The sequence below is a fragment of the Rattus rattus genome, chromosome 16 (genome assembly GCF_011064425.1).
Source record: "Rattus rattus isolate New Zealand chromosome 16, Rrattus_CSIRO_v1, whole genome shotgun sequence".
Lineage (NCBI taxonomy): Eukaryota > Metazoa > Chordata > Mammalia > Rodentia > Muridae > Rattus > Rattus rattus.
The window spans coordinates 10,582,931-10,686,404 of NC_046169.1; the positions used below are offsets into that span (position 1 = coordinate 10,582,931).

Below are 103,474 nucleotides of genomic sequence, written 5' to 3' on the forward strand. Positions count from 1 at the left end.
ATGGGACTTTAAGTATCTTTGACCTCATATCTCTCTCTCTCTCTCTCTCTCTCTCTCTCTCTCTCTCTCTCTCTGTGTGTGTGTGTGTGTGTGTGTGTGTGTGTGTGAGAGAGAGAGAGAGAGAGAGAGAGAGAGAGAGATACACATGAACACCCAGGTAAGACAGACAACTTGTAGAATTTCTCCTCTCCTCGCACCATGTGGATCCTGGGATTTGAACTTAGATCATCAGGCTCCGTGGCGTATCTCCCTCTCCATCCCTCAAACAGTCTCCCTCTGCTTTGTGGGTTTTTCCTTTCTGAACATGTTGGTCATGCCTAACAGCAATGTTAGTTTCCATTGCTGGGCAGAGTCAAGTGAAAGGAGGAGAGATTTATGGCTCCTGGTCTCAGAGGTATCAGCCACTCGGCCCCCTGGTCTTAGGTAGAGCATCACGAGAGGGGAATGAGAGAGATACAAATCTGTCTCCCCATTTTCCAGGATAACTCCGTTCCTCCGGCTGACTGCAGGATCACCTCCCTGATGAGGTTAGCACCCTCACAATCTGAGCCCTCAAACTCTGAACTCTTCCCATCACGGGTCACATGAGCCTTGGGAGAGGGGGGCTTCATATCCAAACCACAAAGCTAGAGTCAACCAAGAGGAATCACACATCCGTCCCTTTTTGCCTGGTTTATATTAATATAATGCTTCCAAGGTTCACCTATGCTGTAGCACGTCTCAGCACATCATCGCTATAATAATAACGATGATGATGATGTTTCTGTGAGTTCAGGCACGTGAAGGACACAGTGTGCGTGTGGAGGGAGGGCAGGGGACATGTTGCCGGAGTCAGTTCTCACCTTCTACGGTGGGAACTTAGCTTCTCATGAAGTACGGCCAGCACGTCCACTCCGTGAGCCATCTCGCCATGTCTTTTGAGAGGCCACACATTCTCCTGAGCCTCTGAATGGTTACAGTTGACGGTCAACCTGACAAGATCTACAGTCGACTAGGAGACAAGCCTCTGGGATGTCTGTGAGGGAGCTTCTAGACTAGGCTGAGGGATATGGGGAGATCCACCCTGAATGCAGGCGATATCGTCTCACAGACTGGGCCTTGGATGCATACAGAAAAGAAGGCGGCCTGAGAAACAGTATTCATTGTTCTCTGCTTCCTGCATGGGGACACGATGTGAAGTGACCGTCACCTCACACTGCTCCACCATGTCACCCTTTGTGTCCCCACCAGCAGGGTGTAAAGATGCTGATTTCTCTGCATCCCCACCCACTTTCTCCTCATATTTGCATATGCATATATTTTAATGCTATATGAATATATTTGAATATATATATGAATATGCATATCAGTATATGTGTGTATATATTCATATATATGATATGTATGCAATGTATATGTATTTGTTTGTATATGGTCTTGCTGTGGAACTCTGGTTGGCCTGGAACTCACTATGTAGACCAGGATGGCTCAAACTCACAGGGCTTACTTGCCTAAGTTTAAAGGTATGCACCGCCATGCTTAGCTAAAAATATTTTTATTCCTTCTTTGACAAGTTTATATTGTGTTAGGGGGTATTTTGATGACATATGTCCCATTACCTTCTTTCAACTCTTTCTGGTCAGATGTCATTTAAGGTATATAGGCAATTACCGGTGGCTATGCCACTGAGGAAAACAGCCCTCCCTCCTTTCCCCTCATAGCTTCTCAGGGAGGGAGGGGTGTGGCCTCATAAGCTCCTCCCCCCATGCTGGAACATGGATGGGCCATCCCAGACAGCACACAGCATTTTTATTTATTTTTTTGAGAAAAGGTCTCACTCCGTGCCCCGGGTTGAGTCTCTTCTTCAGCCTCCCAAGTGCGGGTGTCATAGACGTGCACCATGAGTTCCGGCAGCAGACACTTTGCACAAGCTCCTCTGGCAAGGTCTGGACTTCCACACTTCCTCCGTCTTCCAGGAGAAAACCGAGTCCTCCAGAAGACCACCTCTGAGAGTGAGGAGGCGGGTGGAGCCGATCTGAACCGAACCCCACCCAGCCTTAAGTCACGGATCACTTGCCCACGTGCATGCAATAACAGGGTAGGCCTCTGAGTGTTTGTTACACAGCATTAGCTGACTGTTGCACTATTGGTATCTCTCTGTATCATAATGAGCTCTTCACACCGGTGAGAATAATATTTTTTATATGTGTATGTGTGCGTGGTGTATGGGGGAGGGGAGCATGGGCCCATGCCTGCATGCAGGGAGCAGAGGATATCGGGCGTCCTGCTTTACCACTCCCCATATTATTCCTTTGAGGATAAGCCTGAAGCTAGGTTAGAAGCCAGCTACTCATAGCGGTTGTTCTGTCTCTGGTTCCCACACTGCTGGCTGAGGGTTACAGGCCTGTGTGTCCACACCTGGCCCTTTACATACATGATATGGATTTGAACTCGGTCCTCATTTGTGTACCAAGTGCCCTTGCCCAGCGAGCCACCTCCCCGGCCCCAGAGTAAATTTCTTGAGGCTGCTTTGCTCCTTCTTAATCCCAGGCAGCACGGGATTATTAACAGAATGTGACTGCTGACACCTGTCCATCATCGCTGGTCTTCCTAGGAGCCCGTTCTCTGTTTCTGGAAAGCCTATACTTTAGGGGAACTGATGCAAGGGCTCTCGAAGACCTTGGCCTGACAGTTGCAGAACACTGCCTCCCTCTAGTGGCCAAAGATGGGATGGCAGGTCACTACTCCATCGCCACTCTGTGTGTGTGTGTGTGTGTGTGTGTGTGTGTGTGTGTGTGTGTGTGTGTGTGTGTGTTGGGGGGGTACATGTTCATAGGTGAATGCGTACATGGGTGTGCAGGTGCACATGCACTTGTATGTGAGTGAAGGTCAGAGGTCAACACTAAGGGTCTTCCCCAATCATCATCTTGTTTTTAAATTTTAAATTAAAAAATTAAATTTCTATTTATTTATTTATTATGTTTCCAAAGCACAAACCAACTTTATTTACTTGCGTCTCACTAGTTTAACACGGGAAGGGTAGATCATTCCATAGATTCTGTGCCCAAGAAGCCTTGGCAGGAAGGTAGCAGACCATGCCGCTGTTTCTATGGGCCTGAGTTACCTCTCCCAGGAGAACTCTCACTTTGTTTGCCCTCGGGAGTCACTGTATTTTTTTTTTCTTTCTGCACATGAGCACATCTCTTGCCTAAGAAGAATTTGTCATCTCAGGTATAAATTTCTTCAGTTTGTTTTTTTTTTTTTTTTTTTTTCTTTTTGTTTCTCTCTTTTTTTTTTTTTTTTTTTTTTCGAGCTGGGGACCAACCCAGGGCCTTGCGCTAGGCAAGTGCTCTACCGCTGAGCTAAATCCCCAACCCCAGTTTGTTTTTCAAGACAAAGTTTCTCTGTGTACCCCTGGCTGTCCTGGAACTCACTCTGTAGAGCAGACTGGCCTCAAACTCACAGAGATCTGACTGCCTCTGCCTCTAGAGTGCTGGGATTAAAGGCGTGTGCCACCACTGCCTGTCAAGCTACATGCTCTCTTTGCTTCTGGAGACTTTGCTTATAGCCAGCAAATATGGCCCTTGCACCACAGCCTTCTGGGTAATTTGTCTTTTAGAAGTCATTCTGTTCTCGGCAGGCTTCCACGGGCGCCAAGATGGCAGAAAGAGGAAGGCAAGGCTCTAAATCTTTCCTTATTTTTTGAGTCAGAGTCTCACTATGTGACCCAGCTGGAATACCTGCTTCAGGGTCTGACTATGTGGCCTACAGCTTTCTAGGTAGACAAGGCTGCCCCAGGCTTGGGCCACCACCTGACTTGCTTTGCTTTTTTTTTCTTTTTAAATATTTATTTATTATGTGAGTACACAGTCTCCATCCTCAGACACACCAGCACCAGAAGAAGGCATCAGATCTCATTCCAGATGGTTGTGAGCCACCATGTGGTTGCTGGGATTTGAACTCAGGACCTTTGGAAGAGCAATCAGTGCTCTTAACCACTGAGCCATCTCTCCAGCCCTTGCTTTGCTTTTTATTAAGCAAGTTCCCTTACTAACCGTGTCCCAGGTCCCCAGTGACCTCCTTCCTCCAACTAGATCCCACCTTCCACTTGATGCTACCTCTTGATACCACGGAAGGGCTCTAGCAAGACTGAGTGTGGCAAACCCAGGCCCAGGTGTGGCACATACAGGCCACAGACAGGATTTTACCTTTTACCAGTGCCCCCACTCCCTCCATCTTGCTAAACCGTTAGATCACGTTCCTAAAGCCAGACACCAAGGTCCATGCCCTTATTTGGCCGTTCCCTCCTCCTGAAGCTCACTGCCAAGGCCTAGCTATTAATGCACTGAAGTCCAGCAATCGAAATTCCCAATCGCAATTAACCGACTCGCCCTTACCCAGGGGTTTCCTCTTTTCCTTTCTAATCTGTCATTTGCCTATGGGCCACATCTGTTTCCTTGACATCCAGAGACAGTCCTTTGTCCCTCCAGGACAAAATCCCCACCCCCTTTCTCTTCTTCCCTTCCCCTTCCTTCTTGTCCTCTGTCTCCTGTCTTTGCCTCTTGTTCCCTGCTCTTTGTCCCACCTCGGTAAACCTCCTTTGTGCTGAGAACTTGGTCTTGGTGTGTTCTGGGCCCTTCCTTCCTTTTAGCCATTGTTTCGGACTCCATCGAGGGATTTATCCAATGGTCCAGTGGGTAAAGAGGCCCTCCATTGGAATCCTCGGGACCAGTGTAAAAGCCAGATGCACAGGGCAACCGTCTGTAATCCCAGCATGCCCGTGGGAAGATGGGAAGGGAGGTTGAGAGGGTCCCCCGGCCAGCCAACCTGGAGTGCTCACTGCAAAACGGCAGAAGGATCCTGTCTCAAAGACGATGGACCGTGAGGACCAAGACTTGAAATCGTCCTGAGAACCTCCACAGACACACCGTGGCACAGGCGTGCTCTAGTTCACGTGTATGTGCTCACCCGCAAAACAGACAGACAGACAGTTCACTGACTGAATCAGCACCCTCAGGACCTAGTCAGTTACCCGAAGCTCCAGAGTTCACTGTGGCTTTGCCTTCACTGTGGTTACAGAAGGTTACGGAGGAAGGGTCTTCAGCCCCTGATGCCTCAAACATGGGGAGGGCAGGAGTTGGCTGCCCCCCTTCCCAACCTGGCACCATAAAGCTAGCTCCCCGACCATCAACCCTAGTGAGAAATGTATTATTCCTCTGACAGAGATCAGGCTTCACTCGTTTGACCTTATAAGGTCTCCCCTGCCCCCATCCCCTACTCCTCACCTTCAACCTGGACCCGACAGCTCCTGAGTATGTAGGGGAAGCATCTCCCAATTCTCCTGGCCAATTGTACACTGTCACACAAATCTTGCCTCAGAGATGCTGGCCACCTCCCTAGAGGCATAAATACCCCTTTCTCCCTCCCAATGAATGAACCAGTTCCTGAAGCTGTTCCCAGGTGTGTTCATTACCTCTGCACTCAACACCTCCAGAGAGATCCTACAGTGCTCCCTGCAGTGCTCCCATCCGTGTAGGCTACGCTTCCCTCCCGCCAGCCAGCCTGGCTACCCCCAAGAGGGAGGCAGACATGGGTTGACACCATACATAATCCCTTTTAGTAGGATCCATCCCTAACGGGATTGGTTGTTAAATTTCAGCCAGAAAGTCAGTCAGGGCTGGGACTAGGACTCTGGGTGGGAGGAAAACCAACCCAGCACAGTTCACAGACATGAATGCATGGTAAGTGTCTCTCTTTTCCCCTCAGAACTGCTTGCATGATTTTCCAACATGGTGGCCAGCTTACCTCAGGGCAAATGATCCAAGAGAAGGCAAGGGCCGAAGCAAGAGAGTCTCTCATCGTGTAACTCCAGAGTCATAGTATCACCAAGACAATATTGTGTCGGTTACACAAGCCATTCTGGTTTGACAGCTGAGCTTATGAAGTAATGGGAAACTCGGGGGGGGTGTGGCTTGTTGGCAGCCATCTTGGAGGTTAGAACCACATAAGTAACACTCGGTTTTCATCTTTAAGGATAAACAGAAATTACCTAGGTGATGAAAGCTGGCTCCCTAGGATGAGTTGTGTGCTCCCGTAAATTTTAGATGCTGAAGACCCAATACCCCAAAATGGGCCTTTGAGGAGGTAATTTTTAGGTGTTTGCAACTGTCTTTGCTGCTTTTGCATTACTGGACAGAAACAATTTAAAAGAGGAATACGTTCTCAGCTTATGATTTCAGAGACATCAGTCCTTGGTCACGCACAGAACATTGTGGCTGCAAGCGACATGTGCCTAGAGTTAGTCACCTCACGGGAAGCAGAAAGCAGCAGACAGAGAGTCTTCGGGGATGATAATCCTTCAGAAACCTGTCCCCTTGACCTGCTTCTTCCGCCTGGGCTCCACTCCCTAACATCTGCACAGCCTTCCAAAATGACACTGCCAAATGCCGGCCACGCATTTGAAACACAAGCCGCGGGTGGGCATTTTACATTCAATCCACTACAGGCCACAAAAGGTCAGTCATTTAGTATGCAAACATGTGGGTTGACGTCATTAGGCAGGTGAAGGCAGACAAGTTAGGTCGAGGCCTTGATTGGGTAAAAAAAAAATAAGGTGGGAGTGGGGTGGGGATAAAGCTTTTGTAAGTCGAGAGAGAAGAAGAAAGGAAGAATCAAGATGGAGACAGAGAAGGACGACCCAGATCCGGGTGGTCTTGAATTGCCAAGGTATCTGGGATGGATTTCTGCAGGCAAATTTACCTTATCTAGGTGGGCGGTTTATATCCTTATCAGTTGGTTGTGAGTTTATTGTGTGGATGTATTGTGGATTGAGAATTTAACATAGAAATCTGATGGCCGGGTTACAGTTTGTTGAGTCTTGGTTTTACCGGGGAGTTGGGAGTTTATACTTTAACTACCAGGGGGAGGTTGCTGGGAGTGTGGACAGAGTCCGTGGCAGGGAGCTGTGCTAGGCCGGCTGCTGCTGGACTTCTAGAACCATGATTTTACCGGGTAGCCGGAACCAGAGAGTTCAGTGCTAGCAGAGAGCCTCTGGGAGAGATGCTCATCTTAGATAAAATAGTGCTAGTTCTAATGGCCCGTGGGAGCCGGAACCAGTGACAGCCAGGGTACGACGTGCAGGAAACGTTCTGCCGCATTTTTATTTTTACTGCAACATAAACAAACAGCCGTAGCTGTGCCCCAATAAAACTTTATTTACAAAAATAGTCCAACCGGGTTCCCATGCTGCTGTTTGGGATCCCCTGCCAGAGACAGTTATGGGATGGGGCGAGGCAGAAGGAATATTCAAGGTTGAACCCAGGCTCTCTCCCTAGCTCTGATAACTGCCTTTTCAGGCTTGTTATTGCCTGAAATTGTATGGAAATAGTCTAGTATATTGTTCGGTTACAGACTTCCAGCCTGGGGTGCATGAGGAGGTTGGTGTGAATGGGGGGGTGGTGTCCTATGAAGATTATGGAGGGGACTACTTCATCGTACAGACAAGCCAAGTCTTTTTTTTTTTTTTTTTTTTTTTTTTTTTGGAGCTGGGGACCGAACTTGTGCTTGCTAGGCAAGCGCTCTACCACTGAGCTAAATCCCCAACCCCACAAGCCAAGTCTTGATTGACCTTCAGTCACTTGACTTCTGTGAGCCTCTATATCCTCAGGAAAAAGCTGAATGGTAGGACCTTATAAGTTGGTACACGCACACATCCAGAGCTGGGCTGGGCAAAACCCCAAGCTAAGGCCTGACAGAAGAGGTGGTCCGTAAATGTCTGTCCCCTTCCCCTGGTCTCAAACATGGGCTCATTACTTTACAGCAGCAGTTCTCAACCTATGGGTCACAACCCCTTTGGGGTTGCATATCAGATATCCTGCATACCAGGTATTTATATCCCAATTCATAACAGTAGCAGCATTATGAACTAGCTGCAAAAATAATTCTGTGGGGGTTGGGGATTTAGCTCAGCAGTAGAGCGCTTGCCTAGCAAACGCAAGGCCCTGGGTTCAGTTCCCAGCTCCGAAAAAAAAAGAAAAAAAAAAAACGCAAACCAAAAAATAATTCTGTGGTTGGGGGTGACCACATGAGTGTCTTAGTTAGGGTTCATTGCTGTGAAGAGATGCTATGACCAAGGCAACTCTTATAAAAGAAACATTTTAATTGGGGCTGGCTTATAGTTTCAGAGGTTGAGTCCGTTACCATCATGGCGGGAAGCTTAGCAGCGTCCAGGCAGACGAGGTGCTGGAAGAGGAGCTGAGAGTTCTGCGTCTCCATCCACAGTCAGCAGGAGGCTGACCATATCATACTAGGTACAGCTTAAATACACATGACCTCAAAGCCTGCCCCCACAGTGACACACTTCCTCCGACAAGACCACACTTCCTAATAGTGCCACCCCTATGGGCCAAGCATTCAAACACAGCAGCCTATGGGGGCCATGCCTATTCAAACCACCCAGCGAGGAACTGTATTAAAGGGTTGCAGCATTGAGAAAGTGGAGAACTACTTCTCTACAGCATAGTTCTCTATAAACTGCCCACAAAAAATATATACTTCTTGGGTTAGGGTCTGCATTTTGAGATCATAAACATACCAGAAAGAAGTCAAAGTAAAAATACATTGTTAGGAAGGCATGTGGACCAAAGACCTAGAGAGCTGATTTGGTCCCATTTTGCATGGTTTTAAGGTAGTCTGCCATAGTTTGACTTATTCTGGCTGCTTAGGGCTGACGTGACACTTTTATACTGCATACATGAGGCCCTGGGTTCGAGCCCAGAACTACATAAATCAGACATGGTAGGGCAAGCTTGTAATAGCAACAGGGGTGTACGGCCAGCCTTGGTCACATGGAGTTTGAGGCCAGTCTGGGATTTATGAGACCCTAACTAAAGGATAAGATAAAATTCTACAGACTACATTAAAATTAAAGAACTGGGGTTAAATGCTGATAACACACACTATATACACACAAGCAATTGTCAAGGAATGAATAATATATTCAATAAAATAAAACGAAATCTGGCCTCCCTTTCCCTGGTCAGTTTCATGCATATTCATAAATATCAAGTGGCACAGTTATGTACCGTCCATCTTTGTCCACCCCTCCACCCTTGTCCACTAATTGGAGTGGGGCCAAACATCACCTACTTAACTAGAGTACATAACTCTGAAGTAGCTGGACAGAGCATAGGCCCCGCCCTTCTCCCCTGAGGCCCCGCCCCTTGAGATACCACGTGTCGGCGTTGGGAGACTAGCCCCGCCCCTTCACAGAGGCCACGCCCACCCAAGGACCACACTTCTTAGGGAATCGTCCTTACCGTTGGGTACCAGAAGGTGGCGCTAGCGCACAGATTATCTTTCCCTGTCAGCCAGGCCCGCCCTAATACGTGTGACCCCGCCCACTCGAGGCTCCGTCTCTGCCCATTGGGCGCTGAGGTGTCGGGTTCTGTTCGTCTCGCCCGACTCCCCTCCCTTACAGGCTCCACCCCCAGAGGCCCCGCCCCCCTCGGAGGCCTCGCCCTGTCCGTTGCGCGGCCGGCAGGAGGCGCCTGGAGCCGGGCGCTAGCTCGGCTAACGGCGGGCGTGGGAGCCGCGCGCGGGGGACGCCGCTGACGGGCTGCGCTGAGGTGAGTGCGGGGCGCGAGAAGGAAGGTCAGCGGAGGCCGAGGATGGCCCAGGGGGTGCCGCTGGGCGACTCCAGGGACCCGCGGAGGGTGCGGAGACCGCGGGCTGAGACACGGGTGGCCGGGCACGCGCTGGGGCGGGGCCGCGCTGGTCACGGTCCCCGCGGCGAGTCGGGGAGCGATAGAGGTAGGCTTGCTCGGTTGCCATGGAAACCGGCGAGCGCACGGGGCCTGGAGCGGCCCGGGGGAGCTGCACCTGAGCCGGGTTGCGTGGCCCCGTGGACTTCCAGGGGCGATCCGGGTTCCGTCACTCGTGGCAGAGGAACCTTTCCAGGCCTCAGTTTACCTGGTGGTGCCTTGGAGGTGCAATCTAACCAGGAACATCTCGAAAGAGCTCCAAGGCGGGAGTCCCGCACTCTCCCACTAGGATGGTGGTGACACCCCCGCCTACACCCGTCCCGCATCGTGTCTCCTCCCTATCCGTGTGCCCGCGAGAGGCATTGTTTCTCCAGCTATTTCTGTATCATTTCCAGCCAGTCCCCCGACAAGTGCCGCGCCTGAGACAGATGCTGAGCTGGAACTCCGAGGCCCTCAAAGGGATCTGGCTTCTGTCCCTGGGGAGCCCTGGGATGGGGGCCTGACAGGCTGCAGACCTGCCCGGCCCAGACTCTCCAGACTCTGTCGCCTGTCGAGTGTTTGGTTAATCTGAATTACCAAAAAGAATTTGATTACTGGTGTCTCAGTGCTGTGGGCCACCTTTTGTGCATTCCAGAGAGGAGCTTGTCTTTAATCCTACTGGGAGAAATCAGTCCCTTTTTGCTAAGTGACTAGCGGACCAAATGAAACCTGATTGAATTATGCTCGCCTTTAAAGCTTCCCTCCAGCTGGAGCCATAAAGATAGAATTTGTGGATGAGGGGAGGAGGCTAATGTGCCGCCTGCAAAGTTGACTGCTCAGTTTTTCTTCTGTTGGAATGATAATGTGTTCCACATTGTCCTGTTGGAACAGAGACGTCCCTCCACCCATGTCAGCCGTCATTGACCTCACTGCCTGCCTGGTCTCTGTGACTTAACCTTACTTTTTTTCCTTTCTTTTTTTCTTTTCTTCCTTCCTCTCTTTCTTATTATTATTTTTTTTTAAAGCACAGTTTCTGAGGCAGTTTCTGAGGCAGCCACAGCGAGAGCCCTGCATGTACTCTTGACTCTGTGGGACTTGAGCTGTCCTCAAATGTTTGTGTGTCAGAGGCGAGAATGAGACAGAAAAAGGAAAAGACAGGTCATACTTCCAGAAAAACAGATCTGGTTACCCAGGGCGTGCTCTACTCTGTAGGACTTTCCCTGAATTCCAAGTAGCCTTTTGAGAAACATTTTTGTCCTGTTTGGACAAACAGGCTACACTCTTGATTCTGTGATCAGGAAGGGAAGTGGCCTGTGAGCAGGTGGCCACCCTTGGCGTCACTCTTTAGTGGCTGGCGAGGATAGTCAAAAAAAAAAAAAAAAAAAAAAAACTTTGTGGATAATCTCAAAGAAGTGAGAGTTCAGCATTCACTGGGACTCTGGGCAGTTGAGAAGGGATTCGGGAGAGGAATGAGTCACATCCACCCAGGTTCTGTTATCTCCTGCTCTCCACAGTTTCCCCAACTCTGTCTGAGAATCCCTGTGGACTTCTGAGGTCCTAGTTTGCACCCCGTGACCCCGAGACCTTAGGAGGGGACCTAGTAGTTACATTTTTGTACGTTTCCATTTCTCTCCTCTTTCTTATTTATTTATGTATTTTGAGACAGGGCTATATGTAGCCCAGGCTGGCCTCAAGGTGCACAGTCATGGACAACCGTGAACTTTTTTAAAAAAAATTTATGTTGATTTATTTATTCTTTTACTGTGCATATACATTTTACATTTTTAAAGATTTTTAACATTTAATTTTAATAATTTACTGTCTGTTGATCCATGCGCATGCTCAATTGGTACTCATGTAGCAGTCAGAGGACGACTTTTGGGGAGTCCATTCTCTGTCTAGCATGTGAGATGTGGGAATTGAACATTCGTGCTTGGCAGCAAGCACCTTTGGCATCTTGATGGCCCAGTGACCTTGACCTTCTGCTTGTCCTGTCTCTACCTCCTGAGTGCTGGGATTATATATGAGAACCATGTGGGCTTCCATTTCTCCTCCTCACACTTTCTTTTTTTGAAGCTGAGGGTAACCTTGAGTTCCTCATGCCTCTCACCTCCAGAGGACTGGGACTTCAGGCATGCGCCGCCATGCCCAGTTAGCATTTCTGTTTTGTTAGAGCAGATCCACAGTTAGACCGAACCAGCCTGCTCAAGATGTGCAGCCTACGTGGGAGTTGCCCGCTCACTTCTGCATAGGATCTGGGCCGTTTAAACACTGGAGTGCACTTGGTGACATTTCTCCGGCCTGAGGACAGTTTGGCATTGTGTTTACATTTACTCCTGGACATGGTTTCCAGAAGCCATGGCTTCTATGGCCACAGGCTTCGGTGACTGAGGCACATCGTCGCCCCTCTGAGTTAGACGTCAGACACTGAGGCTCCTCCAGTGGAGATGGCCCCTGTGCTACAGGAAAGTGGCAGGGGGGCCGAAGTGTTGTGGAGGGCCGTGTCATCGGAGAATGTGTTCTGGTCTAGAGGCTTCCAAGGAACGGGTGTGAATGCACGCAGAGGCCAGGGCTTTGCCTTGGGAGAGATTGATTACTCATGAGTTGTTCACCTTGGGTTTCTGAGACAGAATTACTCAATGGCTTGGGACTTCTTGTCTTCATTTCCCCTGGCTTGGATTTTCACGTGGGTTCTGGGCATAGAACCATGCCCATGTTTGCATGCGAAGGCACTGTCTGTGCTGTGCTGTGTGTGTTGGAAGAGGGGGCAAGTGAAGTGTGTGGGAATACGTGTACTGGTACCTACACAAGCAGACGCCAGAACAGTAGAAGCTGAGAGCTTTCAGTATCTACCTGTCTCTTCCTTGGAAGCCTCTGGTCTAGCCCACATTCTCAGATGACACCGTCCCACGGCACTCCATTCCCTCCAGTTGCTTCTGTGAAGCACAGGGGACATCTTTGCTGGAGAAGCCACAGTGTGTGGAGGCAGATGTTATCCCCAACGCTGAGGGTGCGGGCATGCACAGCTACACCCAGCTTTTTATGTGGGTGCTAGGGGGTTTGAATTCAGGTCATCTGCTTATCAATGGAGCCGTCTTGCTGGCTCTTTGAAAATGCTTTTGTTGTGGTTTAAGTGACAATCCCATGCAGGGGAGCATAATCAATCAGTCCTAGGCTTCTCAGGGGTTCTTGAAGACGTTTGTCACATCCTCGGGGGAGGAGACACAATGCTTTGCACCCTCCATAATTTTCTTCACTGAGACACACAGCCTTGTGTTTCCATTTTTCTATCCACCTTCTCTGGATACCATCTATCTATAGGCAAGTTCAAGTCTCCTAAAGCTGGTCCATACAGCATGGTGGGCGGTGGGTGTAAGTAGGAACTAGAGAGCTGGTTTTCAGAGCTCAAGCATGAGTATATAAAGCACACTGGAGGTTCTTGGAGAGCCCTGACTCCTCCCACAGGGCTCAGGCGCCTAGGTCAGCGTCTCTGGAGGACTGGTATGGGGGCCTGCTTTTTCAGCTTTGTGATGATGGAGCTGCTGGTGGGGAGAGGCCTCAGGAAAGGAGCAGGAAGAAATCTGATTCTCAGCGAGGGTTTGGAGGTCTGGACCGTTGCATTGTCTGGCTCCCTGTGGGGTCTTTGTTTTGAGGCAGGATCTTGCTGTGTTTGTGGCCTCGGACTTGTCTGGCTTCCAACTTAAGTTTCTCTTGCCTTAACCCCCTCTGAGTTGCTGGGATCTCAGTATAGGCATGACCACATCTGGCTCCCTGAGGGTTTGTCCTGTCTTGTTTTATTTTGTTTAAGAGTAGGTCTCTTGTACCCCAGATTGGCCTGGAAGTTCTGTGTAGCTAGGTTGACCTTGAACTCCTGGTCTTTGTGCCTTCACCTCCCAGCTGGTGTAACTGCAGATGTGGACCACATGCTCTGCTTTACCTACGCTTTTTTTTTTTTTTTTTTTTTTTTTTTTGTTTTTTAAACTTATTTTGTGTTTCGGTTTTTAGATTTATGTTATGTGTATGAGTGTCTGCCATGTGTCTCCTGTTCTCAGAGGTCAGAGGAAGCATCAGATCTCCAGGAATTGAAGTTACTTATGAGTGTGAAATGCCACGTTGGCACTGGGAACTGAACCCTGGTCCTCTGCAAGAGCAGCACATGCTTTTAAGCATTGAACTATCTCTCCAACCCCAAGAAACAATCACTCTTTCCTTCTGAATATTTATTTATTTGACATGTATTGTATATGTGCACACCCCATGACACATATGCAGAGATTGGAAGACAGTTTGGGGGAATTGGTTCTCATGGTCTCTGGGTCAAACTGAGGCCAGTAGGCCTGGTGGCCAGTGCCTTTACCCACTGGGCCATCCTATTAGCCCCTGAGAGTCTTGCACCCTGAGTGGTTGTGTTTTAGCCTGCCACTTCTCCAACCCATAACAATGTGGTTGAGTGGAGGCTGGGGACCCAAGGGGAGGTTGGTGACTTAGCTAGACTCAATGTGGCAGGTCTCTGTGGTGCTTTCTCTGGGTCCTGAGTCACTAGCAAGTGTGTTTAACCTTTTGACTTTGCAATGTGATGTCATCTGCAAAGCAGACACTTAAGCATTGTGCAAAACAACCAAACCACCAAAAAGCCACATGTTTCAAGTAAGTTTGCAGTTTTGTTTTGGACATGCTTCATAGCCATCCTTGATTGCATATCATCCTAGGATTGCAGGTTGGACACACTTGTCTGGATCCTTCTAGAAAACACTCCTCTCGGGGGTTGGGGATTTAGCTCAGTTATAGAGCACTTGCCTAGCAAGCGCAAGGCCCTGAGTTTGGTCCTCAACTCCGGAAAAAAGAAAAAAGAAAAGAAAACACTCCTCTCTTGGCTCACCAATCTCTCTGCCTTTGTCTGTGGTGCAGGAGTCGGGTGTGGTCATCAGGAGATGAGTGCATGCAGCTTTTCTGTTTCATCCTGTCTGGTGGCAGTGCCGAAAGTCCCTATTTCCTTCTCTGGGCTCTCCAGCCCCTGCAGACTGTTGTGAGGGAGATGATAATTCCACTTCTAAATCCCACAGGACACCAGTCTTTAAGATTACAATTCTGCTGTACACAGACTCTTCCTGCTCCCTGGGAGTTCTTCAGGAACCAGCCTCTCTCTGGAGGGGCTTGGGTGGCCGGGTGGGTGGCTGGATGTGGTGGGTGGAATGCACACATTCCAAGGATGCTTCCACCAGCCTTGGAGGCACCCTTTGTGTTGTTCCTCCTGGCCTAGTGGACGAGCCCAGCTTCAGTCCTAGGGAAGTGTCTTTTCTGATGGGACAAACCTCCTCCACCAGGGATCTCTTCCAGTCAAGATCAGTTTCCTCTGCCAAGTCATGGGGAGCAGCATTTTCTTGGGGTTTGTGTTTCTAGTGTGCATGCCTGTGTGCCTGTGCGTGCGTGCGTGTGTGTGTGTACCTCTGCTGATTCGGAAGCTAGGAAATCTTAGTCTTACTCTTCAGAGATAGGGTCTCTAGCTGAGCGTGGAGCTAGGTCGGCAGTCAGCTCTCGCAATCCTCCTGTCTCTACCCCTCACAGTGCTGGGGTATGCCCAGATTTTTACATGGGTGCTAGAAATTTGAATTTCAGTCTTCATGCTTACACAGCAAATGCCCTTACCCACAGAACCATCTTCTCAGTCCCAGGGTTGTGACGCTACCCCCTCCTCCTCCTATTAATAATAATAATAATAATAATAATACATATATTATATTATTATTATTATTATTATTATTATTATTTCTATTTTTATGGCTGTGGCTGTGACCATTTCCCCAGCTCTGCTTGTGTTTGGGACGAGCTTTGTCTTTTGTATAAAAGGCTGGTATAGACAAAATTGAATTCACAGAAGGTCAGGGCTCTGTTCCCAAGTTGAGTATGGCTTGTTTTTTGTTTGTTGTTGTTTTTCTAGCTTTGACATGGCTAGATAGTGGGCATGTCCCCCAGGACAGAGAACTAGCCCTACAGATACTGTGTCCTTTGTCCTGTCTACCTGCAGTCGCTGCTCCTGTGCCCAGCCCTTCTCAGAAGTGATGCAGCCCAAAGGCAGATACAGATTACTAGGACTTACTCCTGCTTCCTGCCACTGGCTTTCCCTGGAAGTACTTTAGGCTATCAGATCCCCCATTGTCTCTTGCACCTCACAGGCTCTGACTTATCAGTGCCATTGCTGGGATCTGGCTTCAGGTGGTATGGATGCCAGGGTGGCTCAGGACTGTTTTCTCTGCTGGGATGGACTCCTGTCTCTGTTGCTTCTGATGTCCTTGATACTTGGCCCTAACCTGTATTGCTTTGTCCTCCTAGGCTCCAGCCTTCCCCCAGCCACTGGTTGAAAGCCTCAGTGGTTATTTATGAGGACGCACTCACCATGTTTTATGGGACTCAGTTCATCATGTCTCCTCCCACCAAGAATAAACTGAAGCGACAGAGCCAGCTACTATCCACTATGCTGTCCCGGACACTGAGCTACAAGTATCGTGACCTAGACTCCACCTTCTGCAGCCTAGGTGCCAGTGATGACCCCTCGGAGCTCTCCACGCAGCTCTCAGCCCCTGGGGTCCTGAAGGTGTTTGGGGACAGTGTCTGTACAGGCACCCACTATAAGAGCGTCCTGGCCACTGGCGCTTCCAGCGCCCAGGAGCTGGTGAAAGAGGCACTGGAGCGCTATGCCCTGGATCCCGAGTGTGCCAGCCAGTATGTGCTATGTGATGTTGTGGGCCAGGCTGGGGACTCTGGGCAGCGGTGGCAGGCCCAGTGCTTCCGAGTGTTTGGGGACAATGAGAAGCCCCTCTTGATTCAGGAGTTATGGAAGCCCCGAGAAGGCTTGTCCCGGAGGTTTGAGCTAAGGAAGAAGTCAGATGTGGAAGAGCTGGCGGCGAGGGATGTGGATACCACCACAGCAGGTGAGGAAGGGGCGCGGGGATCCAGTGTGGAAGGATGGCCACAGGGTGACAGGCGAGGGAGTAGAACATGAGGGAAGGGGGAACAGTGGGGCTGTGAAGAGTCATTGTTGTCGTCAGAGGTCGGGGTAACCTTACTGGCCATGTGCATTAACTGTGGGACACTTGGTGGCCCATTCCAGTGGCTTCTGCTACCTTGTATAGAGTGTTAGGCCAAATCCAGCCCTTAGTCCCAGAGACCCGTGGGCTCTGTGTCGTTGACTTTCCAGAGAGTCCTCTCAGACGTCCTAGGAATCTTAGGGTGGCTGGGTAGAATGACAAAGAGGACCCTTGTCATAGAGCCTCCTGACATTGCCAGGTCTAAGGGACTGTGGTGCCAAGTGGCTGCAGGAGGAGCTGCAGCAGGTCAGCAGTGCCTCAGGTGGCCTGGAGGTTGGTTGTCATACTTCTTGGGGACTTCAGTAGCAGGGCAGCTTGGCCTCAAGGACAAGGTTGGTGGTTTGGTGCTCATTGCTTTATTATTCAACTGATGGAAAAAAGTTATTTTGCCAGAATTTATTTTTTTTCAAGTACCCAAAGGTTAGTTTTTAGTTAACTCTTTGCAAGAAACGTTTTAGATTTATTTTATGTGTACGATGTGGAGGTTAGAAGTCAAACTGTGAGAGTCAGCTCCCTTCCTTCCACCGTGTGGGCCCCAGGAACCGACGTCAGGCCATCAGGCTTAGCGGCAAGTGCTTTTACCAAGCCATTCCACTGACTGTTTTAAAAATGTGTGTGTGTGTGTGTGTGTGTGAGAGAGAGAGAGAGAGAGAGAGAGAGAGAGAGAGAGAGAGAGAGAGAGAGGGGCAGGCAGACAGACAGACAGAGAGAAGGGTGGGTACACAATGTTATGGTGCACTCAGGTCAGGGGACAACTTTGTGCAGCAAGTTCCCTTTTTCCACAATGGGTTCTGGGAATCCAACTCCAGCTTTTCAGGCTTGTGAAGCAAGGGCCTTTACCTGGTGAGCTATCTCCCCGGCCCCATATGTTGTTTTCAGAGACTTCCTGTAGCCAAGGTGTGGTGGAAAACCTCCCAACAGTAAGGAGGCTGAGGCAAGGTGGAGAGTTTGGCCAGCTTAGACTGCAAAGCAAGATCCGTCCTTACCTCATGGTGTGTGTGTGTGATCTTGCTGTGAGGTCAACAAGATTTTTGAGGAAAGAGGTGGTGTGGGCTGGAGCTACATGTGTATGCAGATAGGGGCGTGTACACATGCATGTGTACACATGTACACTTGCACCCAGGACTTTGATATTGGGATGTGGAGCATTACTTTGTTTTGCATTCGCTTGTGTAATGTGTGTGTGGTGCATGTGTAGATGTGTGTAACTATGTGTGAACAGAGGCCACAGGACTTTAGGTGTCCCTCCTATATCAGTCTCCTCCTTATTCCCTTAAGGCAGAGTCTTACACTGAGCCTGGAGCTAGGCTAGTGGCCAGAAAGCCTCAGTGGTCTGTGTGACACTCTCAATGATAGGGTTATAGGTACAAAGCAGCACCTAGCATTTTATGTGGTGCAGAGGACTTATGTCTTCATGTTTGCATAACAAACATTCTTACTCACTGAACTGAGATCTCAATCCCCTGAGGAACATTTTGGGCATTCTTTTGCACAAAGCAGGCCTGATGAGACAATCAGAGGGGCTGCTGCTGGGACCCTGTGTCCATGGGTCTGTCATTAGATCCTTCTGTTGTGTCATCTGGGTGAGGTAGAGCTTTGGCAAGCCTGTGTAGTGGTGTATGCTGGCTACTGTGGGTGTAGTATGTAGATTTTTCTCTGTCCACCTCATTCAGCACTGTGCTCACATGAGGCCAGGCCAGAGGAAGTTCCCAGCTCACAGCCTCTCTCTCTGTGGCTATGAAAACCTTTTCAATAAAGAGTCCATTCTTCATTGGTTAGGCTGAGTGACCCACTTCTTGGACTGTAGGGGTCATGTTACTGCCCAAGCAGGCCCAGCCCAAGGGATGACTTTCCTGGCTGCCATTCTTCTCCGGGTGTGATGAAGGTGCCTTGTGCCTTCTGGCCAGGGCAAGGGCTCTGAGAATTATACTAGATTAGTTGTCACAGGAATGCCCATTCTGCTGTGGCACCTCCTCCCCACGCTTTCTTTCTGGCAGTCCTGGGGAATTGAACCTAGGACCTCACCCATGCTAGGCAAGCACTCTGCCACTGAGCTATAGCCTCAGTTTTTGCCCATGCTTCTTACCCAGCATTACAGCATGTTATAGAGCCTCTGCGTAGGCCTGGGGGATGTAAAGGCAAGAGCCAGCCTGGCTCAGCGGGGAACCAAAGATGCCCTTGTAACAGGCACCCAGGTAACACAACACAGTGACCAATGACGGACAGACTGGGCCTACAACTTACTATGTAGACCAGGCTGGCCTTAAACTCACAAAGATCAGCCTGCCTCTGCCTCCTAAGTGCTAAGATTAACGGCACTTGTCATACAGCTGGGCGCAGCCCAAGTCTTGTTCGCACAATAGAGGCTGCTGCTGCGCGCTTTCAGGAGCTTCTGTCAGGCTTCCGCATTAGAAGCACCAGGATGGCGATGCCTGAGGCCAACGTGCCTTGGGAGCAGGAACGGAGGCTCCAGCTGGCAGTTCACCTGCTTCTAGTGAATCGTTGGGGCACTTGCCCTGCACCCATGGGAATGCCCTTTGTCGTGTTTGGGCTCTGTTTTCCATAAACATTGCTTTTTTGTGTGGTGATTTCCTGATTTTCTAGCTTATCAAAATATGGGCTGCCTGTTTGGGAGGCAGGCGGAGGTGGAGGTGGAACACACTGGGTTGGAAGGCAGCTCTTGGTAGTTTCCCAGGGGCTGGAATTTAGGGCCTGTGCCACGAGGAGAGGGCTCTGTGTCCTGTCGGTGAGATAAAGATGACAATCGCTTGCATGCACTATGGGAGAGTGACGGCAGGGCCATGTGGTGTTTGTCAGCACCTTGGGAAGAGTGAAGGATAAGGCTTGCTTATAATCATGGGAAGAGCAAGTGTGAGGTCAGCAGGACTGTTTGGGGGCTGGTGCTCTGTGTGTGCGTGTGTGTGTGTGTGTGTGTGTGTGTGTGCGTGCACGCACTCGCGTGTGCGTGAAAGTGTGGGATTGGAGATGGAACTAGGGGCTTGCATATGCTAGGCTGATCTCTATGACTGAGATAAACCCCATCCTCATTGAGAGATTCTAGGCAGATGCTCTACCACTGACTGGGGGATTGTTCTACCACAGAGCAAGGTAGACCTTCTTTTTTCAGACTGTTTTTTACATCTGTATGTGTACACACGTGTAGAGGCCTGAAGAGAGGTTGGATTTCCTGAAGCTGGTGTTACCGATGGCTGTGAGCTGCCTGATGTGGGTGTTGGAAACTGAATTGGGTTCTCTTGAAAAGTAGTAAATTCTCTTAACCATGGAGACATCTCTCCAGCCCTCCAGATCCTTTTTCATTTTATTTTGAGACAGGGTCTCATTATTTTTTCCAAGCTGGCCTTGGTCTCATTATGTAGCCTGTGCCAGCCCCAAACTTGTGATCCCCCTACCCCATCTTCCTGATTAGTTAGGATCCCAGCTCCATGTCACTATGCCCCACTGCCCTTTATTCCTTGCGAGAGTGGCGTTAGCTCTGGTGGGAGGTGTCTTGGGTATACTAGTATGTGGCACAGCTCCTCTGGCCCCAGGCTGACTCCCTGCATTCTAAGAATAATGTCTCCACACACTGCCACACAACCTCTGCTGGGCAGACCTGCCCTCCATTGAGAGCCCACTTTACACTTCAAAGGCCGACTTACTCAGATGATTGGCTTTTGTTACCCAGCATCTTACCTTGGAGGCCAAGCAGGCAGGAGCCTTTAGGCTGTTTGTGACCCAGGATGCTTTGAGGGCTGAAGACCTTGGAAAGTCAGTATCTTGAGGATGGGGAATGGGTGGAACTGCCGTTTGTTCTGGACCTTCCTGTTCAGCCTTAGATGGGCTCCCTTCCTGGAACAGGATGGCCTTTTTGGCTTTGGGTGTCTTCTCCATAAAAAGGCAAGCATTTAGGACCACTGAGATTTGAAGCTACAGACTCCATGAGAGCAGACAATGGACTTGTGACCAAAGAGCAGCCCATCAAAAGTCTGCTGTGGTGCCTGACATTTATTGACATCAATGAAATGTGTTGGGAGATGGCTCGGTCAGTTAAGTGCTTGAATCCCCACAGCTCTGTAAAAAGCTGCATATGGTGGCCTGCACCATAATTTTCAGTGCTGGAATATGGAGACAGGAGTTTCGTAGACTAGCCAGTCTAGGCGAGGCAGCTAGTTCCGGGTTCAGTGAGAGACCCTATCTCAGAACATAAACCGGGGGACAACTGAAGACAGCAGATGGCTCCACATGCTCACACAGATACAGACACACACACACACACACACACACACACACACACACACACACACACACACACATTGGAGGAGAGAGGTCTGCTGTGGGATTCAGCTTTCATGTGTACCCAAGATTCTAGGTTGGGCATTTTCTGATAGAAAATGGGGGGTTTATACATGTTCTGCTCTGCTCAGTGTGGCCAGGAGACACATGCCTCTTGGAGTTGGAGGTGGCCAAGGTTGTAACAGAGTGCTTGGCTCTAAACCTGTATTTTTTCCATGAACTTTGTTACCTAAGGGCAGGCAGCAGCTTGGGAACTTCCAGGAACAGGCCACAAGGAAGCCACTGCTTCTTCCATGTGCTGGCCATGTCTGTGTCCTGTCCTCAAGAGACACTTCCTGTGCCCATTTGCTCTTTGAGTGCTTTTTTTCTGCTCTTAACCAGATTTTCGAGAGAGGGTCTCTTGTACTCCAGCCGTCTTCAAGTTCACTGTGCAGTGGAGGGTGACCCTGAGCTCCTGATCCTCTTGCCCCCTCCTTCTAGTGCTCAGAAGACAGGTGGGCACCACCCACACCTTGAACCTGCCTTCTGAGTAATCCCTGTCTCTGGGTTCCGGTGGAGGTGGGGGAGTGGCTGCCTCTCCTTGGTCTCCTTGGCAGTAGGCTCATTTCTGGAACTAGTTACTTCACACGCTTGCGGAAAACCCGAAACCTGAGCTGTTCTTCAGTAGCCTGAAACAATTTACGTCAATTTATAAAGACAGAGGAGGCAGGCGGGGACCTCTATCCCATCACACTGTCATGAGCCACTGCCAGACAGACATATGTTTTTAAATTTGTTAAAATTACATTTGTCATTTGGGGGGTGAACACTGCGGCACAAATTTGGAGGTCAGAGGACACCTTGTAAGAGTTGGTTCTCTCAGGCTGGAGAGATGGCTCAGCGGTTAAGAGCACTGACTGTTCTTCCAGAGGTCCTGAGTTCAAATCCCAGCAACCACATGGTGGCTCACAACCATCTGTAATGAGATCTGATGCCTTCTTCTGGTGTATCTGAAGACAGCGAGAGTGTACTTATATATAATAAATAAATCTTTTTTTTAAAAAAAGAATTGGTTCTCTCCTCCCACCATGTAGTTCTGGAGATCAAACTCAGGTTGTCAGGCTTGGTAGCAAGAGCCTTAATTTACCCACTGAGCCATTTCCAAAGACAGATTTATTGGGAATGAACATTGCAGTGGGACTGAAAGTGTTATAGTAAGTCATGTGTGCATTCAAGGTGGCAAAGAAAAGAGCTTTTAATGAGAAAACATCCCTTTAAAAGTTGCATGGGGTGATTTGAACTGTAAGTCTAGTGGCAGTCCAGGGTCCAAGCAGTTGCTGACCAGATAGGATGTCCTTCAGAGTTTTCTAGGTGAAGTGGGAACAACCTTTGTAGAAGGCTGCCATTCCAGCAGAGTCTCCTGGAATGGTCTTGTTATCATGGGTGTGTGTGAGCGATGTCTGCTCTTGTAACACCCCAACTTTATTATTAAGGTTTAACATCGTGATTCCATTTTGATTCTGACAACTTTTACCCAAGGAAGAATCTAAGACATCAAGGAAAATGTATGCTGGTGGATAGGAGATGGGCTGCCCTGGAAGTTCCAGGTCCTTCCATGTGTTAGCACATGGGCCTGGGAATGGGAATGGCATTAGGTATGTGGTTGAGTGTGTGTGTGTGTGTGTGTGTGTGTGTGTGTGTGTGTGTGTGTGTACATGTAAAGAAAAATTCTTATCCTAAGATTCCTCACCAAGTTAAAAATTCTCCATTTTCCTTAGCACTTGGCACACATAGGGATTCTCAGATGGGAACATGAGTTTACAACTGTCATGGGTCACTTGTAGCTTACGACACAAGCAAACTCTCTTAGGTTTTCCAGAACTTTGTGACTGCTCAGTGACACTGAGTTAATATTCTGAGGAGGATATATTTTTAAGTTGATTAGTCAGCAGCTGTGCAGCTATCTGCTAACAAAGTAACATATTCATGGGCCTGGTGATCCAGCTCACAGCCTCATACATGCTAGATGAGAGCTCTGTGGCTTAATTACAGCCCCAACTGGTAAGGAACTGCTTTAAAATTTATTTTTTTTTAAATTTCATGTGTACGGGTGTTTTGCCTATGAGTAATCTGTATACCGCATGCATGCTTGGGGCCTTCAGAGGCCAGATGACAGCATCAGATGCTCTGCAACTGGAGTTACATACCCTTGTTAACTGCTGTGTGGGTGCTGGGAATTGAACCTGGGTCCGCTGGAAGAGCAGCTAATGTTCTTTTTTTTTTTTTTAATTTCTTTATTATGTATATAAATACACTGTAGCTATATCTTCAGACACCAGAAGAGGGCATCAGATCTCATTACAGATTACAGATGGTTGTGAGCCACCATGTGGTTGCTAAGAATTGAACTCAGGACCTCCGGAAGAACAGTCAGTGTTCTTAACTGCTGAGCCGTCTCTCCAGCCTGCAGCTAGTGTTCTTAACCACAGAGCCATTTCTTTGGCCCCAGTGACCTGATACTTTAATACTTTTTCCTACTTCACAAAACTTCAGCCTTCTTAGTGTTTATTTATTTTTTGTGTGTATATGTATACTCATATGCATATGTGAGTACATTCGTGTGCATGCATGACTGTGACTCAATCCCTCTCTTTTAGTGAGCAAGGCCTCTCATGGCATCTGACTTTTGTGCATAGGTTGTGAGGTCTGATTTCCCTCTGTGTACTGAGCCATTCCCCAGCTAAAGGAGCCTTTCCAGAGCCATACTGTAAGAACAATGCTGTGAATTCCAAATTACAAGTAGAGATCCCACATTGCTCATTAGCCACTTGAAGCATTTCTGACAATAATAACCTCTTAGTTGTGTAATTGCCCCACCAGAACCATGTTAACATCTTCTAGTTCCCAGGGTACTACTGGTTCAGAGATTTCTCTTTCCGTGATGGACTCTAATGCTATCAGGCATGCATGTTGTGGTAACAGCTAGTTGTCCCTCTAACTGCGGAAGAAATGGGACCATCAAATACTTTGGGTTCCCAGCCTCTGTAGTAGAACACAAAGGAGTTGTGAGGTTGGGAATATGCAATTCACAGCCTGCCACAAATACATACTGTAAAAAGGAACCATTCATTGTCCTAAGGCAGTGAGATCAGGCCACATCTCTCCTGCGTGTCAGGTACTGAATGTGGTGCTGCATACAGGGCAGTTCACAAGCCAACAGATTTCGTTCTTAGGTAGCTGGGAATCTATCGGCAATAATAATGAAGACAAAAGCTCTCAAGGTGCCAGGCAGGGGGGCACACGCCTTTAATCCAAGCACTCGGGAGGCAGAGGCAGGGAGATCTCTTGAGTTTGAGGCCAGCCTGGTCTACCCGAGGGAGTTCTAGGACAGCCAGGGCTACACAGAGAGAACCCTTTCTTGAACCTTGTCCCCACCCCAATCTCTCAGGGAGCTGGAAAGATGACTCAAGGGTTAAGAAAGCTTGCTACACAGTCACGAGGATCCAAGTTTGGATCTCAGAACTCAAATAACAAGCCAGGCATGGTCTTGTGCATACGCCTGTAACCCCAGTGCTGTAGCCTAGCTGAAAATTGTGAGTTTCGGGTTCGGAGGGAGATTATGACTCAAAAGAATGAGGCAGAGTGCCTCCATTCCTACACAGACACACCACTCATGTAACACTAGTGCTCCCACCACACATGCACACATGTATATGCACATGGTGCACACGCACACATGCATGAGCCCCGCCCCCCCCACGAAAAAAAATCTACTGGGAAACAACTATAAACATTTTGGGGGCTAGGGGTGCAGATCAGTGATAACACATTTGCCTAGAATGGACCCAGGCTCAATCCCCTTTACCAAACAACAACCACCCCCCCCAAACAAAAACCCTTACAAAGCACTATGAAAAATGGTTTTGTTATGGGTTTCAGAAGTTCATCTGAGGAGATGAACTTTAAGCTTGCCTTTGTGAAAGATGACAGCATATATATACCAGGCAGTTGGTGGAGCAGGAGGAATGTTCTGGACAAAAGAACAATATCATTCAAAGTCTAGGGATAAGAATAAGCAAGCAGCAAGGCCGGGCAGTCAGTGTTTGGAGGCGGCAGTGCTAGGGAGTTACTTTGGACTTAGACAAAGTACAGGAGGCCATTAAAGCACCTACAAGCCCATTTTGGATCCTGAAGCCAGAATACTTTGAGAAGGTCAGTAATGAGTTGACAGGAGAAGTTTCACCAGAGCAGTGCCACGTGGCTTAGACTCCAGGTAAAGGTGGAGAGAAGTGGATGGAGTAGAACCAACAGTGTTGGCTAAGTAACTGGATGTTGAAGATGAGAAAGGATGAGGCACCAAGAATGAAGCCCAGGATTCAGGATCCATGGAGCTTCGATTTTCTAAATGGAGACTACAAAGAGAAACAGTTTATGGGAGAGTGGGAGGAACCTACCTTTCTTTCTTTCTTTCTTTCTTTCTTTCTTTCTTTCTTTCTTTCTTCCTTCCTTCCTTCCTTCCTTCCTTTTTTATTTGTTTATTCATTCATTCACTCACTCACTCAGTCACTCACTCATCATGTCCAGATGATGTGCATGCCATGGCACATATTTGGAGGTCAGAGGACAACTTTGAGGATTCAGTTTTCAATCCCCTGGGTTTGGAGATCTCACTTTATGTCCTGAGGCTTATGCAGCAAGTGCTTTTACAAACCCTTGAGCCATTTTGCTGACCCAAGTGTTCTCTTTAAATGGCAGAGTTTGAGACATCCAAGGTGACAATGTTGAGTTGTATGGGATGGACCCACTGCTTAGGAGAGAGTGTCTGATTATAAAAAGTTAATCTGTAAGTGGGTGATATTTGTTTATAGATAGGGTCTCATAGCCCAGGCTGGCCTGGAACTCACTATGTAGTCTAGGCTGGTTTCAATCCCATGATTCTCCTGTCCCAGCCTCTCTAATGCTGAGTTACCTGCATAAGCCACTAAGACTGGTTGGTCACATTAAAACTGTGGAAGTTGACAGAGCATGCATATAGTGAGGAGGGCTTATGCAGGTACTGGAGGATCCAACATCCCGAGGCTAAGAAATGGAGGAGAAGCCAGAAAGGCAAACTGAGAAAGGTAGAACATGTCCAGAGATATACAGGTAATAGGAACAAAGTATAGTGAGTTTTTTTTCCCTTTGGCCTTGTTGGCCAAACATGAAGTTTCTGTGGGTCAGAAACAATGACAATTATTGGGTTCATTGAATTGGCAGCATAGAAGTAACCAAAAATTAATTCTGGAAAACACATAAAGAAGATAGAAACAATAAACACTATACATTATCTTTTAAATGTATAGGTTAGTGTCCAAATAAAGGACATTTCTGTGGGTTTAAGAAAAAAGGTCAACCATGGGATCTTTTGAATGTGCATCTATGTGTGTTTGTGAACATATACATGTGGACATGAGTGTGAGTGTGGAAGCTAGGGCATGACCACAGGTGTAATTCCTCAGGGGCTGTCTACCTGGTTGGTCAACATCCCATCAAGCAGGCACTCTAGCTTCCAGTCAGCAATCTGTCTGCATCCCCTTCTCTAACACTGCAAGTGTGCCCCACTGTGCCCACTGTTTATATGGGTTCCAGGGACTGAGCTCATGTACCGTCATGGAGATGCCTATGTGGCAACACTTCACTGGCTGACCTCTTTCTCCAGATGAAGCACAGGATCTCAACTGGTTGTGAGACAGTATTTCCTGGGAGACATTTGTCAGTTTGGACAACTAAGAAGCTTCGCCTTGGAGCTGGAGCAATGGCTCAGTGGTTAAAAGCACATGGCAATCTTCCAAAGGATCAGAGTTCGAGTCCAGCATCCCTGCCATAACAACAGGATGTATGGATACTCACCACGAATACACAGACACATGCAAATAAAAATAAAATCATTAGAAAGCACCTCGAGCTTGACAGGGGACAAGAGAGACAGAGCCCTTTGAGACCTTAGAAAGGTGGGCAGTTAGCACTGAGACCTGCCCTCCTTTCTGAGGAAGTTGGACTCTCCAAAGGGTAGTTTGTTGGGTACCTACCTGGCACACAGATGACAAGGAAAGTTATCTTTCTTGACCTGGGTTTTGGATGGTGAGAACTTTAAAAACTTTCTAGCAAATTAAAAAACACATATTGTCCCATGTGTACTTGGGTCTGGATTATAGTGGATAAAAAAATTTAAAAGTCATACCAGGTGTAGCTCACCTTTAATCCCAGGACTCAGGAGATAGAGGCAGGAAGATCTCTGTGAATTTGAGGCCAGCCTGGTCTACATATTGTGCTCCAGGACAGCCAGAACTACATAGAGACCTTGTCTTAAAGAAGAAAAAAGAAAAAGAAAAGGAAAGAAAGAAAAGAAATCACATTATACACAACTTAGTAGGTACAAGAGCATCTGGCAAAACCAAAGCAAATCCTACTTGGAAGAACATATCCACTCTGTGGACATCCCAGTCCTCTCCACAAAATGAGCTCATAGCAAAATAAGAGGACACAAAAGGGGAAGCACACAGCAATCCACGAAAGACAGCACACTACAGAATTAGATTCTCAGGAGCATTATTGGCTACTATTAATGCATGCCCACCATATTTGAAGAGACAGTAGGATGAAAACAGTATATCACCTCAAAAATAGAGAGAGGTTTAAAAGAACAGAATTTTGCTGGTTAGCTTTAACTGAACTTGTCATAACCTAAAATCAACTAGAAAGTCTTTTTTTTTTTAATGTAGTTTTCCAAGTTTTAATCCTGTGTAAGCATGTGCCCACAGAGGCCAGAGGTAGATCATAGGGAACCAATCTCCTGTCCTGGAAAAGCAACAGTGGTGCCTTCTCCTCCTCCCATTCTTCTGAGCCATCTCTCCAGCCCTGGGAAGATTCTTAATGAGGAATTACCTAGCTCTGATAGCTTGTGGGTGGGTGTGTCTGTAGGGGACGCCTTGAGTGTACATTGATATAGGAAGATCCAGCCCATTGTGGGCATTATCATCCTAGGCAAGGGGTCCTAAACTGTATAAACAGGAGAAAGATGGATGGATGACAGTCAGCAAGTATGGGTGCATTTGTTCTCACTGCTCTTGACTGACTGATGTGGCTAGATGTCTTAAGTTCTTCTCACCTTCCCTGTAACTGATGGTAACATGGAATTGTACCCCTAAGTTGTTGTTTGTCAGCAACAGGAGTGAAACTGGAACAATTATGCTTCTAGTAACAAAAAGGTATGTATACTTCAGCTAGTGCTCTCGCATAGTCGCGCATAGTGGTAGAGTGCGCAAAAGCAAATAAATAGTGCACTTCAGTGGTGCCTCAACTGAACACTATATATAACTGAAGTGAGAATGGAGAAGAGGGAGATCTGGCGTCACCCACGAACAATCACAGACCCGGAGCATGGAAAGAATGGAAAGGTTTATCATGTATCGAAATGAAGAGAACCAAGAGAATGTCGGGAAGAGCATATTCCAAACATAGGCGTGGGAATCTTCTAGAAGCCACGAAATGAAAAGGACTCTTTGCTCTGATGCAGGAATCCCAGCGCGCCCTTGTAAATTGAGTATATTTACCTTGCACACACACAGCAGTGGAACTGTGGGACACTGAGGACAGAGATTCGAGTATGGGCTGGCAGAAGACGATGAAAGGGCCATAGTTTGGCTTGATGGTAACTTCTCAGCAGGAGCCAGGGGAAGTATAAGCCACCGCGAAAAGTGACACCAGGGCCTGATGAGAGCGCCACTGTCACTCTGGGCCTAACAGGCGCATCCCCTGGAACCTGCTTGGGGATAGAGGACCGTGCATTGCCCTCAAGAGAGACTTCTCAGACTCGGGCAGGACAGGCCGGGATGGCGCTCTTCCGGAAGCCCTGTAGCGCGAGAATTTCCTCCAATCTCGTGAGAGCAGCAGCGGCATCGTCCGGTGCGCAGGCGCGTGCGTGCGCTGTCGGTTCTGGAACGCGACCGCTGAGGAGCCCGGCGCCATGTTGGCCCGGAGGGGTACCAGGGGAAGCGCTTGAGGCGGCGGGCTCGGAGCGGAGCGGGGGCCGACAGGGCCGGCCGGCAGGAGCCCGCCCCTCGCGCCTTCGGATCATGAGCCGAGCAGAGGCCACCGAGGTAGCGGTGGCGGGGCAGGTGCCCTGGCGGCGCGGGAGCTAGAGATGATGCCATTTGCGGTGACCACCCAAGGAGCACAACAACCGGCTCCCGCCCCGAAGCAGTACGGCATATCGTCCCCCATCAGCCTGGCCGCCCCCAAGGACACAGACCGCGAACTCACCCAGAAGCTGATCGAGACCCTCCAGCCCTTCGGGGTGTTTGAAGAGGAAGAGGAACTGCAGCGCAGGATTTTAATTTTGCAGAAATTAAATAATCTGGTGAAGGAATGGATCCGAGAAATCAGTGAAAGCAGGAATCTTCCACAAGCTGTAATTGAGAATGTTGGGGGGAAAATTTTTACGTTCGGCTCTTACCGACTAGGAGTACACACGAAAGGTGCAGATATCGATGCGTTGTGCGTTGCACCAAGACACGTGGATCGAAATGACTTTTTCACCTCCTTCTATGACAAATTGAAACTACAGGAGGAAGTAAAAGATTTAAGAGCGGTTGAGGAGGCCTTTGTGCCGGTTATCAAACTGTGTTTTGATGGAATAGAGATTGATATTTTGTTTGCAAGATTAGCACTGCAGACTATTCCGGAAGATTTGGACCTACGAGATGATAGTCTGCTTAAAAATTTAGATATTAGGTGCATAAGAAGCCTTAATGGTTGCCGGGTAACTGATGAAATTTTACACCTAGTACCAAACATTGACAGCTTCAGGTTAACACTGAGAGCCATCAAATTATGGGCCAAATGCCACAACATCTATTCCAATATATTGGGTTTCCTTGGAGGTGTTTCCTGGGCTATGCTAGTAGCAAGAACTTGCCAGCTTTATCCAAATGCAATAGCATCCACTCTTGTACGAAAATTTTTCTTGGTATTTTCTGAGTGGGAATGGCCAAATCCAGTCTTGTTAAAAGAACCAGAAGAACGAAATCTTAACTTGCCTGTATGGGACCCAAGAGTGAATCCTAGTGACAGGTACCATCTTATGCCTATAATTACACCAGCATACCCACAGCAGAACTCCACATACAATGTGTCTGTGTCAACCAGGATGGTCATGATTGAGGAGTTTAAGCAAGGGCTTGCTATCACACATGAAATTCTGCTGAATAAGGCAGAATGGTCCAAACTTTTTGAAGCTCCAAGCTTTTTTCAGAAATACAAGCATTATATTGTACTACTGGCAAGTGCACCAACAGAGAAACAACATTTAGAGTGGGTGGGCTTGGTGGAATCAAAGATCCGAATCCTGGTTGGGAGCCTGGAAAAGAATGAATTCATTACTCTGGCACATGTGAATCCCCAGTCATTTCCAGCACCTAAAGAAAATGTTGACAAAGAAGAATTTCGTACTATGTGGGTGATTGGGTTAGTGTTGAAAAAGCCAGAAAATTCTGAAATTCTCAGTATTGATCTCACTTATGATATTCAGTCTTTCACAGATACAGTGTACAGACAAGCAATAAATAGTAAGATGTTTGAGATGGATATGAAGATTGCTGCAATGCATCTAAGAAGAAAGGAACTTCATCAGCTACTTCCAAATCATGTTCTTCAGAAAAAGGAAACACATTTAACAGAAGGTGTAAGATTGACAGCTGTGAATGATAGCAGCCTTCTCTTGTCTATAGACAGTGAAAACAGCATGACTGCACCTTCACCTACTGGCACTATAAAGACAGGCCCACTGACTGGAAACCCTCAGGGCAGAAACAGTCCTGCTCTGGCTGTTATGGCAGCATCTGTGACCAACATACAGTTTCCTGACGTTTCCTTGCAGCACGTGAATCCCATAGAAAGTTCAGGGATTGCACTGAGTGAAAGCATTGCTCAGATTCCCTCACAACCTACCATCTCACCACCACCTAAACCTACAATGACCAGAGTTGTTTCTTCGACACATCTGGTAAACCATCCATCTAGACCTTCAGGAAATACAGCAACAAACATACCCAATCCTATACTAGGAGTCTAGAAGACATTCTCACCTGATAAGAAAGGAACAAGAAACCCAACAGAAGGGAAGGAACCAGATAGACGAGTCCAGCTCAGACACTACTCAGACAGCAGCTTCTCTGTTGGCCTCTCAGGAAACACCTGGGAACAGATAAGCCCGGTAGCCCTGTTTTTCCTAGAGATCCTATTCCTTTAATTGAGAGTTCAATAAAACAGATTGAATGGATAGAAACCACCTCAAAGGCCCTTAAACAAATTCTTGCAAATTGAACTTGTCGCTTTCGGATGTTAAAGGAAAATGAGGGAACCAGACTAGATATGACTCAAAATAGATTCATACTCGATTGGTAACTGTTTTTGCTGGCCTAATCTTGAACCGAAGTCCAGATTAGCATTCAAAACCAGAAGTACTACTATCACTATCACGACTCAGATCATTAGCATGTTGATAGCAGTTACATTCTTTCAGAGAACTTTGATTAGAAAGAGAAAAAACCCCTCCACCTGTATTCATTTCTATCCATGACTGACAATAGAATTAAATTTATGTTTGATCCACTGTTGGGAAATTTGCAATACAAGCTATCAGAACCCCTTATTTTAGCACTTTATGGGATTTTTAAATTTAATTTTTCCATTAGGAACTAGAACTAATTTTTGACTTTCTACTTTGGTGAATTTTCACTTTTTTTTCTCCCTGAAAAGGTTTCTTTACTAATCTTAAAGTTGCAGGCTATTTTTGTAGTAATATACTTGAGAAAGCACAAAATTCTATGTATCTCAGTTCCCAGGAGGTGGCTACACCCTTTAAAACGGAATGTAGACTCCGAGGACATTGATTTGACATCAAAACCATAATTACTAAGTATTTGGTTTCTGTGGGACAAGATCAAGAAATGGTATATGGGTTTTATCTGTAGAATTGTTTGGGAGAATGTATAATCAGCAACTAGGTATTTTCTTGGAGTTCCACATTCTTTTGTCCTTAATCATTTGTCCTCAAACAAAAAACCTTTGCCTTCATTCTCTTTGCATTAAACATGCATGCATGCATGCATGTTGCTTCTTAAAAGTCCAGAATATTAATATCCAAACCATGATGTGAATCCAAAAGTTCTCTGACCACATGGCACAAAACACCAGACTCTGACTCCATGGTTAATATCTCAGGAAAACTTGGGCCAGTGTTCTGTCTGTGAAAACGTTGTCGATGTTCTTTATCTCCACAGAGGTGGGATTTTCTAGATCACAGAGTATCTGCTTTGGAAGAAAACTAGTTACCAATTGTAAATATGTAGGCAAAAAGGCATTTTTACTCTTAAGAACTTTAAGCCATGTTTTATTTTAATGCGGTACCAGAATTTATCAGATTATATGTGTACGGTCATACAAAAAAATTTCCACAAAGCACTTGACATCTAGTCAGCTTTCTACTCTTTTACCAAATCTTAGGGGTACTTTGAATCAGAGCTGCTTCTCAATGAAGTAGCAGAATCCCCACATGTAGGAACCATGAGGGCAAATGGATGTCACTGAATGATAGCTTTAGTCTTCCTTAGTCCAGATACAGCAAACAGCTCTTCGGAGCAGCCAGGTCTGTCTCTCCCTTTCCCTCTAAAACTCTTCCTTTCTGTTTGTCCCATTTTCTCCCATGTCAAGTCAAAATTGTTTAACCCTTCTTGTCCTCCTAGATTAATTTTCAGCGTTGGACTATAGTCTTTCCTTTTAAACTATGCAGTAGTTGAGACTCTGATACCTAGACTGCCGGCCCTCTGTCTGTCACACCTTTGCTCTGTGCAAGTTCACCTTGCCCTCCATCAGCATAAGAGAGAGCATGGCTTTTGCATTTCAAATAGCTACGGTGTCTGCTGGGGACGGCCAGGCACAATTTAGTCTCCTAATTTTGTTTACACATTGGAAAAATGTTCATTAAATGTTTTGTGTAACTGTGCCTGTTTTTTTTTTTAACCAAGCTGGAAACTTGGGACTTTTGAAGCCTAGTTTTTATTACGTGAATACCAGACTATTTTTTCTTGTGATGTGCGTAGTGTCTCCTGACTGGAGTTTGCTGTTACATGGTATCTGTACTCCTTGTATTTTCAAGCACTATTTTGAAAGCAGATAATGTATTTCTCCATTACAAACACAATAAAAATAAATGCCAAACAACCTGGAACTAAAACACTGGCCAGATGTTTAAGTCTGATGTAAGAATTCAGATGTCTTTTTATTTTTTCAGGGTTCTTGGGATGGAACCCAACACCTTGTATGCAACAAGGCTAGCACTCTACCATAGAGTTGCATATCCGGTCCCATAATGTCTTCACTGTTCTGAAGGAGGTGGCAGGGCTGGTGACTTTTCCAACTTTATGACGTGGAAAGCACAGTGTAGTGCCCGTGGAGGACACACCAAGGGTTCAGATGTCAAAAGGAAAGACTTTAAAGGAAGACAGGAAGGGGTCAGCATGATGGGTGCCAGGGTTGTAAGCACAGCCCTTGGGAAGCTGAGGTGGAGGATGACTTTGAGTGTGGGAGTTGGTGACCAGACTGTTTAGAGGGACCTGCAGGGCTATCCTGAGGGACTGTGGGGTAGAGGTGTACTGCATAAGTGGAGATGGTCAGTGTGGAGGAGAGAAGGGTCTAGGAAGAGGCCGAGCCGGGGAAGTGGAACCCATCCCTGTTGAGCATACTGAGAGTATTGAGCGGGGAGACAGGGAGGGAGGAGCTGCAGTGAGGTGGAGCTTGTCAGTGTGGGGCTGGGGAGCTGCTGCTGAGATTGGAGGAACATGGGGTGCAGGTGAGAACAATTTACATGGGAATGGACAGGAGATTCCAACATTAATGATGGGAGAGACCTTGCTAGGGAAGGGGGGTGCTTTATGACATGCTTGCCCCAGATCACTTAGCTACAACAAAAAACAGTAAAGCAAAAATTTAACAGACTTCAGAGTATGCCATTATCACACGATAGTAAAAAGCAGTTCTTTAACCTTGAGCCTGTGTAATGGTTACTGAACTTTTCCTCAGAACGGCTGGCTAGTGAAGAGTTTCAGCTTTAGGAAGCCGTATGGTCTCTGTCATAACTACTTAACTCTGTCCTGTAGAGGGAAGAGAGATAATACAGCAGCAGATGGCTCAGGCTGGATTTGTCACTATCCCCACCCCCAGCATTGGCCACAATAATCCCATGAACATTATCATAGATCCCTCTACTCAACAACTGGTGGGTGCATCCCGTTCTCAGGGAACTACTGGGCATGCGTAGCAGTCAGAAAATAAGGGTCAATCTTTGGTGGCACAAAAGCCCAAGAGCCTCTTGTCTGATGGTGACCGAGAGTCAAGTGCACTGCTGAGAGGTGATAGCCCAAAGTTACAAACAGCACACACAGAAACCTGACCATCAGTCCGGGTACTAGGGAGTGCCACCATCTCGCAGTAAGAATCCTAAATCTATGATATCAAACAAGCCATGGCTTCGTGCACCCATGAAGATGTGGCTGGTCATGCTGAGGAAGAGAGCAAATCCAAAATAAAGTGGGATGTAATTTATATACGGTTTACATACAAAATAGAGGGGTATAACTCAGAGTTCTAACTGTGTAGCAGGACTGGTGCTTTAGTGGTTGCCTGGAATCTCGGCACTCTGGAGACTGAGGCAGGACATCCTAGGCTCAAAGCTAGCTTGGACTCCTTAGCAAGACCCTGTCTCAAAACAGACCAAAGATCAAATGGCATTGTCTTCATTTGTTTTTGTTTTTGTTTATTTGCTGTGATAAAATAGTTTACAAAAACAATCCAAGGGAGACAGTGTTTATTCTGGCTTCCAGTGCAAAAGGAAGCCATGGAGGCATGGAGGCAGGAGCAGGAGGCAGGCCAACACACTTCATTGGCAGGAAGCAGGGAAGTACAAATGCAAACTGTGTAGAGTTCAAGATTTCAGCCAGGGAATGGTGCTGCCCACGGTGGGCAGGACTTCCCACCTCAGTTAAGATAAGATCATCCCCCATCATGCTGAGAGGCCCATTGCCCAAGTGATTCTGGATTCTAGTTGACAACAGTGACCATCAAAGGGTTTAGTTACATGGCAGTAAGAACTAGCTGTTTGCCTTTTGTGGCAAGAGGTGGGAGAGCAGCAGATTCCAGTGGTCATATTTTTGGGTTGGTAGAAGGTGCAACAGTGTTCTTTCTTAATCTCTAGAAGTTAGGAACACTACCTTGTACACAGAAAGGTTTATAATTAGAAATGCAATACTAAATGTGATAATTTATAGATCTTTGGAGCTCAGCTAGGAGTTGCAGTTGGCCAGGGCACCACTGGAGTTGAGATAGGTCTGTTTCTTTCCATATACTGGGTGCTACATCAGGATGGGTAGGGTAGTTTCCCCTGCTCTCCGGAGCCCTGGCCTGTTTCCACCTACAGCCCCACTGCACTGCTTCATGCCTTTCCTCTTCAGGGTTGTTGAGGGCAGGATCATTTGGGGGGAAAGGTCAAAACATTTTTGTGTAGTAACTTTCATAGTGATGTGACCAGATAGCAAGAAATAACCTAAGGGGCTAGAGAGATGGCTCATGGGTTAAGAATGCTTCCTGCTCTTTCACAGGACCTGAGTTCTATTCCCAGCACATACATCAGCGGATTCATAACCAGATCCAGAAGATCTAATGCCCTCTTCTGAGGTACTAACACAGGTGTTCATAGATAAACATACATAAATAACAACATAAAATCTTTTAAATAATTTTTGCAGACAAGTAACTTGAGGGAGGACTTCCTCTTGCTTAGGGTTCCGGGGGCACAATCTGTCATGGCTGGTACTGACTGGTGGCTCACAGTTTGTGTGGCAAGTGTCATTACCCACTGAGCCATCTCGTTGGCCTACTTTATCCACTTGTAGGGTCCAGAATCCTCCAAGTAGGGAAAAGTGGCACCCATTGTGGACAGGTCTTCCCACCTCAGCTAAGGTAACCAAGAACCAGCCCCTACTACGACCACAGATATGATCAGAGGGGATTCTGGATCGTGTCAAGTTGGTTACCAGCAGCCACACAACTTAAGGAAAAGTTTATTTGAGCTCACAAGTTAAAGGGATGGTGCATCATGGGAGGGAAAGTGTGACAGTGAGAGAAGACCTAACTGTGGCAGAGAGACATGAATGCTTTCTCCTGTTTTTGTTTTTGATTTTGTTTTTTGCCAGCCCTAGAACAATGTTGTCACTAAGTCCTTAGGTCCTTAGTTAAATCTCCCGGAATCTCTCTCACAGATTCAGAGGTGTATCTCCCAGGTGACTCCAAATCCAGTTGGCAATGAATCTCAACCACCACTGTCTACACTCTAGTGTCTGTAACTTTAATTTTTTTCAAAGCCAACTTTTTTTTAAAACATTTTTTAAAGTTTTTTCTTATTCTTTTTTAATTTTTTAAAATTTATTTAATGTACAAGTTGCTCTGCTGCATATGCATCCACCTGCCTGAAGAGGGCATCGGATCTCATTACAGATGGTTGTGAGCCACCATGTGGTTGCTGGGAATTGAACTCAGGACCTCTGGAAGAGTAGTCAGTGCCCTTAACCACTGAGCCATCTCTCCGGCCCCAAAGCCTACTTTTAATGATGGTTCTTAAATGCTTTGACCTCTCTTCTAGCCCACCACCCACCAGAGGTAGTGGAAAAGGACGGATACAGTGGAAGTAGACTTGTTTAGAAATTGGTTTTTGGAGTAAATCCCATCTGTATTGTCAGGAAATCAGCGGTTTAATTCACAGGTTAGCTGTGGTAGCTTGATCCACTTGTGAATACTTACAAATGTACCAGCAGTCTAGTTAGGTAGAGTTGGGGTAGCAACATGAATCAGTAATGGTGGCACTACCTGGCAGAGACAGCCAGACCATAGCCAGGTCAGCACAAGTCAGCAGGGGGGACCAGGACCAATAGGGATGCCAGGAGAGGTCCTTTGCTGTGCGTCTCTCAGAGAAGCAAAGATCAACAAAGGTGCGAGAATAAGAAGCATTGCAGAGCCAGCTCTACCAGCAAGCCCCCCTCACAGTCCATTGAATCCTATTCATACTCCCTGCAAACATCATGTAAGTGAGCCTTGTCTCAGCAAAACTCCGTGGGAGTCTGTCTCAGCTGACATCACTCTGCCGTCTGGGCCAAGTCTGCACACGCGGCAAGAAGCCACTGCACACCACCAAAAGACTTCTCTCTATGGAGTCACAACAAATGATGCTCAACACGCAGTGTAAGTTGGACCAATACATGCGTGTTGTTAGCGAAGAATTCTTTATTGTGTGTCCTTCCACGTGGTTGCTTTAACAAAACATCCTTCCACCTGTGTCTGCTTCATAACAACGGTCCTTCATGAGTCTGTTTTAGCAAAACACCATCCAGCACAACTAACTTTCCAAAGAACCCTTAAGTTTCCACTTCAGTCTCCCATGGAGCATCCCTCATCCTTCATCAGCTACAACTTACACAGGGCCAGCCCATCTACAGTAGACACGGGAAAATGATGTCGGAAGTTATTGTGTTAGGAGGAGGAAGGAATGAACACTGAGAGGCCATGCCAGCCTGCCATGACACAGCACGCAAAGTTTGCAATCCAAGAGCACTTGTAAATGCAGTTTCCCAAAGAGCCCAGCGTCTTCAGGTCTGTAGGGCCATATCAATGCCCCTTATTTGTTGAGTATTCAACTCTCTTTGTTTTTGAAAGGTTCACAAAGTGTGTAAAGTGCTTGCTGTGCAGGCCCTCAGCACCTGTGTAAACTCTAGGTATTGGTGTCTAGAACTCCAGCATTTAGTGGGGTCCTTGAGGCCCATAGGCTAGCAGTCCATCTGAATCAGTGAGGACCCGGTTAGTGAGAAACCATGTTTCAGAGCAACCAACAATGGTACTGATATTGACTTCTGATCTCCACGTCATACATGCAGACCTGAGCATATGTACACACACAGGCTCATGTGTTTGCTTGTGGTCCATATTAGGCAATCGCTCTTTGAGTGAATCTCGTGTGAACTGATTAGCGTTTATTATTCTGTGTGTGATTTGGCACACACGGGGGTCAGAGGACCACTCTGGACAGTTCTCTCCTCCCACTGTGTAGGTGCAGGGAGTTGAACTCAGCTCATCAGGCTTGGGAGCAGATTTCTTTACCCACTGAGACATCTCACCAGCCCATCAAATGTACTTAGAGCTTGAAGAAGTCTTTTTTGCCTCGTGACTGGCCACGATCATGGAATGACATCATCTTCTAGGCCTCATTCACATTCAAGGGTGGGGTCCAACCATGAACCCCAATGATCCATACCTCTGTTTCACATGCAAGATGCACTCACCCTCCTTCAAGGTCATCTGGTGTCATCAGTTCAAGCCCTAAATTTAATAAGATAATCATCTTAATAAGGTAAATGAAGTGTGGCTGAGGCTCTGGGGAAAATCCACAAAGTACAATTCTTTGTTTTTTATTTTTTGAGACGGGGTCTCTCCAGAACTTATTATGTAGACCAGGGTGGCCTTGAACTCACACAGATCTTCCTGTCTCTGCCTCCTGAGTGCTGGGATTAAAGGTGTGAGCCACCTTAAAGTGCAGTTCTTGGGGAACAATTATTTTAAAGATTTCTCTTTATATTGTGTGTGTGTCTGTGTGTCTGTGTCTGTGTGTGTGTCTGTCTGTCTCTCTCTCTGTGTGTGTGTGTGTGTCTGTATGTGTGTGTCTGTGTGTCTGTGTCTCTGTGTGTGTGTGTCTGTGTGTCTGTGTGTGTGTGTACTGGAGCTTTTGGAGACTAGTAGAAGAAGTCATGGGATCCCCTGGAGCTGGAGTTACAGGTGGTTATGAGCTGCCTAGGTGCTGACTATGGAACTCGAGTTCTTTGGAAGAGCTCTTATCCACTGAGCCATCTTTCTAGTCTCTTTGGAATAATTTTTACTCCTCTTTGAAACCAAAAGTGCTTGCCTAACACCTGCAGCCTGCAGTGGCAAGGCAGGGACAGACAGTGTCATCAGGGAGCAGGTGGGAGGTAGAGCAGCCCACTAGTCCCAAGTGATTTTCACATCCAGCCATAGTTCCCAGGTGAAGTTTCCAGGCCTGGGAATAACCTCTTGGCTCTGCCTTCTGCACTCGTAGAGCCACTTGCTAGGTCCTCCCTTCTATTCTGGAGCACCCATCCTTTTTGGTGACAGCATGTCTGTCAAGCAGTGTCCTGTTGGGATCTGTTGATTGCATGCCCTCTGTCACTTTCAGTCCTGGCCATCTCTACTGACAGAATTTTCTCAGGAGCCTTGTGGGCTGCATGGGCTTTCCTGGGAATTCACTGCACTGCAGTAAAGCCACGCCCACAGACATTTTTGCGCTCATTCCTTCTGTTTTTAGTCTCTATAGTCAAATAGTACACTCAAGTCTCCTTGAGGTCCTCGGGCCTGAGAAAATCCATAGCAACCTCCTCATCCCTTGAAAGAGGATCCTGTAAAGTCAAGCACTCTCAAGTATGAGGGGCTTTGTTTTGGTTTTTAGAATTTATTGTTCATATTTTATATGTATAGATGCTTTGTCTGCATATATGTGTGCTACACGAGTGCCCGGTCCCCACTGAGGCCAGGAGAAGGTGTCAGGTCTCTCAGAACTGGAGTTAAAGGCAGGGAGCCACCTAAGGTGGGTGGGTGCTGGGAAGTGAACCCAGGTCCTTTGCAAGAGCAGCCAGAACTCTTAAGTGCTCAGCCCTCTCTGCAGCCCCTGGGAGATACGCTTGCACCCGGCCCTTGTGTGCTCTAGCACTTAGCTGTACCCCCAGCAATGCATTTTCCTTTAACTATCTTTGGTTTCATTAGAGGCGTGTCCACATCCTAACTGGGCTTTGCCTTTGTGACATACTTGGGCAGTCACAAGGCAAAGCCCAGTTAGGATGTGGACATGCCTGTAATTGCTGCATGTCTGTAATTGTCGTTGATGGCAAAAACACCAGCTGGAGACCACATGCTCTTGGTGGAGTCTGGGCACAGGGTCACCTCTGCTCCACCCGGGTCACACAGGGCAAGCTGCAGTGCCAGGATTGAGACGATACAGCTTTCTGGTGTTTGGAGGCCTCGGTCTAGCCCTGGTCATGGACTGAAAACTGTCTTTCTGCATTCTTCTTTCTTTTTCTTCATTCTTCCCCCCTCCTTCCTTGTGGAGCACCCTGACTTCTCTCCTGCAGCCAAATGAGGAAGTCCCTCAGGTCAGAAGGAACATAGGTGACGAGGACCAGACCCCTGCTCCACATTTTAGGATCGACAGATAAGGACTTTGATTTATTAGGAAAGTTTCCAGTGTACCAGGACCCCGGGAGTGACCTCGGCAGAGATGTGGACCCTCAGAGGATGCTGCCTAGCACTTGCCCTGCCTCCCGAGACACAGACACACACATACTCCCTATTTACCACACAACGGCTCTTTTGCGGTTGCTTAGAGCCAACTGGGGCAGCATAGTAAGTTCTAACCCAGTCTGGTTACACAGTGATGGAGAGAGACTAGATAGAAGTCTACTAAATCTAAACATGGATTCCTATGTGGATTCTCCTCTGCATTAGTTGTTCTGAGCTTGCACAAACTGGTATATCATAGTCAAATAGATTTGGAATTCAAGGGGCGTGTGTGTGTGTGTGTGTGTGTGTGTGTGTGTGTGTGTGTTTTACCTGGAGTGAATCTCTCAGGACTTGCAGTTGCTCTACCACTGAGCCACACCTCACCCTCCTACTGGGAGATTCTAGGCAGGGGCTCTACCACTGAGCCACACCCCAGCTCCTCACTGGGGGATTCTAGGCAGGGGCTCTACCACTGAGCCACACCCCCAGTCCGTCACTGGGGATTCTAGGCAGGGGCTCTACCATTGAGATCCCAGGCTTCTTCCCAATCGCAGAGTCCTCAGTGCCACATTGCACAAACAGTGCCATTCTCCGTGTCCTAAGCCTTATACATGTGTCGCATTTCAGTGTCCCCCTGGTCTCCCTGATAGGCACAGGTTCTGGAAATGAGCAGTCAGAACTTCTGCCTCTCAGACTGTTTCCACACATGCCTGCTCTGTTGCAACTCTGCTCCTAGAACATCATCCCAGCCACTGCATAGCTCATGGTGAACAAGGGATCCTTCCCAGTTTCAGAGGCATGAGCATGTACAAGAAAGTGCACCTGGGAATCAAGGTCGATCCCATTAATGAGGACACTCACATAGTCTTTCAGTTGGAGAGCATGTCCTTTCAAAGCCTCTTGTCTTCAGATAGATGTGTGTACAGTTAAAGCAATGTTTTCTCACCGCTGCTTAAGACCAAATCAAAACAAAATCCTGGCTCCCTGCCATCTCTCCCTTCTTCCTAGTTTGCTCTCCCGAGAGGTCCAGCATTCAGCTGTGAGCTATTTCTTGTTTGCCATTTGTGTCCGCGTGCATACGTGCATGTGTGCGTGTGTAAGTTTGGGTGTCCATGCTTGGATGTACATGTGGACATCAGAGCCTCGGGTGTTGTTCCTCAGGTGCCTTCTACCTTTTTTGTTTGTTTGTTTTGAGACAGAGTCTCTCATGGCCTGGGTATTATTACCAGCTGGGCTAGGCAGGCTGGCCAAGGAGCCCAGAGGATCTACATGTCTCAGCCTTCCCAGTGCTGGGAATGCAAGCACCTGCCTTGGCCAGTGTTTTACATTGCCTTCTGGGAACTGAACTCAAGTCCTTTTCTTTCAAGGCAAGCATTTTACCACCTGAGCTGTTTCCCCAGCCCCAAGTCCATCCTTTAAAATGACAATGTTATCCTATCACTTTTTGAGTTTTAGAACTTTGGACATTATCCAGTGATTTCCTGCCAGATGAACCATCTGCACTGCCCCATCCAGTTGGTTTCTCTCCATTCATTGTGGTCACAGTTTTAATTCAATTAAAAGTCAAGATCTTAGAGGCTGGAGATGTAGTTCAGTTGACAGATGTTTGCCTATCATGGAGGAAGCCCTGAGTTAGATCTCCAGCACCACATCAACTGGCTGTAGTGGCAAAAGCCCGTATCCCAGCATTTGAAAGGGAGAGGCAGGAGGATGAGGGTTCAAGAGTCATCCCCATACACAGTGAGGTCAAGGCCATTCATTATTCTAAGTGAGACTGTCTCAGAAGACTTGGAAGAGTGGTGTGGGTGGGATGCAGAAGGGCCTTGAGTTTAGGTGAGCCTGGGCTAGAGAGTGAGACCCTATCTCAAAAGTATGTCAGGGGGCTTGGGGATTTAGCTCAGTGGTAGAGCGCTTGCAAGTGCAAGGCCCTGGGTTCGGTCCCCAGCTCCAAAAAAAAAAAAAAAGTGTTTCAGGGCTTTTGTTTGTATTTAATACTTTGTATACTGAAGATTGGGATATGTCAAATGTGGTAGTTTGAATAAAACAGCCCCCATATGTTCATATGCTTAAATGTTTGGTTCCCAGTTAGTGCAGTGTTTGGGAAGGATTAGGAGGTGTGGCCTTGTTGGAAGAGGTGTGTCACTGGGGTAGGCTTTGAGATTTCAAAAGCCGACACCAAGCCCTGTCTTGCTTTCTCTGCCTCCTGCCTGCACATCAGGCAGTAAGCCTTCAGCCACTGCTCAGTACCACATCTTCTGAAAGTGTAAGCAGGCCCTCAGTTAAACGCTTCCTTCCATATTACCTTGGTCATGGTGTCTGCACAGCAATAAAACCATAACTAAGACTCCAAGATTGATTTCTCTCAGCTGAACTTTAATTTTGTTCTAACTGAGGATGATTATTTTGACCTCTCTGCTTTTTCTTGGCACTTATCACTAAGAAGATTCTAATCGATTGATTAATTAATTAATTGAAACAGAGTAGCCTCAAACTCATGGTATTCTTTCTGCTGGGTTTGCAGGCATGAGTTTCACTATGCCTGCCAAATTACTTGTTAGTTAGTAATTCATTGTTCTCTCTCTCTCTCTCTCTCTCTCTCTCTCTCTCTCTCTCTCTCTCTCTCTCTCTCTGTTGTTCAGATACATTATTTTCTTTGTTTTAAATCTATTGAGAGAAGGGGGTGGGTTGTCTCTGAATGGCCTGGAACTGTGTATAGACCAGACTAGCCTTGAACTCAGAGCTCTATCTTCCCGCCTCTGCCTCCTGAGCGCTGGCCCCTCTTTAGCTCCTACACTGAGTATTTCATTAGTTGTAGCTTCTTGTGCCTGTCTTCCTTGTTTCTGCCAGGCTGGGCTACCTTAGAGAAAGGATATGTGCTGTGTTTTTAAGACTTTTATGTGATACCCCTCTAGCCCATGAGGTAGCCTTTACACCCTTAAAATGGCCTGGTTTTAGCATCACATTCAGTGGAGTTTCAGCACCTTCACAGACTTCTGCGCTCATCACCACACTCATACTGCCCAGAGCCCTCTTCTACCTGGAGAGAAACTGTGGATAGATGAGCAGAAGCTGTTCCTGTTGGCAGTGCCAGGCCCTGGAGACCCAGAGCCTCACAGCCCCAAGCCTTGACAGCTAGGCCTATCACTCTAGTTCTAGGACAGTGGTTCTGAACCCTCCTAATGCTGCCACACTTCGATACACTTCCTTATATTGTGATCTCCAGCTATACAATTATCTTCATTGCTACTTTGTAACTATGATTTTGCTACTGTTATGAACTATAATGTAAATAGTTTTGAAGAAAAAGCTTTGCTCTAGGTTCCCAAAATAGAGACTGCATCAGGGGTCCAGGCACTTCCTGGATTTCGAGCAGCAGCATAGGCAGTAGAGGGCAGCAGCAGCAGCAGCGGGCATCAGATGGAAGCCATGAGCAGAGGAATCGGGGTAACATCAGCTGGTATCACAGCTGCTGCAGGGGCCTTGAGGGCTGGGACCTCCTTCCTCAGGATCAGACTCAGGCTTTCATGCTTGTAAAGCAGACACTATTGACTGATCTGTCTTTATAGCCCAGAAATTCATTTTTTTCTGGGCATTTCATATACATGGAATTACACAATGTGATTTTTTTTTTTGCATTCAGCTTTTTCTTACTCAGTTAACATATACATACATGTGTGTATGTATGTACAAATATCAGCTTTATAGTTGAGGCTTGTCCATGTATAAAGACTGGTATTAACAAAAAAGCAAATATTAACAAATCAGATAGGGCACCATATTTGATTTATTTTTTAATATTTGACTTTTTTTTTCTTTTTTCTTTTTTTTCGGAGCTGGGGACCGAACCCAGGGCCTTGTGCTTGCTAGAATATTTGACTTTTTATCAACAGCAGTCTATCGATATTGACTATTTTACTTGTCCATTCATTAGTTGGTGGCCATTTGGATTATTCCACAGATGTGCTTTCCTGTGGGGTGTGTGTGTGTGTGTGTGTGTGTGTGTGTGTGCAGGTGTGTATGGAGGCTAGTGTTGATGCTGGGAGTCTTCCTGGATTGCTCACCACATTGTTCTTTTGAGGCACGGTCTCTCAGTCAAATCCAGAGCTCATGCGTTTGGCTAGTCTGGCGAGCTAGCTTGCGCCAGGAATCCACTCTGAGGCTGGAATACAGTAGGCCTCCACACCCACCCAGTGTTACAGGGATGCTAGGGATTTGAACTCCAATTCTCAACACTTCCATGGGAGAGCTATACGTTCTGAGCCATCTCCTCGGCTGGGAATGGAAGTCAGGGACACCACTACACTCCAGGCAAGGGTCGTTTCCAGCCCTGTTTGGCTTTTTAACTGTTAGGCCCATGCACCTGCCCTGAGTACTTAGACACACTTGTGCACAGCTGTGTGAGAGTGGAATTACTGAGTCCTAAGGTAAATTTCTGTTTGCCACTAATAAATAGTTTTCTGATATGGTTGCCACATACTACATTCTCACTAGGACTTTAAGGGGATGAAGTCCAGCTTCTCACCCCTTCGTAATCTGGAACTGGCTATATAGGCCAGACGGACTTCAAATTCAGGATGTCCGTCTTTCTCTGACTCTTGCATGTTAGGATTAAAGGCCACGCCACTACCTTCAGCCTTTTGTCTACATTTTTATTTGTTTTGTTTGTTTGTTTGGTCTGAGGCTGGCCTGGGACCTGTTGCATAGATCAAGCCAACCTCGAACTCACAAAGATCCTCCTGCCTCTGCCTCCCAAGTGCTGGGATTAAAGATATGTACCAACACGCCTGACCTTGTCTGTGCTTGTGAAAGAACATCTTTTGTGTATTTTTTTTACCATTCCACACATGCGCACAATGAATCATGTGGTCTGCTCTCTAACACTGTCTCCCACTCCCCTGTGTACTCCCCCGACCAGTCTCCCTCTGACTTTCGCCTTCCTGTCTCTTGATTTTGTTTGGCCCATGGAGTCCAGTAAGTGCTGCCCACAGGGACAGTGGCTGATCTCAATTGGTCCTCTGTCAGCTTTGCGCAGATAACTTTTTTAAAAGCTGTGGTGGTGGTGGTGGTGGTGGTGGTGGTGGTGGTGGTAGTAAAGTGCTCTCTTGGTTTAAAAGCTGGGTGGTGGTAGTAAAGCGCTCTCGGTTTTTTTAAGATTTTTTTTTTAAGATTTATTTATTTTAATTTATATGAGAACACTGCAGCTGTCTTCAGACACCAGAAGAGGGCATGGGATTCTGTTACAGATGGTTGTGAGCCACCATGTGGTTGCTGGGGAATTGAACTCAGGACCTCTGGAAGAGCAGTCAGTGCTCTTAACCACTGAGCCATCTCTCCAGCCCCCCCCCACTCTCTCGGTTTTCGATGTGCATGGTATCATATGCACATCACCCATGAATATCCTCAGGTGCCAACAACTGTTTTGTTTTTGAAACAAGGTCTCACAGTGGCCTAGAACTTGTCAGCTAAGCTAAGCTAGGCTGGCTGGCCAGTGCCAGGGACTCTCCTGTCCTTCCCTCCCAGAATGTATCACCATTCACTGCTTTCTTTGATGCTTGCTTTTGTTTGGTTTTTGTTTTGTTTTGAGATAGGAAGGTCACACTGTGTAGTGGTGCTGTATGTCCTGTAGACCAGGCTGGCTTTGAACTCACAGAGCTCTGGCTGCCTCAGCTTCTGGAGTGCTAGGATTAAAGGTATGTGCCACTGTGCCTGGCTTGGTTTTTTTGTTTTGTTTTGTTTGTTTTCTTTTTTTCCTTTTCCCATGAGTTCTAGGGTTTGAATTCAGGTCCTGGTATACCACAAGGGCTGTACCCACTGAGCCGTCTCCCCAGTCCTGGTGGTCTTCGTTGTAACCTTCTCTTTATTTTCCATTTCCCAGCTGACTAGTGATGTTGACCAGTCTTTAATGTACTTCAGTTTCTCCCACCTTAAAAATAGGACCACTGAGAAATGGCTCAGTGGTTTAGAGCACCAGCTGCTCTTCCAGAGGTCCTGAGTTTAGTTCCTAACACCCACATGGAGCCATAGCCATCTGTAACTCCAGCTGCAGGGGATCTAGACTCTTATTTCACACCTTCTCTGCCTTCTTCTGACTCCGTGGGCATCCGGGATGCATCTGGTGCTTGTACATGCATGCAGGCAAGACACATAGACATGCACAATAAAAAATAAAAAAAGAAAGAAATAGGACCGGTGGGGGCTGTTGAGATGGCTCAGTGGTTAAGAATACCTGTCACTCTTGTAGAGGACCTGAGTTCAGTTCCCAGCATCCACAAGTGGCTTGCAATCTTCCATAGCTTCAGCTAGAAGGGGCTACAACAACTTCTTCTGACCTCTAGGTCTGAAGACTATGTTCTACCAGGCACACTCATGGTGCAGACATTCATACAGGCAAAACACTCATACACACTAAATAAATAAATCTTCAATGAAAGAGGAGGTGTAGAGAGCTGGCTCAACCATAAAGAGAATTTGCTGCTATTCTAGAAGAGCTCTGAGCCACAAAACCATATTTCTAGCTTCTTAGTATGTCTTTTCTATACAGGTTTCCCCTAATGATTAATTCAGTCCTCAAATTGTTTTGTGATAGTTACTTTGTCAACTTGACAACCTAGAGTCAGCAGGGAAATGTCTCAGTAAGTGATTACGTTGGCCTGTCAAGGATTGTCTTGATTACCTTAATTGATGTGAGCCCCAGCCTATTGTGGGTGGCACCATTCCCTAGGCTGCAGTTCCTGAGCTGTATTAAGAATGGACTCAAGCTGAGCACAAAGTAACTAAGCAAGTGATCACGCATTTCTTTTATTGACTGTGGATATGATGTGACTAGCTGTTTGAAGTTCCCACCTTACTTTCCTGCAAATTTTTTTGGATTGAAACCTAAAGTTGTGAGCTGAAACAAACCCTTTTCTCCCTTAAGTTGCTTGTCAGATTTTTTTTTTAACAGCAACAAATGAAACTAAACAGTTGTGCACATGTGGACTCATGGTAGTGAGCGAATGGAATTAAATGTGGTTGCCATTGGATAGAGTGGTGCACAGCTTTAGTCACAGCACTGGGGAGGCAAAGGCAGGCAGATCCTGCCAGTTCCAGGCCAGCCTGGTCTATATAGACAGTTCCAGGCCAGCCATAGCTACACAGTGAGACTTTGTCTGTAAATAAATAAGTCAAAAGCGTAAAGTGGCGGGCTTCATGGCACATACTCTTCCTTCCAGCACTGGGAAGCAGAGGCAGGAGGATCTCTGTGAATTCAAGGCCAGCCTGGACTACATAGTGAGTTCTAGGACAGCCAGAGCTGCATGATGAGACCTGTCTGGGGGCGGAGGGAGGCAAGTTTAAGGTGGATTCATTACCTAGACAAAAGCTGACTGTGTTTTAAGGAGGTTCTTCTCACTTATTCCTAGGTGGGTCTTTAAAAATGAGTGTTAGTGGTTTTACTCTGAGGCAGAGTCTCGCTCCCAGGCTGGCGCTGAGCTCCCTATGTAGCTGAGGAGGACCTCGAACTTCTGATTGCCCTGCTTCTACCTTCTCAGAGCCGGGACAGATGTGGACCAACACAGTCAGTGTATGCAGTACTGGGGATGGAACCCAGAGCAAGTGTTCACAGTGGAGCCGCATCCCAGCTCACTCTCTTTCTCTCTCTCTCTCTCTCTCTCTCTCTCTCTCTCTCTCTCTCTCTTTCTTTCTTTCTTTCTACAAAATCTTATTGTGAAGACGAGGTTGGCCTTGAACTCACAGAGACCCCTCTGCTTTTGTCCCATAAGTTATGGGATTAAAGATGTGTGCCACCACACTTGATTTTTCACTTAAAAAAAAAAAAATAAAAAGACAAGAGTCTTGCTATGTAGCCCAGGCTGACCTTGAACTTACAGCCTTCCTGCCTTAGCCTCCTGAGTGGAAAGTAATTTGGTGTGAGTTTGAGTGATTTTTTTGTATCAAGGACTGTTTGCTTGAGTGACAGAGCTCAAGCTTTTTTGATGACTTAGACAGGGCACTCCACTGACAGGGAGACTCCTTGCAGATGAGTCAGACCCAGGATCCATGGCAGCTGTGGCTTGCTGAAGTGTGTCTGTAGCTGGTACAAGCCATCCCTTTCTCACCTTAGAAACCCCACCCACCCACCCCACAGGAACGCTGTGCCACGCATCAGCCTCATCTGAGTCCAGGGCGATGGATGGGCAGGGAACATTGAAGTACTTCCTGGTTGTGCTGTTTCTAACCACGGAGCCAGGGAAGGGTGAGCAAACAGGACTGAGTGACGGAGGGAAGCAAGTGACGTGCAGGAAGAGCTGTGTTGTGCTTTCCAGGGCTTTCCCAAGCCAGAGCTGACCCATAATGGCAGCTCTGATGACACTGACCAGCTGTTGTTGGTGATGCCCCACCCCTGCTCCACACATCTCTGTAAGACAGACACATTAGCAGCTACTTTCTGTGGAAGGGGAGGAGGCCAACCATAGAAAAGAAGGCCCAGAGGCGGCCAGCTTAGCATCTTGGAGTCTTCCTTTCGGGGGACTCTGGTCCCCACATTGCTGTCCCAGCTGCACTTGGCTTTTGTTTGTGTGAGGTAAGAGTCTCGTAGTGATCTTGCCTGACCTGAAACACTGTAGACTGGGCTAACCTTGAACCCACAGAGAGCTGCTTGCCTCTGCCTCCTGAGTGATAGGATTTCAGCTACCAAACCCAGCCGAAAAACACTCTTTACTTTTATCTGTTTGCTTATTCTCTCTTTCTCTCTTTTTGTCTGCGTGCCTGTTCCCACTCAAGCACATACCTTGGCATACATGTAGAGGAAAAAGGACAACTTGTGGGAGTGGCTTCTCCCCTTCCACTTGATGGGTCTTGGGGATCAAACTCAGAACGTCAGACTTGGGGACAACTGTCTTTAGTCAGACATGGCAGTGACTGAAACCCCGGTGTTCCTGAGATCTTCTGAATCAGAGTCCCAGATTGCAAGGAACTCAGCCACAACAGAGCAGGAGGTGTGATGTTCTTCCAGAAGAGAGCCTTGGCTGGGACTGTCCCTCCAGCAGGGGAAGGGAAGAGGTGGCTGTCCCTTTCCATCCTCATTCACACATGGCAAGGCCTGGTGTCTTTACTTGCAGTGAACAGTTTTCCATCCCAAATATCCATGTCACGAAAGGCTTTGAGCCACCTCTTGCCAGCTGACTTGTCTGGAGTGAGGATGTGGGAAAACAGGGGCTTCTCCTCACATTGGCAAAGTTCCTGTTGGCTGTAGGTAGCACATGAAGTGACCTTGTTTTTGAACAAGATTCCAGCCGTGTATGACCCTCAGACATATGTTCGTTTGGCTGCCGACTCCCCGAGCTCCTCCTAGGTCATGTGGCGTCAGGTTGGGTTGAGCCCCTCAGCAGCTGCAGGGTTTGTCCAGCCATGATGCTGGACCGTGTTCTCTACAGCTTCAGGATGAACTTGTGAGAGATGCTAGCCCACAGCCGCTGCTGGCCTTCAGCCCAGAGGCCACAGCGGGAGTCATTGGTCAGGGGTGGACTTGAGTTGGTATAGTGATGGTGCTCATGGACCTAGTGACGCTGTGACCACAGCTCTGTTTCCAAGAATTCAGGAACTCGAAGGTCCTCAAAACTGGTCTCCCTGACCGAGTGGTTTGGTCCCTTGCTTTCTGTGGCCTTGTCTTTAGGAGAGGACACAACAGAAAGTCCCATGGAAGTGAGGTGTTTCCAAGCAGTGAGAATTGCATGATGTCTGTTTGAAGGAAAGCTTTTAAGGATAAAGAAAAGCAACCCAGTCTTCAGGAGCCTAAGGCAGGGAAGACCCTGTGTCAAAAAACCAAAGACGAATGAGAAAAACCTAGGGAATTAGTTAGGTTTAACTGACTCCTGGGTACCTGGCTCCTGGGGTGCCATGTTTGTTTAGAATTCTTAAAGATAAAATAAAACCAGGCATAGTGGTGTAGATTTTTAATCCCAACACTGGGGCTGCCATCAGGAGGCTCACGTAATATTCTCAGAACAAAGCAAGATAGGGGTCTGAGGAGCCAATCCAGTCAGTAAAGTGCTTGCCTTACAAGCACAGGGACCTAAGTTTGGTCCCCAGAATCCCCATTTTTAAAAAAGCTAGGTATGGTGTCATACACCTATCACCCCAGCGCTGGGAAAGCAGAGACAGGAGGACCCATGGGACTTCCTAGCCAAACTGCCTAGCCTGTTTGGTAAGTGAGAGACTCGTTAAAAAGGCAGTATGGCCAGTGAGGTGGCCCAGTGGCCTCATGACCTGTGTTGGATCTCGGGGACCCACGAGAAGGAGAGAACTTGCTTCACAAAGTCAGATCCTTATTCTCCATGTTCCTGCCCACTACACATGCACACACACACACATAAACATCACCCTACTACAATACATGAGTTAATAAATAAAAAGGACATGACTCTTATCACATGTCGTACACAAAACTTCTGTTAAACCCAGCACTCATTTCCCTCACCTGTGTGCTGAACCATACTGTGAGTCCATGGGGGCCTTTCCTGTGTGCACTTCTCAAACCAGGAGCCATATTGGGCCGCAGGTCTCTCCTGCCAGTTGCTGTTTCTGCGATACTCTGGAGTATCATCTGCAGGGTCTGCACGTTGAGCCAGAGCCCCTCTGTGGGCAGGCAGGCTAGTGCAAGGTGCATGTCCCTCATAGCAAGTGATAGAGGAGGAGGGACGCATGAGATTGCTGTTGGCCCTGTGCACCGTGGCTTTGCTGGTGGCCCTATTGTAAGCTGGTGCCGAGGCTGTCAAACAGCCTTTCCTGTTCAGTGTGCTTACCAGGGACCTTGGAGCCATAGCCAACCACTGCTACTCAGAGCAAAAGCCTGGTCCTTTATTTTCAGTTCCAGGCTGGAAGCTCAGTGAGCCTAGGCAGATCCAAGGAAGGGAACCTGCTGGGAGGAGAGAAGCCCCGAATTGGCATCAATATTGAAGCCGGATTAGACAGGCCTGGACTAGGAAGGGGGCACATCAGACAGGGCAATGCTGTCTTTTCTCAAAGCGAAGGGATTTCAGTCAGCTGTGCCTGTCTCATGTGGGACGCCCTGACATGGAAACTTGGGGCCTTCTGGGAGCCCTGGGAAACAAAAGAGGAGAGGCCACTTCAGCTCAGCTGCTTTCTGCAATGCCAGAACTTCTGGGATATCCCCAGGGAATCCCTCCTCTCCCATCACCCAGCCCTGGATTTGGAGAAGGATTTGTAGGAGAGCATCAGTTTGTATCCTGTTTTCATCTTTCAGATCTGGTTGTTCAATGAGGAGCTGGCGTTCTTTACAGATTGGGGGCAGGGCAGGACAAGGCAGGACTGAGGGCTCCGGCCTCACCTGCTGGGCACCTGTCTCTGGCCGTGCCAGCCAGCTGGGCTCTGCAGCAGGCGGAGCAGTCTCATAGCCTGGCACTGCGGCTGGCCAGCCTCCATCCTGCAGCCCCAGCCCCCTGCGGGCTGCAGATGCGCAGGCAGCCGTCTGCAAGGAAGGGCAGAGCTTAGAGCTCAGCCACCAGCTCCCGGTAAGGTGTGCATAGCGGCCAGTTCCTGGCCCCCTTCTGGCTTTTGTCTAGTTCCTTTTGCTGGAAGAAAGGATGCTATCGACAGGGGCAAAGCTGCATGGAGGGGACTCGGCAGAGGGCTCCCGGAAGAAAGCTCCAGGGTCAGCTGGGAGCATTGTACTGGGTCCCCAGGGTTCCCTTCATCCTGCTGGGAGCCTTCCCAGCAGTGGTGCTTCAGAGAGCATTTCCTGTATTTGGAAGCATGAGGTTTTTAAAGTGGTTCGTGGAGTGGAGTGCTATTATTTCTCAGCAGCATGTGAACGTCTGTGTGCGGAGCTGGGAGCACATATACTCGTGTTTATGTTTCTGTGCGTGTGTGTTGTACGTAGGAGTGTGAAATGCAGACTGTGTGTGCATGTGCGTTTGTGGCTGCACGAATCTATTTGTTTTATTGTGTTTGTTTGTTTCATTTGTTTGTGCATGTGTGTGTTTGGGTGTGCGTGTGTACTTGTGAACATTTTTACATGGACTTCTATTTATGTGTGGCTTACACATTTGTGTGCACATGTATATTTTGGTGCATGTATGTTTGTGTACACTTGTGCCTAAATGCGTGTTCATATGTGTGTGTTTACTCAAGGTCCATGCTGGCCTCCAGAAGGTGGCAGCCATGCTGTAGCCGAAACAGCCTGGCAGTTTGCCAGTTCTGCCTTGCGAAATGACTGGCTTCATCACTAGCCAGAGTACCCTACCCGCAGAGAGTTTGCTCGAACACACATGGCTTGGAAGGATAGCGCAGGCCTGTCAGGAGCAGGGCTCTGTGCTGACATGATGATCAGATCTGAGCAAGACTGTGATGGGGACATGGTTTATAGCTTTGGTGGTGGTGACCATGGTGCAGGCTAAGGCATGTGATGGTCACCTCTGAGCCACAAGATGTGGACATCTGGGCTACCTGCTTTGTGCCTGTTTGTGTGTTGGGGCTTCCTCACCATCTAGGCAGTACCTCAGCTTTCAAAGGACATAGCCATTGGCCAGAGGCCTGAGGCCTCCTCCAGGCCTTTTTGGACAGAATAATGACAGGTGTCTAAGTGACTCAACGAGACTCAAAGTCTGGACAGTCTGAAAAGTAGGTAATGAGATCTCTGACCACTTTTCTTCACTCGTTCTGTTCCAGGGATAAACGCCCAAGCTCGGAGGCTACAGCGTATCCGTGCCAAGGGAACCCCAGCCCTCACCTCTGAGACTGCCCAAAGCTCCCCACCAACCGGGCTGCGCCGTACAGTCAGCGAGACCAGCCTAAGCCCAACACCAACGCTACCTGAGGCTGCCCAGAGGCCTGAGGAGCCCCTCCCTGACAGCATGCGTTACTCCCTGTACCAGTGCCCGCACCTGCTGCTGTTGCAGGGCTACAACCAGCAGCACGTGAGCCACCCCCAGCCCCCAGCACCGCTGCCCCTTACAGCCCAAGGACTTGGAGGTCAGGCCTCATCCTTCCTCCCAACAGAGGCAGCTGTGGGATCTCCCTAAGGCTGGGAGGATGCTGTGGGGGTGGGAGATGAAGCACAAGGCTGCTGGCTGCTTGTGTCCCCTGTCCAGGACCAAGCCAAGGCTGTCACTGACCTCAGCCCTCACTGGGTCTTTGGGGGTAGGGTGTGTGTGTGTGTGTGTGTGTGTGTGTGTGTGTGTGTGTGTGTGTGTGTGTGTGTTGAGACCAGGCCTCCTTGGGTAGGGCTGTGTGTGTGTGTAAGACCAGGGCCTTCTTGGCCAGGTGACATTGGAAACTGATCATTATTTGGTAGCCATGTTGTTGGAGCTCCTCTCCCCTCTCCCTCCCTCTCTCCGGTTTCCTTTTGGAGACAATGTCTTCCTAGGTAGCCCAGGCTGGTGTGAAACTCTCTGTCATCCAAGAAGGCCTTGAACACAATCCTTCTGCCTCAGCTTCCTTCCCTACTGTAGGGATGATTGGCTTGTGCTAGCAGACTCAGTTCCCAGAGCCACTTCCTACTTTTTTATCTGGGTCCTAAGGAACTAGCCCTTGGTGACAGCCTACTGTCATTTGTTTTTTGTCTTTGCTCATTCCTGCTCTGGTCTCTGGGCCTTTCACAGCACCCACGGGGCTCCTGGGCTCAGTCTCAAGAGAAGCCCCATTTTGAACTGAGAACTGAGGAGCAGGGCCTACACTGCTTCCTGGGGGACCTAGGGGGGGTCTGGTAGCCCTTAGCTCGTGGCCATCAGACAAAGCACTGCTCTCACCTCTTGTTTGGTCTCTTCTGTAAGGAAGCAATGTCCTCTGGGTTGGGCTGGGGTGGCCAGAGGTTACCAAGGTAAAGGTGACTGGTGACATTGGGGTGGGTGGCCAGCGGCAAGGAACAGGGGCACTGCTGTGCTGGAGCAGTGCTGGCGTGACCAGTGTCATACCTATTCTCAATTGCCTGTCTGCTCTTTAGGACAGCCTGGTGTACGTGCTCAGCCGGGAGCGGCACACAGTGGGCCAGCGCACGCCCTCCAGCAAACCCAGCATCAGCTTGTCTGCCCCAGACATCCTGCCTCTGCACTGCACCATTCGCCGCCACCAGTCCCCAGATGGTGGCCCGGCGGGGACCAGGCTAGTGCTGGAGCCCATTGCAGGGGCACCGGTGTCAGTCAACTTCTCAGAAGTGGGAAGGAACCCCGTGGTGCTACAACATGGCGACCTGCTCTCCCTGGGTCTCTACTACCTGCTGCTGTTCAAGGACCCAGGGCAGGCGCAGCCACTGCCTGCCTGTGCCCTCGCCCGTCTTGGGGCGGCACCCCAGAGCTGTAGAATGTGTGGTGCGGCGCTCAAAGCCCGAGGGCCGGCTTCCTTGCCTGCTGCTGTGGTGCGGCGGCGGTCACTGCTCCTGGAGTTTGAGCCTGACGTGGAGGACACACTGCTGCAGAGGATCATGACACTGATTGAGCCTGGAGGGGATGACCACAAGCTGACACCCGCCTTCCTCCTCTGCCTCTGCATCCAGCACTCTGCCACTCACTTCCAGCCGGGTACCTTCAGGCATCTCCTGCTCAAGATCGCCAAAAGGATCCGAGACACTGTCTGGGTGCGTGAGGGTGACGGCCTGTGTCTGTGTCGGGTGTGACTAGGTGGCTGGGCTCTGCCTGCTAGGGCTGAAGGCCTGCCACTACTGTGATGCTCCCACAATGATGTCAGGCTGAGGAAGGGCTGGCTTCTCCATGTACACTCCCAACCCAGCAGGCCTCAGTGTGAGTCTGACTAGACCACTGTCCATGGGCCCTGTGGTTTCCACCAGGTCAGTTTGGTGTTGAGGCCCAGGACAGTCAGCTGTCAGCTGTTGGCACATTGTCTCCAAGTCAGAGCCTCTCAACATGGGTCAGTAGACTTGGGGGGTGGGGGTGAGGCATGCAGAATTCCTCATTATGAAGCCAGTCCCGTATATCTCACGGGATACTTACCAACGTCTATGACTGCCCCTCCCAGCACACACACACACACACACACACACACACACACACACACACACACACACACAGAGGAATCTGCCAGCAAAAAGCTCAGCAGTGCCACCTGTTGGGCTGAGCAAACAAAAGCATTGGAACAGGCTGCCTGGGACTCAAGGCTGACTCCCTGCCCTGAAGGTGACCTGGCTCCTGAGGACCGAAAGGGTCTCTGTTGCTCAGGGCTGTTAGAGCCTTTTAGGTATCTCGGCCTTGCTCATCACCATCTCTGTAATCCCAGGGTTCAGGGCCAGAGAGGAGTGGATACCAGGGTCCAGTCAGTCTAATAGAACAGTTTTAGTCAGCCGGCCTTCGTGAGAGACCCTGTGGCTATGGAAGTAAATACGGGAGAGAGAGCAACACAGGCACACACACCCCGCAGGCTGGTTGTTGAGGGAAGCGGGAGCCCTGTCGTGTCTGTCATAGGGGTGTGGGGGTCAGTCACAGAAATGGGAAGAAACCTGAGTTGGTGGAAAGGTTTCTGAGAATGGAAAAGGCCTAGCTGAGAGGGAACAGCAGAACTCGGGTGTCTGTGATCACCTGCCGTGTTCTTCATGGAGATGAAATGATGTGTATTCATGAGTGGGTTCTCTCTTTCCCTCTACTGTGTGTGTGTGTGTGTGTGTGTGCGTGTGTGTGTGTGTGTGTGTGTGTGTGTGTGTGTGTGTGTGTGTGTGAGTCAGTCAGCCTGTTCCATGGCTCGTGTGGGGGTCAGAGGAAAACCTACAGAATCCGTCCTCTCTTTCCGCTTTTCCATTTATTTATTTTATTAAATTTGACACCTTTTACATAATATTTGTTGCGGAAAATTAAAAGTTTATGAATCCACTAACTAGGGGGTTTAATTTTTGTTACAAGAGGAATTGCTCTCATCTAAGATGGGAAGTAACAGCCTTTTCTGTAGTAGACTTTAGAAAGAGGGGCGCTTCGGCCGGACAGACGGCTCAGCACTTCTGAGCACTTGCTTCTCATGCAGAGGGCTCACGTCAGGAGGCTCACAACTTCCTGTGACTCCCGTTTCTGGAGGTCTGATGCCCTCTTCTGGGCCTCCTAGGGGCACACATGTGGTGCCCCTACAGAGAAGAAGATAAGCATGCATAGACCTAATAATAAATAAGGACTTAAGAGGGGAGGAGGTCCAGGCACAGTGACACATGCCCTTAATCCTGGTATATGGGAGGCAGAGGCAGGCAGATCTCTGGGATTTCAAGGTCAACCTGGTCTACACAGGGAGTTCTGTTACAGCCAGGGTTACATAGAGAGACCCGGTCTCAAAAAACAAAACAGAGGGTTGGGGATTTGGCTCGGTCTCAAAAACAAAAGGCCCTGGGTTCGGTCCCCAGCTCTGAAAAAAAAAAAAAAAAAAAAAAAAAAAAAAAAAAAAAAAACAAAACAGAAACAAAAAAGCCCACCACACCTCCTCCCCAAAAAAGAAAAGCGATAAGGATCTAGAAAATCAGACCTGCTTAGAAGACTTTTTTTTAAAATTATTTTTTATTTGCTTATTTGTTTGTTTGACACAGGGCCTCACAGCCCAGGCTGGCCCCCATCTCCCAAGTGGGAGTGCTGGGTTGGCAGGTGTGTGTTTCTCTGACAGCTGCTGGCTTTGGTAATGTCTTCCGTGCTAGGAGAAGCAGAAGTCACAATCTGCCCACACCCACACCGTCCTTGCCAGATTTGAGGGTTCTGTAGGGAAGGAAGTCCCCACTAGCAGACCTGACTGCCAAAGCTCAGAAGCAGTAGTGCAGGCAGCCCTTCTTTTAACACTGAATAAAAGACAGTTCGGCGTGCAGCAGCTCCCCTTGTCGCTTGAGGCAGCCTTCAACTGCTGTGGTTGCCACAGTCAGAGCACCACCTGACAGTGGTGCAGGGCTCGTGCAGCCTTTGCAGCCCTGAGACCCTTGCAGCATCACCCACCCCTCCATCACCAGTCTGTGGGTTCCAGGGATAGGATTTAGGGACTGTGACAAGTCTGTTTCCCACTGAGCCATCCTGCAGGCCCTGGACGCTGTGTGTTTGAATATATCCTGCTGCTGTGCTGTGTTGCTCACATTAGCTTCTATTTTACTTTTGTTCCTTTACAGGAGAAGACCAAAGAACTAGCAGAAAAGCAGGCGCAACTGTAAGTGTGACCTAGTTACTGTCCCTCCCTTGCAACATCACGTTCCCTGCAGGCTCCCTGGGCTTGGCTCCAGACTTGAGCCAGTGCCCTCCCATTCCTTTTTCCCAACCACCCTGGGAAGCTGTAAAGGGAAATTTCCAAGGTAGGCCTGGTGGTGCAGGCACATGCTATCTGTGGTGTTTAGGAGGCTAAGGCAGGAGGATTCCAAGTTCAAGGCTTACCTGTGCTCGATAGTGAGTCCACAGCCAGCCTGGGCAGCTAACTCAGACCCTGTCCCAGATTGTGAAGTAAAAGCAGGACTGGGGATATAGTGCAGTGGTAGAGCTCTGACCTAGACTGAGGGGTTGTGGAGTGTAGGTAAGCTGTAGACCTTCTGCCTAGGATCCCACAATGAGTTGAAGGAATGGCTTAGGATGGATCATTTGCCTAGCACCTGGGAGGACCCAGGTTCAATCACCAGTAGGAAACCAACAGCAGACACTCCACAAAAGGCTCGCTAGCTGCTCAGTGCATCACACACACACACACACACACACACACACACACACACACCCTGAATTCACCAGAGCATCTTTAACATGGAGAGGAAAGATTTTTTTCTGAGTGGTCGGTCCCACAGCTTCTTTTCCTGGTTAAAGCACCCTAGCCCACCTTCCATGGAAAGTACCCTGGTGGGATTTGTGGATCGTTCTGTATCCTCGGATTTTCGGACACTGAGGCCCATAGCTCCTGTCCTCCCAGAATGGAAGTCTTCATGATTCTTGGTGGGAATGGTCAGGGAGGCAGTGGCATCTCTGTAGGATACATACCAGGAGGGATCTGGGAACGGCAGCTTTGGCTCTTCCAGCGAGCGTGCTAGTACTAAAGATGAAGTTCAGAAAATCAGGCCCAGGGCTGGGGGTGTGCCTCGGTGGGTAGAGTGCTTGCCTGCCATGCAGGAAACCCTGGGCTCCATCCCCAGCTCACATAAACCAGATGTGGAGAGATAGACAGGCCTGTAATCCCAGCACTCAGAGGCGGAGGCTGGAGGATCAGAAGTTCAAGGTCATCCTTGGTGACATAGTGAATTTGGGGCCAGCCTCGGATATATGAGATCCTGTATTTAAAAGAAAAGACTCCCAGACAGTACCTGTGACACGCGCAGATGTTTGCATGCATGAGTGCACCGGAGAAGCCATGCTGGCCTGCTGAGGCTGAGGCTGAGTTGAAGGTGGTCTCTGAGCAGCTGGGGAGGGGACTGGAATTGTGGGACCAAGAGCGCCACCTACTGGCCGCATGTTCCTACCTCAGACTCAGCGGCATGGTTGTGCAGTAACCTCTGAGTACAAGACACACAGAGGTCAGGACAGAGGGCTGAGATCCTGCCATCCTCAACACCCACCAGATGGACTTGAGCTCAGGCTGCCTCCATGCCTGTTGACGTCATTAGCCAGTGAGGATCTGGACCCCTGGAGTCTGCAGCTGCACAGGGAGACCAGGTGCTGCTGTCTGGCCTAACAGTCTGTGCAGACTAGCCAGAGGCAGCACTGATGCCAAAGGGTGACTGACCACATGGCAGATCTCAGAAGAGTTGCAAGCACATTGATCCTGTTCCCACATTTGGGATGCAGGGTTGTGTCTCCCGCTTCCCTGTGGACAGGAAGAGCCAAGGCCTTCTTCCCTTTAGCAGCTTCTGTTGTGCTGCGTTTCCAGAACTTTCAGAGTTCTGTTTTCATCCCTAATGCATGCTTACTGCTTTTTGTTTTCAGTTCCTTTTTGCTTTTGCAAAGAGTGAATCAGTACAAGGACACAGGACAGTACAGCACACAGCAGTCAGTCAGTCCCACGAACTCACATCTGGGCTCAGCTGGTGCCAGATGTCTCTTCTCTGCTCTGTGGACGTGGAGGCTGCTTCCCAGATTTCCTGGCCTGGCAACCATGCACTTCCAGTCCAAGCCGTATGCCTGGCGACAGCCAGCCAGCCTAGCCTACTCAGTGAGCCTTAGATCACCAAGAGACCCTAAAGCAAAATGGGCAGTGCTCCCAAGGAACAATACCTGAGGCTGCTCTCCGAACTATACACACAGAGAAACACACATACACACAGAGACAAAGACACACACAAACACAGACACACACAGAAACACACACACATACACACAGAGAGACACAAAGACACACAGACACAGACACACACAGAGAGACACAGACATAGAGAGAGACACAAGACACATACACACAAAGACACAGACACAGAGCCACAAGACTCACATATACACAGAGTCACACAGACAAACACATATACACACTATACTCAAATTCTACACAGACCCCCCACACACAAACTGACACACCCCACCTCCTCCCTACACCTTCCACACATCCCACAAACCACACACACACATACCCACACCACACACATGCACATGCACACACATACCCATACCACACACACATGCACATGCACACACACATACCCACACCACACACACACGCACACACAGACACACGGCACATAAACCTCTCACATAAATCACAGCCCCCACAACCCGCACAGCACTCCTGCACTCCACACATCTCATGCATCCCTCTCCCCCCACCTCTCCTCAGCACATAGATATTAGTATTTCTCTCTGCCCCTCTTTGGCCCCTCCTGCCTCTCACTTTATGACTTGTTTTGCTCCAGCACCAGCCCCGCTGTTTCCCAAGGCACCTAGTGCTGTAATTTGCATTTCTAATCTGTGTTTATCTCAACTGCCTTGTTCTTTTCTTACCAGTGTTTGTTTTCTTTCCCCCCTAATCATTATTTCTGGTTCCCCTCCCTCAGCATGGACTGTTTTCCTCATGGCTGATGTCATCCTGGGGTGACTTTGTGCAGCTGTGTGGTGACCTACCTCTTGGACTTGGGGTCAGAAAAAATGTGTCCATCTGCCTTGCTCTGTGTGTGGATGTGCGTGCGCCTGCTTGGGTGCGTGTGCGTACATGTGAGTTTGTGTTGCAGGGTTGGGTGTGCACCTGCAGAGGTCAGAGGAGTCTGGTCCTGTTCTATCACTCTCTGCCTATTCCCTTGAGATAGTATGTCTCACTGAGCCTGGAGCTCACTGGTGCATAGACTGCTGGCCAGCCAGAGAGCTCCCAGATCCTCCTTTCTTAGAGTGGCTGCCTTATGATGTGCCGGGTGTTGTGGTTACAACATGCATGCTGGTTTACTTCCCGTGGTTCCTGGGGAAATTGAGGAAGGCAGTGAATCTTAGAAACAAAATGGAGCTGGACGCTGAAGATCAAGTGGATGCTCTTCTGAGCATGTGCGGCCCTTCTGCATGCCGCTGTATAAGCCAGGCTGGTAAAGAACCATCAAGACTCGGTGCTGTACGAGCTAAGCATGGTGCTCCGCAGCTACCACAGGAGAGATGGGCGCCAGCCAGCTTCTTCCCCACCCAGGCCCAGGACAGAGAGGTCACCATGGTTTGTGGACTAAACTGAAATTAATGGCCGGGACTGCAGGGGAGAGTCAGGCAGCCCTAGGACAACAGGAGAAAGGGCCAAATCCTCCCTTGTGACCCCCCTCACATCAGCCCCATTTAGTCCCCAGATGTTCCCAGTGGTGTGGACCCTTCCTTAGGAGCCCCAGGCTATGTAGCAACATCAAACGGCAGGCATTTCTGGCTCTACAGTCTTCAGTTTCTATCTTCTCCAGCTACAAATGACTTGGGGAGCCTTATGTCCTCTTCTAGTGAGGGACCCTGAGGCCACCAGTGAGAGATTCTTGGACTTTTTCTCCACGAAGCCAGCCCAGTCAGATCTTGGGGTGATCCTTCTGAGGGAGTGCTCATGGTCCCAGAGGCACACACCTAGCTAGGCGAGATGTTCAGCAGACGTGGTTGCAGAGGCTCATGGGAGATTCCACCATCCCTAAACCTTAGGGACCTGCCCCAGACAGTGCATTGAGGAGGTGAGGAACTGGGCTGCTGTGTGACACTCAGTGGGGGAGATGGTTTGGAGTGGCCTAGAGTCTGTGAGAGCCAGTCTAGGGGCAGAAGGAACACAGGTGCCAGCCATTGACACTCTTTTGAAAGGGGGTGCTTAGCTGGAAGGTGGAAAACCTGGGGTGAAAGGAACTTTGCCCCAGCTGACTGTAGGAGGGGTCTGGGCTCCTCCTACAGGAACTTGGGTGCCAGGTACCTGGTAGTCCTTTGAGCAGTACCCAGTTCTATTTTCATTAACTAGAGTGACAGTGCCCCTACATGGATAGCACACCAAACTGCAGAAGGGATGGTGGTAACTGGGATGGTCCTGCTCCCCTTTGTACTTTAGCAGGTGACTTCCAGTGGCTGTGTCAGCTCTGGGATTTTTCTAAGTTTGAAAAACATGCTTTGTTTTCTTTTCTTGTGCTGTTATGGATTGAACCCAGGACCTTGCACAAGCTAGACAGGTGTTCAACAGTGAGCTTTTCTCCTTATTCCCCCACTGATTTTAGGTGAACGTCTTAATGCTAAGTCAAATCCCCACTGGGGGATTCTAGGCAGGTGATCTACCACTGAGCCACACCCCAGCCCCTCACTAGGGGATTCTAGGCAGGAGCTCTACCACTGAGCCACACCCCAGCCCCTCACTGGGGGATTCTAGGCAAGGCTCCACCACTGAGCCACGCCCCCAGCCCCTCACTGGGGGATTCTAGGCAGGAGCTCTACCACTGAGCCACACCCCAGCCCCTCACTGGGGGATTCTAGGCAAGGCTCCACCACTGAGCCACGCCCCCAGCCCCTCACTGGGGGATTCTAGGCAGGGACTCTACCACTGAGCCACACCCTAGCCCCTCACTGGGGGATTCTAGGCAGGGCCTCTCCCAATGAGCTATTTTCAGGCCCTCATTAATTGTAAGCAATTGATCTAAATGCTGAGGGAATACTAATGCTAATCTCTGACCTTTAATGCTCTAGGCAGGTAGAATCACATCCTCACTCCTGATTTCTGCCTCTGATTTACTACCTTCACCCATCGCTGATGTCCTTCAGTAGTTAATTGATCTCTCACTTCTGTCAGTCTGTTTCCTCTGAGAATTACCTGGTTAAATAATCTTACGGCTCCTATTTCTTTGACTAAATAACATACTTAATACTCGGGTTTCTTGTCTCCAAAGCCATGGATAGTAAGCCCTGCTATACACACCCTATGCATGAGTGTGTGTGTGTGTATATGCTACACAGCGCTGTAGCACTCACAGCTGCTCAGTCTGTGCTCCAGCAAAGCATCCTGGGAAGGCAGCATCCTCACTAGAGTGCAGTCTGGTGCCCAGGCTGCCTGCATTAGACTTTGAAGCCTCTGACAGGTTCCTGACTTCTAGGGAATTGACAAGGGTGTTTGCTTCTGTTAGTGTCCCATAAGATGGCTGTCCCCATGCACGCAGAGCAGCAGACTCGGCTCCTCATCTGTATACCCAGAGTAACCCGTTAGCCTTTCTGTCTCGGTAGCCAGGAACCCATCTCCTGGGCCAGCTTCCCCATGGCCGACCTGGTTCCTGACCTGCAGCACATTCTCTTTTGGATGTCAAACTCCATCGAACTCCTGTACTTCATCCAACAGAAGTCCCCACTGTACATGCAGAGCATGGAGGAGGAGCTGGATGTCACAGGTATGGCCCATGTGGTTCCCCAGGCTCAGCACCATCTTCATGCACAGTTGGCAGTGTGTATAGCAGTGGCTTCACGCGCATGTGCCTACACAGGGTGGGACTTTCTTGGCCCTCAGTCCACTCATTTGGGGGTCACACATGAAGCCAGCATTAGTGATTCACACTGACCCGGTGCCCCTATATTGGTCTGTTTTGTCTCACGCCTCATGTCCACTGTAGCTCGCTCTGATCTGCTTGTGGGAGGTTGGAGGTGGGTACAGGCCACTTAGAGGGGACACTCGAGCATACAATTAACAAAATGAAGGGCTCAGAGACGCCCCATAATTCCAGAAAGGAAGAATGCTGCCAATCAGAGCTGGAAGGCTTGTCGGCTTCAGAGGTGGAAATATGGTAGCATGCCTGAAACTAGCATTTCCAAATACTCAAATTCCCAGAATACTCCAGGGCACGTGCTTCTGCTGAGAGGGGGACAGGGGTGGGAGCTGTATCAGGGAAGTGGCTCAGTTGGTAAAGCGCCAACTGTACACGCAGGAGATCCTGAGTGCTGTCCCCAGCATTTAAGTAAAGCCCAGGGTGGCGGTACACAGGTGTCGTCCCCACACTCACAATCCTAGGAGACGGGCCTCCCTGGGCTCCCAGGCTGGCTGGCCTGGCCTAAACAATGAGCCTCAGGCCCCGGGAGAGGCCCTGTCTGAAAAGCCAAGGTGGATGACCCCAAGGAACGACTGGTGCTGCAGTAAATCTCCAACCCCAGTAAACCCGTGTAAGGAACACATCTCAGTTACAGCACTCATAAGCTGCACACCTAGATTGGGCGGATGCACCACTGCACTGCTCCACTCCCCAGCTGTGAGATCCCTTGCTACTTGCAGCCTCTCCAGGTCACGTGGTTCTGTTCCGTCTTCCTCCCACCTCCTCTTCCTCCGTCCTTTCCCTTCCCTTCTTCCTCTCTCTAAGAGCTCCAGTCCCACCTTTCCCTTCCACTGCCCAAACACAGGCTCCAGCCTTTAGGTGACCGGTAAGAATGGGGAGAAGTTTCGCATGACATCACCTGAGTACATGTACACACACACACACACACACACACACACACACACACACACACACCTGACAAAAAAATTAAAGGGTAAGGTAGTGGAGTGGGCCAGCCCCTGGGTGGTTTATTGGTATGTGTCTGTTAAGGACTCTGTGCTGGAGATAGCCTGGGAGGTTTTGACAGGGCCAGGAGCCTACCTGCGGTAGGTCCCATGTCCTGACCAGGCATCTGGGAACCTGGGCCAGAAGGTTTGCTTTGCCAATGACAACATCAAAGTCACTCACTCCTCTTTATCAGTGGGGCCACTGGGCTGTTTAGACCTATCCTGGGTACAGGACCTGTGGCCCTGCCACTGAAGGCCCAACCTGAAGAGAGAGGTGGTGTTCATTGTGTCTGTGTAGTGTCCCGCACCCCTTTGTGGTTATAACAGGTGAGGCTGGTTTCCTCAATGCCCAGGAGATACCTGGTCCTGGGGACCCTGTGGCTTTGTGGTGGCGGTTACATCTCAGGTATCTACCTGGGTGTCTTAGAGCCACTCTGGAGTGGACTGATCCTGCTTTCCGCTTGTCGGCTGCTCTTTGTCCTTGTGCCCAGGGGTGAGGTGAATCTGGATCTTCAGGCCCTCCAGGCCTCCATCCCCCTTTTGCTCTTTTTAGTTTGTTGTTATTGTATTTAGGGGGGGTTGTTTTGCTTCTTTTTTGTTGTTTTGTTTTGTTTTGTTTGACAGGGTCTCACTGTATATCCCTGGCTGGCCTGGAACTTGCTGTGTAGATCAGGCTAGCCTCTGCCTCCCGAGTGCTAGGAGGTTTCCTATTTCTCGAGAGCGTTTTGGCGCCACAGCCATGTGATAGCCTCCCAAGGGGCTGATGTACAAGCCTTTTAACCAGTGTCCTGAAAGGCGACCTTCAGGGCCCGGTGGGGCTTGCTGCCTTGAATAGCCAGTTCTGATGGAAAGCATGGCCTGGCAGCTGGGGCCTCTTAACCCAGCCACTTGGGAGACTGAGGCAGGACAGCTGTGGGCTCAAGTAGTTAGGGTGAGTTTGCGCTACAGAGGGAGTTCATGACCATTCTGGGCACGTTGTCTTCAAAAAAACCAAAAACCCAGTGGTAGAGGCCTGCAGGATGTAGCGAGGTGGAGGAAGGGATTAAAGGAAAGGATGAAGGAAGGACAAACTTCCAGCTGTCTTAGTAGCATAGACGGACACATGGGACCCCCTGTGTCTGCTCTCCAGCTCTGCCTGCCAGTGTGACTGACTGCCTGGGACAGGTTTGGGATCTCCACACCTCTATGGGAGGTGCGTGCCAGGCAGATCCCCAGCAGGTAGCTAGGTAGACGGTGGAGTCCTGGCTGCTCCTGGCTGGGGGCCCACATGTGCACGCTGTGCAGGTGAGCCTCCTCTTGCGGCCCCTCCCCCTGCAGGCTCCAAGGAGTCGCTGTTCTCCTGCACGCTGACAGCCAGTGAGGAGGCCATGGCGGCCCTGGAGGAGGTGGTGCTGTACGCTTTCCAGCAGTGCGTGTATTACCTCTCCAAGGTGTGTGCTGCCGCTGCCTCTGCCGCTGTGCTGTTGATTGCGGCTCTCCTAGGGCCTTGGGGTAGGAGGGAATGGGCTGGGATGAGCCCACTGCAGCAGGGAGGAAGAGCTGCTGGTTCCACCCTGGCCCTCGCTGTACCCCTTGCTCCCGTTCTTCCCCATAACGGTCCAGCCTGGTGGTCATCGGCATGGTGCCCTTTACAGCACTGCTTGGTGCCTGCTGTGGGCAGTCCTGTTTGCACCTGCAGCTCCTCTCCCTACTTCTTAGTTCCAGGGCAACTCCTGCTGGGCTTCGTCCCCTCCTGTTGCCTTAGGCTTGTTAAATTTGGGGCTACTGGGCAGTCCCAGCATCCCTGTCAGTGGGATTCCCTTGGGGTTCTCTGTCTCTGCAGTGCCTGTATGTCTGCCTCCCGGCCCTCTTGGAATGCCCCCCATTTCAGACAGAGCGCAGGGAGAGCTGGCGCTCGGGCCCCGCTCTGCCTGAAGAGCTTCGGCGCGTGGTGTCGGTGTTCCAGGCCACCATGGACCTCCTGCAGCAGCTGCAGATGCATCCTGAGGTGGCCTCTCAGATGCTCGCTTACCTCTTCTTCTTCTCTGGTACACTGCTCCTCAATCAGGTGCTGGACAAGGGTGAGTGTGCTTGGGGCCGAGACCTGGGTTCCTTTAAGAAAGCTAAATGTGCCCTCAAGGGAAGGCTCTGCCTGGCTGAGCCCGTGGGAGGATGGCTCCAGACCTAGACTAGGGCAAAAGCTCAGAGCATGAGCTGATGGTGTAGGGTAGGAGGGGAGGGGGCTAGCGGCTGTCACAACCCCTGGTGCCTTGGACCTGGTCTCCTCCATCTCTTTCTATGTCTGCCCTGAGAGAGTGCGTGGTCAGCATTATCTTGGAAATTGAGAGGGTGCTGAGGTGACTTGGAGAGGGAGATGGTGCTTTGGGAACCTTGGTGGGTCTCATCCTTTCCTCCCTCCCCAGGGCCCTCCCTGAGCTGCTTCCACTGGCCCAGGGGTGTCCAGGTGTGTGCCCGCCTGCAGCAGTTTCTGGAGTGGGCCCGCAGCGCTGGCCTCGGAGCACCTGCCGAGCGCTTCTTTCGGAAGCTTTCCTGCACCCTGCATCTGCTGGCTACTCCCCGTGCTCAGCTTGTCCAGGTAGAAGGGCACTGGGGGACCGGTGCAGAGAAGGGTATGCATGCGCTGGCTCTAGGGTGACTGGCTTACAATCCAAGTCAAGGTGGCCTGGGCTCTGCGCCTGGAAAACTCCCATGTTGTTTAGTTCCTCAACCGTCCACACCCACACCAGGCTGGATAATCCCATGGGTGCTGTGGGCAGTCCCTGGGCTCCGTACTGGTCACTCTGTGGTGTGACAAGGTGAAGAACCCGAAGAGGAGGACATGATCTGTCTCCCACTGGGCCCAGCCTAGTCAGCAGATCCATCGAAGAAGTCAGAGGGTCGGGTGGGAGGAGACAGAGGGCTCAGCTCACAGTGGCTGCTGTCAAGAGCCTGGGTGCTCAGTAGCTTCTGAGTGGGCCCAAGCCTGCCCAGAAGCTCAGCCTAGTCCCATACCCATGCAGAACAGAACTCATAGCACAGAGCAGCAGCAGTTCTCACCCTCCCTAGTGCCACAACCCTTCAATACAGTTCCTCATGCTGTGGTGACCCCAGCCATACCATTATTGTTGTTGCTACTTCATAGCTGTAATTTTGCTATTGTTATGAATCAGAATGTAAATAGCTTTGGAGTAGAGGTTTGTCAAAGGGGTTGCGATCCACAGGTTGAGAACCCCTGCCCTAGAGCCATCCAGTCAGCCCTGTGGGGTTGTGCCTTGCCTTGCTTCTTGCTTTGTCCTCAAGTTTGTGGTCATTACCACCGCAGCAGTAGGGACCGAGGGCTCCCCCTCCCCCACCACTCCTGGTACCCTCTTCCTCAGAGCATTCGTCCGATGGCTAATGGAAACCCTGCAATGGTTTCTTCTCCTGTGTGGAAACCACTGAGCTTGTCCTGAGACGGTGAACATCGTGAGGGACTGTGGGTGGAGCCATCTAACATGAAACCTGCCCTCTGTTGTCCAGACGTGTGTTAAAGGCTCACTGGGTAACATAGCTTCACTGTTCAGCCCCAGGAAAGCCCTGAGCAGGCCTGGGAGACAGACACTGGATCAAAAAGAGTAGTCCCACCAGGTATGGTGGCTCATGCCTGTAGTCCCAGCCTTCCGAAGGCAGAAACAGGGGGGATTGTTGCAAGTTTGAGGCTAGCCTTACATAGTAAGTTCCAGGCCAGCCTGGGCTACTTGTGGAAATCTTCTCTTAAAAAAAAAAAAAGTAGAGAAAGAAAAGAGACATTTCTGCAATATCTCCCGCCTGTGTTTCGGCATCACTGACCTTAATGACAGTGGCCACTGCTTGTCACTGAGACAGCTGTGTCACCCTACTGCCCTGCAGTTGGCTGAGTGGGCAAAACCGCATCTCTTCCATAGAAGGCAAAGCTGAGGTGACACTATGAGTGTGCAGTGGAGCTGGGCCTCCAGACATGGCTACTTGTGATTTAAAAATTACATTTATTTAATTGTGAGTGCGTGTGTGTGCTGGTACCACAGGGGTGTGTGGCGTTCACAGAACAACTTACTGGAGTCAGTTCTCTGCTTCCACCATGGGGTCCCAGGGATGGAATTCAGGTCAGCAAAGGTGATGATGGCAAGAGCCTTTTTAATGTGCTAAGCCATCTCACCGGGGCGAGGAGATCTGCTCGACATGGCTACAATATTGGTTTTAAAGCAGAGGTTAATTTTTTTCATCATAAAGTGAAAACCGCACCATAGAGAACTCAGGTGCCTAGGCATGGCTGGCAGCTGGCACCTGGGACTTCAGTTTGCTTCCTCCTCAAATATCACTGCTTCAGCCTTTCTGTGGCTGGGATGAAGCACCATGGCCAAACTGCTTGGCGAGGAGCGGCTTTATTTATTTGGCTTACACTTCCATATGACTTTTTATCATTGAAGGAAGTCAGGACAGGAACTCAAACAGGGCAGGAACCTGGAGGCAGGAGCTCCAGATGCAGAGGCCATGGAGGGATGCTGCTCACTGGCTTGCTCGGACTGCTTCCTTAGAGAACCCAGGACTGCCAGCCCAGGGGTCACTGATCACTAATTTAAGGATCAATCATTAATTAAGAAAATGCCCTATAGCTGGATCTTAAGCAGGCATTTTCTCAGTTGAGGTTCCTCCCTTCAGATAACTTTAGCTTGTGTCAAGTTGACATAAAACTAGCCAGTATAATCACTGAACATTTCTATTTTCCTCAGCAGGGCTGGAAATGGAACCTAGGACCCTGTGCATGCTAGACAAGCATTAACCACTGAGCCACGCCCCAGCCCCTCACTGGGGGATTCTAGGCAGGGGCTCTACCACTGAGCCACACCCAAGCCCCTTACTGGGGGATTCTAGGCAGGGGCTCTACCACTGAGCCACGCCCCAGCCCCTCCCTGGGGGGATTCTAGGAAAGTGTTACCAGTGAACCACACTTCCAGTGCCTTTAAGCAGGTGCTGTACCACTGAACCATGTTGCCAGCTTTAAGAGATTAGTAAGTATCGTCCTTAGATGGAGTGGCCTGAGGTGAACCTACCCTTTTTCAGAGAGCAAGTTGCACAGCCAGATGAAGTTCGAAGTCCTCTGGTTGAAGGACTGGAAAGCCACTGAAGGAATGCAAGCATGTATCTGCAATAGGGAGCCACAAAGAGCTGAATGGGACATCTGCCTGCTGCACCCTCATACATGGAAACACAGGCACACACATGTGTGCACACACATGCAACTAAACATAATAATAGTACTGAAGAGATGGCTCAGTGGTGAAGAACACTGACTCTTCACCCAGAGGACCCAGGTTCAGTTCCTAGCATGGCAGCTCACAACTGTCTGTAACTCTAGCTTAGAAATAAAACTGCTTTCTTTAAAAAGTAACAATAACAAGGCCCTGGGTTCGGTCCCCAGCTCCGAAAAAAGATCCAAAAAAGTAACAATAATACAAGGAAAATGATGGGCTAGGCATGTAGACCAGTGGTAAAGTGCCTGCTTAGCTCCTGCAAGACCCCAGGTTCCAGTGAAGGTCCTCAGTCATGAGTTGCTTTGCGTGGACAGAGTCCACCCTGGTCATTCTGTATGGAGAGGCTGCAGAGCCTGGAGAACAAGAGCCACAACTCACGTCCGCTTCCCGTCTAGCTGGAGTCTGGGAGGCCGAGCTCAGGCTTCGGGCTCCTGGGCTCACGTGGAAACCCTCAGTGGTGGCTACAGAGGCCTCTGGGTGGTTAACTGCTCATTACTGCTCCAGGTTGTCCCTGGGGTGGTGACAAGGACGCTCATTTGAGAAAAGCCGTCAAGTTGTGCGTTTTAGATTTGTGCAGTCTCTCTCTCTCTCTCTCTCTCTCTCTCTCTCTCTCTCTCTCTCTCTCTCTATTTCTGTCTCTATCTCTGTGTCTCTCTTTGCTCTGTCTCTCTCTGTCTCTCTGTGTCTCTGTCTCTCTCTGTTTCTCTCTCTCTCTCTGTGTGTATGTGTGTCTATGTGTGTGTCTGTGTAGGCCAGAGGACAGACATCCTTGAAGGTCATTCCTCAGGCGTCTTTTACGTTTTGTTTGAGACAGCGTGTCTCCTCGGCCTGGCACTTTGCCAGCTAGCCCTAGGCTCGCTAGTCAGTGAGCTCCAGTGATCTGTCTGTTTTTCTCAAAGCTAGGACTCCAGGGACCCCATTTGGCTTTTTACATGGGTTCTGGTACTGGGCCATCTCCCCAGTCCACGGTCTGTGTGGTTTCTGAGTGAGGGCGGCATGCGGGAAGGAGCAGCTATAACTCCCCAGCTCTCAGCTGCTCCAGTCTGCTCAGCTCGATGCCTGCCCTTCCCACACTGAGTCCTGCAGCCGAAAGAGACCAGGAGGCCACTGTGAAGACAGCTGGCCCAGGTCCTGGTGGAGCCTCTGTGGGATGTGACAGGCGACAAGCTTGTTCTGCCTAGAGCCAGGTAGCAGGTGTTTTGGTCTTTCTGTCCACACAGAGTCCACCCATATTCTTTACGGTCATCTCCTCTAAACCCTCTAAAAGGAAAATATCCTTTGCCTGAGGGTTTTATTCAAATAATCCTCAGACTAGCCAGCAAAAGCAACTGCAAAGGAAAAACGATTATTTCTGTCCCCGTGAAAGAGAGAAAAATCGTGTTCGTAAATAATAATGTGTCTATAAATAGGAAAACAAGATTTCTGGGGGTTACACAGCAATGCACACTTTGTAACTCCCATACTCTGGAGGCCGAGGCAGGTCTGCCATGAGTTCAAGGCCAGCCTGAGCCTCATGAGGACCCTGTCCTTTTAAAAAAGATTTTGTAAAGACCCATCTTTATCTAATGTATGGTGTCTTTGTAAGCGAGTGAGTGCTATGAGTGTGCAGGCGCCCACAGAGGAGGGTGCTGGGCCTGCGTGGTCTAGAGTTCCTGCTGGTTGTAAGGCTCCTGGTGTGGGTACTGGGAACCGACCCTGGATCCTCCGGAAGAGCAGCAAGCACATTTAACTGCTGAGGCATCTCTTCAGTCCCATTAATATTTTTAATTACACTTATTTATTGTACATGGATATGTGTGTAGGCACGTGTACATGAGGAGGTCAGAGGACAGCTTGTTCATTCTCTCTCCACCATGTGGGTCTTAGAGCAGACGCGTTACCCACCGAGCCATCTGACTGGTTCAGGACCCTGTCTGAATAAACAAAACCAAGCAAGAATCCTTGTAAACTGAAGCCACAGGAGCAGAAGCGAAAAGGACAGGGCGGGAAGTTCAGAGTGAAGAAAGTCTTCCTCTGAGTACCATCCAAGCACCAGAGAGGAGGACATGGATAGAGGAGCCTGGAGGAGGGGCGGGGGAGATGTGATCATGGCTAGGGCTAGTTCCGGTTCCCTTCCTGACCACCTGGGACATACCAGGGAAACAGGAGGAGACATCAAAAGGAAAACAGCTTCCCCAGTGCATCTTGGAAGTGAGGGGTGTGTGGAGGAACTGCCAGGAAGAGTGTGGCCTGGGGTCAGCTCCTGTCCCTCCTCCAACAGCTCTGAGGCTCTGCCTGTCCCTGGGGCATAGACTCTAGATGGCCGCAGCCCAGGCCTGTGGGCTGTTGGCAAGGAAATCGAGACAGAGAGGAAGAAAAGAGGCCAAGCTGAGGGCAGAGAAGCTGGTGGTGGGAGGCCACAGGCTGTCCCTACCCTGACCCAAAGCGACTTTACCAAGAACCTTGGCACTGTGGACAGGGACGACCTAGAGCCTCTGGAGTAGAATGGAACCTCAAAGAAGGGAAACCTTTTAAGAGCTACAAGTCTGAATGAAGCCTCCCACCCTGGAATCCTGGCCTGCTGAGCTGCCTCCCCTAGAGGAGGGGCTTTCAGAGCAACACTATGAAGCAGCAAGCTGAAGGAGACAGGGGGAGCCAGGGAGCCAGGTGACAGTTCTGGTTTTGTTTAGGTCATTGTTAGCCTAGGCTGGCTTCAGACTCACTGTGTAGCCCAGGCTGAACTACAACCCCCGATCCTCCTGCCCTTACCTTCTGAGAGCACTGGGCTTACAAGTGGGCGCCATCTTTGTCCCTTTGCTTTAGAGAGCCTTCCCTACCCAGAGCCCAGTCACTCACAGCACCTAGGTGACCTGTTTCTGCCTGCTCCAGGTCACACATACTTATGGGCTCTCCTCCATCCTTCCTTCGCTCCCTTTTCATTCTTCCTAGTTTCTTGAGTCAGGGTCTTAGTTTGTAGCCCAGGGCAGCCTCAACACATGGATAGGTGTCCAGTGCAGTGTCTTCTGCCCTGCCCCTTCCCTGACTCCCGGCTGGCTGCACTGCTCCTGCCTGCCCTCTCTAGGAGTGAAAAGATGGATTTGGGCCTAGAACCCTGCCTGAGGAGGGCTCTCCTAGGGTCTGTGGGCAGGGGACTACCTCAAGCTCCCGCAGGTCTTTAACTTGACCTCCTTGTCCTCAGATGAGCTGGGCCACCCTGCGAGCCACCTTCCCTGCCCTGAACCCTGCTCAGCTGCACCGGCTGCTGACTCAGTACCAACTGGCCTCTGCCATGGGCCCTGTGAGCGCCTGGGATCCAGGAGCCCAAGACAGCCCTGAGGCCTTCCAGACAGGTGAGCCTCCCCGGCGGCCAAGCCGAGGGGTGAGTGGGACTGGGGGTTGAGGGCAGAGACCCCCAGACTCCAGCTCAGAAAAGCACCAGAGCAGCCCCTTGAGGTGGGAACACAGGAGCTTCTGCCACCTACTGTGCTGCCCCCCAGTCTCAGTGTCAATGTCCCTTCCCTCCTGGGGCTCAACTGGCACCCAGCTGATGAGGAAATGAACAGCAGCGTGAGGTCTCAAAGCCTCTGGAGACATTCCTCAGCTCTGAGCACACATACTGTTTACACACATTCACATGCCTGGTGGAGCAACAGAGCTATGTACATAGATACATACATACATACATACATACATACATACACACACACACACACACACATTTCAATTTATAAGTTATACCTATCTTCCTTCATAAACATATATCCACAGCGTGTAACAGAAAGTGCAGGCTGGTAGACAGTAGGCTGTGGGTGTGATAGGCTTCGCACTGACTTCCTGTTACCTGGCCACCCCTGGCTGGGCACAGAGGAAGCCTCTAAACCGCGCTCCTGGGCCCACTTGATCCCATTGGGCCCCTCCTATCGCAGATCTGTATCAGAACGCTCCCCTTCCCCAGTGAGGCTCTGTGCTGGGAGCTCAGAGCTGGCATCACAGACAGGTTCCTGTCTCCATCCCCATCCAGGACCTGCACATAGTAACGTCCCATGTGCACATGTGTGTGTCCCAGTGACACATAGGTATATGGAGGGGTGGTGTCTGCCAGTCTAGATAGCCTAGTCGGGATTCAGAAGAGAAGAGACTAGGCTGGGACTCAGCCTGCCCGAGGTCGTGCTGTCTTAGGTCCTCCGTGGGTGGGCAGGGACCTAAGATGGAGGGAGGGCAGGCCAGGTCCCAGCGCCCCCTCACTCCCCTGCAGAGGACATCCTGGAGTCCTATGAGAACCCGCCACCCATCGTTCTGCCGAGCCAGGGCTTCCAGGTGGACCTGGAGGCCGACTGCCCGGAGGACAGCATCTACCAGCACCTGCTCTACATCCGCCACTTCCTGTGGGGGCTGCGGGGCCAAGCAAGCCCTGAGAGTGGGCCCACCCAGCCTGGCAGCATCGAGGTAGAGTGGGGCAGGTGTATTGGTGGGGAGGGCCTGTCAAAAGCAGACACTGGTCTAGAGTGGGCTGGGGAATGCAGCAGACATCCTGAGACAGAGTGGCCTCGGGTCTCTGATGTGGCACAGGCTTGGACGTGTCTTTAGTCACTCTGTGTCTATGGCCTACCTGGACCCATGTTCTCCTGGATGGCTCATCTGTCTCTTCCTCACAGGGAGCCATCACAGATGTCTGGTCCATCCCCTCCTCTGGGCCTCAATGTTTGTCCACCTTTCTCTTTCCAGGGCCTGTACCACACAATTCCTGAGGGGCATCTGGAAGGCCATGGCTGCCCCTTGACTAATAGGGACCCAAGCAGAGGAGCTGTGGAAACTGCTCCTGGCCATTCTCTTCCTGTGCCTGGAGCTCCCCGGGCACAGGGTCCCCCTGGAAGACAGCCTCCCCGAGGGGACCGCAGGGGCTCCCAGGCTGGCTCCCTGCACACTGACTCCTCCTGCCTGCTCACTCCTCCCAGCACACCACTGGGCCTGGAGCCTGGAGGCCCTACCTGGCCAGAGCCCAGCGGCCTCTGTGGAAAAGCGCTCCTCGAAGGGCAGAGGAATGGGCCAGGTGGTCTTCCTGGTGCAGTTCTAGAAGGTGAGACCTGGTCCACTCATGATTGGTTAGCAGACCCTACCTCGTGTCTTGATAGCAGGTCTCCCCGGGCCACTCTGTCAGCCAGTGCTGTGTCCAGAGCATGCTCCCTAGTGCCTGTTCAGGGACAGTACTGGTAGGCGAGTCCACAGTGCGGCCCTTGGTGTGAGCATGGAGAGGTGTGTGTGCACACGGTGTGGCCCTTAGGTGTGAGCACAGGGAGATGTGTGTGCACATAGTGCGGCCCTTAGGTGTGAGCATGGAGAGATGTGTGTGCACACGGTGCAGCCCTTAGGTGTGAGCACAGGGAGATGTGTGTGTACATGGTGTGGCCCTTATGTGTGAGCACGGAGAGATGTGCATGCGCATGGTGCGGCCCTTAGGTGTGAGCACAGGGAGATGTGTGTGCACACAGTGCGGCCCTTAGGTGTGAGCACAGGGAGATGTGTGTGCAGACAGTGCGGCCCTTAGGTGTGAGCATGGAGAGATGTGTGTGCACACGGTGCAGCCCTTAGGTGTGAGCACAGGGAGATGTGTGTGTACATGGTGTGGCCCTTATGTGTGAGCACGGAGAGATGTGCATGCGCATGGTGCGGCCCTTAGGTGTGAGCACGGAGAGATGTGCATGCGCATGGTGCGGCCCTTAGGTGTGAGCACGGAGAGGTGTGTGTACATGGTGTGGCCCTTATGTGTGAGCATGGAGAGATGTGCATGCGCATGGTGCGGCCCTTAGGTGTGAGCACGGAGAGATGTGTGTGCACAGGAGGTGCGGCCCACCTGCTCCTGTGAGGACTCTTGATTGTGCCCTTGATTATCCTTCAAGTTTGAATGGCTTTGTGCGCTTGGTGGAGCAGGGCAAGGTGGCAGGCTACCTCAGAATTGTTAGATCAGGCTCTGTCCTGGGATTCCCACACAGACATGAACTCTGTTGTGGAGGCACGGCCTTGAGGCGGGCCTGTTAGATTGGGGTCTATGGCAGGTTCTTGGTACAATGGCAGCCTCAGGGAGGATGACTGACAGTGCCATCCTAGTGGCAGGAGGGAGGGGACAACAGTGAAGAGGTGGTGGGAGGCTAGGCTGCCCAAATGCATTGGGTCCCTGGCCTCAGAGGGGTTAATGTCCTGTTAAGTTTGGGCCTGTCCCTTCCCCTGGGCTTGCTGTCACTTTCTGTCCAGGTGGCCTCTTCCTGGCGATCCAGGAGCACTTGTCCTGTCTTGTGAGCCATCTCTGTCTTCTCAAGGTTCCCCGTGTGCTGAGTCTGGGGTGAGTGCTACCCTCCAAGCCCAGTGGCTCCTTACCCTTCCTTCCGTCCTCTCTGCCCAGGAGATGCGGTTCAGGCTGTGGCTGAGCCTCCTGCCGAGGCCTCCAGCCCTAGCTCCAGCACAGAGGACTTCTGCTACGTGTTCATGGTGGAGCTGGAGCGAGGCCCCTCGGGGCTGGGGATGGGCCTGATCGATGGCATGGTGAGGACCCTGGACCTCAGCCCTCTCCCCCATTCTTGCAGACTCGTCCTCTACAGTGAGCATAGTCAGGCCGGTGACAGAGGCCCGGACTGTCTCCTGGGCCTGCCTTTGGGAGCACTGATGGAGCCCAGTGCTTTCCTGTGGGACACACCGGGTCCGTAATTTGTGACCTGGCTAGGTCCAGGCATGGGTTCCACAAGTTCATGGGGAGGGTTGGGGGTGAGGTACAAGGTCTCTTCTGGGGAGAGCATGTGTCAGCACCAGCAGCGTCTTGAGGTCCCTGCTTCTCCCCAGCACACACCTCTGGAGGCCCCGGGACTCTACATACAGACCTTACTTCCCGGGAGCCCCGCGGCATCTGATGGACGGCTGTCCCTGGGAGACCAAATCCTGGAGGTGAACGGCAGCAGCCTGATGGGTGTCAGCTACATGAGGTAGGCCCCACAGCTGGCCTGAGATGCAGGACTAGCCAGGGAAGTGAGGGGCACCGACAGGCCACTCCTGCATCCCAGGGAGGGAGAGGCAATGACTGAGGCCACTGCTCCCTCCTCTGCCAGCCTCACCTCTGTCCTTGATTTCAGGGCAGTGGATCTCATCCGACATGGAGGCAAGAAGATGCGATTTCTGGTTGCCAAGTCTGACATGGAAACGGCCAAGAAAATCCGCTTCCGCAAACCCCCTTCCTAATAGACCAATGGACCCTTGCCCCCACCACCTGCTTCCTGTATCCCCTCCAGGTGCCTCCAACAGCCACCCACGGCACCCCTCCCCCTCCCCCTCCCTCACTGCCCAGTCCAGCCAGTCCTGAGTTGTAAAGTTGACTGCATCCCTGTGTTGTGGCCTCACGTTGAGGACACCTGTTGATAGTGTGCATCTTAGTGTATATTTATTTATATGACAGATGACACTAAGTTGTGACATTTCCTACAGAGATTTTATGTTTAAAGGCTTTAATGGAGAATTTAGATTCAATAAACTATCTTTCGTATTCTTATAGTGGGGATGTAGGGTCTGCACTGTGGTACAGAGCACATGGGCAACACTGAGAGAAGCCAGTGTCCAGCCTGCCTGCCCAGCCAGCAAGGAATGCATCAGTGTGGACGGTAATAGATGTCGCTCCCAGCTCCCCACTCCCTTGCTTCTGGGCCTGGGTCTGCACCTAGAGGTCTTAATATGCTAGACAGACTCTACCACTGAGCCACACCCCAGTCCAAAGATTTGTTTATTTATTATATGAGTGCACTGTAGCTGTCTTCTGACACACCAGAAGAGGGCATCAGATCCCATTACAGATGGTTGTAAGCCACCATGTGACTGCTGGGATTTGAACTCAGGACCTCTGGAAGAGCAGTCAGTGCTCTTAACCACTAAGCCATCTCTCCAGCCCTGTATTTTGTTTTGCAGCGTTCTCACTGAGTTCCCCGGGCTGGTCTTGAACTTGCTCCGTAGCTCAAGAAGACTGTGAGCTTCTTTCTATCTTCCTGTCTCAGCCTCCCTCAAGCTAGGCTGTAGATGGGATTACTTGAAAGACCCTCTACCCAAGGACTGCAGCTTCTTTGCAGCCAGGAAACAAGAGCCCTGAGGCAGTGTGGTCCAGTCTTTTGGTCCTTCCTTTGAGACCGGGTCAGGGCCAGCATGGAGCTTTACTGTGGCGGAGGTAGCCCAGGGCGCTCCCCGTCCCTGCAGGCTGATTTCAGCCGCCTGAGTTTTGGGAAAGCGTGAATCATCCATATCCTCCCCACCCACACACCACTCCTCACTCCCCACTCCCCGCACCCAATCACATTGCATACATAGTGTCTCCTCCAAAGTAAGGGGTCTGCAGGCCTGGAGACAGCTAGATGATCAAGCTGATGTCGCCTTGGGTCCCAGCCAGCCTTAAGCCATCTCTCCCTGCTGAGATGACCCCTTACTCTTCCCCACTTGCCACTGATGACAAAAGTAGGTGGTTAAACACTAATACTAAGCTGGGGGCCCAGGCTTTTCTCCCGACCCACATCCATTTACACTGTTGGGAGGCCAGCTTCCTTCTCCAGCCAGCGGCTGGTGTGCTGGGATGTGGCTCGCACAGGCCCCCACGGGGTGTGAACAAATGTGGCTGTGCTGTACATCTTCAGCAGGGTCAGCAGCCACATCCATGTGCCCAGTGTGCACAAACCTCGTCTTTTAAAACTGGTGTGTGTCTGTGTGTACCTGTGTGTATATCTGTGTGTGTCTGTGTCTGCCTGTGTGTGCAGGTGCACAGGTGCCACAGCATGTGTTGACGGAAGGGGATGACCTCAGATGTCAGCCCTCACCCCTCTTCCTTCAGACAGGCTCTCTTTCTTGTTTGCTGCCTGCCGTGTGCACCAGGTTGGGAGCCCTGACAGTCTCTGGTATCCCCTTTCTCTCCATCTCACTGGAGGAGCATGAGGACTACGGACAATGTGCTTCTGTAGCTGGCTTTATGTAGGCTCTGTAGATTGGAACTCAGGTCCGCATGCACGTAGGGCAAGGGCTTTACCCACTAAGCTCTCTCTCTAGCCCAAGGTTCTCATATTTTTAATAGGAATACAGGGATCCTTGGTACAAAGGAGTCCCAGTTGGCTGCAAACACGAAAGCAACCTTTGTGGAGGGCGCACAGGCCTGGACTGGCCCTAATACTAAGCCCTCTTGCTTCTCTATGTTGCACCCTCCTGGTTACCACAGGGAGCTGCAGTGCATCTGCTGCATCTGTCTACCTGCTGCAGTGGCTGCATCTGTCCACCTGCTGCAGTGGCTGCATCTGCCCACCTGCTGCTGTGGCTGCATGTCTCCACCTGCTGCAGTGGCTGCATGTGTCCACCTGCTGCTGTGGCTGCATGTGTCCACCTGCTGCAGTGGCTGCATGTGTCCACCTGCTGCTGTGACTGTATGTCTCCACCTGCTGCTGTGGCTGCATGTGTCCACCTGCTGCAGTGGCTGCATCTGTCCACCTGCTGCTGTGGCTGCATCTGTCCACCTGCTGCTGTGGCTGCATGTGTCCACCTGCTGCAGTGGCTGCATCTGTCCACCTGCTGCAGTGGCTGCATCTGTCCACCTGCTGCTGTGGCTGCATCTGTCCACCTGCTGCAGTGGCTGCATCTGTCCACCTGCTGCAGTGGCTGCATCTGTCCACCTGCTGCAGTGGCTGCATCTGTCCACCTGCTGCAGTGGCTGCATCTGTCCACCTGCTGCAGTGGCTGCATGTCTCCACCTGCTGCAGTGGCTGTATGTCTCCTGTGTGTGTGCTTGTATCCAGTTTGGATAGACAGCCACAACTCAGTGATGCCCAAGATGCTGGAGAACGTGTATATTTAAGATCTCACTACATTTTTATTAATTTGTGTGCATGGAATGGGTGGTGAGGTATGCATGCGTGCCGTGGTGTGCACGGGAAGATACAGAGGACAACTATGGGAGTTGGTTCTCTCCACCATGTACGTCCTGGGACTTCAACTCAAGTCTGCAGGCTTGGCAGAGGAACCTGGAACCAGCGAGTCGTCTTGCTGGCCCCCAAATCCGTTTTTTCAAGATTTGTTTGACTTATGTGTGTATGTGTGTGCTTGCATGAATTTGTGGGTGTCAGCCATATTCGGAAGCCCAGAGAGGCTAGAAGAGGTGTGGGATCTGCAACTGATCATGTTACATGTGACTGCTATGTGGGTGCTGGGAACCAAACCCAGGTCCTTTGCAAGATCAGTAGGCACTCTTAGCCACTGAACCATCTCTCCAGTCTCCTGTCCCTAAAATTTTTTTTAAAGGACATTTAAAATGCATGGCTTCATCCAGACGAAATGCTTACAGCCCAGACCAGAGCTGAGGAGCTGCAGCTGGTGCAGGCTCTGATTCCTGGGTTCACGCTTTCTTCCTTTGGTCACAAGCCCCATGCTGGGGAGCAGAGTAGGGGACCCCACATTCCCACAGACACGACTGGAAGAATGCAAGCAGGAAGCCTTCTGCAATAAGCCAGCATGACCCTGATCGGACGACACAGTGAGGAGATAAATTCAGGGATACCTGCTGACACACGCGATTCAATTTTTCAGTTATACATTGGGCAGATTGCATGGACCATGGGCTCACAGGGAGATGGGGTGTCACCACCTTGACATTCTGATCCTGGAGAGTGGGCTTAAGATCTAGAAATTCATAAAACCAAAAAAAAAGAGCACAAGCATAAGGAGACATTATCATCCTTGGTCTAAAAGCACAATGCTGACCCCCTGTAACCCCAGCCCTGGCTGCCTGTAACCCCAATGCTGGTGTGTGTGTGTGTGTGTTGGTGTTGTTGTGTGTGTTGTGTGGCGTGTGTGTGTGATTGTTTTGTGTGTGTGGTTGTTGGTTTTGGTGTGGTGTGTGTTGTCTTTGTGTGTGTGTGTGTGAGTGTTTCGTGTGTGTGTTGTGTGTGTTGGGTGTGATGTGTGTGTGTGGTGTGTGTTGCTGGTGTGTGTGTGTGTGTGTGTATGACAGGAAGAACCCAATCTGTGCTAGCTGCATATGAGCTCTGGCTTCAGTGAAAGACCCTTGTCTCAAAAAAAAAAAAAAAAAAAGTGGTTTCCATTATACAATATGCAGCGTGACAGGCCTTGTAACTCTTGAGCCCTAATGAGGACACCTCCCTCCATCAAATTCCTCCCCTCGGGGCTCAGGAAACTATGCTGAAGAGGAGGCAGAAAGACTGTTAAGAGCCTGAGGGGATGAATGACAGACACCTAAGACCGGCTTCCAGACACAACAGGACTGACATACACACATTAACTCACAGAGACTGTGACAGCATTCACAGGGCCTGCACAGAGCCAAGCCAGACAAGGTCCCAGTGACAGGAGGAAGTAGACTCCAGCTCCCATCCCCAACCAAGAAACCAGCTCCCACTAACAACCATTCGCAAAGATTAGTGTCTCCAAAGGAGCCTCGCTGGGTCCACAAACCACACTTACAGGTAGGCCCCAAGCCCAGCAGCAGATGGCTGACGTGTTTTTGAGATCTCATAACTGCTTTGTTTGCGTGCCCTGCCCCCTCACTGGTCTTTTGCTTGTTTGTGTGTGTGTCTGCATTTGTATGTGTTTCCCCTGCTTTCTGAAAAGTCTCTTTTTTTCCCCTTTGCTTTTTAAATCCTTCCACCTTTTCTATTTGATTGCTTGTTTTCTTCAGAGAGATATGAAATTGGAAGGGTGGGTGGTGGGCGGGAGGATCTGGGAAGAGATGAGGGAGGGAGGGGAAACATCAGAATAAACTGGATGAAAGCAACTTTTCATTCAAAACTAAAATTATTTTAAAATACAAGGTTGGTTGTCTGATGGGATGGATGGGGGGGGGCGGGGGTAAGAGGACTTGTGCAGAACCTGAGAGCAATCCCTAGGGCAGAGCAGACTCAAAATCTGTCCTTACCTCCATGCATGCTCTGCCTCGGCACGCACGCAATCCCTTCCCAAGGAGAGCATAAGAAAAGCAATTTCGGGCTGGAGAGATGGCTCAGCAGTTAAGAGCACCCGACTACTCTTCCAGAGGTCCTGAGTTCAATTCCCAGCAACCACATGGTAGCTCACAACCATCTGTAATAGGATCTGATGCCCTCTTTTGGCATGTCTGAAGACAACTACAGTGTACTCATTCACATTAAATAAATAAATCTTTAAAAAAGAAAAAGAGAGAAAAGAAAAGCAATTTCACTTAGGTGGAGAGCAACTGAGGAAACCACTCTGCATCAGCCTCCAGCCTCTACGCTACAGACGCACACACGTGCACACAAATGCACCACACACTAAAACCATGGTGTGTGTGTGCTTGTAGGTTGTCAAGCATTCATATGAAAGATGATTACAACATACTAAAGGTAGCTTGCAGCCCAGGCCAGTCCTGTCCTCTAGAGTGGCTGAATAGCGTGTGTGAGCCTTCTGCACCCCCCAACCCCCCCCCCCCCCCGCTCGGCTGACCTGACCAGAGTCGCCAGTGCCATCTGAGCGGGCACTTAGCTTTGTCAGGTGTCCACCAAGAAGAGACCAGTGTGTTTTCACAACCTTGCAACTCCAGTGTCAATGAGTCCGATGCTCTCTGACCTCTGTATGCAAAACATGTGCATGGTGCATTCACATGCATGTGGGCAAAACACTCACATAAAAGGCTAATTTTTTTAAACCACCAATGTTCCTGACTGAAGAGCAAGACAAACGCCACTGTCCCCTCTACCCCTGCTATAGGAGAGCCTGCCCTCAGAGGGAACTTACTGAGCACATCTGTCCAGGGTCAACTGGGGGAGGGAGTTTGGTCAGGACACAGCAGGTCTAGTGGCAACAAACAAATTTCCCCGAACATGAGGCCCACATTGGCTTTAGTATCCCTGTGGCTTCGGTAGGAGCACCCCACGTAGCCATAGACCTCACCTGGAGCCTAAATTCAATTTTCCCTTAAGGAGTTCCAGCCACAAGGCAGAACCCAGAAGCAGAGAGTGAGAGCTGTGGGTGGGGCCAAAGGCGTGTGTGCGCAGCAAGAGCGGTGTGGCGCCGCCATCTAGTGGCCATGCACTGTCAGTACCTGAAAAGCTCCTGAAGAACTAACTGCCCAGGGCTCAGGAAAATCACAAAGGCTCAAGCAGGGCTTGAGCACCAGGAGACCTGGATGCTTCTGTGCAGGGCTACAGGAGCACATAAGAGCCCCCCGAGTCCAGCCTTCCCATATCCTTAAATTTAGGAAGCAGCATAATTAGGCAAACACCACTTGCAGGTGGACCCAGAAGGCATTGCACCCTCATGAATACACCTTGAGCTTTATTTAGATTAAAATGTCTCGTGTGACCAAGGCACAGCATGCGTTGAGAGTTGGTTCTTGCCTTCCATTTTGTCCTTCCACTGCTCTAGCAAGCCTTTGAGCTTTGATGCAGTCTCCACAGGTGCACACACACACCATGATCCGTGGCTTCACACATGTGATCTAGGGGACAACCCTGTGTCATCAGGGAAAGGACTTTTATGTGCTGCGAAGTCTTCCCAGCCCAATTTCTTTTGTAGCCTAGGCTGACCTTGAACTTCTGACCTTCCTGCCTCTACCTTCTGGGATTACAGTATGCATCACCATGTTACACTGGGGATTGAATGTAGGGCTTTGTGGCAAAGCTTCAGCTCCAGTGCGTGTTATTTCTGTCACATCAAGAACACAGGAAGCAAACAGGAGACCCAGGGACCTCCCTCCACAGAGGGCAGGGTGGGAAGGGCAGCCGACCATCGTCAGGCTCCCTGGCGATCTCCCAGCCTGAGGAGGGCAGAGAGGTCTGGGCTGTACACAGCGTTGGAAGTTTACTTGGGGACAGGTAAAATGGCTCTGTAGGTAAAGGCACTTGTCAGAGCCAGGCAATCAGCCAGGACCCACATGGCTGAAGGAGAGAACTGACCACCAAAGTCGTCTCCTCATTTCCCCGTGTGCGCTGTGGTGTGTGCAAACACCTACACATAAATATTAATTCGTTTTTTTTCTTTTTTTAATTTTTTGAGACAGGGATTCTCTGTGTAGCCCTGGCTGTCATGGCGCTCCCTCTGTAGACCAGGCTGGCCTCAAACTCAGATCTGCCGGTCTCTGTTTCTCCTGAGTACTGGGATGAAAGGCGTGTGCCCCCATTGCCCAGCATACATCATTTTTTACACTTTATTTTTCCTACACTGCTCCCTGCCCCCAAGTTCAGAAATGAGTAACAGCAGCAGCAGACCAGGCCATTTGTGCTCGGCCTAGGAAGTAACACTCAGTCACTTATCAGCTGTCAGGGCTGATTACAGCCAGCCACAGAGACAAGGAGGGATGACTCATACCCAGGGGCTGGTGACCCCAACCTCACAGCCATGTCCGCCTCCCTCCTGCTCCTCACGAGCTACCCAAGCCTGCAGCTGAGCTCTATTATCATCGACTGCCCAGGCTCTTCAGCTGAAGCCACTGTTCAGGCGGTGACTGTCCCTTCAACCTGGCAAGAGGCCAGCCTCCTTCTCCACCAGTCGGCTGACCGTACGCAGAGCCAGAGGCAGGGCCACGTTGGTGTCTTGGTGGTAGCGGGGCTGGCACACGCCCACGGTGGGTGTGAACACAAACTGGGCCACACTGGGCATCTTCAGTAGGGTTAGCAGCTCTGTAGCCCGGATCCGGATGGATTCTGTATCCTCCTCACTGTGCATAGAGCTGGTGGCTGGGTTCTGGGCCAGGGTCCGCATTTTTGACAGGAACAGTGACACCCTGGGCAAGAGAGGGTCTCAGGTCCTTAGCTGCCAAGAGTCAGTTCCCCCAAAGCACCCAAGAGCTGCCCTCCCTCCCCACCCCATCCCCCCGGGTTCCTCTCTGTGCTTCCTAGCTGGGTACCTTGGGATCAGGTCTTGGCTCCGGGAGGCTAGCTTGGTCAATGTGGTCATGAGTGCAGTGACCAGCTCTGGGGGGCAGCAGGGCAAGTCGGCTGAGGGGCGGGACTGGGTGACTTCAAACAGCAGGGCTTCCAGGGCTTCAAAGAACTTGTTGATCTGCTCTGCTGTGCACCTCTTGTCGCAGGTCACCGACAGATACTCGCCAATGGCCCACACCTAAGCCCAGAGCAGAGGGTCAGCAGGCACCAGGGCTTCCTGTTGGATGGTGGGAGGGCGGCGTGCACTTACCACACAGGTGAACATGCTGGCTCGGCTGCGGATGCTGCTCACGCTCCCCACGAACTCTAGAAGCTCTCGGGACAGTTCCACCACCAGTGATGGCTTCAGCTTACACAGCACCAGGAGCTGGGAGCTCAGCACCCTGTGAGGAGAGTGGGAACCCTGTGAGGCTGTGTACTTGGGGCAGGCCTGACCCCAGCCTACCCAACGGGAGCAGGAGAGTCAGGAGCACCTGGCTGAAGTCAGGAAGATAAAACTTGCCACCCATAGGGAACCTTTCACTCCACGGGGACATGATGGCCTGAATTCTAGGCTAGTTGAGAGTGAGGAAGGAGGGATGCTGTGAGTCTAGGAGAGCCTGGGTTGGAGTGGAGCTACCATAAATGAAGAGTACAGCACCTGCCTAGAATCCCCCAGTGAGGGGCTGGGGGCGTGGCTCAGTGGTAGAGCCCCTGCCTAGAATCCCCCAGTGAGGGGCTGGGGCGTGGCTCAGTGGTAGAGCCCCTGCCTAGAATCCCCCAGTGAGGGGCTGGGGGCGTGGCTCAGTGGTAGAGCCCCTGCCTAGAATCCCCCAGTGAGGGGGCTGGGGCGTGGCTCAGTGGTAGAGCCCCTGCCTAGAATCCCCCAGTGAGGGGGCTGGGGCGTGGCTCAGTGGTAGGAGCACTTGTCTAACATTCAGGTGGCCTTAGGCTTAATCCCCAGCACAGGTATGTATGTGTGTGAATAACCCCCCTAAAGCAGTGGTTCTCAACCTGTGGGTCACGTATCAGGTATCCTGTATGTCAGATATGTCACCATTCACAACAGTAGCAAAACTATAGTCATGAAGTAGCAATAAAATAATGTCATGGTTGGGGTCATGACTGAGACCCACCTCAGTGGACAGGACCATGTACAACAGAGACACGAGCCAATCTGAAAGGACACATCTTGGAGGAGGGAAGCCACTAGAATGTTCTTAATGGAGGATGAAATGCAGGCTGGTAGAGGAACTGGTAGTCGGCAGGGCCAGTGCTCAGGCCCCCAGCCTGTGAGCAGGACGGGAGACACAGAGCTGGTCTGTGTGCGCCATGGGCACTGTGACCCTGCCAGGCTGTGAGCCTACCTGTGCACACAGGCCTCATACTGAGGGACTGGGTAGAGGGAGTCACTTCTCTCCAGGAGCAGCAGTGCCAGCTGGCTGACGAGGGGCCCGTCGGCAGTCTGGGGTCAAGAACAGAACTGGCTCGGTCTTGAGCAGCACGACGGGGTGGAGCTCCTCCCTCCCTGGCTGCCTTCCCCAGCACCCGGGGCTGGGCGAGGACGCAGAGGCCCCGGCCTGGCTCTTGCCCTGCAGCTGCCCTTTAGAACCCCGCTATGTTGCAGGCTGTGGGGTGCACACCTTTAACCCCAGCACTTGGGAGACGGACAGAGGGAGGCAGGTCTGAGTTTATGAGGCCAGTCTGGTCCATGTGGTGAACCCCAGACTAGCAGGGTTATACAGAGAGGTGGTGTCTCAAAAACAAACAAACAAACAAACAAGAGTAAATTTAAAAAGCCTGTTCCCTGAGGCCAAGGCTCTGCCTTGTCTTGCTGAGTGACCCTGAACTGCCCATTCTGTTGCTAGACTACCTCAAGGGGTTCTGTGGGCTTCTAGTCACCTGACCTGTGGACATGCAGCCAGGAGGGAACCACTGGGCTGTGGTGGGGTGCTGGGACACACGCTGTCCTGGCTCTAGCTTATGCTGCCAGCCTCAAGTGCCCGCCCTGTCCTGAGGCTGACTGTGAACAGCCCTTTCCCTGTCTTACTCAGAGAAGCCATGGAGAGTGCAGCAGGACAAACCTCCTGGGGGGTCCGGTCCCTCTTGACTATGTGACGCCTATGGAGGAGGGCACCTGGGTGATGGGCTCACCTGGGTCACGGCCGAGAAGAAAGCCTGGAGCAAGACGGGTATTGCCTCCGCGCACTGGGCTACCCGGGCACAGCTGGCCATGGGCTTCAGCACCTGATGAAGTGGCGTCAGTCTGGGGACAAATGGGCCTACTGAGTGCTGGCCCACCCTCAGTTCCTTCCTGGAGGGATACTGTGGCCGGCTGCAGGAGGTCATGGTTCACTCACTCCTTGGGATTACATGCTCCTTGGGACTTGAGGAGACCAGAGATGTCAGGGGCTCCCAGGACAGCAGAGCCAGGGACAGGCCAGCAAGGGCCTGCCGAGGTCCTCCCACTCCCCAGAATATCTAGGTATTAGTTTTCCTGCTTGGATAGTGGACTGCTCACAGCTCTAAATGAGGGCTGGGTCAATGAGTAGAGCCCAGAAGCCCCTCCCAGCCCCAATGCCCAGGGCAGTAGTGATGGGGACCATGGCTGTCTCCTCGGGCTGAGGCTGAGAAGATACAGCCCAGTCTCTGGCATAGAACCCCACCTCTCGGTGGAGCCGCTGGCCTTGGTGCGAAGCAGGTGCCGGAAAAGTCCTTGGAACTGTGGGTCCTGGAAGGCCTCCAGGCAGCTAGGGACCCTGAGGGAGACATCCCAAAGCGGCCTTTCCGACGGGGTCTGTGTGGACCTAAGAGGACAGAGGCTAGGCTGGGACGAAACTCTTAGCACAAGTCGCCCATAGCCCTATTTGACTTGATGTCGGGGCACTGGCTTTCGGGGATGGGGAACGACTCCGTACAGAACATGGGAGGCTCCCTTTGATGGACATGGCTGTGCTGAGGAGGCCAGGGGCTCAGGGGCTACTCCGGATGGCAAATGGCCCAGAGATGTACTTCTGTGGGCTAAAGCCAGGGCTGGGGGATCGGGAGAACTAAGGAGCAGCGCTAGTGCCCAGGTGCGTGGGAGGGGACAGGGCTGAGCAGGCCAGAGTGGGCTCACCTGAGCTGTAGGTCCAGGGCAGCAGTCAGACAGGGCAGGTCAAGCAGGGCATGCAACATCTCCACAGCGGTGCCGGCATCCACGAGAGCAGGGAGGAGTGCCACAAACTCGGCTGTGAGCGGAGGGCTGTTCCAAGCCAGGAACTGCAGGGTACACAATGGCTCAGCAGGCGAGAGGATGCTAGCTGGCATGGCCTCATCCGGTGGCCTCCTACTGCCCACTCACAGCACAGACGCTGTGTAGAGGGACACGCCTCCCCCGTCCCCCACGGCCTGTGACGAGGCTGTCTGCCTTTGGCTATGGCGCATGTTTTACTTACTATTGCTAATGTGAGCGTGTGCACGCGTACACATCAGTGGACGCCAAAGGTTGTCTCTGTTTACCACGTGGGTTGCAGGGACACAACTCTGACTGCCAGGTCTCGCAGCAAGTGTCTTTACTAGCTAGAGTCACCTCTCTGGTCACATCTGCTACTTTGTTTCTTCTTTTGCAGTCAATTTTGTGCCAGCAATAAAGGTGGCCATTACTTGTTTTCTTTAGGAAAAGGAGTCTTGGGGTAGGGAGGTGGCTCGGAGAGTAAGGTGACTGCTGACAGGCAGAAGGATCTGTAAAAGCACACGGTAGTGTGCACCCAAAACCCCAGTGCTGGGGAGGCAGAGACCGTACGTTACTGGGCCTGGATGGCCATTCAGTCTAGGCACACCCGTGAGCTCCCAGTAAAGTGAGATTCTGTTTCCAAAGAGGGGAGGACATGATTAATGTGATAAAAATCGAGGCTCTAAGTCCAAACCCCCAGAACCCACGTAAAACTGCACTGGGTAGCACATGATCGAGACTCCAGTGCTCCTACTGCAAGGAGGCAGACAAGAGTCCCAGGAAGGCCACGGGCCAACTAGCCTGGCATATGCAGGTTAGCAAACGGAGAACCGGTCTCAACCAACAAGGTGGAGGGTAAAACCCAGCACCCAAGTTTGTGCTATCATCTCCACACACATACACCTAGACTCATGTACACGAATACATGCATGCCCAGCAGACAGACAGACAGACAAGACAGACACACACACACACAGAGCTAGTGGGTTGCACAAGGTGCCTATAGAGGTCAGAAGAGGGCACTACATGCCTTGTGACTAGAGTTACAGATGGTTGTGTGATTCCCTATGCAGGTCCTCTGCAAGAGCAGCCAGTGTCCTTAACCACTGAGCCATCTCTCCAGCGCCTAGGTTTTTCTTTTTGTTGTTTGCTGTTTTTGTTGTATAGCCTAAGCTCTTCTGTAGACCAGGCTGGCCTCAAACACTTCGAAATCCCCATGCCTCAGTCTCCTGAGTGCTGGCATTACAGCTGTGCACCACTGCATCACATCTGGCTTTGTTTGCTTTTGGAGGCAGGGTGTCATGTAGCCCAGGATGGCCTGGAACTGCTATGTAACCAAAGCAGGCCTTGAACTCCTACTTCTGATCCTTGGCTCCACCTCCCCTGTGCTGAGATTACACGTGTGAAGCACCTGCTCTGGTTTCCAGGTGGCTGCCCGAGATAACTCTGGATGCCATGATACATGGGAACCCCTAGGCCCATGCCTCACCACACCCCAAACTGAAATCAACTTAAGAGGGAACCCCTAACCCCACACCCAATGAAGCCCACACATGCCTTGAATAGATTCGGGAAGCTCATCCGGAGAAGGCTGAGAAAGTGGGGGTCGAACAGAGCCAGGTTGTGCGTGCAGAAGTGTATGACCTCGAAGGCCAGAGTCGGGCTGTGGAAGCGCTCGGACGGGAGACTGCCTAGCAGCTGCGCGTAGATGGCTTCTGCATCCATGGCGGCCGCCTCCCCTGAAAGACAGCAGACACCACCATGCATTAGGACCTACAGCAATAGATCTGCAGTGACGCAGGATAAGGATTCCTACTCTAGGCCAGAGCTCAGCCAGCCTGGCCGAGCCTCCAGGGCTGCATGAGTCTTCAGAGACGTTGCCACCTCCCTGAGGTCAGAGCACAAACCACAGGGGCACTGTCAGGAAGGTGGCAGGCCTCAACTTTTCACTTCCATGGGCCCATGATACATTAGAGTCCTGAGCTTGGCACAGAACTATAATCTCAGTTATTCTGGACGCTGAACAGAAGAATCACAAGTTCAAGAACAGCCTGGGCAACACTGTAAGAACCCATTCCAAAATAAAGGGAGGCTGGGTGTACTGGCTGGTCTGTGTGTCAGACTTGACACAAGCTAGAGTCATCAGAGGAAGGAGCCTTAATGGAGAAAATGCCTCCGTGAGACCCAGCTGTGAGGGATTTCCTCATGAGTGATGAATGGGGGAGGGCCCAGCCCACAGTGGGTCCTGGGTTCTCTAAGAAGGCAGACTGAACAAGCCACGGATAACCAGCCAGTAAGCAGCGCCTTTCCATGGCCTCTGCATCAGCTCCGGCCTCCAGGTTCCAGCCCTGCTTAAGTTCCTGCCCTGACTTCCTCCAATGATGGACTACGATCTGGAAGTGTAAGCCAAATAAACTCTTTCCTCCCCAACTTGCTGTTTTGGTCATGGTGTTTCATTACAACAACAGACACACTAAGACACTGGGTGTGGTGGCACACTCTTAAGCCCAGTACCTGGGAGACAAGGCAGATGGGTCTCCATGAGTTCTAGGTTACCCAAAGTTACACAGGAGAAAAACCAAAACAACCAACCAACCAACCAACAATAAAACAAAGCAATCAAAATACAAAGAGTGCTGGGAATAAAACTCAGTGGTAGAGCCCCTGCCTAGAATCCCCCAGTGAGGGGCTGGGAATAAAATTCAGTGGTAGAGCCCCTGCCTAGAATCCCCCAGTGAGGGTCTGGGGGCGTGGCTCAGTGGTAGAGCCCCTGCCTAGAATCCCCCAGTGAGGGGCTGGGGTGTGGCTCAGTGGTAGAGCCCCTGCCTAGAATCCCCCAGTGAGGGGCTGGGGTGTGGCTCAGTGGTAGAGCCCTGCCTAGAATCCCCCAGTGAGGGGCTGGGGTGTGGCTCAGTGGTAGAGCCCCTGGAATCCCCCAGTGAGGGGCTGGGTGTGGCTCAGTGGTAGAGCCCCTGCCTAGAATCCCCCAGTGAGGGGCTGGGGTGTGGCTCAGTGGTAGAGCCCCTGCCTAGAATCCCCCAGTGAGGGGCTGGGTGTGGCTCGGCAGACACACTTGTCTAGTATGAGAAGGACCTGGGTTCCATACCCAGCACTACCAATAAATAAAACAAAACAAAAACATGAATATGATAGCCTCTAAGTGCGGAAGACCCTGGTCTTTGTGGTCTGTTTCCCGTGCACCCAGACTCACCGTGGTTCAGGAAGAACTGGGCAAGAGGCACCAGAGCCCGCTCGCTGCCAGGGTCTTCGCCCAGCCTCCTGTGCAGTGGCTTCAGGCAGGAGAGGGTACGATAAAGGAAGGAGGGGTCCTGCCGGCACAGCACATCTAGCACCAACACAGCTTCCACCAGGCACTGCGGGGACACTGCGCTCTGTCATGGGTCCAGGCAGCACCCGCCCCAGCTACCCTGCAGCCTACTTACGGCTTTCTGTAGGTCCGAGTCCCCCTTCCTCAGCGCTCCTGGAACAGAGAGAGCCAGCTGTCTCTAAACAGCCCACGAGCGTAAGGCTGCGGCCGTGGGCAGTCGTGTGACCAGAGTCCACCCTGGACGGCCGTGTGGGACGGGGCCAGGTGTCGGCAGCCTGGGGACTCACTCCGGTTACTCTGCTCCAACAGGCGCTGGCAGTACTCAAAGGCCACCTCCCTCAGCCGCTCCCGAGGGGGCAGCAGCCGGCTGGCAGTGGAGGCCGCGGAGAGCACAGACAGCATGGAGCCCTCCAGCTCTGACTTGTCATCTGTAGGAGAAAAGACACCTTGATGCCCCTGGGTGGACGGACAGACTGGCAGAGGACATGCTCTGGCAGCCCCCCCAGTGTTCAAGGTCAGAGGCATGAGGCTGCTGTCACTCAGTGCCAGGTGCCCACATCTGCCTGGGCTGCTGATTGGCTTTTCTGTTTCGTTTTCAGTGTATGAAAACAAGTCTTGGGCTGGAGAGGTGGCTCAGTGGTTAAGAGCACCGACTGCTCTTCCCGAGGTCCTGAGTTCAGTTCCCAGCAACCACATGGTGGCTCACAACCACCTGTAATGGGATCCGATGCCCTCTTCTGGGGTGCATGAAGAGAGCAATGGTGTACTCATATATAATAAATAAATAATTCTTAAAAGCAAAACAAAACAAGGTCTTGTGGTGTAGCTGAGGCTGATCTCAAACTTATAATCCTCCTGCCTCAGGGTCCAAAGTTGCTGGCATGATAGGTATCACTACCCTTTGTGTTGTTTTCTGTTGTTTCTGAGACAGGGTCTCAACACAGGTTCCACACTATGTAGTTGAGACTGACTTTGAACCCTTGATCCTCCTGCCTTCACCTCCCAAGTGCTGGGTTCGTAGGCACACACCACCATGAGAGGCTCGGTCTGACTCTATACTCCAAGTCTACAGATGGTGCGGGATCAGATGGGCCTGGGGTACTGCCCTGGAGGACCCGCCTGGCTCTCTGGGAACACTGCAGCACCTTGTGGAGACACCGGTACGCCTACAAATGGCACTGGTTCTTCCTGGGGTCAGCGGGCCCTGTTGCTGGCCTCCAAACCATCGCACACCTTGCTCGGCCTACAGACACCTGTGGTGTCCATCTAGGCGACAGTGTAGGGCACAGTGCCTCCTGCCCACCGTCTCTGCCTGTCCCCAAGCCATAGTGTACTTGTGCTCCCTACCCCTCAGTGCCCTGTCCCATCCCAGGTGCACCTGCATCTGGGCTGCCAGGGTCCTCGGGGCCGCTGTGCAGCAACCATTTCCTCAGCACGGAGAAGGCCTGCATGTTCACCCACTGGTCCTCTGTGAAGTGCTGGCCCGTGGAGAGTACCGTGAAGAAGTCAGAAGCCACTGCTCCATCCACCTCGGTGATGGGACCTGGCTGTGGGAGGAAGCACAGGGCTGGGGATGAGTCGTTGGGCCCATAAACTACTCAGGAGGACAGAAGTCATGTGAGGCTGTGTGCTCCAGCATGGCCCAGAAGCCTGCAGTCCCCACCCTCTCCCAAGGTGGTACACAAGATGCACCTGCACCCGAGATCCAGGCCGGCCTACCCCAACACCTAGAGACACGATTCTGACTCCAGTGCAGACGTGTGTCATGCAGTGCGCTGAGCAGGAGCCACACAAGCTAGGGCTGGCCAGACGCAAAGCGTACCGCCACCCCAATCCCAGGACACCCGTCCACTCTGAGGTGGGGACAGCAAGGAGAGGTCTCATTGGAACCAAGAGGAAGGACATATGGCATCCACAGGACCCTGCCTGGTGAGACTGGCTACGTGTGGTACCCACGTGTGGGACAGAGGGAGCTCTATCAGAAATGACACAGTCTCTTGTACATCAGTCCGTCCTTGCATTTGCTATGTAGCCAAAGATGACTCTGAAATCCTGATTCTCTTGCTCCAGGTGTGGACCAGCATTACAGATGTGCACGACCGTTAGAGGGGTGCACCACTGCGCTCAGTCTACGCGGTGCTGGGGCTTGAGCCAAGGGCCTCATGCGTGCTAGCCAAGGGCTAGCCACATACCCAGCTGTGACGGAGCTTCTGTGGTTTCAACTCCCCGGGGTCCCGAGGCAGTGGGGACTCACCTGCCGGGTCCTGGGCGTAGAGAAGAAGCCCCCTGAATATGGAAGCCCTTGCTGGATGCTGGCGTAGCGGAGCCAGTCTACCAGCCTTTTGCTGAGCAGGTTGGTCTGGTCTGTGGGAAGGGAAGGGGTACAGTGGGGGGAAGTTAAACCCCCAGACTCCCAGGCGGTGCTGAGTTTGTTCAAGAGAAATTGGTGCTCAAGAGAACCCAACACCGTGGGTCTAACCTGGTAAGCTCGACCCTCCCTCCACCACACCCTATACTACAGTCGCAGTGGGAAAGGAGCCAAGAAGGCTTTCTTGGAAAGAAGCATCCAGTACCTTCCACGAGGATGCCTGGGGCAAGGCCAATGACCTTGGACAGGACGGGGAGGAGGGGCCTGACACTGGGCCCCTCAGGCTGCCGGTTCTCCAGGATCTTGAAGATGCGTTGGCTCACTTGTCTGATCTCTCCTTTCCTGTCTCCCTTCAAAGCAGGACAGGGCGCTGAGGACATGGCTCAGCTGATAAATCGAGTGCCTTACCCGCTCACGGACCTGAGTTCAAGCCCAGAGAGCGTCAGGAAAGTACACTGTAGCCTCTCTCCAAGTTCGGAGAATATCAGAAGGGCAGCCCAGGCTCTAAAGTCAGATTTAGATACCAACAGAGACCTAGTGTGTGTGTGTGTGTGTGTGTGTGTGTGTGTGTGTGTGTGTGTGTGTGTGTGCACATTCGAGTATGTGTGTTCATGTGCATGAGATGGGAGAGGGCAGGGGGCTATGCACACTTGAGATAATCATTAGACCATCCAAGGGAATGGGCATCGAGCTGACAGTACATGGAGGGACACAAACCAGCTTGCTGTATTCCTAAGACCCCCAGAACCACCAGAAACAGACTCCACTCACCCCTTTCCTACCCTACCCCCAACGGTGGCAACTGCATTACCTGGGCCAAGAGCACAGAGGCCACAAGGCTAAGCTGCCGGGTGTTTTGGGTGTGATCACAGGACAGGGCCAGGTCATTAAAAGGCGACATCTCTCTCAAGATAGCAGCACAGAGGACCTGGAGCTGCTCAGGGCTTGTGGGCAAGCAGAGAGTGGTCTGCAACAGGTCCACACACGCCTTCTCCAGCCTGGAAGGTGAGACCTATGTCCAGTACACTGGCATCCCAGGGAAGCTGGCTGGCAGATGCACAGGGACCCAAAGCAGGGCTGCCCACTCACCTCCGGGGATACTTGGTGGCTGAGACTATGAGGAAGAGTCTCTGTAGGGCATCCACAGTGGCCGGCCCTGGGGCTTCCTGAAGCAGCTTAGTGACCCTGGAGCAGAAGCGCTGCAACTCCTCATCCTGGATCTCCCTGAGGAAGGAAGGGGGACCACAGTGCTGCTAATCCACATCCCCAGCTGGGGACTGTCCCTACGCAGCACAGAGAAAGCAGGGAGCAGCACCCAGGCTCACAGTGCCTGGGGGTGGATTGATAGGAACTGGGGTACAGACAGGTTCCTCCCCTGGAACTGAGATGCGGCATTCCCAGTTTCCTGGTGATACCCCTTAATGGTGAGGCATACAGCTTTGCTCTGTTGCTCCCATGACAAAAAGAAAACTCTGTTTTAAGGTTTCTATTCTTCTTTGAGACGGGGCCTCGCTTTGTAGCCCAGGCTAGCCTGGAGCTTGCAGCAATCCTCCTGCCTCGGCTTCCATGCACCAGTAAAAGGTTTTATGAACCTTTCAAAAGTCAAGAATATTTAGTTCAAGTTGCCTCTCTTCCTCTCTTAGAGAGTCTTGCTATGTAGCCCAGGTTGGCTAACCTTCAACTTACTACATAGCCCAGACTCAAACTTTTAATCCCCATTCCTTGTGCGCTCCCAAGGTGTGTGGGTGCGCACAACCATGCCTGGCTCCCCCTCCCCCAGGGCCTTGCACACAGTAAGAGCTCCATTGCTAGCACTCACGCCTGTTGAAAGCTGTCTTTCAACCCGGCTTCAGGGAGCCTTGTGAGAAGAGCAGTGTAAAGCTTCTATACTGAAGAGATCACAGCAGAGTGTAAAGGGAGCCTGATACATCACTGGCCTAATGCAGATACTCTGGGACTGAACCAGGCTTCAGTGTGGAAATGGGTTTCCTTGCTTTTATTCCAAGCTTAACAGCAAGGAAAAGAGGGGGAAAGAGCGCCTGCCTACATGCATGTGGCCCCAGGTTCCAACCCCAGCACCACAACGAAAAGGCCTGAAATGATGAAGGAATTGCCCGGTGTGGTGGCAAGGACCTATAATGCCAGCACTTGGGAGGCAGAGGCAGATGGATCTCTGTGAGTCTGAGGCCAGCTTGGCCTACATAATTATAGGGGCCACACAGTAAGATTCTGTCTCAGCTAATGTGGATGGATGGATGGATGGATGGATGGATGGATGGATGGATGGATGGATGGATCAGTTGCCTGTGGGCGCTGAGGAGGAGAGGTCTCCTGACAGGGCTGACAGTCTGCAGACTGCCCACATTTTGGACCTGCCTGTCAGATGCTTGAACTTGGCCCCTAGGAATTGGAAGACTGACAGGTGGCCTCTCTCCGTAGCTACTGCATGTCCTAGAAGTCTGTGAAGGCTGCAGGACGTTCTCCGATAGCTTCCCACCACCCCAGCTGGCTGTTTCCTACATCCTCCACCCAGGGTCATATTAAGGAACCTACAGAACAAACTGGCCCAGGGTTGTGCCCAATGGGGGCAGAGTGATAAACCACATACGCTATGAGATAGGATGACACTATTTTTGTGTTAGCATGAAGAAGTCCCCATGGAACACACTGCTTTTTTTTTTTTTTTTTTGGTTCTTTTTTTCGGAGCTGGGGACCGAACCCAGGGCCTTGCGCTTCCTAGGCAAGCGCTCTACCGCTGAGCTAAATCCCCAACCCCAACACACTGCTTTAAAATGAGAACTATCCACCCATTACTGAAGGCAAGGAGGGCTGTGGGCGGACGTGTGGCTGGGTCACCATTTTCTTAATAGATCTTAAGAGAACTGTCTTTATTTCTTTATTACTTTATGTATGCGCATGTTGGGGTGCAGAAGACGACAACTTACTGGACTTGATTTTCTCCTTCCTCCACGAGGGCCCCAGGGGTCGAATCGAAGGAGTCAGGCTTGGCAGCAAGCGCATTTACCTATTAAGCCCCTCTGTCTTCGGAGTTCTGTCTCCGAGTTCGTAGACCCCAGACTTGCGCTAGCTCCCGGAGATCCCAGAGACCTTATCCATTCTAATCTTTCCCCACGAGTGGCCCAGCTGAGTCCAGACTTGTCCCTTTGCATTTGAGGTTTACCAAATGCATCAGGTCTGGGTTTCTGCTAGTCGTTTCGTTTAATTACATACCATTGGACTAGCTAGTTGGGAAGGAAGGCGCAACCTAGACGCTGAGCGCCAGAACCAGCACTGGCATAGCCCCAGACACGATGGGGAGGATTCCTTGGCTGGGTCCTGTGCCTCACACTCCACGAAGGCCACCCTGAGCCCAGGACTCGTTGCCACACGGGGCCCGAGCTACGCAGCGGGACCACCGCCTCCCCCATCCTCCCCAGCTTCGTCTCACGCCCCGTGCCCCCGGCCCCAGATCCGCAGACCTGGCCTGGTGCAGCAGACTCTCCGCGCCCGCCGAGAACATGCCGCCACAGCCCCAAGCCCACCGGCGACCGAAATGTTGTCGCGGGCTTCCGGGATCGTGTCACGTGGCATGTCACGTGACCGAGCTGTGTTTCCCTTCCTCTTTCGTCCCACCTCCTAGCTGCATCACGTGGGAGAATCTGGAGCCTTAGCTGCCGGCTTCCTGTGCCACACCACGTGGGCGAATCCCCCACTAGGGACAGACCAACTTCCGGTCCTGCGGAAGGAGGCCTTGGCCGAAACGTACAGCTCATCTCCCGGGCTTTTATCCACGTCAGCCAGCAGCTGGGAGCCATGGGACCGTGGTCCTGGTCCTTGGAGCCCAGAGCTCTCGGCCCCGGAACAGTTTCCTTTGACCCCGGAACTGCTAGTGGTAGACTCTAGTCTTGGAGAGACTAGGCACATAGTTTAGCAATAGGGTGCCTACCTAGATTTACCCCAGTGAGGGGATGGGGGCGTGACTTGGTGGTAGAGAACATCCTTAGCAAAAGCTGTGTGGCAGACACGTTTTGTAAACTCTGTTAGGCGCTCTACTGCAAAAGTAACTAGTGTCTTGCTAGCCTTGGATTTTGAGACGAGGCTCTGGCACCATTCACCCATTTGGGTTGGGAGGTGGGTACCTATTTCACACGCAGAAAAAAGGAACTGATAGTAGACTGAGGCCCTGTCACGGTGGGAAAGGGCATTTGGACCAGTGTTTTTCCAGCTCTTGCTAGTGCCCATGACCTAGAATAAGCAAGGCGCTTCAGAGAGAAACGGGCAGAGGTGGAGACAGCTCAATCGATCAAGCGAGCATGAGTTCCTGAGTTCCAATCCTGGGTGACCATGTAAAAATAAAGCCCACACTTGTCATCCCAGCACTGGGTAAGCGGAGATTGGAGTATCCCTGGGGTTTGCTGGCTGGCCAGCCAGCCTAGCTTACTTGGCAAGTCCCAGGCCAATGAAAGACTCTGTCTCAAAGAATAAGGTAGGGCAAGGAAGATGACTCAGTACATGAAAATGATTGCCACATAAGCCTGATGGGCTGAGTTTGTGTCCCCAGAACCCACATAAAAGCTAAACTCAATATAAGGATTTGTTTTTGTTTTTTTTTTCCCGAGCTGGGGACCGAACCCAGGGCCTTGCGTTTCCTAGGCAAGCGCTCTACCACTGAGCTAAATCCCCAACCCAATATAAGGATTTGTAATGGAGGATGCGGGCGAATCTCCTGAGGCTAGAGGACCAGCTAGCCTGGCTTATGTAATGGTTAACAGATTCTGGCTCCAACAAGGTGTAAGTAATGGTGAGGGTGGGCACCTGAAGGGTTGTCCTCTGATATGCTCACATCTCCTGTGGCCGGTGCATGCCTCTGCCTCTACATGTGAACACACATCACCTGAGGAACGGCAGCTGACATTGTCCTCTAGAGGTGCACACACATATGCAGTCACACCCAGGAACGTGGACACAGAAAAAGGGAGAAGTCAGTTGTTTCTCACTTGGCTGAGTGTCAGGATGTCTGCCAGGGCCACTGAGGCAGCCACGGGGTGGTGGTTTGGATAAGAATGGCTCCCATGGGAACATATACTTGAATGCTTTGACCCCAGTTGGTGGAACTGTTTGGGAAGGGTCAGGAGGTGTGGCCTGCAGTCAAGTGCCCACAGCATTCCCGTTAGCAACTGTCCTGTAGCTGCTGTCTCAATAGGTAAACTCTCGGCTACTGCGCCAACCCCACTGCCTGCTGGTCTGCTGCTACACTCCCTGCAAGGATGCTCACAGACTCTAACCCTCTGGAACTGTGAGCTGCCACCAACCGGCAAATAGCTAGACACATAGGCACCCGCAGACACACCCTGGCCCAGCAGCAAAACTGTGTCAAAAGTCAGGGAGAGATGGGGTAGCTCTTGACATTTGTACACCATCTCTGTATCCTGGGAGCTCAGGCAACTGGCAGGGAACCCGAGAGTCCTCAGATCACAGGCACCTGTAGGACTCTCCCTGACTCCATCTTCCTGGACACCTGGGAGGCTTGGAAGGAAACGAGTCCCTGGTCATTTCCCTCCCGCGTCGAAACACCTGAGGGTTAGGTCTCTCACTTCCAGGAGCAGAATTGTGTGTCCAGGCCATCTGTTGATCTGTGTGCTCTCCACAGTCACCCACTCCCAGGGACCACTCACACCCTTGGGTACATCTCTTTAATATATAATTTTTATTTCTGGTTATAGAAACAAATGCTAAGAGGAGAAAACAGAGCTTCCCCGCCCACATACAACAACCAAATAGATAAAAGAACAGTTCAAATGAATGAAAAAAGAAAAGTAGAAATTTCCACTTTGTTATAGCTTTAAAACATTAACGTCTAATAATAGTTAGAAATCACATTCAGGTGTCAAAACTTTTTTTTAAAAAAAGGATGGTTCTGTTATAAAAAATACTGTGTCCCGTTTGAAATGAACGCCCAGGTGTTGCTGCTTGGTGTGTGGGTCCGCAGGCCTTTCTTACCCCTGCCTCCAGAGTGGGACCTTTGCTCACTGAGGTGGGGCACGTCCCATCTCTGCAACTTGGATTCCCAGCTTATTGGGTACCACTGCTTTTAAAGCACTACGTGTTAAACATATCATGAAAATACTTGACAGCCACTGTAAAAAAAAAAAAAACAAGATCACACATGCTCTCTCGCTGCACACACACACACACACACATACTCCCTGAACACCCTCCCCCCAATTACTTTTACAGAATTATCATTCAGTTAAGAAAAAGAACCACCTCACTATTGGCTTTAGCCCCTCCCTCGCACGTGCACGTTGCTGCCCACCCCCGCCCAGAACACAGCAGAATCCAAGGAGAGACCTGGAAAACAGCTTGGGTCCCCCCCTCCCACCCCCACCACCTTTTCCCAGCCCAGGGATTGAGCTAAGATATTATCAGGGATCCCAAATGCCCCTCCCTACTCAGGAAGGACGTTAAGAAGAGAAGATGAGAGAGAGGGACCAAATTGAAGATGTTAGCTTTTTGAATTCCCAGTTTTACCAATTAAAAACAAAAGTTCTAAACCAGCGAATTCAGACTCAGAAGCCAAGGTGCCATTTGGATACATACAGGACAGAGAACATGAGTACTTAGTGGATCATGGAGCTCATTCTAGCAGGGCCAGCCAGTCCCAGGGACTGGGGGACAGCGCTGAGACTGCTCTAATGGTGGCAAGTGCTTCACATACGGGGGCTGTGGACCACGCCTGGCCACTGTCTGCACTCAGGCTCCTGGGGCCCAGGTTCCTGCACATGGGTCACCTTGTGAGTAGTCACAGGAACAGGATTCCAGAGGTAAAGCAGCAGGCTCTTCTAATCCTCTAACTCTCACAAGGCGGGGCTGGGGTGCAGACAAGGGGTTAGGGGAAGGGCTTCTCGGGGGGCCCTAGGCAGCCTGTGTTTGACAGCTTAGCCCAAGTACAGAAACACACAAGCTGCTTTTCATTGTGACTGAGGCTCTCAGAAGTATTTTCTCAGAGAGAGAGAGAGGGAGAGAGAGAGAGAGAGAGAGAGAGAGAGAGAGAGAGAGAGAGAGAGAGAGAGAGAGATTGATCGATCTCCATTAAGGGATCAGCTCTCTTTACCACTGCTTGCACAGACTGTGAGGGCTAAGATGGGGGTGAGGCAGGCCTCAGCCTGCAGTCCCACAGGCTCACCTCCCCCTAGCTCTCGCCGAGCTGTTCTCCCTCTAGGTGGCCACTCCTCCCTGAGGACCCTCTGCCCTGCCTCATGCCCAGGTGGTGCCTCTGCCTCATCTGTGGGACAGCCCTGCCCAGGCTCTCATGCCCCAATCCAGTGGAGGGTAGGTTCTAGAATGCTTCCTCAGCAGCAGAGCTGAGGCTGCTAGAGGGAGGTTTGGAGCAGTGGAGAGAGCAGAGGAGCAGCCAGGACCACTCAAGGAGCTTTTCTCCTTTAAAACACAAGTAGAGAACTATTTTTCCTAATGAAGTCAGTGAAATGGGCTTGTGTTTTACTTCAAAGGAAACATCTGTGGTTGTTGAAAAACATCCACTTGCCAAGCACTGTGACTTCAGGGGTGAGTGATGGGGAGGGCAGAGGGAGAAGCAACAACCCCAGGATCACGACTGTTGGTCAGTCCCAATTTGTCTAAACCATAGGCTGTGGGAAGTGGGTGCCACATGCCCATCTGTGGGGGCACCTAGGCCACACCCTGCTCTGTCACCAGTGTAGCAGCTTTTGGTATAGAAACAAAAAGCAACAAAACACAAACAGCACTGGACCATTGCAGCATGGAGGCCCATCACTCGAGATTCAGGAAGCTGAGGCAAGAGGACTGGGAGTTCAAGGCCAGCCTGGGCAGCTTTGTGAGACCCATCTCAAGTTAAAAAAAAAAAAAAAATCAAAACGGCTGGAAGTGCAGCTCAGTGGTAGAACACTGGCCTAGCTCTCACCTCAAAGGACAAAGCCAAACAAACAAAACCCAAAACAAAACAAAAATCCCAGAGCCCAACAAGCCAGTGGGTGCAAGAACCATGCTGAATTCAAGAGAACTCCCAAGATGAAAGGGATCATTAAATCGGGACCAGGACTGAAGCCGCAGGTGGAAGGCCTTGGCCATGCTCTGTTCCACGCTCTGTTCCCTGCCCTGCCCACCCCACCCTGAAAGCCAAAGCGGCTATCGGAGGAGGCCCTGCTCTGGAGGGAAGCCATGTCTGCAGTGGCGATCTTTGGAACAACCTGACCTATTCTTTACAACATTGCTTCTAAGCAGAGGTATTCTGAGAGACTGGGGAGAGGACAGGTGGCCCCTGTCACCCTGAGCAGAAGTGAGGAGTACCCTGTGGTCATATGTGCTGACTCTGCCGCTCCTGGTCAGGATGCGATGTCCCCCCATGAGGGGTCTCTCACCAGAGCTGAGGCGCACATCCCTGTCTGACTTATTCTAAGCAGGCACTGTGCAGTTCCGATGGGGAGGGAGAGACTGGGTACCCAGGATGGGCAATATCACGTGGTGACGACGTGAATTTGAGAATTCTGAGGAAGAACAGTATCATTCCACCCATCACCCGTTCCGCTTTATGGGGAGGTTTCCTTCTTGCATTTCACTAACCTTTAACCTTATACCCTTTTACCACTGCCCAAGGGTCCCCTGTCTATAAAGGAAGACACTGACCCTGTCACCTGGCTTTGCCCATTTCCAGCTCTCCTGGCATATTGTAGAAGGCCATCCTCCTTTCAGAGGAAAGATGAACCCTGGCAGGCCTGGTGCTGCGGGATGGGTTGGGGAGATGGTAGGTCTCTCGATTATAAGGACACAGAACGCAGGGCATGTGTCCCTGGGGCTTCTTCACAGACAGTGAGCCAGACACCCCACCTGGCCCAAGGCAAGGCTCCGAGAGCTAATGCTATGGACACGTCCACCATGCTCTGGAGGCCAGGCTGAAAGCTGAGGTGGGGGAGCAGACAGAAGAGGCAAGGAGGAGGGCGGGACGGGAGAGGCAGAGAGAGGTACGGAGAGAGGGGCAAGGAGGAGGATGGGGAAATACAGAGTGAGCAGGCAGGGTCTCTTCACTTCTGGTCACCATGGTAACATCTATGCCAGTAGCAGCATGTGTGAGTCTGGAGAGTACGGGATATGAAGCAGAAGAGAGAAGACATGTGGACAGTCTGGTCTACCAGGGAACGTTTAACAAAACTAGACAAGCTCAGATGGAGCTGTGCCAGGGGCTGGAGCCCCTTTGTGCCCCGAGGAACAGGTCACCAGGCTTTACATCTGTCCCTGAACTGTTTCCCCCAACCCAGGGCTTAATGGGGTACTCCAGGGTTGCCAGCCATGGTCCACCCAGCGGATGGACATGGCCCTCCTGGCTCCTAAACCCGGCTCTAGTGTCCACAGATTGGTCAGCTGAATGAGCTCCTGGCAGCACATTCCAGCTAGCCGTACACCCGTGATCTGAGCACCGGCTATTTGGGGTCTGTGGCTATGAGTTGTGGGCAGAAGCTGGCACAAGCCAGGGGTGCTACCCAGTAGATGACCAAATCCATCCCCCAGAGCAGCAGCGCCAGACTAGCCTCCTTTGTAGCTCAGGCTGCCCACCTTAAGGCCATGTACAGGGGCAGTGTGTGCTCCCACTCCTTCTCCACTCCCTCCCACACCCGTTAAGGGTGAGGAGGTCTGCCTCAGAGCATGGAGCCCGCAACGTTTCAGAACCAGGACAGCAAACAGCTCAGGGCCAGGCCGAGGAGCCATGATGACAGATGTAGCAATTGGGGACCCGCAGTTCCATGTAGGGGTCACAAACAGTGCCTACCATGACCAGCCACAATCTTAATCAGACTTAGAGGGTGACCATGGACAGCCTTGGAGTAAATGTTGAGGGAGGGGAAGGTCAGCAGCTGGTACCAACATCCCTAGGCAACGCAGAGCCCCACCCCATGCATACTAACCCCACACTCACGCCAGGCACACAGACAGAAGTTCATGCCAGGTAAAAAGGGAAGGTGTGGGACAGAGCCCTCTGCCCAATCCGAGGGGCAGGTCCCCCTGGAAAACCCTCCTGCAGCCACCATCATGCCAGCCCCACTTCTCTGAAACCT

The 103,474-nt window shown here is 50.7% G+C and overlaps 3 protein-coding genes across 3 annotated transcripts; 2 read left to right on the top strand and 1 right to left on the bottom strand.

Annotated features, from left to right (window-relative positions):
* The first annotated feature begins 16,053 nt into the window (after positions 1–16,053).
* Positions 16,054–77,118, top strand: Radil (Rap associating with DIL domain). The gene is made up of 14 exons (XM_032886861.1): positions 16,054–16,648; positions 53,168–53,415; positions 54,441–55,070; positions 57,570–57,607; positions 63,058–63,218; positions 65,675–65,787; positions 66,180–66,417; positions 66,760–66,932; positions 72,785–72,935; positions 73,841–74,031; positions 74,311–74,662; positions 75,983–76,122; positions 76,417–76,556; positions 76,704–77,118. The coding sequence occupies exons 1-14, from the start codon at positions 16,114–16,116 to the stop codon at positions 76,807–76,809; spliced, it is 3,216 nt and encodes a 1,071-aa protein (XP_032742752.1). The 5' UTR covers positions 16,054–16,113; the 3' UTR covers positions 76,810–77,118.
* On the top strand, positions 29,197–33,350 carry Papolb (poly(A) polymerase beta). Its single transcript, XM_032886860.1, is given in 2 exon segments — positions 29,197–31,130; positions 31,132–33,350. Coding segments are annotated over 2 exon segments (1,920 nt in total). The 5' UTR covers positions 29,197–29,258; the 3' UTR covers positions 31,180–33,350.
* Positions 77,119–83,747: 6,629 nt separating the features above from the next.
* On the bottom strand, positions 83,748–96,964 carry Ap5z1 (adaptor related protein complex 5 subunit zeta 1). Its single transcript, XM_032886844.1, has 17 exons — positions 96,866–96,964; positions 94,476–94,610; positions 94,198–94,384; positions 93,592–93,736; positions 93,273–93,382; positions 92,397–92,565; positions 91,306–91,446; positions 91,134–91,171; positions 90,902–91,064; positions 89,248–89,429; positions 87,595–87,737; positions 87,143–87,283; positions 86,631–86,742; positions 85,844–85,941; positions 84,748–84,880; positions 84,461–84,675; positions 83,748–84,337 (listed from the first exon to the last, which is right to left on the bottom strand). Exons 1-17 carry the CDS (start codon positions 96,904–96,906, stop codon positions 84,067–84,069), a joined length of 2,424 nt encoding a protein of 807 aa, XP_032742735.1. The 5' UTR covers positions 96,907–96,964; the 3' UTR covers positions 83,748–84,066.
* Between the last annotated feature and the right edge of the window lie 6,510 nt (positions 96,965–103,474).

Coding starts and splice junctions, on each gene's coding strand:
- Radil (XM_032886861.1), top strand. CDS start 16,114: ATGTTTTATGGGACTCAGTTCATCATGTCTCCTCCCACCAAGAATAAA. Junction 66,418..66,759: donor CAATCAGGTGCTGGACAAGG/GTGAGTGTGCTT, acceptor CTCCCTCCCCAG/GGCCCTCCCTGAGCTGCTTC. Junction 66,933..72,784: donor CCCGTGCTCAGCTTGTCCAG/GTAGAAGGGCAC, acceptor CCTTGTCCTCAG/ATGAGCTGGGCCACCCTGCG.
- Ap5z1 (XM_032886844.1), bottom strand. CDS start 96,906: ATGTTCTCGGCGGGCGCGGAGAGTCTGCTGCACCAGGCCAG. Junction 94,611..96,865: donor AGTCTGCTGCACCAGGCCAG/GTCTGCGGATCT, acceptor TTCCTTCCTCAG/GGAGATCCAGGATGAGGAGT. Junction 87,738..89,247: donor GCTTCCCGAATCTATTCAAG/GCATGTGTGGGC, acceptor TGTACCCTGCAG/TTCCTGGCTTGGAACAGCCC.